Source organism: Macaca nemestrina, chromosome 11 (genome assembly GCF_043159975.1).
Source record: "Macaca nemestrina isolate mMacNem1 chromosome 11, mMacNem.hap1, whole genome shotgun sequence".
NCBI lineage: Eukaryota > Metazoa > Chordata > Mammalia > Primates > Cercopithecidae > Macaca > Macaca nemestrina.
The window spans coordinates 105,305,910-105,450,088 of NC_092135.1; the positions used below are offsets into that span (position 1 = coordinate 105,305,910).

At 41.6% G+C, this 144,179-nt stretch overlaps 4 long non-coding RNA genes across 4 annotated transcripts; 2 read left to right on the top strand and 2 right to left on the bottom strand.

Moving 5' to 3' along the window:
- Nucleotides 1–11,813: 11,813 nt before the first annotated feature.
- Nucleotides 11,814–88,614, bottom strand: LOC139357202 (uncharacterized). Its single transcript, XR_011610002.1, has 4 exons — nt 88,157–88,614; nt 62,119–62,212; nt 13,595–13,705; nt 11,814–12,849 (listed from the first exon to the last, which is right to left on the bottom strand). It is a non-coding gene; the product is annotated as an uncharacterized lncRNA (long non-coding RNA).
- LOC105468009 (uncharacterized) lies at nt 36,186–40,322 on the top strand. Its single transcript, XR_979230.3, has 3 exons — nt 36,186–36,323; nt 36,940–37,166; nt 39,764–40,322. It is a non-coding gene; the product is annotated as an uncharacterized lncRNA (long non-coding RNA).
- Nucleotides 73,474–102,653, top strand: LOC105468011 (uncharacterized). Its single transcript, XR_011610000.1, has 4 exons — nt 73,474–73,707; nt 95,304–96,533; nt 99,854–99,916; nt 100,679–102,653. It is a non-coding gene; the product is annotated as an uncharacterized lncRNA (long non-coding RNA).
- Nucleotides 102,654–102,735: 82 nt separating this feature from the next.
- On the bottom strand, nt 102,736–109,784 carry LOC139357203 (uncharacterized). Its single transcript, XR_011610003.1, has 3 exons — nt 109,382–109,784; nt 104,727–104,916; nt 102,736–103,175 (listed from the first exon to the last, which is right to left on the bottom strand). It is a non-coding gene; the product is annotated as an uncharacterized lncRNA (long non-coding RNA).
- Nucleotides 109,785–144,179: the final 34,395 nt, after the last annotated feature.

The window sequence follows — 144,179 nt, forward strand, 5'->3', positions numbered from 1 at the left end:
CCAAAGTGCTGGGATTACAGGCATGAGCCACCGCACCCGGCTGTGACCTCTACTTTACATGGTTTCTGAGTTAGGTTCAACCAGAAACATAAGCTTACATTCTAGAACCACCAAGCACATTTTCTGCACGGATACGTCTCAGTTCCTGCATCTGAAAGGTTTACCACTAGCCTTGCATGGCAGCCTGCTGTGAACATGGCCACAACTCTTTGTGAGGCTTCCACCCTCACAAATGCAGAGAGGCAGCACTGGAATATACACACTCCACTATTTCCACCTGGTCAGGGATGATGGCCATGGAATAGTTATTAGAACAAAGGAGTATTCTGAACATGAATTTCAATCCAGCAGATTTGGGCAGTGTTGATGCCCACCAGAATAAGAACAGCCAAGAATGTCACAAGCTAAATAAAATGCCAGCCAAAGCAGCCTGAGATCCAGAAACTGCTTGGCATATTTTGTGATACTCACTTCACAGTGGGATGAGAGGTGAGAAATAGCCTCTAACATACAAGAACAACCTAGTCAAGGTCCACGGTTCTGATTTCTCTTAATAGGTACTAGAATCTTTCTATGATGTTCCCTGCCTCTTTAAATCAATAGAGCTTTGTCTCTTTTTCTCTTGTTAGATGAATTTCCAATTGGAAATGTCATTTAAAGACAAAGAAAGAGCTCTGATGACTTCAGGAAACCAAATCACGCCTCTTCTATGAAACTTCCTCCTCCTTCCTGCCCTCCTCCAAACCCTTAGATGCTTTTCTCACTTCTTGCTTTTAATCTCTCCTCTCCTCCTGCCCAATCACTTAGCCCAAATGGGATGGAAGTGCTAAGTGGCTGCTCCCTCCCTCCTCTCAGCTGCGCCACATTTGGGTGCTCCTAAAAGGCATCTCCCAGGCTGCTGTTGGCACCAGAGTCCTATGTTCGCAACCCCTTTGCTTAAAACTAAAAGACAAAGCATGTTTTTAAAAGATGGCTGAGACATATGTGTGACTACTCAGCTTCCAAAGAGACTATAACAGACCGCAGTAAAAAGTACCTGGTACAGGGTCAGAAAATGAATAATTCAAACTTTTCCTCACATGCTGAATTAACCTTGACTTATTTCATGCCTCCCCGCCCCCATCACACCGACTTTGCTTCTCTCTGGGCTGGAGTGGGCTGGAGTCATTCAGGTGTGCATTTTAATCCCTCCTGGAAACTTCTGCTCTATTTGAATCACGGAAAGTGAGAGCGATTGAATAAGTGTGAGCTCACTGCCCGCAGGAAGGGGTGTCATGTGGAAGCCCACAGTGACCGGTGCTTGGGGCTTTAGCCACACCCGTGTAAAATGATCACGGATGTCCTTTCACTAATATTGCCGGCCAGAGGCTAAGGTGACTTGGGATTTTGGAAATATCCCTCTTTTCCTTCTCACAACACTAATTTTTCTTTAAAAAGTCTTTTTCCCAATTTCCTTCTATTACCCCCAATAATAAAAACTGCCTCCTTCATTGCACCAAGAAAATAAAAACTCTTTTCTGACCCAGCTCTTAGAAGGCAGGCAGAGTAGGCGCTCTTCTCTGTTTTAAAGTCGCCTCATATTCCACAATACAATTACAGAATGTGGTGGTATCTTTCTCCCTTTATGTTAGGCATAAAGCCATCCAGGGGAGCAAGGTCTATGAAATAGGAAAGCCCAATTTGCGCCCACATTGTATTCGTAGGGTCTTCCTCCGACCCACTTGGCAGGGCGAGTAGAAGGTGGTCAGAAGACGCATGTACAAGACCAGCTGAAAGGGGGATATGAACACGCCTGGGTACGTAGTATGGTTTTCTTGGTCAGGCTATGAAATAAATACTGTGTGTCTTAAAGGTGATGTCTTTAAAAGAAGACAATGCACTCCGAGGTGAAAGGAAATCTGGGTTTTGCTTTAAGAAGCTTGTTCTCATAGGTAGGGCAAGGCTCATTTCTGTAAGAATGCTCTCAGCACTGTCCCACAGAACTTTCTGGAATGATGGAAATGGCCTGTCTCTGTGTTGTCCAATATGATAGCCACTACTCACATGTGGCCATTGAATGATTAACTTTTAGCTACATGACCGAGAATCTGCATTTTTAATTTTATTGACTTTTAATTAATTTTTATTTAAATAGCCACATGTGCAAGACAAGGTGACCAGACAGATCCTATTCTCTGCTCCCTTTGTTTGTTTGCTTGTTTGTTTAGAGCCAGCCCTTAGTATATCTATTCCCAATACTCCCGCCAGAAATTCTTTCAGCATTATCAACGAGGAAGGAAGGGAGTAGCTTCCTGGATTGGATTCAGCTTCCTGTAGGTGCCAGGCCTGGGAAAAGTGCTTCCACGTATCAAACTCATTTATCTGTGGTTGAATTCTTACAACTCTGCTCTATAGGACACCCTGTCCTCATTTTATAGCTGAGGAATCTAGAGGTGACAAATTTTGGTAAGTGAACTAAGCAGAAACGGAGTTTGAGTCTTTGCATCCAGTCAGATAATCTTTCCATTACAAAGAAGTGGTGTTATTCCCAATGCTATCCCCATTTCACAAAGAGGGGAAACAAGTCACTAATTACAGAATAAAGTCCAGGGAGAAGTGGTAGGCACAGAAGTTTGCAGTCTGTGGCTATGCATGTCTTTCAGATTCAAGTGTCTAATAAACTTTCACTTCTTGGTGGCCAAGGTGTGGCAGGCAGGCCTGAAATCACCAATTCAAAGTCTCTTGTTACTGAAGCATGTTTGAGACCTGCAGGGAGGAGGAGGCCTCTATCAGAGCAAAGACTTTGGAGCTGCTTCCAGTCTGAAACTTCCTTAGCATTGAAAAAAGCACTCTTCGTTCAAAATCGCTCAGTGCCTGGACTCAGAGAAAGTGGGAGAGTTACCAAGCCTCGGGTACGTCTGGCACCCCTAGCCACGGTACTAACCAGGAGGGTGATGAGGAGAAAGCTTTTCTCTGCTGGTAGCCATTCGCGCAAGAAGTTTCCTAGAAGGTGATGTTGATTGTAATTAGAGCCTCCTCTCTCGGGGCGGGGCGGGGGCGGGGGGCGGTTGTCTCAAATCCCAGTCCTGCAAATGCAGCTGGTGGCTGGGAAGCTGCCGCCTGGCATTCTCTCCGGAGAGAGCCTCAGCTGCTCTTGCTGTCTAGAATGATCACTTGGTGTAGTTTCCCAGGGTATGGGGTAGGGGGAGGGGGAAGATGGCAGCTCGGCCATGATGCGAAGTGGGCAGTGACCGTCATGCAGGCGGCTTTTCACAGCGTGTGTCTGCCCCTGCCCGGGCAGCAGACTTCAGTTCCTCCCTGGTCCCTTGCTGGCTGTTCACTTTCTACACCAATGAGCTCTGAGGTGACAAGTTCAATTCCCAGCTCTGTCAAACCTGCATTTTCTTCCCTGACCTACTTTCCCCACTCTGCAGTGTTGGAACAATGCCTCGCTCTGTTCCCTGTTTAGACCCATCTTTTGCCTGCGCTGGTGCAGAAGCCCAGGCCTTTGCCAGGCTTTTTGCCTTGAATCCCTGACAAGTGTTGATGGGAAAAGAAAAAAAGAGAAGGGGGAAAAAATCCTTGCTATAAAACAGTCCAGCTCTCCCACAGATGCCCAGCCTCCGGAGGGAGTGAAAGCGGCTCAGCAGCAAGGAAAGAAATCAAAAGGTTGTGCTTCTCCTCTCATCACCTCTACCCTCTCCCTAGCCCCCCAGGCACAGTGAGAAGAAACTGAGGCAATGCCAAGAACACCCCGACCTCGTGAGCTTCAAAGAAACTGCTGCTGCACTTCCCGGTTCTAACCGAGGCACCTCCAAGCCCACTCTCATCCAAACTCTCAAAACACTCCCCTTGGGTGAGCTGTCCCTTGAAAGGAACAGGGCTGGGCCTTCACAAAGGCTCCTGTGAGACTTCTACCCACGATGGGTCTGGTAGCACCAAGGGATTTCTCATGCTATGACCACAGACATCATCAAGAGGGTAGAGAGACCAAGTGGCCAGTGAATTGGCACACATGAAGATTCTTTGTGATCTGTAAAGAAAGTGTAAAATCTGCAACAAAACTGGGATAATCTGACATGGGAAGAGGTGGATGGTGCAGAAGAACAATAAAATAATAGCCAGTCTTTATTGACTGGTTGCTTTATGCCACCACTGCTCTGTGTGCTTTTACATGTATAAAATGTGTATTTGTCAAAAGACCCTTTGAAACAGGCACTACTGTCACTCCCATTTTATAGATGATGAAGCCCAGGACAGCGCAAGGCTAATGAGTGGCCCTGCACCCATGGGGTGTCTCCAGAGCCTGCACCTGTTACCCTCAGCTCACCCTCCCCTCTGCTCCATCTTACACTCCAAGAACAGCTTGGTGGGCTGTGTCCTCCACAGCATGCCAGCAGCCCCTCCTCCCACTCCAGCAAACCCCAGCCAAGACCACTCTGGCCCTATTCCTCCACACGAACCCGAAACAACAGCCTCCTCCAGAACATCCTCCCTACTTCAGTTACTCCATGAGTTTCCTAAGATAATGTGGGCAAACATTTCTCAAATAACCCCTGTGGACAGCTGCCCATGCTGGGCACAGATAGGGCCTTCCCTGAGATCACCCCTCCTTAGACCCTCCCAGTCTGGGGTGCGCACATAGTCAGTCTGTGCAGAGAAGTGTTTAGAGGAAATCTGCTGGGGGACAGCAGGGGATGATTTTCCTCTTGGATAAAAGGAAAGAGCTCTACAAGGAACATGCTTTTTGCATCCTCTTTTCTGTTTGGCCCACTGCCACATGAGGACACAGAGTTTAGAGTTGAAGCATCTTTCTCGAAATTATGAGGGAAATCACCTCTGAGATATTAAGGATAAAAATGTGAAAAGTCCCAGGAACTTGATGTCATTGAGCTGCTCCACCAACCCTGGAACTGCTGACTTCCAAACTTATTGTTAGATTTTAAAAGATTAATTTATATGGTTAGTCTACCACCAGTTAGGATTTTCTATTACTTCCAGCCCAAACTACCTAACTGATAGAGTTACCTAAAAGCAGGCCCCCAGAAAGGGTGTGAAATGACTTCATCTTCTCAGCGTTGGCCCTGCCTACCCCACTGCTACTCACCTGACTTACTTATCTCCTGCTCCTCTCCCCACATGCTCCAGGAAAGACCAACCTGGACGTCATCCTGCCTCATTTCCTGGACCCTGCAATCACTCCTCCTTCTACTGGAAAATTCCTCCCCCATCTTCCCAAGGCTGCTTTCTTCTCTCCACTGACTTCATCTTGTCAGAGAGAAGTCCCCTGAGCACCCAACTTTGAGTAGCCACCCAGCAACTCTGTCCTAGACACAATTTCCTTCATAGAAGTTATCACTCTATATAAATATCTTAATTGTTTGTTTAATGTCTCCACACTTGACAGTTTGTTTGTCTTACCCAGAACATTACTTGGCTTGTAGCAAAAGCCTAGACATTGGTGGGCACCAGAATCCCCTGCAGTGTTTTTTTTAGGAGTTTCAGTGGGTCCTTCTCCTCCTCTTTTTCCACCCGCTACTTCTTCTCTTCCTCCTCTCCTCCTCTTCCTTTCTCTTCTTTCTTTCCTCCTTCATCTGCTCCTCCTTCAAATCTGACTGATGCCCTTTGTGCCTCCATTGATGGTGTAGATGAACTATGTCCCATGTTAATCTTTCCAAATCATTAGAATCACAGTACAATCCAAAAGCTGAAATCTCAGTTTGATCATCTCCAGTAAGGCTTGATCTTTAGGTATCATTCTTAATTGGGATGCTGTGATGGAATGACAATGTGAGGCTGTTTTTAAGCTTCTTGTATTCGTTTCACTGTATCGCTATGGTGGTTTTTAGTCTTTCAGACATTTTAATCTATGCTTAATTATGCTCATTCCCAGAGGCTCCTTAAAAGTAAATGGCACAATTTCTTAAAAATCAAATAAATAATACACATGAGGCCTGCTAGGACTTGATAGGAGCCTATCTGAGCAGTTGAAGGAATGGCTGCCATCAGAGGACCTGAGAACAAGGGTTTTAGAGAATCATCACCTTCCCTTTCAGCATTCACAGCCGCTCAAGACAAATCTCCGAAGCCTGGGGAGATAGAGTCTTTGCCAACCCTGTTCCCTAGCCTCTCCTCTCAAATTGAAATTGAATCTGCTAAACTGGATTGGTTTTTGTGATCACTTTACCAAGAAGGATAACTGTAATTCATCTTTCTTCCAAAAGAGGCAACATGGAGTCCATCCCGGAGCACCGGGGAAAGGGACGGAGAGGCTGTCCTGCCACTCTGCACTAACAACAAGGAACAGTGTAAGCTTGGGGCATCGATGTCCCTTTCTAGGGTACCTGGAGCTCTTTCAGCTTGCGAATGGACATCTGCTGATTTTGCCTGTCTAGAACCTGGTCACTGTCTGCCACACTTTGGATCTTCCCTTGTGGCAAGCAGTCAAAGGCACCATCAGTTAAGGCTCTGCACTCTTATCTAGCCAAGAGGTTGGAATGAGGCCCAAGCTGGGTCAGTCAGATTTGCATAGGAATTTTAACCTTGAACAGGAAAAGGAAAGAAATTGAAGATGACATGAAACACTGGTACTTCCCTAAAGAGACTATTACTTCCTGCTACTTAAATTCTCTAGTTCCAGTACTTTCTGATACTTGATTTTCAGCGTTGGCTTTTGCTAAATGACTTCAATTAACTCCTCTTTTCCCTTGTGAGTTGCCACAGTAAAATCTGTAACTTACAACAAAAGTACCCTAAATTATAGACTTTTTAAGCAATGCAGTCCAGAGTTTGACACCTGCTCCCACCACTGAGGCCTCAGATTATGTTTATGTTATATGTCCTTGACTAACTCAGGTATTAGCATAAATAATGCCCAAATAATTATCTCTCCTCCCCATCCCCCCAAAAACTCTCGGTCACTTCTTCCCCTGATCTGCCATGTAATTCTCAAATAGACAACACAAACGGCAGTTGCAGAGGCTAAGGGGGAAAAAGTGTTTAAAAAAGAAAAACTTAGATATCTGTCTTAAAAGTCATGAATGAACTAAAGGAAACTGTGTTCATAGCACCTGACTCACATGATTACTGTGGGTGAGCCATCAATATGTAGATAGAAAGAAAATAATTGGCATAAGCTCCTTGAAATTTCTGCCTACAGCCTCCCCAAGGAGGCCTTGGGGAGATTCAGATAGCATTTGAACAGCCAGGGTTCCGTAATGAGAACTGACGTTCTAGTGTGTAGTACAAAAGGCATTTCCCTCCCGGAACCATGAAAAGTACTTTAATCAGCCAAAACGTTGCTACTGTGAAAAAAAAAAAGGAGGGGAAGGGCATAAAACAGCCCCCTCGTTTATTGTTTCTCCACCACTGCTATGCCCAACTCCTACTGAATGGACGAGCCCCTTTGGCATCATCTTATGCCTACCTCATTAATGCCATTTGCTCACTGCTATGCCAGAAAACCCAGCTGATTCACAGGAAACCCTGAGCTGAAGGTTGCCTGGGTTTCAAGTTGCTTATGCACACAATTCACACTCCATGTGTTAGAAGCCCCCTCCATTCTGCAAATCACTCAGTGAGCCTGAAAAGTGGGAAACTGGCTTTGTGCTGTCTCTGGCTCCTCCCTGAGCAGTCAAACCCCAGGATGCTCACAAAATATTTGATTCCTTGTAAACTCAAAACAACCATCACAAAGAAGGAGAAAAGGTCAAATCCTCAAGTGAGGTACCCGGAGTGAACAGTCTGAGATACTGGAAAAGGTAAGCTGGGAAAATAATCAGACTCCTCTAGCAGAAGCTAAAGATAAAACAAGGCTTGCTTCATGCCCAAGGCAGGCATTGAGCAGGTTCCATTCTGAGAGGTTCATTGGAGGGTGAGGTCTCCTTCTCCATACACATCCCCTCGGTCATCCTCTGTGGTATCCACTCTTGCCTCCTGGCATGCTATGTTGTTCTTTGTCCCTTCCTTCTAGCTGAAGCAAATACTCTGTTACTAATAATTGTGGTTACCCACATCATTCACAGACAATATTTTCAAGGCAATAATTGTGGAATAACTTAGTGAGGCATCAGATTCTGAGGATTTTGGATATATATGCAGATTGCTTTATACAAATGGTCAAACACATCCTTTAACACATGTGCAGAATCTAAGAACTGAAATATGATTGAAGTCACACCCCTTTCCTGAGGGAATCCTGCATTGACTTACTGGTGTGTGTGGGTTATAAAGACCTAGCCCCTTGCCCTGATTCAGGACATCTCTGAAAATCCATTCCAGCTCCAGAGTACCCCTGTAAGACATGGGGTAAAAAACAAAACAAAACAAACAAACAAAAAATGCCATGTTGCACTGCAGTCCAACATCTCCCTCTGCTCAGTCCTGCTTTACTTATTCCCTCAACAATGTTGACCCTGAGAAGACTTCCCAGGGAACTTATTGCATTAAAATAAAATTGAAAAAAAGCTAGAAAACACGGAACAGGTCTTAAAACCCAACCCCCTACCCAGTCCACCCAGTAGGACTCACTTCTGTGCTATCCTAGAGATAATCAAATGGCCTTCCCTTTAACCTTCCAAGTGTTAGGGGTTCCTGGATTCTTACACGGAAATGAAGAGCAGAAAACGCTCTTTGGGGTAGGCAAATCTCTGACATCAGAGACATTCGACACCATGGAATTCTGTAAAGTGATGAACTGGGGGCCAGAAAGAGAGAACAGCTGCTTGGCCAAAGGGTGCTACATGAAATTATTAAAATGTGATGCTCGGTCGGGTGAGGTGGCTCATGCCTGTGATCCCAGCACTTTGGGAGGCCGAGGTGGGCAGATCACTTGAGGCTAGGAGTTCAAGACCAGCCTGGCCAACATGGTGAAACCTCATCTCTACTAAATATACAACAAATTAACTGGGCACAGTGTGGTGGTACGTGCCTGTAATCCTAGCTACTCAGGAGGCCGAGGCAGAAGAATCACTTGAACCTGCGAGGCGGAGGTTGCAGTGAGCCAAGATTGCACCACTGCACTCCAGCCTGGGTGACAGAGAGAGACTCTGTCTCAAAAAAAAAAAAAAAAAAAAAAAAGTGTTGCTCCAGTATATATGAATATCAAAATGCTGGCAGAGAGAAAATATCAAATAGTACCCTGGTACTGGTACTGTGGGCTGAATGTTCGTGTCCCTCCAAAATTCATATGTTAAAAACTAATCCTCCGTTCAGTAGTGTTAAGAGGTGGAGACTCTTAGGAGATAATTAGGTCACAAGGGCTCCACCTTTATGAGTGGTATTAAGTAACTTTGTAAAAGAAGCCTGAGGGAGCTTGTTTGCCCCTTTTGCCATGTGAGGACACAACAAGAAGGTGCCATCTATGAAGTAGAGAATGAGAACTTACCAGACACCAAATGTGTTGGTGTTTTGATCTTGGGCTTCCCAGCCTCCAGAAGCAAGAAAATTCTGTGAGCAAGAAATTTCTGTTTATAAATGACACAGTCTAGGGTATTTTTATAGCAGCCCAAACAGACTAAGACACCTAGCGTCCTTTCCCTTATAAAACCAAGCTAATGAAGGAATACAGTGGGCAATCCTGCCAAGAGTGGTATAGAAACAACACAGGGAATTTATGATAAAAGGCCAAGGAAATGGGCAAGAAAAAAGGAGCTAAGAATACACGGACACTGCAGAGAGAACCATTAAACAAGCATCATGCTCCTGGCTTATCTCCTTTGCACACTGAGCTCCCAGAGGCTTCCCACAGAGCTCAGCACAGTGAAGACTGACACAGAGAGAGTTTGGCTTGTCACGTGTCTAGCATGGCAGAGAAAAGTTGAACGAGAGGCTCTTAAACATGGAGTCAGCCAATTTCTAATAGTGAATCTGGATATTAATTTTTGCAATTTTTGCAATTTTTGCAGTTACTGTCTACGGACATGGTTATCAACGTTTTTGATATAGCCTAAACTAAAGATGGAGAAAAAGTGAGCTGATGATGAGTTGGTGTGGATCTTCTTTTGGTGGGAGAAGTTTTACCTGAGATCAGACTCTAGATTGTAAAAGAAAACTCCCCACAAAGGGACAGGCAATATGTATGAGTGTGTGTCACGTCCAGAACAAGACACTGGGGGTGGTAAGACCTGTGGACCTTTGTAAAATATATTCCAAACACTTTTCTGGCTAAACGATTACGTTTGTGGCTAAATTTCACTGTTGGTCTGCCAGTTTGCAACTCCCGCTCTAAAAGGTGACTGTCTTCCCAGATCATCTGAAGCAATCGTCTGCTGCTCACACTCAGAGGGCGCATTGATGGCCTCCCAGTTAGGCTTCTGTTTTATTCCTTGTCAAAGAATAGCCTCCGCAACCACCCCTACCCCCTCCGCTGACTCCTCTCTGGTGTTTGCAGCCACCATTGCTATTCACCATTCCTAGATTAGAAAAGAAAGCCAATGCACCTGCCAAAATGGAGAGGAAGAAAGAGACCAAATTTGGTAAAGAATGTTGAATAACATCAGCAGAAAACTAAAGGCAGGGTAAACACTGTTCCTCCAAGGTTGCTCAGATGTGATAGCTCAGCTATTTATATAGAATCCCACTTTGGCATCTGAAGGCAGCTTCCTCATTCTTGAAGAAAAGGAAAGCATGGACATCTATTCAATACCTGGACCATGTCAACCAAATACCAGCTACCTTACCCCGAGGGTCCCAGAAGAAAGCAGGGTGGGGATGTGACCAAAGTACATTTTTCTTTTAGCCCTTGAAGACTCTGATTCTTAGGCCACGGTTCAGCTAATTTTCATTATTTAACAAGTCAATATGCCTATGAAAGCAGGAATGCAGGAACCAAAGGAATAATCCATACATTAAATGTTTGAAACCAATAGTAATACAGACTAAAACTTAAAGAACTTAGACTTAAACTGTGAACATGTGGACAAGAAAATTGCTTCTGTTTTCAAAGCTCCTAAGCAAAGGACCCACCTCCCAATGCCACACACTGTTCTATTTTCTGAGGCTGTGATCAAAAGCACATACCTGACCTAAGTACCTGAGATGAAAGTGGGAAGAAAGACAATAAATTCAAAATCAAAATCAAATGGAGTCATTTACAATGGGACCACCCAAACTTCACATTGGAAAGGAAATAGAATTTTTTTAAAGCAGAAACATCTTCTAGAATGATTTCTCTAACCCACTTACTTTACAGATAGAAAGACTAAGGTTAAAAGTGGTTACGTGATGAGACCATATCTTAGTCAGCTTGGTCTGCTAGAACAAATTACTCTAGACTGGGTGGATTACACAACGCTTATTTCTCGCGATTCTGCAGGTTGGGAGGTTCAAGAGCAAGGATCCATTAGCAGATATGAAGTGCAGTGAGGACCCTCTTTCTGGTTTGCAGACAGCTGTCTTCTCTCTGTATCCTCACAAAGTAGAGAACAGAAAAAGGAAAAAGCAAGTTCTCTCCTGATCATTCATACGAGGGCACTAATCCCATTCATGAGGCCCCAACCTTGTGACCTAGTGACTTCCCAAAGGCTCCACCTCCCAATGCCATCACATTGGGGGTTATACCAATTTTGCAGGGAGCACAACACGAAGTCCATAACAGACCAACTTTATGTGCTAATTATTACTTCAGGGCTTGAGGATGTTCAGTCATGTCATAGTTTCCATTGTGAACTTCATCTCTAATTGGCCAAACAGTTTCATCTCATTCCTGAGATGATTTGTGTCTCGGCTTGTCCCCATTTGAAAACCCTCTTTAAACTCCTAAAACTGGATATTCAATTTGACAAATATGTATTAAGCACCTCATGTATATCCAACTCTATTCTAGGTGCTAGAGTTCCAGTGGAGAGGGGTCTGTGGAGAATAAGATGAGCAAGGAGATTATGCTCTGAAGGGAAGATGTTTAGAAGCATTAGTTGGCTAAGAATTCAAATGTATTAACCTAATTTTGTTGCAGTTAATGTCTTCATGTAACTTAGATCGTCTCATTCCTTTACATGGGTGTTCTTTTGTAAAAACAACTTGGACTTTCTCAGAAACTACATCCAAAGACATGACTTGTAATATGTATCAGTACTATTGTTATCACAGGATTAAAAATAACAATGCTAAGGCAGGTTGCAGACATTGTTTACATCCACCCCATGACCTCTAGCATCAGTCTACATAAGAATCCAGCAACATCTGGAATGGATCATGGAAGGGCACTAGAAAAGTATTAGAAGTAGACTGGTAAAAAGGAAAAGAAAAAAAAAAAAAAAAAGAAAGAAGAGAAAGAATGGAGAAAAACAACCAGGAGGGAGAAAAAATAACACTAATAAAAAGATGGAGCCAGAGAATGAAACAGAGAGAGGCAGAGAAAGCATACTGGGACGAGGTGAAGGCCAGGGAGGGACAGCCTAGGCACATTATCTAGGGAGGTGCTCATTCCTGAAGGGCCTAGAGGTCTTGCTTTCCCCACCCTTTTCCCAGCCCTGGTACCAAGGGCCCCTTAGTGACCACATCAGTGCCATTGGTACCCAACACTGGCCAGTAACACATGTAATACCATCTGGGTGTAGAGGAAGAAAAACTGCTGGATTAAGTTCTCTCTTTTATGCCACTCCTTCCTAAAGCTGCTCTTTCATTCCAGGCCACACCAAGGTCTCTTCCTCTCCATTCAGGCTTGGTGAGCTGTTGAGCATTTAGGGATTGTTGCTTACTGCATGTAACTTTTGTGTCTCCAACTGGTGTGTGAGCAATTTGAAGACAGGCATCATGTCTAATTGTCCAGAAGGCCAAGGAAAGGGATGGGTACACAGTAGCTTCTCATTTAATGACTGAATGAATAATTGATCAATTGGTTAGTTGTGATGATATTGTTCATCTGCAGAGCTGGAAACAGAGATAATGAACTTCAGCTCATTATTTGATCTTGGGTCACCCACTCATGCCTGCATCCCCCGAAATACAAGAGATCCCCTATCCTGTTCCCCTAAGCACCCACATCATCGCACGCAACAGGTGTTATAAAAAGAGCTGAGGGTGATACTGCATTTGTATTAGAAGCCCTAGTGAACACCAGCAGAAAAAGCAGAATATAAAGCAATCCTCTCACTAAAAAATATTTAGTTTACTACTATCTTCAGTAAGAGAATACCCAGATTGCCATACACTTTCATTTTATAGGGGGAAAATAATCTACTGTGTATGCAGCTTGAATTCAAAAGAACCAAATTTCCATAGGAGATTTCCCATTTCCCATCTAGTTAGACCCTTGTTAGTTGAGATTTTAATCCCAGCATTACAAAGGAATTAAAGTCTTTGGGTCTTTTTACATTTTATAAATAATCCTTTAAACACAAGCAGGAGCTTTAACCACTGTATAACACCTGTCTGGGGCATGTAATCTGCCCTGGTCCTTCAAGCCAGCCTGGTCCATCTCCCTGGCAGACACAATCTGGCCTATATAGGCGAGTAGTGAACAACTGCAGGTGGTTAGGACAGCCACCCTCAAACACCATTTACTTGATCTAAACATGCTCGGAATCTGACCTTATCTTGGCACCACGTCTAAACTACTAGATTTGCAACCCTCTTTTGGCCATCTTCTTTAGACTCCTGTTTGGGCAAGTCCTACCTGGTGTTGGTCCTCAGTGTGCTCCTCCTCTGGGCTCCCATGGGCGCACAGCTCTTGCCCCATGAGACATGCCACGTGGCTGGTATTCTGACTCAGCCAACCCCGGTGGCCCTGTGAACACAGCGACAAACGCTGAGAAGCCATTCAGAAACCAGAATGAAGCATTCGCTAAAGTCTCAGTTGGACTGAAACAAGGTCTGCACATGGCTGGCAGGTGAAGCGAGGCAGAACCCCCATCCCTGCTGTTACTTACTTCAATGTTTGTACCTGGGGTCTGAGGGGCCCTCAAGGAAATACATGATTTCTGTGTACTGATGGGGTTCAAATATGTACACAGACAAGATGCTTCTGACAGACCCGGAAGGAAGGGAGAAGGGGAGGCAACTCAAGGCAGTTTGCAGGGAGGAAAGGTAGGCACCTGAAAAAGACCAGACCGTGAGGAAAAGACCCTGAAGTGTGGACCAGGCTCGGTAACAGACCTGGGAAGTCGGGTTTCTGACTCAAGCTGGTGCAAATATCTGAGCACTCCCTACTCAGACGCCTGACATGTGTGCACCAGTGAGAGAAAGGATAGAGCGTGTGAGATGAAAGGGCTGGTCTTATTAAGCCCTATGGTACTCTGGGGTCCAAGCAACCCTGCTGTGGGACCCCTGCTAAGCGAACATAATGCCGAGGAAGAACAGCTCTCCTCTTTTTGCCAAAGCCTGCCAAGGTGTCAAGGCTTGAGAAAGAGTGGTGGGTGCTGTGACAGAGATCAGGTTCAGCCATCAAGGCAACAGTGCAGAAGCTCAGCCCAGGAGTCTGGGCTGACATGCAGGCCTATGTTAGATGCCTCTTGGGAACTCTTAGGCATATCTTTTGGTGAAAGGGTGCAGGAGATGGAGGGGAAACTTGGCAAACTTTTACAGAATTGGTGGGGATATGAGTACCAAATACAATGGGACCTCGCTCACTTGCTGGTAAAGCTTGAGGAGCATTTAGTTACACTGGAGTTCCGAATATTCTAGTCCCTTTTAAAGGGTGTCACGAGATGTCTGATCTACCAGGGCCAGCCCTGCTATTCTGCTCTGCCCTAATAATCAGAGGTCCCTAACCTCTGAACCATCAAGAACTTGAGCTTCCATGATTACAGAGAAGGGCTCTTTCTCCCATGTGGAGAACTGGGAAGCAGTTGGTGACCACTACATCCACATGGGCTCCCTCACCCCATCATCAAGGTCCCCTGTGCTATCCATAGCCTTCCCTCACCCTGGCAAAGGTGATGCAAAGCCTTTACTCTACACACCCATCCAACCTGAGCCTTGTCATCTGACGTACTCACACGGGGTCTTATTGTACTCTATGCACCCCCAGTTCGATAGGATGACAAGCGAACCTTACTGTAAATATCTTTTCATGTGTCTAATCCTCCCACACATGCCTCCGGTTTCCTCCCTGGCCCTCCAAGCTTACAGGCTGTTTCCTTCTGTGGTGAAGTTGGGCAAGTTCCGATGCTTGGGGTGGAGAGCCATGAATCATGAGTGAGAGGCTCTGAGAACACCAAGCCCATACTACTCTACTTACAAGTCCTAAACTGCCTAGCGGGATCCAACGCTGACCCCAGTGGAGTTCTTTACCCATGACTGGTGTCCTCAGGAATGTGTCTGTGGGAAGAAAAGTCTCAAGTGCTGGGGAATGGAGCCATCGATGATTTTGTTCTTATGTTGGAGTGCAAGAGAGCCTCAAAGGCTAGAGCACTCCCCAAGTAAGCAGGCAGAGACAGAGACCCGAGTCCTACTGCTGAGTCATTTAAATCTGCTTTAGATCCGGTTTTCTCAGGGCATGGAAAGGACAGGACTCCCAGTGGAGGTATCATGTAGCTAGGGCCTAGAAGTATTTTTTCAGTACATGAAATTTAGAAAGAATTTGAATATTTTATGCTGGGGAGGTAGGTTGTAGAGCAAAATGGTTGGGGAAAGGAAACATTGAGTTCAAGTGATTCTAAAGGACACTTAACTGATCTAAATATTTGTCAGGCTGAATTGCTACATCCACTCTCACCTGCCTGAAATCAATATGCTCAAGTTGAATGCATTTGCCTGCATCTGAGTGTGGAGAATGAACTTCTTAAAGCTGAACTGGCAGCTGGAAGGGAAGAGAGAAGAGCTGGACAGCAAGCCAGGACATCCAGAGTTCTTTTCCACTGTGGTGGGACCTGGAAGAAGCTGTTGAATCTCCAGAGGGTTAGCTTTTAAATGCTGTGAGTCTTTGGAAAGCTGTGCGAATAACTGTTAAACACTCAGGACAGCTTACACATTTTTTTTGAAAAAGGTAAGTACTTATCTGTTGGAAAAAAAGCTCCTCTTTTTGTTTTAGCCTTGAATTCTCAGGCAGTGAATGTACTACCGTGCACAGAAGGCAAGGACATGGCTGAGCATGTTGTTTTCTTCACTTTATAAGGAGTTTCCTTAACAGGTCTGTGCCAAGGTCTTTTCATTCTGAGTCACTTGAGTTCTACTCAAAGATGAGACAGATAAAAAATTAACTGGGTGTAGTGGTGCACACCTGTAGTCCCAGCTACTCGGGAGGCTGAGGTGGAAGGATCACCTGAGCCCGGGGGAGATTGAGGTTGCAGTGAGCTGTGATAGTGCCACCTCACTCCAGCCTGGGCAATAGAGTGAGACCCCAATTCTAAGAATGAGAGACAGAGAGGTTGGCAGGAGGGAGAGGAAGGGAGAGAACTTTGGAACTTTGATTTATCCTTGTTTTCTACCAGATACTTGCAAAATGGGAGCCATCTGGTGCTAAAAGAAGGCCTGGTGTTTGCTTCCTTCTCTGGGGAGGGTGTTCAACAGGGGCATTAGCACCTGTGTTAGGCCCCACCCTGCACACACACATACGTATGTTCAGTTATGTGCTGGCTCCTTGTGAGTGGGTGGGTATGAGGAAGGACTGGGGATTCTGTGGCTTTCATTGGCCACAGATGAGTCCACACAGTTCTCCAGCAGTGGTGCATGCAAGGACCAGGTCCCCCGATTCCCCAGTCATCACAGCTGTGCAACCGAGAAAACACTGCATCTTGTGGCCAGCCCTTTTCCTGTGGAGGAAAAGGTACTTCTGGGCCTGTACATGCCCTTTATGCCTTGGTCTGGGAAGGAGAATGTGGCAATGAAAAGTTACCACTTTTATTGCCATCCTTAATATGGTTGATTAATTGCAAAAATACCCTCAGCCCTTTGCCCCCTCCTGAGGCCACACCTTTGCAATGTGACTTTGCATTTGCACCCATTAGTAAGTGGAGTTTATTTCCCCATCCCTTACATCTAAGCCTGACTTGGAACTCACTTTGACCAACAGAATACGGCATAAGCGATGATGTGCCAGTTCTGAGCCTCAGCCTCAACAGGTTTTGGGCAGAAGACCCCATGATTACCCTGCAAACAAGCTCACACTACTGGATGACAGAGACATATGGCCCAGTCATCCTGTCACCATCACTATTTGTCAAACAGCTGCCTGACCTATGAGTTAAGTCTTCCTAGACCAAGCAGCCCTCAGCCATCCTGCCTGCTGACCACAGATGCAGGAACAAGCCAAGCCAAAACCAGCCAAACCTGGCCCAAGTCAGTAGAACTGACCCATAGGCTGGTGAGCAATAATAAATGCCTATTGTTTTCAGTTACTGAGTTTTGGAGTGACTTGCTACACAGCAATACCTGACTGATACACTTACTCATGACAGGTTGGTGTAATACTAGCCTTTGGGCATTCAGATACTTTATTTCACAGATTGACTGGAATCCTGTCATATATATAACCAGGATTGTTCCAGGCTCTGTGAATATAATATCTCTGCTCTCCTAGAGTTTACATTCTAAAGGATGAAGACAAACCACAAATAAATAAATAAGTATGTAAATAATAATAATATCAACATTAGTAAGCAACATACAGACCATTTAAAAGATTATATGATAAGGAATAACTGTGCATTACTGGTCTGGTGGCCAGGGAAGCCACACTGAAGGAACATTTAGACAGATCTGAATGTCAGTGTAGAGTGGGCCATGTAAAAATTGGAGAAGAGCACTCCAAGCAGAGGGAATTGCAAATGCCAAGGCCTCAAGGTTGGACTATGGTGTCTGAAGAAACAGAAAGAAGACTGTGCCTAAAGCACAGTGAGAAGGGGATGTGGGGAGGGAATGGAGAGAACAGGTAGGGCGTTTAAGCCAACATAAAGAATTTGGACTTTATGCTAAATGCACTGAGCAGGCTATTATCACTTTTACAATAGGAGAGTAACATATCTGATTAATGTTTAAATGGATCCCTCTGGCTGATGGGCAGAGAGCGGTTATTAAGGGGAAGACGTGGAAGAGTTGAATCAGTTAGGAAGCTCCTATGATAATGCAGGCTGAGCCAGGTTTACAGCAATGGAGATTAAGAGGTCAAAGAAGTTTTGGAGGAAGAAGTGACAGGACTTAGGATGAATTGGATGTGGGAGTCAAAGGAGAGAGAGGAATCAGGATAACCCCTAGATCTTGGTCCAGTAACTGAATGAACTGAAATACAAGAAACTCAGAGAGGAGCAGGTTTGGGAGCTGGACATTCAAGTCTGTGGTGCCTGTTAAGTAAGGGGGAAGGCCTGGTGTTTCGGGAAGGGGTCAGCACTGGAGGAACAGGTTGGATGTCACTGGCATAAACCTTAGACTGGATGAGGCCACTGGAGGACAGCAATTAGGAGTGACAAGAGCCCAGGACAAAGACCTGGACATTCCAACATTTATGGGTTGGGCAGTTGAGAAGGAGCCAACAAAGGAGATGAAGAAGAAACTGCCAGTAAAGTGAGAGACAGATGTGGAGGTGTCTCCAAGATCAAGAGAGAAGAATGGGCAAGAAGGAGGCCGTGGTCCATTGTGCTAAATGCTCCTGGCAGATATGGGGGACAAGGACTTTCCTGTAATCATTGAATCTGGCAAACATTCAAACGCATTTTGCCTTCCTTAGGGCAATACTGAATCACAGAACCTAAAATGGATTGTAAAGTTATTTTTTGGACTCTGTCCTACAGGCCTCTACTCTAGATAGCTGGGACTAGTTAATACCAACCCCTGCCCCTACTTAATCCTTGTTCCCATTGGTTCAGTTATTCCCCAAACTCTACGACTCTCTCTGCAGACCCAGAAATATAATGACCCATCAGGTTCATCAATATCTAAATTCTCTGGAAACTGTAAGCTCCCTGAGGGCAAAGATGGTGTCTGTCTTGTTTGTGCTGTATCCCATCACCTAGGATATTACCTAGCCACAAATACATTCTTAACAAACATTGGGTACATGGAGCAATGTTGAATTCCATTTGCCTCCCTACCATCAGTGCTGCCCATCGTCTCCAGGCTGCCACTGCCTTATTCCCTGTGGATAGATGTGAGGCATTTTTTTTCAACATTCCCCAAACTCCAGTTGCTCTGGGTTGGGGTGCTATCTTGTTCTTCAGGGTCTTTATAGGGCAGTATGCTATGGCTAGGGCCAGGTCCCTGGACTGCAGCTGACTTCTTAGATGTAGACATCTCACCTGTGGGCTGGCGAGCTGCTCCTTGGTACCTGTGCCATCCCTACAGTTGAGACAAGCTTACCCTTCACTACACCCAATGGTCTCATCTCCCTCGATCTCACCTTTAAGATTTTTGTAAGTATTTATTGTTGTGGAGTCTTCTAGCTGCTTTGTATTCAATTCACACATCTGCAGGGTCTGTATAGCTGGGTGATAGGAGGGGTTTGTGTCAACTTGACCTGAAATATCGTCTCTGTAAAAGTCAAGTTTATAATACCTGCAGTGGCATGCGGGAAGGTGCATGTGACTTTTTGACCCCTAAAAAGGCATTTCAGTTAGTCTGCAACGCTCACCAGGATGTTTGTGTGTGAATCAGTATCAAAAGTTTCACTTTCAGGATTTCATTTGAACCCTCTCTCAAAAGAGGGCATCTGGTAACCATTCCACAGGAATCTAAAACTACTCACTTGCTCATCTGAGTACAGTTTTGTTTTCTGGGACATGGTCAGGTGTTACAAGGCAGAGCCCAGAAAATTTAACCTCATTTAACCTGAGCAAATATCATCCTTTAATCATAAGAATTTTTTTTTTTTTCAATTAAAGGCTTTGGTAATTATACCGAGCTTAACTTGGTAACAATTCTGCTACCACCTTCTACTGTAAGGATCTCATATTTGCTTGGCCTGTGAAAGAAAATTATCACAGAAGCAAAATCAGATTTTGGTTGAAGATACATATTAAATCTGATGCTTCACAGCTGAACACAAGCCCCTCCACCTCCAATGGTCTCCTCCTGACTGTGTGCGGACAGACACTTAATAAACGCTTTTGATGAAGGTCTCTCTGTCTTAAAAGGAAATTAGATTGTTCTGACAACATATCCTCATCACTAAACCGCTGGTTGTTATCCAGCAGCCTGTGATCCTCTAGGTGTTTGCAAATTGACTGCTTAATGTTTTGCATTTCTCTGTGTCCACCTTTTTGAGGGTGAGCAGCCACCTGTATAATTTCTGATATAGGTGATGTGTTTGTCTTTTGATGGTGGTCTTGGGCATTTCATTGACACACACACACACACATTTTTGTTTCAGAACAGTTTCCCAAGCTCCTCATTCATTCGCTTTGTACGTATTGATGCCAAACCTATGGAAGCACATTAGGCTAATACCTGGGGACACACTGATTAGACAGCAGATTCTTGTTCTTTTGGGGCTTAAAATCTAGTGATTGTAATTTCAGATAGTAGTTAGGACTATGGATAGAATAAATCGGCACTACAATGGAGACTAGATGGGGAGACCTCTGCGAATAGAAACATTTTAAGCTGTGACCTGAAGAATAAAAGAGGGAGAAGTAGAGATGGAAGGAAGTGACAAAAACAAAGGCCCTGGGGTGAGAAAGAGCTTAATTTGTTCCAGAATCTAATGGAAGGCAAAGAGGAGTGGACATTGGGAAGAGGCTGAAACATGGGTGAAAGGCGGCCATATTATCAGATACCTTGTAGGTAGGGTGAACATACATCCCAATTTGCCAAGAATAGTTCTGGTTTAGACCTTTGTCCCTGTACAACTAGGGATAGGGCCTCCTTTCACTCTCAAAAGTGTCCTGGTTTGCACGATAAGTTATCTGGTCACCCTGCTTTACAAGCATGTCAAAGAGCTGGGTTTTTAATCCCATGTGAGATGGGAAATCATTGAAGGGTATGAGGCAGGGGTATCGCAGGACTAGATTTATGTTTTCAGATTGTTTTACTGTCACTCTGAAGGGAGCCAGGTGTGGAAGTGGAAAGAGCTATAGGAAGGCTATTGTAGCGGATAAGGGAAGAGCTGAAGGTCAACTTAGCATCACATTTAAAAATAGATTACGCTAAGCAACATTCTACCATCTTCTTTCCTTTCAGCCTCCTGGTACTGGTTCCAGCAGAATAGACAGAGATGCATGGCCTAACTCCCACCCCATCTTCAGGACTGAGCCACGCAGCCCCCACATCTGCCAGAAGTGTTAGCTGTTGATGGCTCACAGCTGAGTCCCTCCCCAGGCATTGCTGAAAAGAACCGCCTTGCTCTAGGATGTGCCCCCACCCCGGGGGCAACACACATTCCAAGTGGCTAGTCCATAGCATGGTACAAAGGTTGTACCCATCTTGCCTGAATTCAGGATCTCTTGGAAAAGCCACCCCCAGCTCTGCAGCTCCTGGTGGGGTGCTGAGGCCTCTACTGCAGCTGCATCACAGTTTAATTTCCCCTTTGCCTAGTCCTGCTGCCTTCACTCCCCAACAGGTATTGTTCCCCAGAGAACTCCCTGCCCCCAGTCATCTGTAACCTAATCTCCACTGCAGTCTGTGGCCTGGGGAACCTGCTCTACAATCCCAAAGTGAGCACAGCTTCCCATTGAAATGTGTCTTTGGGTGTTAATCTGTCCTGCCATCTTTACATCTAATCAAGAGGTAGAGCTTCTTCTGGTGTTTCTGCCGGGTACATAAAGGATCTTTTCCATTGTCTTTTATGTCCTTTGTAAATTGAATCACCTTGTTTTTTTTGACCTAGATAATTTTCTCCGTAAATGCTTGTGTTGGTTCATGACACTGGTTCTCTGTAAGCAGGCACCCTTACCACTTTTTATTGCATCCCAAGTAGTGATTTCAGATCTTGTAAAACAACAGCTCTCCTTTAAACACCTTGATTTTCTATTACCTAAATTTAGTTGCTTCTTTTGGTACTTGAATTATTTCCTTAGGGAATGTAAAGATCTCATAAATTCCTTTTTTATTTCTTTTATTCATGAGATTATTCCTAGTACTTCTAGATAGTAATCTGAAATTTATTGAAATAAATTACAACAGGACCCCATTCTTTATAGTTCATTATCACCAAGAATGCAATATATCATGGATTAAATCATGCTGTCCCCAAATGTAACTACAACCAACAAAAGACTGATGCAGGGCCATTAGAGGATAATAGGAAAGAGTCGGCAATTTTTTCAAAGTAATGTGTTGAGTCTTCGCTCCTTCACAGGCATAAGGGGAATGAATGTTCATGTAGTTGAGTGAGTAAGAACTACGAAAGAGGTTGGGGTGTGCGTTTCCACATACTTTAAGCACTGGGACTTGCCCAAGCATCTGGTGGGAAGTCTTTTGTCTGGTTTCCAGCCATCTAGCCACATGAAGTTGCCAGTCCCCACCTCTGCTAATAGTAAAGATGACATGGGAAGAGAGAAGGGGTGTCTACATAGACTTAAGTATAATCTCTCCATTCACTCATTCAACAAATATTTTTGAGTTCCTCCATAGTACCGTGCCCAGGTGGCACCGTGAGAGGTACAGAGCATCTCGGAAAATCATTCACACATTCTGACTCCTGACTTGAAATGTGCCTCTTGGTGCTGAATCCCATAACAGTGTAATAAAAATATTCCAATTTTTTTCCTTTTGATAACTTTTTTCATTAAAATTCAAATTTTCTTCTATTTCAGATTACCTCCTCTGAGCATGCCGTCTACTGTGGAAATCTTCAATCTTTAATTAATCTTTCCTGTTATAGGAAGATTAAGTCTAAAAGGGTATCTTCCCTAGTTGATCCAGAACTAAATAACATTGTTGTCAGTACTTCCAGTAACTTGCTTACACTCTTATTTCTAAAGCATTGAATGTATTATCTTATGGGCTTGTCACCCCCAGCTTGTGTCATAGGAGAAAGTATACGGAGATCAGGTACAACTTCAGTTCAACAACTTATGATCTATTGGATCAATCTCTTTATTAATCTCTCAGAGCCTCAAGTTCCTTGTTTAAAATGGGGATAATACCTACCTTAATTAATTTCTTGAGGATCAAAAGAAACCCTGGTAACAAAGCCTTGAACCATGTCTGACTTATAGTATGCATTCTAACTGCAAGTTCTTTTCATGTTTTGCCCAGGAATTCTTGATTGATTGATTGATTGATTCATTCATTCATTCATTCATCCAATAACCAAGAATTCATTGATGATTCAATTGTGTAAGACACTGTGTTAGGCCTTGAGGATACAAACTGCACAAGCAGGACAATATACCCAGTGTTATGCAGAGTCTGGTCTAGTGGGAGAAGACAGTGACCGTGGCACGTGATGAGTGACAGAATGAAAAGTAATCAGGAAGATATGATAGGAAATACAGGGAGAACAGGAGAGTCTGCTTTATGTTGCACAATCAGAGGGCAGCTCTGGGCAAACGAAATTTGAGCTGAGACCTAAATGACAAGAAGGAGTGAAGCCAATGGAACATCTGAAAAAATAGTTTTCTAGAAAGAGAGCCCAGCTAGTGTAAGCCCTAAAGTAGGTAGAAAATGGGCTTGGAGGTTTTTACATGAGGCGTAGAGGGACGTAGGCAGAGGCCTGGTCACTGCAGGTCATGTTGGCTAGAGTAAAGAGCTTTGATTCTCAGGGCAATGAAGAGCCTTTGGTGAATTTAAAGCAAAGTGGGGAGGAGGAACAAGAGATGATTACATTATTCTGAACAGTACCAGGAGGGATAGTACTGCATAATAAGAGTGGTAAAAGGAGACCATTTAGGAGGTTATAGCAGCTGTCCAAGGTGGCCTGGCCTGCCATGGCAGCCACAGAGATGGTGAGAGGTGAGGAGGTGCCAGGTACAGTCATGGGAGACATAATGCCATTCGATCAATGCTGAATTACATATATTATGGTGGTACCATGAGATTATAATGGAGCTGAAAAATTCCCATCACCTAGTGATCTCATAGCTGCTGGAACATTGCAGGGCAATGCATACACACATGTATGTGGTGATACTGGTGTACACAAACCTACTATGCTGCCGGTCCTATAAAAGTATAGCACATAGGATTATGTACAGTACATAACACTTGATAATGATAACAAATGACTATGTTACTGGTTTATGCATTTACCATACTATTATTATTTTAGAGTACTGCCTCTACTTATTTAATAAATATAGTTAACTGTAACACAGCCTGAGTCAGGCCATTCAGGAGGTGTTCTAAAGAAGGCATGGCTATCACAGGAGATGACAACTCCACGCGTGTTATTGCCCCTGAAGACCTTTCAGTGGGATACGGTGTGGAGGCGGAAGACAGTGATACCGATGATCCTGGCCCTGTGAAGGCCTAGGCTAATGTGTGCTTGTGTCTTAGTTTTTCACAAAAAAAAGTTTAAAAATAAAAATACAAAAGAATAAAAAAGGTTATAGAATAAGGATATAAAGAAAGAAAATACTTTTGTACAGCTGTATGAAGTGTGTGTGTTTTTAATTAAGTGTTATTACAAAGGAGCAATAGAGTTTTTACAGATTAAAAAGTTAATAAATGTTAAAAGTCACTGTAAGCAAGCTAAGGTTAATTTATTTTTGAAGAAAGAAATTTTAAAAATAGATTCAGTATAGCCTAAGGGTACAGTATTTCTAAAGTCTACAGTAGCCTACAGTAATGTTCTAGGCCCTCACCTTCACTCACCACTCACTGACTCACCCAGAGCAACTTCCAGTCCTGCAAGTTTCATTCATGGTAAGTGTCCTATAAAGGTATACCATTTTTTATCTTTCATACCATATTTTTACTATACCTTTTCTGTGTTTAGATACTCAAATACTTACCATTGTGTTACACCTGCCTACAGCATTCATTCAGTACAGTGACATGCCATGCAGGTTGTAGCCGAGGAGCAATAGGCTGTAAACCGTATAGCCTAGGTGTGTAGTAGGCTGCACCATCTAGGTTTGTGTTAGTACACTCTATGATGTACGCACAACTAAATTGCCTAACAATGTATTTCTCAGAACATGTCTCCAGCATTAAGCGATGCATGACTGTATGTGTATATATATATATATCTTAGAGTAAAAGCCAGCAGCATTTAAAGCTGGATTGAACATAGGAGGGAGCTGAGGAAAGCAAGGGATCAAGAAGGATTTGTAGGATTTGACTTGAGCCATGGAACGATGGAGGTGCCATTATACACTGAGATAGAGAACACTGGGGAAGACGCACATTAGAGGTCCGGCAGAGAATTCTAACAGAGACCAGTACAGAATAGAAACCAAGAAAGTATGAAAATACAAAAGCCAAGAGAATGGTAAGCAATGAGGGTATGATTCACAATTTTTATAGCCACTGAACTTACTTCACAAATATTCCATTATCAGCAAACAGCTTTAAGCCCCGTCACCAAACTGGCAACCCCAAAAGTCATTTTGGTACTCACTTCTCAAATATGTCAGTGTTATTGGATTAAACTGCATCCTCCTCTCCCCTCAGATAAGATGTGTTAAAGTTCTAACTCCCGATACCTTAGAATGCACCCTTTTTGGAGACAGAGTCATTACAGAGTTGATCAAATGAAGATGAGGCTAGCAGGGTGTGTCCTAATCTCCTATGACCGATGTCCTTAAGGAAAGAGGAAATTTGGACAGAGACACCTACACAGGGAGAACATGGTGTGAAAATGAAGGCAGAGATCAGAGTGATGGAGCAGTAGCCAAGAAAGTCAAAGATTGCCTGCAAACTACTAGAAGCCAGGAGAGAAGCACAGAACTGTCTCATCTTCACAGCCCTCAGAAGGAACCAATCCTGCTGACACCTTGATCTCAAACTTCCAGCCTCCAGAACTGTGAGATGATACATTCCTGTTGTTTAAGCTGCCCAGTCTGTGGAACTTTTGCTAGACAGCCCTGGCCAACTCCTACAGTCAGTGTGTCAGGAGGGCAACCACAGGTCTTCCAAAAGACAAAATTGCTTTCTGGGACAATGTTAGCCACTGTGCGCCATCTCCATGGGCTTTGTTCTTGGTAATTCAACATGGAACTTTGTTGCCAATGCTTGTAAACACGTGCAACAAAATTACACAGGGTGAGTACTGTTGGGGAGTGGTGGATGATGCAGAAATCCCACATTTGCCAAGAAATGGAGAGAAGACCTCAAGCCTCAGGGAATAAATGAAACAGAACACATCTGAGGAAAGCAAAACCTGAGTACACGTGTTCAATACAGAAGCAGTGAGAAGAACCTTCCATAAAGGAAAACATTGCCTCTGCAGCATTCAGCCCCAGGAAGCAGCCATGGGGAAAGGCAAGGTGAAGCCGCCCCACCCTGTTTGCCCAAATTAGTGATAACTTGTTTTGACAATGTACACACTTGGAATGTCTCTTCTTTTACTCTACTCATTTCTGTTCCCACAAGGCATGCACTTAGTTTCTCTTTTTATCCCAAGTTTATAAAATTCAAAAGAAAGTATGACTTTTTTTTTTTTTTTACTTTCAAAAATTTGGGAAGTATTCTTGAAGTATTCTAGTTAAGCTGGTTTTGATCATAAGAAATAGATACCCACAAATGTACTCAGTTTAAACTGGGGTTGGGGGTGGGGGCTACTATCAGGATTTATATGAGGTAGTAACAGAGAGATTCTATTGAAACCAAGAACTTCAGTAGTAAAAATAGACTACGCTTACGTAGTGTGCCAGGTGTTTGTTTGGGGTGTGTGTGTGTGTGTTTGAGACAGGGTTTCACTCTACTGCCCAGGCTGGAGTGCAGTGACATGATCGTGACTCACTGCAGCCTCTACCTCCTGGGCCTGAGCAATCCTCCTGACTCAGCTTCCCCAGTAGCTAGGACCACAGGTGCATACCACTATGCTCAGCTCATTTTTAAAAAATTTTGTAGAAATGGAGTCTCACCATGTTGCCCAGGCTGGTCTTGAACTCCTGGGCTCAAGTGACCCGCCTCGGCCTCCCAAACTGCTGGGATTATAGGTGTGAGCCTTGGCACACCCAGCTGAGCCAGATGTTTTTGTAAGGGCTTCATGTGTGTTAACTTGTTTGTTCCTCACCGTATCCGTAAGAGGCAGATACTGTACTGATCCCTATTTTACAGATGAGGAAACTGAGGTACAAAGAGGTTAAGTGCCCTGCCCAAGGTTACACAGCTAGTAAGTGATGAGCTGGGATTTGAATCAATGGCTGGAGTCAAGAAACATTCCTTAAAATACGAGTCAGCTACCCCAGGGGAACCTGAATGGAACTGAAGTAGATTAGGGATTCTCCCTGTTGCCCTCCATCTTCCCACCCTTTTTCCTCTTCCTCTTCCTCTCTCCCTGCTTCCACATTTCTACCTTTCCTCTGCCTTCCTCCGTCCCTCTCAGCATTTCCATTTCCCCTTTTGTGTGTGTCGGCTCTGTTCTGTTTTGGCCACTGACTTACTTTTTCTCTCTTTATGCTCTGTGTAGCTTCTACTTACTCCTAGCTTCTCAGCCTGGATGTGGCCCATTGTGACTGTTCCAACCTCCCATTGCTCATTAGGTCACTGAGATTTCTTAGTACAAAATCCCAATGGACAAAATCCTACTGGATCAGCCCATGAGGTGCCCCCCACTCCAGTCCAATCGGGTACGGCTACATGTTGAGTCCCAGGAACTAAAAATGAACGGCAGCCTACCATGTAGGGCCAGGCCCAGGACAGCTGCTGTGAGCGATGCCTGGTAAGCATAGGATCATCTTTGTTTTTGTCAGAAAAACTATCTACTGATTAATTCTGTCACATATAAGCCTGCTGATCAAATCCCTACCCCTCTGCGGCCTGTGCCCCAACACATGACGTCCCTGGTGTAACGATACTCACACATGCTGTGTGCTTCTGTGAGATGGTGATAGCGGATAGTGAGTGAATAAATGAGAATCTTGTCTGGCTCCTCCAAGAGAAGACAAATGGGCCTGTGTTGCAAGGTATATCTGATCAAAGGGGAACCCAGGCATCAGGAGGAGGCTAGGGACAGGGGACCACGCCATTGCACGGTGACACTCAGCAGACATCTGCCTCTCAAATAAACCAGAGTCCTCAATCTGTGTTGCGGGTAAAAGCTGGAAACTAGGAGAGAGAAGCTGCCTGGGTAAAGAGACAGAAGGAACTCAGCCTAGGTCCAAGGGGGAGCTCATTCCACCTAGAAAGAGAATCCTGATCTCTCCGGAAAAGAAAGAGAGATGTTGAGCTACAGGGAGGCGAGGCTCACAGAGCCAGATGGAAACATCCTGCTTAGAGCACGTGGAATGTCTCTGTCAGACTTCCGCAGGTACCGAACAATCAACTAGGCTCCTGCAATATATATCTGCACTTGGTCATTTGAATATATAAAGGTGTTTAAAAAGCAAGCCTGCAAGCCATTTCTCTCTCTCTTTTTTTTGTAACGGACTCTCTTCCAAAAAAAGTAACTAAATGACACATTACTATGTTTCCACATAATCTCTTAACAGATTTGAGCAGATTTGTCATAGTCCTAGACAGGTGTTAGTATCTTTGTTTATCCCAGCCTTCCACACCTTGCAAGATCATTCAGCCTTCCTTCTAGAAATTTTATTCCCTTCTTTGATGCACTGGATTGACTCAAAACAGGTTTTGCATATACTTCAAGAGAATAAAAATATTTTTTGCACTAAAAATAGAATCACCACAGGCACAGAGAGAGTTAGACATTTAAACAAAGGGTATATCAAATCTTCTATTCTTCTAGCTAATCTATTTTCAGTACTGCCAGAAACACCTAACAAACTATAGTCTCACAAAATCAGAATCTGTGGTACTAGTATCATGTGGCGATGATTAACCTTGTCAACTTATTTTTTAAATAATCCTCATCATTTATGCCATTGTAGTAAAGGGTTCCCCTCTCCCATGCAGCAAGTCCAGAATGAAAGTGGGTTGTTGCCATGGCAACATAATACAAGGCAGAGAACTCCAGAGAAGGGGGGCGGGTGCATCTCTACACTCAAGGCCATAGCCACAAGAAAGCCCCAGGCTCCAGGATGGTGGCAGCAAAGAGAAGCAACCTGCCATGACATCACACTGCCAGATGGCCTGCTGTTGACATAGGGTTCCCCCCAACTAATTATTTGCATAAATCTGGATCTCTCATCCAAAGAAAAATAAAGAATTCATTCAAGTATACATTGACATACTTATTAGACAGTTTTTTCTCTTTGAACAACTTAGTATTAGAGACATTCCCCAACCACCAAGCACACAGTTGCCTTACACATGGAAGCTGTTTAAGAAGCATGTATTTCACGATATATATATATATATATATATATATATATATATATATATTCCTGAGCCAGTTATTGTTCAAGATCCAGAGGAGAGAGCTCCCTCTCCAGAGAGTTCACTGTTTAGTAAGTGGACAAGCATGTATAAAGATCCATAGAACCTTACATATCAGCTTAATGATAGACTTGCCCAGGGTATCACAGGGGTGAGAATTCAGGAGAGGAGCACACCACCCTGGAGAAATACACAGGAGGGAAGAAAGGAGACAACGTATGTGTCACATGACCCCGAGGATGAATGAGGAGCTATTGGTGTTCCATTGTTTGCTTTGTCTGCTTTCTTTGAGATTGTTGGTGGAGGAAACACCCAAAGGCAAAATGTAGCCCAGTCTATGCAGAGGAAGCATATGCAGTCTGCTGGTGTTGAATACAAATCTGTAAGGCAGGGACGGGAGGGAGCTGAAGCTAGAGACATAGGGAGCTAAGATGTTAACAGGACATGTAAGTCCCTCCATCTGGAGAGCTTGGACTATATTTTCTGGGCAATGGTGGCACCAGCGTGACAAAGCCTGCTTTCTGGATAGACTCAGCAGCAGTGGGGAAAGTTGCTTAACAGATAAGATTGGAGTCAAGAGGACCAGTCCCAAGACTGCTTCAAACATCCAGGCAAGAGACAATAAGAGCCTGACTTAGATGGAGGACTAGGGATGGCAGGGTTAGGAGACATTCTGGAAATATTTAGTGAGTAAAGTCATATAGCTCCTCGGCATGACTCACCTTCCCAAATTCCTAAGACTCAAATCTCCATCCACGTCTCCATATCAATTTCAACACTAAAGAAAACCTGAAGGGAGGAAGGATAAGAATTGCAGCAGCTAAAGCTCCTTCAATAGTACATAGCTTATATGGTACATTCATTGAGCCACTTAAAATTATCAGAGTCACTTTAAACCCTATTGGCTGAGTTGATGAACAGGCAAAATATTTCTTTCTTGAATGTAGTCCAGTACATTGTTTTCCATAATTAGTGGTCATTGGGGTCAGAAAAAGAATGGAGATTTTTAGAGAGATTCTGAACAATATATCAATGCCAACTGAGAGTGGCAGGCACAACAAAACTGATAATGCTTCATATTGAGATAGGATCATTCCTCTGTGGCTTTCCTAGTTTCACAGTGAATATTAATTTTTAGAGCATTCCTATGAAGTAGAAAAGTGGCAAAGCGAGTTGGCTCCATTTCAGTGTCGGGGGGGCGGGTGGTAAGATACCAGTGCAGAGAGATGAACTGACTCGTCAGAGGCAAGGCTAGTTGGAGGAGAGCCAGAGGGCAGTTTGGGCTTCTTGGTTTCTTCTCCTGGTTTTATCATCTAAACCCATCCTAATGAGGTTACTGTCTTTAACTCAGCCTGTCCAGATCTCATCTAAAAAGAGGAAGCAAAGACCTGGGTAATTTTCCAGATAATTTCTTTAAAAGAAAAAAAAGCAACCTCTCTTTCCTCCAAATTGTTTATAATTGATGCAATACAGGAAGTCTCACTGCTTGTTAATGAGTTCCCAAACTCAAATTTTGCTATTTAATTTTTTTCTGAAATCTGCGTTTGCCTGAAATATCTCAGTAATTCAAGTGGAAAGGGAAGTTTTGCCTAAATTATGAAAATGACCTCAATTTCCTACTTTGCGTAGCTAAGGGAGAAGTGGGCACAGCATGGTATCTGAGCTGTAGCAGTCAAACCCTTCCCCATGGCCTGGGGTACATGGATCCCCTCTTGGTGTTGGGGAAACCCCACACTCGAGTTCAACATTGTGATCCTGTTTTCCATGGTAAATCTGTGAGTCTTCATCCTACTCATTTGTATCTCCCAGGACTGCAACAGACACCACCTGCTTTGTTTCATTTACGCATTAGTAAAACGTAGGACTTATACTAATGATTGGAAGAAATGACTCATTTCAAGTTCTTGCTACAGGGTCAGTCTTGGACACAGTTTATTTTATATGTATACAAAATGGGTAAATTGAGCTAGCAGTGATGAAGCAAGGAAATGACTGCGCTGCCTGCTTTTTTGCCAAAGCACACGTCCCAGTTCTTTGTCTGACTCTAGTCCCTGTCATCTGCCAGGCTGCTTTTGTCTTTCCCTCATTCGGCCACTCTTCCCTTACTCCTTTCTTCTCGTATCTCTCGGGATAGATTCACATGCCTCTGGACGGCTTCCATTCAGTGAGAACCTTGGATAACAAGGTGGTCCACAGGCAGCAGTTCAGCTGAAAAGCAGCAGCCCTATCCTGAAGCTATTTTGGAGGCAGACTGTGAGTCGATAGCAGGACACCAACAGTTTGCCTCTTCACTGGGGCTCACAGACAAAAGCCTCAGATCTTGATGATGAACAGCGGCAGCTCCTTTGGGCGGGCATGTGGGCTGTCCTGCTGCTCCCGGCAGTCGGAAGAGCCAAGAACAAAAGATGTCCGCCAGGCCGCCCTGGTACCCAGCCGGAGCACACTGGGTGTCCTGCACACTCACATCCACACACTGCCCGACTCCCTGTGGCAGACACCCCAGCATGGAGATTGCTCTCTTCTGGATTCACACATCTCCCAAAAGGAAGGGCCCTTTTCTGAGATAAAATCACTGTATTTTTACACCCTAAACAATTAGACAAGATTTCCCAAAATGTAAGAGCAGTTAGTAGACTCCATCCAAGGCGGTGAAGGCAGGAGGAGAGGAAAGGAGGGAGGAGGGAGAGGGTGGGGGAAGGACAGCAGCGGCTTTGGAGTCTTTGTTTCTCTCCCATCTGGCTTAAAGCCAGAGGCGAAGATCGAAGAGACCTATCCTTTGTCCACTGATCTGACAGTCATCCCATGTTACCACTCGGCAAAATCAAAGTGAAATGCATTCACACATTCACGTCCGTTGCTCAAAAGGTTGCTAAGAAATCTAAGTCTTCCTGTGCCTAATGGCAGCAGGATTTCTATGCAACAGTCCTGTTTTCAAGGTCATAATAAAATGAAGAGAGCTCCACTTTTTCCACTATAGTCCATCATTCTTAGCATGCTCCTGTCCTCCCAGGGACCCAAGCATGTGCTCTGTGACTTTAAGGCAGGAGCGAGTTCTTCCCAGTCTCTCTCTATTGAGTCCAGTTAGACTATAGCATGTAAAGTTCCAGGCCATAAATAATTCAAAAGGCATGAAGAAGATTTTCTTCATTCTCCATCTATCCCTGCACAAAACATCCCCCCCTCCCTTTCTGGCTTATAACAAATGCTAATTTAATCAACTGGCAGTAGATTGTACTGGTTGCTGACTCATGCCAGACACAGCCCCTATGGACTAACAGAGCTATGCCATCTCATTTGGAAATGAACAATAAAGAAGTATGGTCCTGAGCTGACCACCTTCCTGCATTTGTCCTTTGTTTCCTCCTTTTTCTGCCCTCCTCCCCTAAAAAAAAGGTTATTTACAAATGTATCCCCTGAAATACACGCAAGTAATTTACATGGCAGCCACACTGCCTGCAAAGGGCTGAGCTACATGCAAGTTATGTGGCCTCTCGACTGCCTCTACGGACACATGGGACTTCCCTAGTGGTCCTGAAAGCCGTTCTCTAGAAACACCCTGTGCATGTGGCAGGGGGAAGGGGAGAGCAGGCAGTGCGGAGGGTGGGAAGGCAGAGCCTTGTTATCCAAGCTGTGAAAGTGCACGTGTCAGTGAGAAAGCATGTGTGTTCTGAAAACCACAGCACCGGATGGAAGCTGATTAAATAGTGTAGGGGAGCAGCTCCCCCAGGAGAAGTCTTTTTCACCTTACCAAGCTGGGCGGGAGTGGGGACTCTCAGACCCCTGGGGACAGCTGTGAAAGGACAGTGGGAGAAAGAACTTTCCCAAAGACAAGGCAGTGGGTGCAGCAGGTAGAAGGGCAGTGGGTGGAGAGGATAGAACATAAAGCAACGCCTCCAAAAAGAGAGGACCAAGAGATAGGGCGATATTTCTGGGAAGCCTAGGGAGCCCCATGGCCTATTTCCTTTTCCTTCTGCTCTTTCACTGTAGCTATAAATATTTATCTTATGAAGAAGCATCCTCCCTCCCCACCCCAGAGGGATTTATTTAAAGCCCACACCATCACGATCATGCAAATATTTGCTGAGTGCTACTGTATAGGGTCCTCTGTGAGGACTTAGAAGATCGTTTACCTTCTCACCTTCCAATGCCTTGTAAAACACTTACGGTGTGCCAAGCACCATGCTACCCCTTATTTTGTTAGCTTTCTCCTTTTAGCCACCCCCTCAGGTACAGAGCTGGTAGCACGAGGCCCATTCTACAGAGAGCTGGAGCTCCAGGAAGGGGCTAGTGGATGGCATAGTCATGGCTGATGCTATTTCCACCAGACACCCTGCTCCCCGGGGGTTTGCACACAGGAAGCCTAGCTGCTTAGACCTTAGGTTATCACTTATTAAACAAACGGAGCAGCAAAACATCAGAATTTCTGGAAGGGTCTGACCCGTCAGGTCACCAGACCCTGCCTACAGTGCTGACTATCCCTGCTATTCTTCTGGTCTTGAAGTGTCAATGAACGCTTTTCTGTGTAATTGTACACCTCCCCAGCCCACCACCACCGCATTAGATTGCAACTCCTCCTGGCCAGGAGCTGAGTCTGGGGAGCTTTTGTGTTCCCTGACAAGGCTAAGAGGGAAAGCTCGCAGAGAACAAATTCAAATTTTCTGGTTGATTGCAAGCACACTTTTCAGTCTCTTAAAATAAGAAACCCTACCCCAGCCACCTTTATTTCCAAATCCTCACACTGAGGCTGGTTTCTGCCATGGTCGTTCTCCCAGGATGGTAGCTGTGTCTGCATTCCTTTGGGTTGTGTTTTGGGCGTGTGTGCATACGTGTGCGCACACATGTGTGTGTCTCAGACTGCACTGTTGAGTGCCCCTCTTCGAGGGTTTTTCTCTGCGAGGCTCCCTGCTGAGAAACAGGACATGCACAATGGCAAAAGTGCTTTTTCTCTTAGACCAATGAGAATTCATAATCCATTTCCTACGGAAGCCCAGAAAGGGAAACGAACAAGCAGCCCTCTTCTCCCCCAGCGTCCTGAGTCACGGCACAAATATTCTACACTCTCTTCTTCTAATTTATGGTCCTACAACTTCAAGGTCATTGGGAAGCTAGGAAAGAATTGTCCCCGCCTGGGGGAGGCTTTTGCACCCAGCTCACAGCATTTTAACTGCCCCTGCTTCACTGCCAAGAAGGGAAGGCGTGGTTCACTTTGTCCTTATTTGACCAGAGGCTAGGCATGGAATGCTGCCTCAGTGCCTGGGCTGTAAACTCCTGAGGCGGTCGTAAATAGGCACTCGGCCTGGTATGGCTTCTTGGCTAAACATTTGCACAGTAACTCAAATGAGGCAGCAGACATGAGTCAGGAGGGAGAAATCAGCTCAAGAAGGGGGTGGGGGCTGGAGCTTAGGCTTCTCAAGCCTTTGAGATGATGCTTTAGCCAGAGATACTCAGCTGAGCCTCCAGGGACAGACTGCGGGCCCTCCCCCATACACTGCACCACCTGCCAGAGACATTTGCAAAGCAGCTTGTAAGACCAGCTCCGTAAAGAGCTACTTGTCCATACTCCATGCATGAGGCCAACAAGGACCTTGTGTGTTTCTGAAAGGGGCAATAAAAGACATTAATTATTGTATCCAGATTGAACATTCACAGTTTCATCCAAGGTTACATACAAGCTGAGAACTTAAAGCTCCGGGATGATATTGACCCTGCAAGGAGGTTAAGTCTGGTGGAAATACGAAAAGATAATAGTTACTTCATCCCAGTGATCATTGTTAAGTGCTTGGTGATCAGTGGATCACCAGATTTATCCTTGCTTCCCAAAGATGGAGTGCCTGTGGCTGGTGGCCAGAAGTTTTTAAGCCCACACAGCATGTTTCCTATTCTCTGCTGAGGACAATGAAAGGGAGAGCCTCTCCCAGCTGCTACATGCCACCCTCTAAAGATCTGAAATAAAGTATGTGCTGAAGAAATGAATGGATTATTTCCTTTATTCATTCACAATAAAACACAGTGCTGCCCCGATATTGTGTTTCTCCATAGTGAGTCTGCCTCCCTCTGCTCCTGTTTAACAGTGATGGTTTGCTAGGACTGCAAAGACCACAGATTGGGTGGCTTAAACAACAGAAATTTATTATCTCACAGTTCTGTAGGCTACAAGCCCAAGATGAAGATGTCAGCAGGGGTGGTTTCTTCTAAGGGCGTCTCTCCTTGACTTGTAGATGATCACCTTCCTGTGACGTCTTCACAGGTCTTCCCTCTGTGTCTGTCTACGTCCTAACTTCTTCTTACAGGACACCAGACATCATGGACATCATGGATTAGGGCCCACCCATATAAGTTCATTTATTTTCCCTCTTTAAAGACCCTATTTCTAAATGCAACCACATCCTGCGGTGCAGGGAATTAGGACTTTAACACATAACACAATTCATTCCATGACAACAATTATAATTTTCTGGTGTCACAGGGCCAAATAACTTAGTCTCCTCCTCTCTGTGTCTGCATAAACATTTTGGCAAACACAAATACTGCCCCTGACACAGAAAGACACAGGATCTGCCCTTACCATGTCTGCCCACACCCTCTTTCCAAAAACGGCTCTATCAAATAATTCCATGGCGTTTCAGGTTGTAACAACAGAAAAAAAAGGTTCTTTTTCTTTAAGTACGAATTTTCTAGTCAGTCTTTCTACTGCTGAAGGAAAGGGGCAGTGACAATGCCTTGTCCTTTGTTCATTTATTCCTACCACCTGATTCCCTTGTTTTGGTATGAAGGCAGCTTCTGTCTGGCTGTCTCATTATTAACACCACATCTGAGCAGTTTATTTTGGTAACAAAATGAGGTTTCATTTATTTTGAACATAAACTGAGACTCAGCATTTGACCAGCCTAAGTTGTAGGAAAAACTCCAAGTGGCAGGGTTATACCCGGTTCTCTTCATCCTGCGTGTTTCGTCCACCAGGTAACCCTAGGTCCCATGAGGTGGCAATGTCACCATTGCCCCAGCCCAGAGTCATTTCAAGGAGGAGCAGGTTGCTTCCTGATTCCCAAAGCATCTGCCTGTACCATTGAAGACTTATTCCTGCTTAGGTAAGTCCTAACCATCCATCCAGCCCCACACAGCCCTTTTCAAGAACATGACTGCTGAGCCCGTGGGGTGAATTTTGGTCCCATAACTACAGAATAGTTAAATGGGTAAGCATCAAGAAAAAACACACCTGTGACATTTTTGATGCTTTAAAAACTCTCACTTAAAATTTCCTGGCTGTAAACCCATGTTGAGTGTGTGTGTTTTGTTTTTTAAAAATACTCCTCTGAGCCCAGCATGCTGGAGACATGACAAATTTGGTGCTTTGAACCATATGCCTGTTCGAATTTTAGGGATGCACTTTGGTTAGGTTTTTAGAGCACCTTCTGGTAAATTAAGTCAGAGGTAGATATCAATGCTGGTATATACTCAAGCAGGCAAGGAAAATTAATTGCAAGAATGGGGTGGGAAAATATCTTCCATTTATCATCTTCCTATTTCAAAATTCAAACCTACATTTCTAGAGATTTAAAGATATGACAATAAGGAAGTTTTAATTGGCTAACATTTGAAGCCAAAGAGGCTAACCTCAAGGAATGAATATTATTTGTTTATCTACTACGTATGGGGTATAGAGCTGTATACTGAGTCACAGACATGTAAATCTCTATCCTCCAGGATCACATCATCAGAATAAAGAGAAAAAAGATGTATGAAACCATAACAATGGAAAGCAGGAAAACCTGATCAGTCAGTTCCAACTGAGTGGGATGGACATTCTGCGCCATTGGGGTTCAGAGTGGGAATGATCTCTGCAGTGAAGGGGTCGCAGAGGAGGTGACATTTGAATTTGGATTAGGGGCTTGGAGTGGGAGAATGACATGATGCCAAAACTGTTGTCAGAGGTGAGTTCCTTAGCATGGGGCACAGGATGTGCTGGGGCAGATGGGGAGCAAGCTTGGGAGGCAAGTTTATAGACCCTCACCACGGCCCAGGCACAAGGCAATTCACACAGGAGCTGAGGTATGGCAGTCGTGAGTAGAGGCAGAGATGGGTGGATAGAGGAAGAGACAGCATCTGTGAAGAAGAATAAGCAGAGCTTTGAGTCTACTGACTGTGAGGAACAGAGGACAGGGACCAGGGTCCTGACCACTGACAAGCTTTCAAAAGAAGATGGCTGCCCACGGGAAACATCTAGCTCCTAGACCTTCTTCCTAGCTGGGCAGCTGTCCCAGCTTCCTCTCTTCACATGCCCTTAAAATAGCAGAACTGTCCAGCACGCTGGGCTTTCTGGTGGGAGTCCCAGGCAATCCCAAGAATGTAGCTCTGCCCTCTGAACAGATAGGAAGAATGTTCAGGGCACAGGTATGAATTATTCAGGGGCAGCTGTCAAACAAAAAGTCCCAGAGCTCCCTCTGGCTTCAACCCCAAAACAAGATCTCCATTCCAATTGTACTCAAGTGGACATAGTCCAGCTATCACTGGGATCATCTGGACTTCAGATCACAAACTTTTGTCCCCTTTTGGATATTGTTGTGATTTTTTTTTGTTGGCCCCTGTTAAGCATCTATTGTCTTCATTCCCCTTTTCCAATATCCCTTATTTCTATCTGAATGTCTCATATGATCCTGGGGCTCACATGGTCTAGGTGAGGTTAACCAGGCATTCCATCCACCTGTCCTTGTTGACATATTTAAGCTTCTGGTTCAAATGTCACCTGAAGCCAGATACTTCTAAACTTTTCATTTATACGAAATAACTTCCCTTTATTGTTTGAGCTAGTTTGAGCTCAGTACCCTCTGCTTGCATGTAAAAAGTCCCTGACGTGGCCCAGTGTGGTGGCTCATGCTTGTCATTTCAGCACTTCGGGAGGCTGATGTGGGCGGATCACCTGAGGAGTTCAAGAACAGCCTGGCCAACATGGTGAAACTCCATTTCTACTAAAAATACAAAATTAGCTGGGCATGGTGGTACACACTTGTAATCCCAGCTACTTGGGAGGCTGAGGCAGGAGAATCACTTGAACCCTGGAGGTGGAGGTTGCGGTGAGCCAAGACAGCACCATTGTGCTCCAGCCTGGGCAAAAACAGCGAAATTCCATCTCAAAAAGTTCCTGACACAGGCTTCTTGTTTAATTATGTTATTGTAGAAAGGGCTCTGGGAAGGAAGACAGAACATGGTCACTCCAGGCCCTACTCTGGTATGAACTGGCCCTGTGACCTTTGTCAAAGCTCTGCATCTCTCTGGGCTTCGGTTTCTTCATCTTAATGTGATGAGCTGTTCAAGTCAATTGTTAGTGATCCTTCTAGCCTTGGCATTCTGACTCACAACGCCCCTGTATGTGGAGACTCTAGTGAGCTTGGCCATGCACCTCATGATCTGCCTCTGTCTGACTCCACACCATGGCCTGTGAATACCAGGTAGACTGCCACTGTCAAAGACACTGAGGAATTAAATGTGGTACCAGATCTGAACACATGTAGACAAGAGTAGCATGCACACAGTTGGAGAGTTAGAGTGTTCTCTTTTCTTTTTATAGGGCAGAGAGGACATTGGCAAGCATGAGAAAGGCACAGGCTGGGGTCAATATGTCTAAAATGTCACTTTTGGACATATTGATCTGGGCCTAATAAAAGATAGCCAAAAAAGAAGGGTCCAACTCACTGTGGTAGATTTCACACTCAAAGGGAGGTTCTCAAGCTCGAATTAGCATCATAATAACCAGGTAATTTTGAGATGGGTAAGGATATACATAGCGCCAGAAATGGAGAGAGAAACCTACCTGGAGATATTCAGATGGAGGCAGTGACAGAGCAGTGACAGCTGAATTTGGGGATCAAATTATATCCCTACAGGTGTGGGGAGGAAGAAGATTGGAGCCTTAGGGACTTGAATGTCAGAGACAACCATGTTTTGTAGGAAAGAGATAAGGAAAAGGAAGAGGAAAGGCCATTAGAAGGTAAAGGAGGAGGTCGGGCGCAGTGGCTCACGCCTGTAATCCCAGCTCTTAGGGAGGCAGAGGTGGGAGGACAGCTTGAGCCCAGGAGTTTGAGACCTGCCTGGACGATATGACGAGACCCTGTTCTCTACAAAAAGGAAAAAAAAAAAAAAAAGAAAGAAAGAAGGTAAAGGAGGAAAGAGAAGGGAAGTAAGTTTTGCAGTTACTGCTCACACATGGAAACCCATGAGGCTGAGTGTTAGGAAAGCCAGAGAGGAAGAGAACAGTGTAGAAGAGGCATCCTTGGGCTGATGTCATGGAGCAATTTTCCCATTGTCCAAGGAATGGGCAGAAGAGAGGTAAGGAAGCCAAGCTCAGGTCAGGGCAGCAGCACCCAGACTGTGGCACTCCCAGGATGGATGGGTCCTTCCTGGATGGATCTTTCACATTATAGACTGTAGCAGATACTTTTGATGCCCTGCATGCCACTTCCCTGAAGTCAGATCCACACTGCCAACACCTATCCCAAGCTTGCTACTAAAGTTCTCTGTTTTGCTGCCTCAGGATTTCTCTGAAGCTCTGGGAGCTTTCCACAGGGAAAACGCAGACAGCCAGAGAAGTTAAATCACTTTCCTCCAGTCACCAACCACTGAAAGTCAATGGATCAATACTCCACCCCAACTCTGTATGCCTACGTCAGAGCTCTCAATGCACCTGTTAGTTTTTCCTCATCCCCTGCCTCGGTTTCCCATGCCCTCACTTTTGCTTCCTGGGATCACCTCCCAAATAAACCACCTGCATTCAATTCTTGACTGAGGCTGTGTTTTCAGGAGAACCTAGACCAAGACAGAGATGAGCTAGCCTCAACGGTGGCAAACCAAGAAATGCTGGCAGAAGCATGAGTGCACGTTCCCTTTAAAGCCCCAGAACACTAAGTAAATAGAAAAGATCTCTGCAATGACCAAAGACTGAGCTGAATCCAGCAGGGCAGATAGAGATGCTACTCTGGATAGGATCCAAAGGCCCTCAGTTGTAAACTCCCCTTGGCAGGGTGAACATGCAGTGCTAGTTCCAAGGACTCTGTGTTGAGAACACAAACAGGCCTAAGCCCCATCCACATGATTGCAGAATCACACTTCTCCTTTAGAGGGTTACCTTCCCCAGTTCAGAGGCTGCAGCCTGGGAGACTAACAAAAAGGTATTGTTTTACTGTTCAACACATCCCCACAATGTTTTAAAAACCAAAGTAACTTAGTGGATGTGATGTTTAATTGCAGTAGAAGGAGCCTAGCATGAAGCTTATACTAAACCTCTTCAACTATTCATGCTGTTGGCTGGCACCTGTAGCCATCTGAGTCAGCAACTCCAACTCTAGCATATTTAGGAGAAAGGACTTTCATTTCAATCTATTCTTCCACTGGTTCCTGCAGCAGTGTCCTCCACATTGCCTAGCTCCTAATTTGCTACCTCTGTTCCACTGTGAACAACTCTGATGGTTTTACTGTTGATCATGACCTTGGACCTGCAACAACCATTTAATACATTGTTGTTTCTACTCTTTGGGGAAGAGTGGTCCTGGGAGGGTTGAGCCAACTCTCCTCATTTTTCCATTCCCACTTGGATTCTGACCCCTTGCATAGTTTCCTACTCCCTAGGGATGTTTCAGGTAACTGACTCTACCCAAGCCTTGAGAAGATCATAAGGGAATTTCCAAAGCCAGAAAAGGAAAACAAAAGTCAAGTCCTGACATCTCTCTTCCCCAGGATTATCAGGACTACCGTATCATGGAGAGTCCATGGCTGGTCCTCTCTCTTGTCTGTGGCCCGCCATGTTGCTCAGGCTCTATTCCTCCTCAAAGCCTTTTCTCTTCTACCATCTCTCTTCCTCAAAGTGCTACTTTTCAGACTCCGGTGTTGGCTGACACTGGAGAGGTCCTTCCATTTCCTTTTGAAAACTAACTATCAGCTATCTTTTCGCATAGGATCCTCCTATGCTGGGCTGCGTTTTACATTTTCCCTAAGTATTTAAGAAATTAGTTGCTTTACTACTTTAATCAAGCAATTTTAACTCTTCATTCAGCCAACTTACTCCTTGTAGAGGAGACCTGGATCCTACCTTTACATATCCACTGACTTATCTACAGCTTCTTCTTAAAGAAAATAGAGTGAAGTGATATCATTTCACTTTACCCGTAACCTGGACCTGATGCGTTGCTGCTATTTCAATTAGTCATGATGATGACGAACACATCCTTTACCATCTGTAAAAGTTGTCAAAGCTTAAGATTCAAAGGGAATAAAGTAAACTCTGTGGCTCAACAAGGACGTTTTACGTTCTCCCCTCACTGCTCTCTCAAAGCTGGGGATTTGATATCTGCCTTAAAGGCAGAATGGACTGAGGCCAGACATCTGCACATACATTTCCTTCCTGTTTTTGTTCCTTTAATCTAGTGCAATGATTTTCAAATTTCACTGTGAATGAAGATTAGAACACAGGGATATATGTTTTAAGGGTGATGTAAGGGCTTTTCAAGGGTAATTCTGAGTTTATATGATGTTCACGTTAGGTGTTGATTATACAACCTAAAAATACCACTTCTAAGATGTGACTCTTCTGTTTGAAAAACTTTCTTCAATGTGAATTCTGCCAACAAACTAGAATTTCTAAATGGCCACGAAATTTCAAATAGCACTTTTTTCTCTTTGGAAAGAGAACTCAGCCCTCAGGGCTAGAGGCGATGCTGAAAGCCACCCCTGACCCCCAAGTCACCACTTAGCAGCTTCTCTGCAGTGCAGTGCAATGCAGGGAGAGCAATAGGGAACAGGAGCTCGGCATCCTTACTGGTCAGCCGGGTGACCTGGGGCTGCAAACCCAATACCCATCCATTTCATCTTCGCATTTCAAAGTGAAGATCTCCTTGGGCCCATCATATGTGTCCTGAATTTCCCAGCTTTCTTTCAAGCCCTATTTTATCTGTCGCCGCTTATACCTCTACTCAGGTTCATGGTAAATGGTCTGCTTCTGTCAATGACTTTTTCATCTATGTCAGGGAAAGGCCCATTAGACAAATCCAATGGGACAAGTTCAGAGAGTTTGTCAGTTCCCGTCACTTTCAGGTCTGGCTGTGCAGTGGAGCACGGACTCAAAACAGACTTGTCAAGATAGGCAGCTTCTCCTGGAAGAAGTTTATCTCAATGGAGATAAACACATGATGGGTAAAAACAGCAAAACACCAGCACGTCAGCCCGGTGAGCTGAAAAGAGCTGTCTGTGAATAAGTTAAATCAGACTCTCACTCCCCAAAGTAGGAGTGGGGAGACAATGGTACATATCCAAGAGCATTTGGGGGTGCTCAGTGAGAGCCTGATATAAATGAGGAAGCTAAATTTCTTGTCAATAATTATTTTTGCTATTTTCAGCTTATCGATAATCAATAATTATTGATAAGTGAAAGATAATACTTTATATCTTATTTCACTGAGACAGTAAAGAACTTCTGAATTTTCCCATTGCCGAACTGAGCAAGCTCCCGACGTACCCACAGCCTCACATACTTACCCTCCCCTCTCACTACAGAAAGTAAACCCTCCCCACTGTAGTCCAAGGCAAGCCCTTCTCTCGTCCAGTGGAACCTCTTTCTCCACTGCCTTGTCAAGCGCTCACTCCTAGAGTTGTCCTCTGCCTTCTACGTTATCAGTTTCCCTCCACTTGGCCATTCCTTTCAGCTTACAAGCATGTTGTAACAAAAAAATAAAAAAACAAAAAAATACAGCCGGGTTTAGTGACTCATGCCTGTAATCCCAGCACTTTGAGAGGCCAAAGCCAAAGGATCACTTGAGGCCAGGAATTTCAAGCCAGCCTGGGCAACACAGCAAGACCCTGTCTCTACAAAATTTTAAAAAATACAAAAATTAGGCGGGCATGGTGGTGTGCACCTATAGTCCCAGGTACTCAGAAGGCTGAGGTGGGAGGATTGCTTGAGGCTGGAAGGTCTAAGCTGTGTGAGCTGTGATTGCACTACCACACTCCAGCCTGGGCAACAGAGAGAGACACTGTCTGAAAAATAGAAATAAATAACAAATTTACAAACCAAAAAGCAGCCGGGTGCAATGGCTCACGCTTGTAATCCCAGCACTTTGGGAGGCCAAGGCAGGTGGATCACAAGGTCAGGAGATCGAGAACATCTTGGCCAATGTGGTGAAACCCCATCTCTACTAAAAATACAAAAATTAGTGGGGCGTGGTGGTACACACCTGTAGTCCCAGCTACTGTGCAGGCTGAGGCAACAGAATCGCTTGAACCCGGGAGGCGGAGGTTGTGGGGAGCCAAGATTGTGCCACTGCACTCCAGCCTGGGTGACAAGAGCAAAACTCTGTCTCAAACAAACAAACAAACAAACCAAAAAACCTTTTAACTCCATATCCTCTTACAGTTGCCCCTAATTTTCCTGCTCCCCTTTTTAGCAAAGTCTTCAACTTTCTCAACTTCCTCCTCCTCCCATTCTCTTGAACGATCTTCAGGGAACAAAAAGTTATTATTAAGGTTGCCAATGATCTCTACACAACCAAATTCAATACTCAGTTTCACAATATTTGCCCTAAGTGGTTGCTTCATATAGTATAATATCTTTGCTTGTGATAATTTGTTTACTATTGTCCCTGCCCCCACTATCATATAAGCAATTCTCAAGGGAAAATGGCAAGTTTGCTCTGTTTACCATGTATCCCCAACTCCCAGAACACTGTGTGCCTAGCACATGTTAGGTGCTCAATAAATACTTGTTGAATGAGTGATTCAATCAACAGATTAATCATCATTAGGGATTATAAAAAGGATGTGGCTCAGCTGGCACCTGTGTACCAGTAAGTAGTAAGAATCCATGTTTCTTTGAGACTTATCTGTGCTACTTATTTAACCTAATATTTTGCAATGGTCTAAAAAGCGATGCTGTCCATTCTCAGAAATGGAGCAGTAAGGCAAGAGAAAGGAAGCTGATATTTTGAGTGTGCACTACATGGCAAGTACTGGACCAGCCACTTGCATATACGTTTTCTCAACTGCTCCTCACAATACCTGGATGAGATAGGCGCTAGCATCTCCATTTTGCTGATGAAGGAACTGAGGTAAAAAGAGACATTAAATAGCTTGTGTAGGTTATCCCTAAGATGATTTCAGGATGAATTAAGGAAACCATGCTGTTTTCTAGTTACTTTGGGCTAGATATTAAATACTGTGAATTCACAAAATTTCAGAAGAACTGGGCTGATAAAGATTAGTGTAAGTCAGAATTTCCAAAGTAAAATACATATTTAATTTGGCATATTTATGGTGCTGTTTTTATTGTCAAAGAATGTCAAAAGTCACTAAAGTAAATAAAACAATGAAGTTCAATGTGACTTTATTGTTTGTTTTCTTTTTTAAGCATACTCACCGTCACGCGAGGCTTGTAACCTTTACCCAGAGGACGCATGTTATAGTATAGCTATCTGGCTAAAGGTGCTCGATAAAATACAGGATGTCCAGTTGAATTTGAATTTCAGATGAAACACAAATAATGTTTTAGCATAAGTATGTCCCAAATGTTGCATGGGGACATACTTATTCTAAGAAAAATTTGTTTATCTGAAATTCAAATTTAAGCTGTGCTTCTGCATTTTTATTTGCTAAATCTGGCAACCTATACCTGACGAAATGCCCCACCACCCTCCACATACTTGTCCTATCACTCTGCCAGACAGATTTTGTCAAGGAGGTCAAGACAGAAAAGAAGGGAGAGAGGACAACTTTGAAAATACCTTGAAAAGAGAAAAGCGTAATGATATGCTGTCTTGCTTTTTATGAGGGATGGCCGGTTTACCCAGACTCCTTTGAGCCCCATCCCACCTCTCAGGCTTTCTCTTTTTCACTCAGAAATTGAATAACCATGAACAAATTCCTCATGTTCTCTAGCCTCAGTTTCTCCATCTGCAAAACAGCAGCAGTCTTAGGTGTCAGAAAAAAAAAACAGGTGATGTGATATGACTGACTTCCACAGATAGTGTTTGGTCAAGACTTCTCTGAAGCTTCTAAACAGAAACCCAAATGATTAGAAGAAAGCAGCCATGTAAGGGGGGAGAGAGAGAGAGAGAGAGCACGAGCAATCTTGCGCTTGTATCTGTGTAACTGTAGATAAGATCAAGAAGACAGAGCTGGACAATGTGTACAAAATGTTTAATAGGGACAGCAGATTCTACACTGACCTGCTTTTCAACAAAAATAAAAGAAACCAGATTTTGAGTAAAGTAAAAACTTGACAACTGGGGCAAAAGTAGGACTAATCTATAAATCACTCTTCCTGAAGTGGGTTTAAGTGGTGACTTGAAATGCATGCTAAGTGAGGAAGAAAATACAAAGACTGGGCATAAACATAGCATGGAGTTATGATCAAATTAAAGTTGCAATGAAATTAACCCCATCAGTACTTGCTACTGTGTATAACGGGCATCTTAAAATAGGGCAGTGTTATGGAATGAACAGTGCCTACCAATTTTCATATGTTGTAGCCCTATGTGACTGTATTTGGAGATAAGGTATTTCAAAGGTAATTAAGGTTAAATGAGGTTGTAAAGGTGGAGTCTAATCCAACAGGATTAGTGGCCTTGTAAGAGGATGAAGAAATCTCTCTCTCTCTCTGTGTCTCTCTCCGCCCCCCCTCTTTTTCTCTGCCCACACACTGAGGAAAGGCCATATGAGCACACAGGAAGAAGACTGCCATCTGCAAGTCAGGAAGACAACCATCATCAAGAACTTACCATGCTGGCACCCTGAACTTGGGCTTCCGACATCCGGAACTGTGGGAAAATAAATTTCTGTTGTTTAAGCCACTCGGCCTATGATATTTTCTTATGGCAGCCCAAGCTAACTAAGACAGGAAGTCAAGAATTAAAATCTGCTTGGAGGAGCACCAACATACCCATTTTAAAAAACCTCATTATGTGAAATGGCTACAGTTATTTAAACTCAAGAGGAACATGGAACAAGAAAGAGAAATAAAGTCAGTGAGATGAATGGACTACAATAACCTAGCAATTAATGGACTAAATAGCGAGGAATGAAGCCCCTTTTCCAGTGTTAGGGTCAGCCTGGGATTTATCAAGGCTCTAAACAAACGGAATTGATCATGAGAGGTTAGCAGAGACATATGGGTAGCACTGTGAGAATATTCAGCCCTAGTTGGAGACTTGGATTCTAACTTTAAAATTCTGAGACTTTTGATCTATTAATTTATCCATTCTCATTGTTCTTTTGCTTGGACTATAAAGAAACAAAATAAGGCACAATCAAGTGAAACCTCTTGTCCAAGGTTCATTCATTCAAGACATATTAAGGTATGAGAGAATTTGAAGACATAGGAGTTCCTGCTCACAAGGACATAGAGTTTGGTAGGAATGATGTTCAGAAAATCCAAGCGGTGAAAACCTGGGTTTGAAAAGACATTGGGTAAATAACTGTCGTAAGATTGAATGAATGGGTGGATGCATTGAAGGATGGACAGAGATGGATGAGTGAATGAATAAGACAGTGGTTGTTACAGAGGTTCACAGAAGGCTTGGGTCCTGAAGTGCCAGCCTCTGGCTGGGTTGAACCTATTTGACCAGAGGCATGGACCATTCTCTGACAAACTGATAGCACCCTGTACCTCCACTAGGAGCACCAGATCAATATAGACAATATTGTATCTGCTTTTGCTTTCCTAACAGCACAGACTCAACTCCATGAATCAGGACCCTGACTGTCCCATTGACTCTTGGTGAACATTCTGAGCTCCATTCTATTCCCCTTGTCATTACTGGGGGCCTGTTTAATTTACCAATTTACTCACTTATTTATTCAAGAAATATTTATTAAGTGCTTACTGTATGCCAGGCACTGTTCTACACTCTAAGGATATATTAGAAAGCAAATGTACTTCAGCTTCTGCTGAGTAAAGGCAGAAAATAAACCAGGAGGCGGAGCTTGCAGTGAGCCGAGATCGCGCCACTGCACTCCAGCCTGGGCAACAGTGTGAGACTCCGTCTCAAAAAAAAAAAAAAAAAAAAAAAAAAAAAAAAAAAAAAAGAAAATAAACCAACAAACAAAGTGAATACTCCAGTAGTAAGTGCTATGGAGAAAAGGCAGGAGAGAGGGATAGAGCAGGGCAAAGCTGAGAGTGCAAGGTTTAAAGGTGTGATTGAGAGAGATTCCACAGGAAGGAGACCTTTGAGCAGAGATCTGAAGGAATTGGCAGAGAGGCCCACGCAGCTACCTGGAGGGAAGGTGCTCCAGCCAGAGGGAGGAGCAAGGCTCTGAGGTGGGAGTGTGCCTGGGATGAAGGGGAAAGCAGTAGGTGGACCATTGCATCAGGACCAAGGGAGTGACGGAGGAGGAGGACATGATGAAGAGGGAAGAGGGCAAGGACAGACCCGTGTAGGACCCCGGAGGCCCTAGGAAGAATTTGAGCTTTTACTTTGAGCCATTAAGTCTTGATAGGATTGCTCTGGCTGCTGGATTGAGATGCTGAGAAGTGGAAGAGGCCCAAGCAGAAGCAAGGAAGCCAGGTAGGTAATAATCCAAGTAATACGGGATGGTGGCTTGGCCCAGGTGTTTGTGGCAGAGGTGGTGAGGATATCAGGTTTTAAATACATTTGGGCAGCAGAGCCAATAGGATTTGCAGATGGTTTTGGTGTAGGGTTCATATGAGGAGACTCCTGTCAAGCACCCCTGGTATCTACTGACATTGCTGCATGGCATCTTCTGCTAAGGAATCTCCATGAACTGGCCAGCCCAGTTTGAACTGGGATTCTTCCAGCACCACCAGTCTCTCCCCTATCCTCCCCCATACAACTGTGGTTTGGATTGATGGTAACTGTTCCTAAGCCCTCTGCTGACTTGCCACCCCTTTCCCAAAGCCCAGCCCAGGCTCTATCCTATAACTCTCCACTTCTACCTCTTTCTATCTGCACTTTGGTTCCCATAGAGTAGAAACTATAGATTTTGAAGGAAGAAAATGGCCTACATAATAAGAACAGGTCTGAGTGAGGAAAGCAATTCCAAGCCAGTGGAACTGTTAAGGGAAGGCATTAGCCCATGTGTGGTAGCACTGAGATGATCAGAACACCAGGGTCAGACAGTGAAAATTAGTACCTTTCTAGTTTTCAACACAGTCCCTGTTCCCAGATTTCAAGATATTTTAGGCCAGAACAAGATTTATACAGTTGCCATCTGAGAGCAAGAATAAATAGGAAATCTAAAGGCAGTGGCTCTTGCAAACTCGTAGTCTTAGCTACGATTGTTTAAGCAACAAAGAAAGGAATAAGGGAGAGGGAAGAAGGAACAAAAAAAGAGAAAGATTGATTGATTCTTTCCCATTAACTGTTTTATGAAAACCAGCAATAGGTTAGTACCACATTCTGTCTACTCTGTTCACCTAACTTAAACAAAAAAATCCAACCTATCAACCCCTGTATATTACTTTATGATTTAAAGCAGGATTTTTACTCTAATTTTTTACTTTAGACCCAGGGGTACATGTGCATTGGTACATTGTTACATGGGTATATTGCATGATGCTGAGGTTTGGGCTTCTAATGATCCCACTGCCCAAGTAGCAAACATAGTACCCAATGGGTAGTTTTTCAATCCTTTCCCTCCTCTCTCTCCTTCCTTTTGGAATCTCCAGTGTCTGTTTTTCCCATCTTTGTGTCCCTCTGTACCCAATGTTTATCTCCCACTTATATGTGAGAACATGCAGTATTTGACTTTCTGTTTCTGCTTTAATTTGCTTAGGACAATGGCCTCCAGCGGCACTCATGTTGCTGCAAAAACATGATTCCATTCTTTTTCATGGCTGCATAGTATTCCATGGTATATGTACCACATTTTCTTTATCCAATCCACCATTGAGAGGTAACTGGGTTGATTCCATGTCTTTGCTATTGTGAATGGTGTAAAGCAGAACTTTTTCACAGTAACAATTAAGAAGAAATCCTCTCAGGAACTGAGCATGTTAAGTCTAACCAAACAACTTTTTAGTATTAAGAAAACATACCGCATAAGTGCTTTCCAACACAATTGATGCAACAGATCCTGACTTCCTGCTTTTCAGAGTCAGGATCAGGATTTCCAGACACTCAGAAATGTTGGGGGCTGTGTGTGCACATGTTGTTGTCTTAAAGGATTTAATACTATAATTCTCACATGTGGAAATTTTCCACTGACTTTAGTTTTACTAGTACGAGCCACCAAATCCACAAAAATTGCACTAGGGCAATTTGGAGGCATACTTCCAACCTCCTGATGGAGTAAATTATAAGATGTGATGAAGTAGTTATTTGCTAGGGCTTGTTGTGTTTTCATTCCTCCCACGAACAAACCATCTCAAATTAAATAGATTCCACACGGTCCTAAGGAGGTTTCTCATGCCGTTTTTTTGTATATTCAGCCATAGTGTCGCAACAGATGTTAAAGGGCCAGCCGCAGGGTATTTTAGTGATAGGATGTGAATGGGAAGTGGAGAACTTGAGGGCCTTACCCTGAAGAGATTTTGGTAGAGGGAAGTGAGTGGTGGGGGCGCACCAATTTCAGCCCCTTCTTAGCATCTCTGTGGCCTTCCAGTTGCCTAAAGTCGTAGGTTCTCCAAAATGCAGGATCCCTTGAACCTATCCACTCCCCTCCCCCCTTAATTATGAAAATAATCTTTTCAAACAGCTACTCTGATGATGGACTATTCCACCAGATATAACTCTTCACCTATGTCCCTGATGATGATCTCTTAGCTGTTTTTTTGTTTTGTTTTGTTTTGTTTTTTCCCTTTGCCAGCAGAAACTGAAGGGGCCAGATTCACTGTCAACTAGACTAGTTGGCACTGTCCCTGTTAATTTGAATTTGTACAACTGGGGACTTGGAACTCAGAACCTTTGAGACTGCATCTGAACAGCATCTCCACGCATGGCTAACGTAGCCACTGGCAACAGCAGGCACAGTGTGTAGGGCCCACAAAAATCACACTGTGTTCTTGTCTCCACCTGCCTCCCTTCGCTGGCCTTCATTTATGAGCAAAAGATAGTATCCCTGATGCCCAAGTCTCCCTTCCTTCCACTGTGTTTAATTCAGGAGCTATAGGAGTAGAGTGGCCCAGTGTAGCTCCTTCAAAGAGAGGGAGCCACCCTCTGCACAGCTGTGTTCCTGACCCTCACTTTACATGTGCTGATCAGAAACACATAGTGCCAGTCGGCTTCGGGGGTGCCAACCCACGCACAATCTTTTGCTAGGATCTGCCCCTGCCCAGGGTACCTGCCAGAGGGCCAGTTCTAGATGTCCATGTTTGGGCCAAAATGAGAATACAGATAACTTGTTCAAACCTGAAGTCTAGTTAACGTGACAACAGAATTTAATAGGCTCCATATTCTTTTAACATACCTCTGGCTTGAAATTATAACTGAAGCCAGGAGTTACAAGCTTCACTGAGAAGATTAATGAGAAACTTTGAACTCTCGGGAGATAGTCAACACTGGTAGTTTGAGTAGACAAATCTTTCTGTTAGAAATTTCCTTAATAGTTAAGAAAATTATTATTGAATATTTACATACCAGTTACCAACATTTAAGTTGAATCAATCCCTTGTTTATATCTTACCTTAAAGCTGAGTTTCTAAGCCTGCTTCTTATGGCAAAGAGATTTCTTGTGACATTAAAAAGTGTATTTTAATCGTTCTAATAACTGTTGTCCTATAATATAACCTTTAAACTATAAGTGTTCTTTATGGAAAATGAAATATGTTAAAGTGCATTACAGGAATTTGTTACTGAACCTTGTGAGTTTTAGTAGAAAACAGCCTGTGTTGACTTGTTCTATGTTTGTTATAGAACGTTGATATAAACAACCAATCTTGTGACAGTTAACTCAGTATTAGTTCACTGCTCTAGATCTAATCTACTCAACCACCATAAAAGGGCTGTGTACTGTCTCTTAAAATTAAGAACATAGCTAAAGGCATTCCTGCTCATAAAGATTTATTTTACAAGTATAATTAAAGTGATAACAATGAATCTTTTAAACACAACGAGAACTTATTTGCCACATTAGTAACAAGATTCTAGGGATTCCACTGTTTTCAGTTCAGAAGATGAGGTCCTCTACATCTAGGTTTTAAAAAACAAGCAAGTTGAAAAATCAGAAGAAAATCACGCAAAGGGTAATTTTCATGACAAACTAATTAAAATGAGAGTATAGGCATGTAGGACCATACACGAAAATATCTAGCACAGAAGGTGGCATATACTAGGCACTCAATAAATGCATGCTGAATCTGGTTTGCAACAATTAAAGTTCCTTTGTCCTAAAGTTAGTCCATGGTGTGAGACAGAGGTAGCAGACAAAAGTCAAGACATAATAGTATCCTCTGGAAAGTTATCTAACCCCAGCTGATGCTTAAAATTCCCTCCCTACTTCCTCCCTGAACCCCTTTCTCTTTTTGAATCGCAGATTACCAGTTCACAGGCATTCCCTTCATTCCCCCTTCCCAAATCGGCATACCTGCAATATAGACCCCAGAGCTTCGCCCAGCTTCCTTTTCAAGGAACGACTTGATGTGGGAGTGTAAGTAATGGACCTCCTCCAGCCTTCAGCTATTTCGGGCCCTACCCTGGCTGCAGAGACATTCTCCACCTGAGGTCACACTCGTCCCAGGATAGCCCACACCCCTTGACTGAGGGGGATGCCCACAGGGAAACCACGTGGATGGGCAATATTCACTCTAGCACTCCCTACCAGTTTGGCCAAGGCCTTTTCAGGCTTGTATCACAGGTCAGCTTTCTCCCTTCCCCAATCCTGGTTTTGTTTTCATCCCTTCTCAGGTGTTGATCTGATGAGCATCTTGCCCTGGAAACTTGGGCTCAGCATCTGCTCTGAAGAGACAATCTGAGACAGCTGTTTCACATTTCAGTCTCTTCATGGGATTACTGCCAAATGACCAATCTGACCAATACATCCAGGTGAAGAAAGAGGAATGGCTGGAAGCTCATTAGACTAAATTGGGGGTTCTCCAGAGTTTAGCCTTTAGAAGTAGAACTATTTCTTCAAGTAAGGCCATACAGCAGAATAAAGTGGCACAGCTCTATTGAAGCATCTGAGGCAGGCCACGGAGCTTTAGAGAGATGAAAATCAATGGACCGAATAGATCAGTGGTTCTCACCCCACACCAGGCATCAGAATCCGTTGGGGGCAAATGTCTGAGCCTCACCCCATTGATTCAGTTTCAACATTATAAAAGTCCTTCAGGTGAATCTTATAGACGTCTTGCGCCGAGAGCCACTAAAATCATGAGCTCTAAGGCCCTTCCACCTTTCACGGTTCTCTGGTTCCATAATAACACAGGATTGCCCTTACTCCAGTATGATGCAAACATTTAAAAAGAGGGCCTCTACCATCCAAGGTTAGGGAATCAACTCTGGCCTTTACACTAATGGAGGGCTTTATTTTTTTATGATATATGTAGCACCATTAGCTATACTCTCTTCCAGAAATCAAACAAATGAAATTACAGATGTGCTAAAGTCCCTTTGACTTCCTTCCACTCCAATATTAAAGGACTCCTCCTAATGTTTCTGGATCCCTTCTCTTCTCTGCTGCTAAATTCAGCCCCCTGATTCCCCAAAACTTAATTATAGAACCCATATAACTGCCAGGAGATCCCACAGTGGCTTTCCCTGTGCTTCCCAGGAGATTTCAGTAGGACGATTTGTTGTTCCGACTTCTGTGGCTTCATTTCCTATATCTTATCGATAGAAGAAACAGCAGAGATTTAGGCAGTTCTCAAATATACATGTTGACCCTCATATTTATTGTCTAGTCTCAAACTACATGAAAAATAAAATGATTAACTTTTCTCTACTTTTTTTAAAGCAGAGTCTCGCTCTGTTGCGCAGGCTGGACTGCAGTAACACGATCTCAGCTCACTGCAACCTCCACTTCCCAGGTTCAAGCACTTCTCCTGCCTCAGCCTCCTGAGTATCTGGGATTACAGACGTGTGCCACCACGCCCAACTAATTTTCGTATTTTTAGTAGAGATGGGGTTTCGCCATGTTGGCCAGGCTGGTCTCGGACTCCTGGCTTCATGTGATCCACTCACCTCAGCCTCCCAAAGTGCTGGGATTACAGGTGTGAGCCACTGTTCCCAGCTAACTTTTCTCTACTTATTTGTAAAATTTTTTTGGGATGTGGTTGGTTCTCTTAATAGGTGCCTTTTTGAATACTTGCTTTTGAATGGTATTTTTTCTTAAAGTTGACAGCTAGTGTTAAAGCAGTTTGCACAGGGTTTGGGATTATTCATGGTCAACTGGTACTCAAAGACCTTTCAACTCTTGGTCAACAGCTCTATTCAGTGTTAGAAAAACAGGAGCGGCTGATAGTCATCTTTGCTGAGACCCTCTGAGTAAACTTTCATGCACCTAATGATCTGATCTCCAATTTGATTGCCAAACTGATGCCAACAGAATTGTGATAATAGAGTCAAGTGTCTTCAATTTTAGAAAGCCAACATATGGTAACACCTGATATCCTTTCCAGAGATACACACGCATTTGTATATACGTTCATAAAGACAGGTGGTACAGAGCTGGGCGTAGTTGCTCATACCTGTAATCCCAGCACTTTGGGAGGCTGAGGTGGGCGGATCACCTGAGGTCGGGAGTTCGAGACCAGCCTGGCCAGTGTGGCAAAACCCCATCTCTACTAAAAATACAAAATTAGCCAGGTGTGGTGGTATGTGCCTGTAGTCCCAGCTACTCGGGAGGCTGAGGCAGGAGAATGGCATGAACCTAGGAGGCAGAGCTTGCAGTGAGCTGAGATGGTGCCACTGCATTTCAGCCTGGGCGATGGAGCGAGACTCCATCTCAAAAAAAAAAAATATATATATATATATATATAAATAATATGTATATATATGGTATTATTTTGTGGGTACTTTGCACTCGCAATATATAACTGATTCATTTTAAAAATAAATACTTTTGACATATCCATTAAAAGAAGGGCACAAATCACAAATGTACAGGCGAAAGAATTTTCACAAAGTGAACATTCCAGCAGTAACCAGCACCAAAATCAAGAAAACATTACCGCACAAAAAAATTCCCCTCATGTCCCCTCCATATTCCTAGATCCCAATCACTAACCTAACTTCTACCATTATATATTGATTTTGCCTGTTTGTGTACTTTAGGTAAATGGAATTATAGAGTATATACTCTTTTGTGTCTACTTTATGGCTTTCAACTTAATCCTTGGAAGATTCACTCATGTTTTACAGGCAGCAATAGTTTTGGTTTTTTTCATTGATTGAATATAACACAAATTATTTATTCATTTTACTACTGATGAACATCTGGTTGTTTGGGGGGTGCTATTATGAATAAATCTGCTATGCACACTCTTGTATATACGTTTCAGTATATGTATCACAAACCTTTCTATTTGAGTATATGTCTAAGAGTAGAATTGCTAGATAAGAAGATGTACACATAAACAGCTTGGCAGATACTGCCATCTTTCCAAGATGATCGCATCAATTTATATTCAGAAGTCTATGAGAGTTCCAGTTGTTCCACATCCTCACCAACACCTTGTGTTTTTTGTTAGTCTCATGTTTTTCATTCTAACCATTCTGGTAGATAAGTAGTGATATTTTGTTATGGTTTTAATATACAGTTTTCCAGACTATTAATAAGGTTGAGCACTTTTTAATAAGTGTATTGGACATTTGGATATCCTCTTTTGCAAAGTCTCATTCTAGTCTTCTGCCTACTTTAAAGCTTTGTAAATTGAGACAACGTGGTATTAGCATGAGGACAGACAAATAGATCAAAGGAAAAAAATTAAAATCCCACAGTTATATGGTCACATGATTTGTGATAAAACTAAAAGTGAGGAACAGTGTGTGTGTGTGTGTGTGTTAGGGGGCAGATGTCTTTACAGTTAATCATGCTGGGTCAAAAGGATATTTATATGAAAAAAATACATTTTAACCCCTACCTCAGACCATACTCAAAAACAAATTCTAGATGAACTGTGGATCTCAATGTGAAAAGCAAAACAATAAAGTTTTTTTTTGAAGAAAACAAAGGATATCTTAATGACCATGGGGAGGGAAAAGATTTCATAAACAGGATATAGAAAGCACTACATACAAAGTACAGCAAATGATAAGACGTAGTACTTTAAGAATTTCAGTTTATCAAAACACACTATTAAGAGAGTGAAAGACGGGCACGGTGGCTCATGCCTGTAATCCCAGCACTTTGGGAGGCCAAGGCAGGCAGATCATGAGGTCAGGAGATCAAGACCCTCCTAGCCAACATGGTGAAATACAAAAAGTAGCTACTAAAAATACAAAAAGTAGCTGGGCATGGTGGCACATGCCTGTAATCCCAGCTACTCAGGAGGCTGAGGCAGAAGAATAGCTTGAACCAGGGAGTTGGAGGTTGCAGTGAGCCGAGATTGCTCCACTGCACTCCAGCCTGGCGACAGAGCGAGACTCCATCTCAAAAAGAGAGAGAGAGAGAGAGAGAGAGAGAAAAGGCAAGCCACAAAAAATATTCACAGTACATATACATAACAAAAAACACCTACCCACAATAGATTCTTTTAACTGCTGCATATTATTCCACAGTATGTATGTATCATAGTTTATGCTTATCTCTTAGTGATGATCATTTACTCTGTTTCTGATTGTTCACTATCTAAAACAGTGCAGCAATAAATACATTTGTACATCTTTGAGTGTTTTCTTAATGAATTACTCAGAAGTGGAGTGCTGAGTCATGGGATGAAGCAGAGCATTTCAAACCACAAAGGCCAATGGAAAGATATTTCCACCCCATGGGTTTTCTTCCATCTTGCAAATCTCACTCTGAAACTAGCTGTCTGATCTCTCTTTGCCTGGGCCCTGCCCATTTTTAGTCCTTTTAGAGACCCTAGCATAGCTTAACCAGAGTACACAGGCTTGAGAAGACTTAAGAATTCTAATGAGGGGGAATAAAAGGACATAAGAAAATGAGTAGACAAGAGAGCTCTCTAATATTCTTGGCTTCTCAGCTTTCTAAAAGAAATTGTATTTATGGCATAGTTATTGACTGGCGCCATATATCTTGCATGCTGATGATAGGCAAATATCCTGGGGTCTTTTGAAAAAAGGAATGTATCAAGTACAAATCTCAATTAACTGATTAAATTTTTTGATTACTAGAGAGAGATCAGACATCTCTGCATTTTTCAATCGTAGTTATTTAAAGTACTTTCAAATATACATTAATCTACTTTCCTGCTTTGGTAAGTACAATATCCTGAACCTAGCTGACTATTTCTTTACAGGTTTAAAATCTTAAAATCCTCAGGGTCATAATTTGAACATCAATCTCATCATACCTGACATTAATATGGCAAGCATCCCTGGCACATTTTGCCTTACAGTGGCTATAAACTTCTTAAAGGCAAGAACCACATTCACATTCTGATTCTGCCATGTTTGTGATATTCAGTGAGAGTGTCTAATTCTCAGTTTCCCCATCCATGAACAGGAAGAGACAGTCTACCCCGTAGGTTGTTGGAAGAATACAAATTCCTAACACACAGTGAATAATGCACAGTAGGACTTGGTGAATGTTCCTTTCCTTCCTTCTTAATAATTTTTTCTTGAATCAAATTTAAATGAGTGGAGGAGGTGAGAATAAATTTGTTCTAATACTAGGGCATAAAGAAAAAAAAAATCATGCCTCACTATATTTTGCTTTGCAAATTGCGTTTCTCATCTGAAAGTGGGGTGACAGAGAATTCCAGCATACTGAGATTTCTAATTATTTTGTTCCAATTAGTAATTGGGCATACACCTGACAACATGTATCACATTTCCTTTGCCCCAGCAATCTCACTCAGTCATTTATCCTAAGGAAGGAACTGAGAATGAACAAGAATGAATAAACAAGGATATTCACTGACACGTTGTTTATAATATTAAAATATCAGAAACAACATAAATACTCATCAACAGGTGAGTGGTAAAACATTCTGTATCAACCATACATCAGAATATTATAAAACCATTAGAAATTATAATTAGCTTTTTATTTATAGAATTATAATTTGTCAATAAAATATTGTTAAATGAACAAAGCAGATTACAAGAGTATATGTAAATTCGGTATTCTAGTTTTGTCAGAATGTATGTAGGTGTATATATGTATTTATTGAAAAAAAAGTCTTGAAAAATACAAGCCAGCATGCTCATATGTTTATATCCAAGGGGTAGGATTACGGATTATTTTCTCTTTCTTTTTAATATATTTCTTTTGACCTGAATTCCTTTACAACAAGCATGTATTACTTCTATGATCAACAAATAATAAAGCACTTCCATTTTAAGAATTTAAATTTTTTTTGTTGCAAAAAACGCCAACCAATGATTCTGTACTAGAAAATCCTGAAAAACTCGAAATTTTGTGGACCTTTTCTCACTGATTCTCAAATAGAAGGGAGAAGTCTCATTATTGCTGTTTATAGCTTGAAGTCAGGCTTTCTAAACCTTGGCCTGATTGGCATTTTTGGCTGGATAATTCTTTGTTGTGGGACATTGTCCCATGCACTATAAGATGTTTTGCAGGATCCCTGACTCTTACACACTAGAAGCCAGTAACACACACCACTCCCTTTCCCCCAGTTGTGACATCTAAAAATATCTCTAAACATTGTCAAATATCCCTTATGGTGGGGGGAGGAGGAGGGAGGCAGATTGGTCAATTGAAAACCACTGTTCTAAGAAAACTGGAGGGCTGGAATTAAAACTCATGTTTACCACTCATTGGGTGATTCGACCTCTCTGTGTTCCAGTTCCTCATCAACAGAATGACTATCTAACCTTACAGATATCTTTTGGTCCTGAAATCTAGAATTTTATGGGTTTGTAGAAAATCAACTGGGTTAAATAGAAAGTCCAGCATCATGCAGAAAACTAAAAATACAGACAGAAATGTAGCTAGGTTTCCTGATTGCAATTTTGTACCTGTTCATTCACTTGTGTGGCAAATATTTATTGTCTACTATACCCCAGGCACTGTGATAGGCACTGGGAAAGAGCAGTAAACCAAAAAATGAGATCCTTTCTTTCATGGAGCTTACCTTTTTCTGAGAAAAACAAACCAGAATCATGTAGGGTTAATAAGTAAGAGTATTTTAGATGGTAGTAAGTGACATAAAGTAGGTAACACGGTAATAGATAACTACTGGAATGGTATTGGGGGAAGTAAGTAACATAGGATAAGGTGGTCCAGGAAGCCCCCAGAGGAGTTGTTACTTGGACTAAGATCTGAGTGATAATGAGGACAGAGCCAAGCACAGGTCAATGGGAAGAATGTCCCCCATGACAGAGGGAACTGACGTGTATAAGCAGTGAGATGGAGAAGAGCTTGGAATTGCATTCATGACAATACAATAGCAATATGTACATGGTTAGAGAGGTACCAAAAGAAATTGTGTCAATTTATATTATTAGTAGCATGGGGAAAATGTAAGTGGAAAAATAATCTCTGATTTTTCCATAGGAGAGTGATTATAGTGGAAATTAGATCCAGAAAAAAGCTCTCACATCATGGCCTTCCTTCATAACGCAATTGAAAAATTGTGTTTGGGGAAATTCTGGAAACAAATGCCCCCAAAACTCATCAATGCCTTTCTATCATCATTTAGTACTAGGAGGGGGGTGCCAAGAAGATGTCTACTGAATTGCTAAAGCAATAAATTGAGGAGATAATCTTTTTTATGGTTGGTATGCTCAGGGGGAATGGGTCCAGCAGATAAAATGATAACTAGATATAGCTGACAATTTTCTTTGAGTAAAATGTCAAGCTTGTAAATAATTTAAAAATAGCCTGTCATTCAATTGCGGTGTGTCCTTTAAGAAATTTTAATCGATGCAAAACACATTTCTCAAACACAGCTTCCAACCCCTGTGAAACCAGCTATTGGCTTAAACAAGAAGCTGTGACACAGATCTGTGTGTGCAGTAGCTTACTGAGAGTGAATTGAGCTACAGCCCCAGAATTTCATATTAGAACAATATTCTGCAACCCAAGAATTAGCTATTGAGATGATATGTGATGTGCAAACACACAACTCGTTCAGCCCTTTTTGCTCAAGGGCACTGAGAAGCTGAGGTTTCCATCCACTCATCAGAAACAATCAACATACACATAAACTTTTGGCTGCAAATGGATTGTCTGTTTGGTATCTTTGCCAAAAGCTCAGCATTACAGAGAAAAAGAAAGTGAAAGGGAGGGAAAGGTGGAGGGAGAGGAAAGATACAACAACTGTCTGAAATTAGGGTCTAGTGTCACCTTGAGAAGATGAACTTAAGAATAAAGAATTCTACTACAGAATTTGGGGGTGGGGGAATCTCTCCTCACTCTGACAACTATCAGTAATCTAAGCTAAAACCCCTTTCTACAGTGACATCCATGTCAAAATGGGGAAGAATAGTGATCATTCTAAATGTAACCTGAGCAATTTGTCGCCTTTTCCAGGCCTGCTGCTTTCCCACTGTGGATGCTGCAGAGGCAGTGGCTTTTCTTCCTCTTTCCCCTCTTCAACCCTGCCCAAGACTGCACTGCTGGGGCGCACAGCCTGGTGGCCTCCTCTGACTAAGCTGTTCTTTTCCTGAAGAACTTTTTATCAAAGGAAACCAATCATTGTCCAACCCCTAGTGTCAGGAGATGCAGCAGCAAAACCCCAAGGGCAATAGAAAGCTCTGGTTTTTTTAGGTTGAAACTCCTGGAGAAGATGTCTTGGGTTGTTTGTTTGCTTGTTTCTTGCTTGGATCTGGAGAACATTCTCTCTCTCTCTTTTTTTTCAACATTGACATGGATTATAAAGACATCATCCCAAATTGCTAGCATGGCAAATAAACCAACACAATTAGAGAATAAGGACACCCCCTGGGCATTTAACTGAGGTTGGCTAGGTGTTTATTTTTAATGAATTGATTGTCATCGATTATCAAAACATATATGTATTGATTTTATCCCTTAAATCTTGGAGGCTAAATAATCTGCAAAGCTGTTAATCCTGGATAGATTTAAAGATAATAGATAATGCTGCATTATTCATAAATGTTGTACAGCAGGACATCCATTATACAACTGTTAATCTCGAGCGATATCACTTTCATATACATCTGTTATTATTTTATTTAAGCCAGATTGTCAGAAATTTTAGGAATGCTAATTTTTAACATTCAGCTTTATAACGAAATATCAATTCATTTTTTCAGTCTAATGCAACCATGGAGACTGCATGATGTTGCTTCCTTCCCTCCACCTCTGGCCCGATTTACACATAAGCACACTCACAAAGATACGTTTACATGCTGCATGGCTCTGTTATTGACTGTTGAATGGTTTCCAGCCTGTCTTTGTCCCAAGGTCAATTAGACTCAAGTTCCACTTTTTTTTTTTTTCCTCTTGTAGGAAGATTTCTTTATTGGTAAGCTTATTTAAATTCCTTCGCAGATATTGAACCAAATCTGCTCAGGCTGTAGCCTCCTGGGGCCTTTCACTCTGGGCTAAATATAAATAAATACCCATATAGGACAGCTTTTGATGAAGCATTAAAGATCATTCTGGTTATATGGCTTCTAGATTTTCTATTCTCTCTATGAAAAACCCATGGCGGTAGAAAGAACCTTCGCCACGGAAAGGAATAGATTTGTAAATTGCTGCCTGTGGACCTCCTGGGACTTAATGGCACAGGGCAAAGAAGCAGCTGATCTTGGCAAAGGAAGCAAGATAAATAAAATTAGCCACCAAATCAGCTCCTTTAAAAATACCAGCTGTCAACTCCCTCCAGCGTTTATGAATTTGGGGGCATGTTACTGTCACATTGTGTCTCACCCAGGACCAAGCAGCATTGCTCTTTTCAACTGGGAAAGGGTCCCTAACTCCCCTTTACAGGGAAAGGTAACGCAAAAAATTTGCCCTTTCTGTTTTACTCTGTCTCCCTTGTCGTGTGTGCAAGGAAGAAACCAATCCAGGCCAACCAAGAGTTATTTCTACAATGATTATACTTGTTATTGTTTGTTCTTAAACTATTCACCAAGTAATCCCTTCAAAGGATAGGGCTACTGGTTTTAGAAAGTAAATTTGCTAATGGAGATGAGAGATAAGGCTGGAAGAGCAGAAGTAAGAGAAGGGCAGGAATCCTGCAATCTTTGTGGGGTGCTTGTCTCTCTGTCATGGCTCCCCAGTGGGATCCAGCCTCTGCAGCTTTGGGAAAGAGGCTTGTACTACCTGACCAGGCATTGAAACTATGAGGTACAGCCTCCTTCGCAGGTGGAGACGGGAGACACACAACAATTTTAAAAGCTAACCTTAGCCAGGCCCTGCACTAATTGCTTTGTAAGCATTATCTCACTGAATGCTCCAAACAACCCATCAAGATGGGTAATATTATAACCCCATTTTAAAAATGAGCAAATTGAGTAGTTAGGCAGTTGGCCCACCTTCCTGGAAGACACACCATGTAGGCCTGTATGATATATGAGGCACCCTGCTCTTGCTGGGACTCGAGGGTGACCAGCAAACCACAGACACATTCTGGAGCCAATCATTTATGCCCAAGCTGAAAGCATGTGCTTCCAGGTGCACGTAGATTCCTCTGGCCTGGTGAGAAATCTCTAAGCATTGCTGCATTGCTGGGCCAGTCATCCAGGGAGAATCAGCTGGAATCACATGGATCACATGGAGACCCTGGGGAAAAAATACTGTGACAAATCCTTCTCCTTGTACCTATTTGCAGCCAGGGGGAAGAACCGGAATGGGATCAGACACAGACTAACCATTTTAATCTTAATTTGCACCTACCTATGGACATCCTTTGGCTGGAAGCCAGGTGAATTTCCTGTTACACTTTATAGGAGCAAAATCATTAAGCGTATCTCTTATGTTGCTGTTGATTCTAAGAAAAAAAAAAAGAAATCTTACAAAGCTCAGTCCATAGCTGGCACATAAAAACCATGTGTTAGCTCATTAAAATAGTAATTTTTTGTTATTGTTTATTTTTTTAAACACATGAAGCTTTTCTATTATGCTTGGATCAGAATTCTGTATAATCCAGAGAAAACCACAATCATTGCACAAAAGAAAGCTTCCATTCCAAAACAGGCAGAATATCAGAATACAAACAGGCAGAATCCACACTCCACAAACTGAATACAGGACCTGCAGTGAGTGAGCCAGAAGGGTTGGCACAATTCAGACTGGGGGAAAAAAATCTATTTTTCCCTCAACCATAGTAAACATGAGAGTGCTTTACTCATAAAGAGCTTTCCAATACTATTATTTTGTTGGACTTTCACAAGGCAATGAGGGAGATGTGGTCATGCCCCTTTCCAGATTTAGATCAGCTACGTGACTTGTCCAAGGTCATGATCAGCAGTGGAGGGAACTCAGGCTACATGTGGCCAGTTATTCAGCTAGTCCAAGAAAATGGAAGTCGTCGGGATGTTTCTGCCTGAATATTTAGCACAGGAACTGGTCATGGACACCAATAAAAACACACACTCAAAAGTAGCCTTTACTCTCGATGCTGTCTGGGCCCTATCCCTGGGAAGGAAGTTAAATGTCACATGTGCCTGCATTTATCCCATCACATTCTCAGCTTCTCCTAGGTGTAGTGGGGGGACAGGTTGGTGAGAGTCTCTAACCCCCAAGTAACCTCTTAAAAGGACTACTTGAAGAAAATCAGGGGAGACCAGCAACAAAGCAGGGTGGGTTCCCTTTACCTTCCCATGTTGGAGTGAAAGCTTTTGTCTCCCCTGATGTGGCTCCTCTCCTCACTAAATTATTATGTGAGGCACGTGGTGACAACACAGAAGGGTTTTCCATAAATTTGAGTTTAAAGGAGATAATGCTTGATGTTAAATCATTAAATTAAATCATTCTTTACAAGACATTTTTACAATTTCAAGCCATTTTCTCAACTAGAGCTGCATAGTAAATTAATTACTGCATTAGTAGTTCATTGGTGACTACTGTAAACAATGTTTGTACTAAAAAAAAAAATACAGAACTATGTTCCAAATATTTGTTCACATGTTTTGAATGCATTAAAAAGTACTTGTACTGTTTGAGGGGAGAGCATTCTTGGTAATTTTGTTGCCTACCCCATTTTATCCTGGAGAGAATTATATTCATCTCCCATTGGCATATAATTTATCACAGTTGCTTATGTAGTTCTGGATAATATAATTGAGGACTTTTTAGAAGTTGAATCAGGTCAGAGAAAGTTAGTTATTAATCTAGTAAAAACAACTTTAATATGTTGGTTTATAGATATACCAAGAAGAAAGGCAAACCATTTTTTCATCTCTAATGGCTAAAAATATGAAAGGTAAAAATCCCATGGTAGATAAACATATAACACAAGTCACATACATTATATCTAGCCATGCTTGTTCCAAAACCATTTCACTTTTATTTTTTAAATAAATGGTTAGTCTTATAAAATAATGTGTAATAAAGAGAATGTACTGTAGCAAAATGGTTCCAACTAAAGTGGATAAGAAGTAAAATTTGGGTAAAAACGCTCCCTATGTTATCCACGTAAAAGTATGCTATACTAAATTGTATATGAATAACCTGGATTGGTTTTATATAAAATTTAAGTTTTTTCTAAACATACATACTTAATGCATAGCTGAAAGTCGCAAGGAATCAACGTAGGTCTATATGAAGAACGGGTTTTTGTAAGAAACATATTCACATGTCTTATATCTGCAGAAACCACTTTCTCCAATCTGAAACTTGACATAACTCATTTGCTAAGCTGAAGTATACTCATGGAACAATAAGTGTATTTGAAATCAGGCCTGAGCCCCAAAATTGATCCTCTCTGGCAGCTATATCTCTGCAGAGAATAAGATCACACATAGGCACACTTTTATGTGACAGCTTGTGTACACTCTGTGTACACAGGGCAGACAGACATCAAAAGAGAGCTAAAATCCAAAGGAAAAAAAACCACCCAAATGTCCATCAGCAGTGAAATCAATAAAGAAGTTGTGCTACATACATACAATGGAGTACTAAGCAGCAATGACAGGGCATGGACTATTACCATCCTTGCAGCATGGATGAATGCCAAAACCATAATGTTGGGCAAAAGAAGCCAGACATGTGGGAAACATGATGTATTGCTTCATTTCTAAACATTTTCAAAAGAAACAAAATTAATCTATGATGTTGGAATTCGGGATAGTTGTCACCTTTTGGAGAGAGAGGTAGTGAACAGGAGGGGGCCTGCAGGGTTTTCTGAGGTCCTGATGTCTTCTATTTCTTCATCTATAGACTGTTTACACAGTCTAGTGTCACTTTCAGAAAATTCATCTAGCTATACACTCATGATACATGTACTTTCTATATGTCAACTATCCTTCAATAAGAAGCTACTTAAAAAATAAAAATAAGCTGGCTGCACTGGCTCATGTCTGGAATTCCAGCTACTCAGGAGGCTGAGACGGGAGGATTGCTTGAGCCCAGCAGTTTGAGACTGCAGTTGACTATGATGGTGCCACTCTAAAAAAGAAAATAAAATAAAAATTTAAAAAGATCACTAAGATAGTGAGCTCTGCCCCAAGCATGGTTAGCCTAAAGTGCTTTGCAGGGTTTGAACTCTCCCCCATGCCCTAGGCAAGGGAGCGGAGCTCACAGGAGTTTTCAGACAGTCAAAGGAATGGGGACTCCAGATTGTAAGAAAAACCCTCATCTTCTCAGACAATTGCAGCAAACAAAAACTTCTCATTCCCCGCCCCCCCAAAAAAGAGGAGGGGGTTGGGGGAAGTCTGTGGCTCTACCAGACAAATATCCCCTAGTGTGTGTTTATTCAGATTAGCCTAGTCACACACAGCCAGGGATTCCCCAGAGGGGTTTCCCATGGTTCTAATTAGATGAACTGTTTGCCCCAAGTGTAGACAGCCTCACTCCCTAGAAGAGACCATGCTAGCTTTTGGCAAAATAACCCGGTGGGGAAAGAGTGAATTCTACAAACTTCCTCGGAGCATCACCCAGATTTGAGAGGATATTGTAAAAGTAATATTACAGTTCTCCTGCCAAAATTAAGAAAGGGAGACTTTCATCTGGTTTGAACTTTCTTCAAGAAATACACCAAAGCTAATGCATGATTCCATTTGGGGAATATGGGGCTCTGCCTTCCTCACCCAGACCGTTGCTCTGCTTGAAGCCCAGAACCTTCTCAGTAAACAAGACAGGGAAGCTCACAAATGGGGAAACAAAGCTCAATGCTTCTAGTGAGATTAGGGACCAAACACCAAAATAAATACTGACAACCAACAAAGACAATAGATAAATACCCTGTCATTCAGCAGGAGCAAGAGGGAGAACAGAACATCATTCTCGACTCTGGCTCTGCTGTCCCTTTATAGCCTTATGTAAATTACGTTACCTTCCTGAAAAATTGATATGTAATGTTCTCTCCAAGTCGATGCAAAGAAGGTTGATGGTTGTGAGGGAAAACAGGATTTTCCTGCTTCTCTGGGCATGGATCCATACTGCCCCAATGACAAACACCTTTCTCAAGCCTGACATCATTCACCATAATCAAGACCCTCTGGTCTCTTGGGAAAAAAAACCCTGGATCTGTATAATCTTTGGTTCTTCTTCTAACCCTGTCACTTACTTGCAACATCTTCAGCTAATCATTTAACCTCTCTGGGCTGCAAATACTTTGCCAACTGCAATTGCCCTCATCATTCATCAAATACTCAGAAGAACGGGAAAAAGAATTGCTGTCTATTGCTTTGAGCGTTCACAAGCTTAAGTAACTGAACAGGAAGGCCAGTCTTGCTTGCTGTACCCTCCCTTCCCATCTCCATGAGTAAGCCCTGCCCAGCTCAGCCATGGTGACTGAGTCCTGCTTTCTGCAAGAGGTGGGGTGGAGCATGTGAATCTCCTGAGTCAAGAAGAGGTGAACTCTCTTACTCTCTTTCATTGTGAATTAGGGGCCTCTAGCTGCTACCTGGGATCCTCCCAGGATAATTGACCCTCTGGTATTTTCCCTTCCATGACTTAAAAAGAGACTTTTAAAATTCGCAATTTGATAAATCCAGTTTTTAAAAGAGTGATCAATGCCAAATCATAATAAAGATACATTTTATTATGGGGGGTTGGAAGGACAGTTATGACCATTGACAGTTTAGAAAGAACATACTTCATAGTAAAAGGTTAGAAGTCAGAGCTCCCAGAAGGCCAATGAGAAATAAAGTGAAAGCATTGCTGAGATTGAAATTTAAACAAAGGGGAAAGTGCCATTTGATTTCACCCCAAAAGAGGGATTTATATTCACATTTTTAGGGCACACATCTGTGGTGAAAGTGAGCAACTATGCCTGTTGATTGCACCCCTTCAGCACTTCCAGCAATGCCAACATGGTATCAAGAAAACAAATGCTTCTCTTAGTCAAGCATGTAATCACATATTTCCAGATGAGAGGCACGAGAAATGATTAAAGGTTTGGGAAATTGGATCTATATAGAAATACTAATGGAACTGGCTTCCTATATCCTGGAGAAGAAAAGACTGGTAAGAGTAGAGGGTTCTCCACTTCCCTGTGTGTGAAGGAATGCATGTAACCAGTGACTCTGAGAAATGCCTGAAGGGAAAAGCAAGATCATTAAAGAACAACCAGATATGTTTTACTTGCATTTGAACAAGACTTTTAAATCTTTGAGTTTTTCAGCTACAGAAATCCTCAGAACCATCTCTAATATCAAAGAGGTCTTGGGGTCTGCCCAAACACACTGGAGCGAAGTTACCCTTAACGTCCTTCCTTGGCTGGTTTGATGAGCAGCAGAAAGAAAGCTAGAGGAACTTCGGGGGTACCTCTCAGAATTGTAGTTTTATGACCTTGACAACTATTAAGCTCAACAAGATGCCAGCAGTCTGATCAGAAATAATAGTGACCTCAGTGCATCTTCCTCAATTATCATCCAATTACTGGCACAGGCCTACATCATTTTCCCAAACGACAGATCTGTGCTGAACCCAAATGGTGTCATCAATGTGTAGTCATCCAGGTGTGACACCTCAGCATCATTTTAGACTCATCTCTCTCTCTCACTCCTCACTGACAGTCTGTCAACAATGCCTTCAAGTCTTCCTTTTGTCTTTTTCATCTCATGTCCATCACATTCTTTCCTTTCCCAGGGCAAAATCCCAGTTCAGGCAATCATTAACACACTATTTAATTCCTGTCTCCTAAATTCAAGTTCTTTCTTAATGTTTCTCAAAAGGTGGCCAAAGATCACCTCCAACAAAATCACGAAGAGAGCTTGTTAGAAGTGCAGAATTCCCAGGCTCCAGACCATTCGCCCTTGGAGAAGCCATAGCTGAGCTTGGCATTCCAGAATCCAAATTTTTAACAAGCTCTCCCCATGTGATATTTGTATACCCTAAAGTTTTAGAAACCGTTTTCTACCAATTCAATCCACCTGGAGATTATTCATTCATTTATCTAACAGTGCATGCCAGGAACAGTTCCTCTTTTCATCAAGCTGTTTCATACATTAAAAAATCTTAAATGTGTTTATCAATAGCAGAAAGGATAAATAAAATGTGATGTGTTCATACAATGGGTTACTATATAGCACTAAAAAGCACCAATTACCACTACACACAACATGGATAACTCACAGACAATGATGAGCAAAAGGAACTAAACGTATAACAGTACATACAATATGGTTCCATTTACATGGAGTTTAACAGCAGGCTACTCTATGGTGATAGATGTGAGAACAGTGATTTCTGGGGGATGATATTGACAGGGTAGAGACACGAAGTGTACCTTCTGAAGTGTCAGAATTGTTGTTTAATCCAGAGGTATTTACTTGTGTGTGTATGTGTGCATATGTATGTGTAAGTAAAAGTTTATTGAGAATTGAGTACTTTGCTGTATGTGATTTATACTTCAATTAACATAATAAAAATAAATAAATGTAGTCCTGGGCTTTCAAAAGAGAGGAAGGAGCAAGAGAGAGAGAGAGAAACTTGAGTGATTTCACCATTGACTGAAGAGTAAAATCCAAACTCCTTAGCATGTCTTTTAAGATCTTTCACAATATATTCATAACCTAACTTCAAACTGAAGTCCTACCACTTCTCTTCTCCAATCAGTCTTACTCTTTTGTGTCTAATTTTATTGAATAGAACTCATGGTTCCTCAACTTCCTTTGCTTCTTCTCCTCCTTCCTTGGCGATCACATCTCATCAACTAGAGTATTATTCTTTCTCCATCCACATCTTAACCCTACTTGAAGCTCCAATTCTGTTTCCTCATGCCCTCTTTTCCTGATCACTTGTGGGTTGAATTGAGCTCCCCAAAAAGATACGCTGAGTTCTATCTCCTGGTACCTCATTTGGAAATTAGGGTCTTTGCAAATGTAATTAGTTAAATTAACATGAGGTGATACTGGATTAAAGTGGACACTAAATCCAATGACTTGTGTCCTTATAAGAAGGCCATGTGAAGACACACAAAGAGAAACATGTGAAGAAAGATACAGAGATGACAGTAATATGTCTGTAAGCCAAGGAATTCCAAGAGTAGCCAGCAACCACCAGAAGCTAGGAAAGAGACAAGCAAAGATTCCCTGCTAGAGTCTTCAGAAGGAACCCTGCGACACCTTGATTTTGGACTTCTGTCCTTCAGAACTGTGAGAAAATAAATGTTATTTATTTTAATCCATCTTGTATGGGGTAATTTCTTATGACAGCCTGAGGAAACTAATACAACGCTCCTACCCAAAGTTATCTCTCTTACTTCTTGACTTCTATAGCTCCTAAATTCTAAACATTTCACTTGACACCTATGGCAGTTATCTCCTCACGTGGCCCCCAGTTATTCCTACCTCATGGTATTAGTGCTTTTGTATACCCCCTTTCACACTGGTAAGACTCACCTATGTCACCGATAGTATATTATGAAAATGATGCATTAGGCCGGGCGCGGTGGCTCAAGCCTGTAATCCCAGTACTTTGGGAGGCCGAGGCGGGTGGATCACGAAGTCAGGAGATCGAGACCATCCTGGCTAACATGGTGAAACCCCGTCTCTACTAAAAATACAAAAAACTAGCCGGGCGTGGTGGCGGGCGCCTGTAGTCCCAGCTACTCGGAGGCTGAGGCAGGAGAACGGCGTAAACCCGGGAGGCGGAGCTTGCAGTAAGCCGAGATCGGGCCACTGCACTCCAGCCTGGGTGACACAGCGAGACTCCGTCTCAAAAAAAAAAAAAAAAAAAGAAAATGATGCATTATTTCTAAGTGTGAGTCATAAAGGACATTATAGCTTCTGCCTTGCTTGCTTGGACCATTCACTCTGGGAGAGGACATACACTTAGAACATTCAGGACACCCTATGGAGAAGTCCACCTGGTAAGGAATGGAGAACTCCTGCTAACAGCCATCATGAGCTCCCATTTATATAAGCGAACCAACTTGAAAGTGGCTTCTCCAATCCTAGTCAAGCCTTCAGATGACTTAAGCCTAACTAGGATGACTCAGGTCTAGCTAAGATCTTGACACCGCAACTTTGTAAGAGATCTTGAACCAGAACCACCACCTAAGCCACTCCTGGATTCCAGACTCACAAAAACTGTGGAAGATAATAAATGTCTATTATTTTAAGACACTAGGTTATGGAGTATTTTTTCTGCAGCAATAGATAAATAGTACGACCTCTATTACAATATACTGTCTTCCATTTCCTAACCCTTCTTGGGAAGATCTTGACTTTTCGACCAGATGCAAACTCCTCGAGGGCAGGGATCATTTCTTGTGTCTCTTTGCATACGTACACACACACATACACACACAAATACACATATATACCTGTGTGTATACATATACCATGTGCCTGGTGAACATGTGTGAATAAATGAATAAGCACAGTATATCCCATTAGATAAGCTTTCAGAATATTGCATTCAACCAACAAATGCATCTTTTATTTCAAAATTCAGCTTATGAAAACTTCTCTCATAATGAAATATTTGAGAAAAGCTGCATTTGAAGCCATTTTGAAACCACTCTTCTTTCTCTCCCACCCATTTCCTTGCCTCTCTAGTGTTGCTTGTTGGCTTCTGAAATGTAGGTCACCTCCAGTGGCATGACCTAATTAGGAGATGTAATTTAACAGAAAAAATAAAAGAAAAGAAATCCTCTGAGATGGCATATTTGAAAGAAAGAAGAGTGGTTCTTTCATTTTATGTTTTTGGCAATAGCTTCCCTACTAAAGTTATCCCCTTTCCACCCCCCAAGCTACACAATTTGTAAAGCGCAAAGAAGAAAGGTAGAAACGCATTCAGGAGCAGCTGGAAATGATGAATTTATAATGATCACAGAAGGACTAAGAGTAAGCTTTACTTCACTAAAGTGGCTCCATGGGGCTGCTTCTTGGCAGCACAATGAGTGAGACTTTGGAGGAAAATGTATTGATGATGCTGATACAAAATACCACACACTCTAAGGATAGGAGGCAACCTTATGGCTCACCTAATTCAACCCCTCAGGAAATGCTGTGACACCTGTTGTGTTTGTAGCATAATAAAAACTCCACACACAAAGTATCCAAACAATAGATTTTTTTTTCTTCATACATTTGGTACTCTTGTTTTAGAACAGAGAAAAATGGCAAGCAAGCTAAACACATTTTAATAGTTCATTACAAAATTCACTTGCAGGGGATGTCATCAGGCCAGGTTGGATTCAATCCATCTCCCTCACCTCTTCCTCTCAGAGGCATGATGCTTGGTTACTGTAAAATGCTTAAGTGCTTTCTGAATCACCCCAGAAACACTTAACTACACTGATCATAACTGAATGCATTATTAATTCTTTCTTTGAAACTGATATTTCATGTTGATCATTAGACAATTTCATTTATCCATCCCGCAAAACTCAAAAGTCTGCATAACCTGCCTGGTGGTTGACATTTATTCCCATTTTACAGAGGCACAGAAAGGCTAAGTACTCACATAAGGTTAAACAGCTAATAAAAGATGAAGCCAAGGAGCAAACCCAGGCAATTTGACTACTATGTTCTTAATTCCTTATGTTACTTTATTTATTGATTGATTGATTTTTGCTTTCAAGTCTTTGTTTTTATTCAACTTTTAACTTCTGGGGCACATGTGCAGAATGTGCAGGTTTGTTGCACAGGTAAATGTGTGCCATGGTGGTTTCCTGCACAGATCAACCAATCACCTAGGTATTAAGCCCAGCATTCATTAGCTATTCTTCCTGATGCTCTCTTTCTCTCTCCCCTTTCCCCACCCCTAACAAGTCCCAGTATGTCTTGTTCCTCGCAATGTGTCCATGTTTTCTCATCATTCAGTTTCCTCTTGTGAGAACATGTGGCATTTGGTTTTCTGTTCCTGCGTTTGTTTTCTGAGGATACAGCTTCCAGCTCCATCCATGTCCCTGCAAAAGGCATGATCTTGTTCCTTTTTATGGCCACATAGTATTCCATGGTGTATGTGTACCACATTTTCTTTATCCAGTCTATCATTGATGGGCCTTTGGGTTGATTCCATGTCTTCGCTATTGTAAATAGTGCTGCAATGAACATACGCATGCATGTATCTTTATAACAGAATGATGTATATCCCTTTGGGTATACAACCTGTAATGGGATTGCTGGGTCAAATGATATTTCTGCTTCTAGATGTTTGAGGAATTGCCACACTGTCTCCACAATCCTTGAACTAATTTACATTCCCATCAACAGTGTAAAAATGTTACTATTTCTCAGTAGTCTTTTCAGAATCTGCTATTTCTTGACTTTTAAATAATTGCCATTCCACTTGGTGTGAGATGGTATCTCACTGTGGTTTTGACTTGCATTTCTCTAACGATCAGTAATGTTGAGCTTTTTTTCATGTTTGTTGACCACATGAACGTTTTCTTTTGAGAAGTGTCTGTTCATGTCTTTTGCCCATTTTTTAATAGAGTTGTTTATTTTTTTCTTGTAAATTTATTTACATTTCTTTTTTTTTTTTTTCCTGAGATGGAGTCTCGCTCTGTCACCCAGGCTGGAGTGCAGTGCCACAAACTCAGCTCACTCCAGCCTAATTTTTGTATTTTTTAGTACAGATATGGTTTCACCATGTTGCCAGGCTGGTCTCAAACTCCTGGCCTTGAGTGATCCACCTACCTCGGCCTCCCAAAGTGCTGGGATTCCAGGCATGAGCCACCATGCCTGGCCTACATTACTTCAAATTAACCATAAAACTATATTCTTCATCTACTTGGAATCTATGGGAGTTTTCTATGTAGACAGCATATCCATTTATCCCTACAAGTAACTTCCTAACTGTAGGAAAGAACCTCAGTCATTTTTTGCCTTTTTTTTTTCATCCCATCACACTCATGGGAGATGTCCCACTACCACTGGTACCCAAAGTTCACGCACCACTCTCCATGTTTCTGAACATGGGATTTTGATATGCTGTCCCCCTACCCACTTTCTATTAAGAATCCCTACCCTATCACTGAGGAGTTTCACTGAGCATGAGGAGCTCTGCAGACCCACTTCTCAGTGAAACTGATGAAAATTGTTTTTGAAAACAATAATTTAAGGTCTCTGGAAATAGTCTTACCAACATATAGCAAATGAAGGAACATTTGTTCTTGAAAATCTACTAAAACTAAAAAGTACAAGTGTTAGCGATATTTGAACCAAGACCAACATACTTCCTCTCCTCTCCCAGCTCAGGAAGGTGGAGATTTCACTCCAAACTGCAGCTGAAAACACAGGGCTTCTTCTCCCTCCTGCTACCAGTCTAAGGGCTATTTTCTGGGAGGTGTATTGCATTTGGCATTTCTCATCTTTACCCCAGCTTTCTGTTGCTGAGGCTAAGTTTTGGGTCAGTGTGGCCAAAAGGTGAGGGTTCCCTTCTTCTGTCCAGCAGCCCCCACTGCTATGAGAATACTGAGGCTCTATCTTGGGGATGCTGCTATGAGAATACTGGGGCCCCAGTTGTGCTTATCTTGGCTTGTAACACTGAAATTCCATGCCAAAAGCGGCAGCCTGGTGCTGCACCCTCCTCATCCACTAAGCATTCAGCTTCCAAAGCAAGAATGTCACTCAGAGGAAAATACACTGTGATCCCTGCCCCCAACACCAGAGCCTGGATCACAGAGTTTGTTTGAGGGAAGAAGCAGGTCATAGAACAGAGAGCTCCAGATCTCTCCCCAAAGGAACTGACTTTATTTCAACAGTGTGTGAAAGAGTACAAGCCTAAAGGTGCTCTCAAAAGCAGTGGGAGTTGTGCTGTAAGGCAATCTGAAGTTGACTGAGAGTGGCTGGACATTCAGACGAAGCTGCAGGACAGCTAGTTTGCTGGAAAGACATGAAGAAAGAGACATCTTACCTTCCTCAGGTAAGAACAAATTGCACATATCTGGCCTCAGAACTTTTCCTTCAAAGAAGCCCAAATCTGATTGGATTAGGCTGCGAATCAATTTATGCCTGGGGCATTGTTGAAAACAGAGGAATCAAGCTGGAAATTAATTAAGTTTAAAGTTGTGTCTGGTCAAGGAAAGAGAAAAACAGTCAAACTAAGCCCAGTTAAAACCACTATCATTGCAGGTGACTGTGGGCATATCTGACATTACAGCCCTGAAGAGCAACATCAGAGCCTTCACGCTGCCAGAGGGATGAGATGGGGAGGAGAAATAGATTTTACTAAAGTAATTCAATCAACCATGAAAGAAGTAAACAAGTAAATAATAAAAATCCCTGGAGAGGCTGGCACTCAGGATTGTTACAGTAGATTATCCAAAATACATAGTTTCTAACAACAAAAAATGATACATGCAAAGAAATAATAAAGTACAATAATAATAATATCATAAAATATGGCCTGTATACTGGGGGGAGGAGGGGGGAGGTGGCAACAAAAATTGACTGTGAGCGTGATCAAATGTCGGTTTAACAGAAACAGGTTTCAAAGTAGCAAATATAAATACACTCATAAAAACCAAAGGAAACCATTATTAGAGAAATAAAACTGGGTTCTTGGCTCAGCAGCTCTTGTCTATAAACCTAACACTTTGAGAGGCTGGAGAAGGAGGACTGCTCAAGGCAAGGAATTAGAGACCAGCCTAGGCAACACAGTGAGACCCTGTCTCAAAAAAAAAAAAAAAAAAAAAATTAAAATTTGCTGGGTTCAGTGGCATGTGCTTAGAGTCCTAGCTACTCAGGAGGCTGAGGTAGGAAAATTGCTTTAACATAGGAGTTCAAGGTTACTGTGAGCTATGATTGTATGATTGTGCCAGTACACTCCAGCCTGGGTGATGGAGTTAGACTCTGTCTCTAAAAACAGAGAAAGAAAGGTAAGCATGATGACAATTTTACGTCAAATGGTGAATATCAATTAAAAGATAGACATTCTATTTTTTATAAAAAAAAGAACCAAATGGAAAATCTGGAGTTTATAAACATAATAACTAAAATGAACATTTCACTAGAGGGACTCAGCCATAGATGTGAACTGGCAGGAGAAAGAAATAGCAAGTTCAAAGCTATATTGATACAGTTTATGCAATTTGAAGAACAGCAAGGAAAAAAATAAAGAAAAATGAACTAAGCATCAGAGAAATATAGAATGCCATTAATCATACTAAATGTGTATAATGAGACTACAAGGAGAGGAGCGGAAAAGCAGAAAAGATATTTGAAAAAATAAAAGCCAGGTGCTATGGCTCACGCCTGTAATCCCAGCACTTTGGGAGGTCAAAGCAGGAGGATCATTTGAGGCCAGGAGTTCAAGACCAGCCTCAGTAACATAGTGAAACCCATCTCTACAAAATACAAAAAAACAAGCTGGGTATGGCGGCACGTGCCTGTGGTCCCAGCTACCCGGGAGGCTGAGATAGGGGATTGCTTGAGTCCTAGAGGTTGAGGCTGCAGTGAGCTGTCTTGCACCACTGTACTCCAGCCTGGGTGATAGAGTGAGACCCTATCTCAAAATAATAATAATGTCTGAAAAAATATTAATCTACATATTCAGAAAGCTCAATGATCTCCAAGTAGGATAAACACAGATTCACAAATAGATGGTAAAAATATTGAAAGCTGAAGACAAGGAGAAAATCTTGAAAGCAGTAAGAAAAAAAAAAAAAGACACATTACTTACAAGGAAACCCATATTAGGTTAGCAGGTGAGTTCTTAACAGAAACAACAGAGGCCTGAAGGCAGTGGGGTAACATTCAAAGTGTTCAAATAACCAGGAATCCTACATCCAGCAAGGCTGCCTTTCAAAAATGAAGGCAAAATAAAGAAAAAACAAAACCTGAGAGAATCTGTTGCTAGCCAATCTGCATCATAAGGAGTATTAAAGGAAGTTCTTTAGGCTGAAAGCAAGTGACCCCAGACAGTAACTCAAATCCACATTAGAAAATAAAGAACACTGGAAAAAGTAATTATGTAGTTATAAAAGACATTAGAGATGCATAGTTCTGGTTCTTTCTTCTTTAACTGATTTAAAACACAATTGTCTAAAACAATATGCACATAATGTATTGTTGGGCCTGTAACATGCAGAAAAGTAATATATTTACCCACAATGGCACAAAGAAGGTAGATAGGGAAAAAAACTTATTGGGCAAAGGAAATGACTCCAGATGGTAAGTGGAATCCACAGGAACAAATTAAGAGAAACAGAAATGATGAATAAGAAGATGAATATAAAAAAATTACAAATATATACTTGTTCTCTTTTCTTCTGTTAGTTTTTTTAAAAGACATAAAGTAAACAAATATAACAAATTATTGGGATTGTAACATTTATAAATGTAATATGTATGGTAATAATACCAAAGGGGGAAAAGGAATACAATTATAAAGGAGTAACATTTCTATATTTCATGGGATTAACTTAATATAAATCTGAAGCTATTTCTGATAAGTTAATACGTATATGGTCCCTAGAGCAACCAGTAAGGAAATAACTCAAAAAATGAAAATACAAAAATCAGTAAAGCTGGATACATGACATTATGCATTTATTAAAACCCACAGAACAATACAACACAGAGTAAATGCTAATACAAACTATCGACTTTAGTTAAAAATTATTATCAATATTGATTCATAAATTGTAATAAATGTCCCCTAGAAATGCAAGATATTAACAATAGTGGAAATTATGGTGGTGAAAGGTTAAATGGCAACTCTTTTACTTCTGGCACAATTTTTCTGTAGACTTAAAACTACCTTAAAAAATAAAAACCTTTTAGAAAAAAATGATCTCAAAGTCTCTGACCAATGAATTTTTTAAATTATTAAATAAATTTAAGTGGTATATTAGAAAATATTTACTTAATGCTAATAAAAGCACTAAAAGAGGAAGAAGAGAATGAAAAAGGCATGAGACAGAAAACAAAACACAGCAGATGTAAGCCCAATATATTAATATTAATCTTAAATGTGAATGGATTAAACACCTCAGTTAAATGTCAGAGATTGTCATACTAGGAAAGTCCATGGTTTTCTTTTTTGTTTTTCTATGGAAAAGTCCATAGAGTCCAACTCTATGCTGTCTATAGGAGACATATTTGAGATTCAAAGATTAAAATATATTGAATGTAAAAGGATGAAAAAATATTGTGAAATAGTAACCACAAGAAAGCTGGAGTGGTTATACTAATATCAGGCAAGACTGACTTTAAAAGGAAAAAAAGTTACCAGAGATAGAGAAGGACATTTTATAATGATGAAAGGAGCAATCTATGAGGAAAATACAGCAATTAGGAACATACATACACTTAACAAGAGAGCAGCAAAAAAAAAAAAAAAAAAAAAGGAGCAAAAACTGACAGAAATGAAGGGGAAAAGCAACAATAAAAAGAGACAATAATAAAAGGAGAAATTCAATGATAATAATAACATACTTAAGTACCCCACTTTAAATGATGGATTTAAAAAACTAGGCAGAATATCAACATTTCAACAGCACCATAAACCAAATAGACCTAACATACATCTATGAATAACTCCACCCCAAAACGGCAGACTATAGATGATTTTCAAGTGCTTAAGGAACATTCTCCAGGATAAAACATAAGCTAGTCCATAAAACAAACCTCAACAGAGTTAGAGGAATAAGTATAGTCCAAACTATGTCCTCCAACTATGATGGAATGAAGTATAGACATTAATAACAGAAGAACTTTTGGAGACTCTGAAATATGTGGAAATTAAATAACATACTCCTAAAAAACCAGTGGGTCAAAGATAAAATCAAAAGGTAAATTAAGGAGGACTTTGAAATAAATGAAAATGAGAACATAGCAAAATCATGAAATACAGCTAAAGCAGTGCTCACTTGGAAATTTATAGCTTTAGATACTAAAAAAGGAGAAGGATCTCAAATCAATAACCTAACTTTCCACCTTATGGCACTGAAAAGAAAAGCAAACTTTTCATGCCCAAAGAGAGCAGAAGAAAGGAAATAAGATCAGAGGAAAAATTAATGAGAGAGAATGAGAAAAATAATAGAGAAAAATCAATGAAACCAAAATCTGCTTCTTCGAACACAGCTAAATGGACAAACCTTTAGCTTTGTCAAGAAAACAGGAGAGAACACTCAAATTATTACAATCAGAAATGAAAGAGAGGACATTACTACCAACCATACAGAAATAAAAAGATTTATTAAGTAATACTGTAAACAAATATATTCCAATAAACTGGACAACCTAGATGAAACAGACAAACCCCAAAAAGGAAGCTGACTGGGGAACAAACAAACAATCTTAATAGACCAATAACAAGTAAAAAGATTGAATCAGTGATCAAAAACTACCTATAAAGAAAAGCCCAGGCTCAGATGGCTTCAGCGGTGATTTTTATGATACATTTAAAGATTAATACCAATTCTTCACAACTCTTCCAAACAATAGAAGAGGAACACTTCCCAATCCATTCTGTGAGGCCAGTATTGCCCTGATACCAAAACCAGGCAAAGGTATCACACAAAAAAAGGAAACTACAAACCAATGTCTCTTATGAATATGGATTTAAAATCTCAACAAAATACTAGCAAACTGAAAACAGCAATATATAAAAAGAATTGTACGCCTGTAATCCCAGCACTTTGGGAAGCTGAAGTGGGTGGATTGCTTGAGTCCAGGAGTTCAAGACCAGCCTAGGCAACATGACAAAACCCCATCTCTACTAAAAATACAAAAATTAGCCTGGCACGATGGTGAGCACTTATAATTCTAGCTACTCTGGAGGCTGAGGCAGGAGAATTGCTTCAATCTGGGAGGTGGAGGTTGCAGTGAGCTGAAATGGCGCCACTGCACTCCAGCCTGGGTGACAGAGTGAGACTCTGTCTCAAAAAAAGAAAAAAAAAATGTATAGCATGACTAAGTAGCATTTATCCTAGGAATGCAAGATTGGTTTAGCATCCAAAAATCAGTAAATACAATGCACCTTATTGAAAACAAAAACAAAAACCATATGGTCTTTTTTTTTTGTCAAAAAATCATTTGACAAAATTCAGCATGCTTTCATGATAAAAAATATTTGACAGGCTAGGAACGGAAGGAAACTTCCTCCACCTGATAAAGGGAACCTACAAAAACCCACAGCAAACATCGTATTAATGCTTAATAGTGAATGTCTACATGCTTTCTTCTAAGATCAGGAAAAAGACAATGTTATTAGATCTTGCCACTTCTATTCAATATTTAACTAGAGGTTCTAATCAAAGTAACTAGGTGAGAAAAATAAATAAAATGCATTCAGATTGGAAAAGAATGAATAAGACTATATCTATTCACAGATGACATGAACTCACATTATAGAAAATCCTAAGGAATCCATGAAAAAAACTACTAGAACAAACAAGTTCTGTAATGTTGTAAAGATCCAAAGCCAATATTCAGAAATCAACTGTATTTCTATATACTTGCAACAAAGTATCCAAAAGCGAAATAAAAAAAAATTCCACTTAAAATAGCATCAAAAATAATAAAATATGTAGGAATAAATTTAATGAAAGGAGTACAAAACTTACACACTGAAAACTATAAAATACTGTTGTAAGAAATTAAAGAAGATCTACATAAAATAGAAGAACATTCCACTTTGATGAATTGAAGGATTTAATATTGTTAAGTTGGTAATATTCCCCAAACTAAGCTACAGATTCAAAAAAATCCCCATCAGAATCCCAACTGGCTTTTTTGTAGAAACTTGCAAGGCAGTCCTAAAATTCATATGGAATTGGAAGGAGTCAGAATCACTAAATTCATCCAAAAAAGAGTAAAGTTGGAGGATACACACTCACCAATTTCAAAACTTACTACAAAACAACAGTAATCAAGACAGTATGATGCTGACATATAGTTACAAATAAACATGTAGACCAATGGATTAGCACTGACTGTCCAGAAGTAAACCTATGTGTCTCAACTGTCTTTCTACAATGCCAAGACAATTCAATTGGAAAAAAATAATATTTTTAACAAATAGTGCTGGAGCAAATGCATAGCTACAAGCAAAAGGATGAAATAGGACCCTTACCTTAAACCATATATAAAAGTTAACTCAAAATGGATCAAAACCTAAGTATAAAAGCTAAATTTATAACACTCGTAGAAGAAAATATAGGGGTAAATCTACTGACCTCAGATTTGACAATGTATTCTTAGATACCACACCAAAAGCATGATCAACAAAAGAAAAAATAGGTAAGTTGGACTTCATCAAAATTTAAAACTTCCTTGCTTTAAAGAACACTATCAACAAAATGAAAAGACAACCCACAGTATGGGAGAAAATATTTAAAAATAATATATAAGGAACCTGTATACAAAATACATAAGAAGTCTTCCAACTCTTTAATAAAAAGGCAACTCAGTTTTAAAATGTGCAAAGGATTTGAGTAAATGTTTCTCCAAAGAAGATACACATATGGCCAATAAACACATGAAAAGATGCCCATCTCTTAGTCATCAGGTAAATGCAGATCAAAGCTACCAGATGTCACCACACACTAAGATAGCTAGAATCAAAAAGTTAGGTAACAACAGGTATTGGTGAGGAGATAAAGAAACCAGAACCCTCATACACTGCTGGTGAGAACGTAAAATGGTCCCGCTGCTTTGGAAAACAGTCTGACTCTTCCTAAAATTGTTAAACATAGATTTGTCATATATAACCCAGCAATTTTATTCTCAGGTATATACCTAAGAAAAATGAAAATGTATGTCCATACAAAAACTTGTACATGAATGTTTATAGAAGCGTTATTCACAATCGCCAAAAGGTAGAAACAGCCCATACATCTACCAATTTATGAATAGATAAATAAATTGTGGTATATGTATACAATGGAATATTATTAGGCCACAAAAAGAAAGGAAGTATTGATACATACCACAACATGAATGAACTTTGAAAACATCACATTAAATGCAAGAAGTTAGTCACAAAAGGCCACATATTATACAAGTCCATTTATATGAAATGCCCAGAGTAGGCAAATCTACAAACACAGAAAGTAAATTTGTGATTGCTTAGGGCTGGGAGAAAGGAGGAGTAGGGGAAGGTAAGAGCTAAAGGGTGGAGGGTTTCTTTCTGAGGTGAAAAAATTATCCTAAAATTGACTGTGGTGATGGTTGCACACATCTGTGAGTGTACCAAAAACCATTGAATTATACACTTTAAATGCATGAATTCTATGGCATATGAATTATATCTCAATGAAATTATTGTTGAAAATTCAGCAACATTCTACAAAATGCCTGACCAGTATTCTTCAAAACTCAAAGTCATCCAAAACAAGAAAGGTCAGAGAAACTGTCACAAACCAGAGGAGGCTAAGAAAACAACATCATGCCCAAAGGTCATGTGGTGTCTTGGATGGAATCCTGTAACAGGAAAGAGGCATTTGGGAAAAACTAGTGACTCCTGTATAAAAGGTGGAGTTTAGTCAATAATAATGTACCACTGAGACACCTTTACTTGTGACAAATGTGTCCCCAGTGAGGTAAGATGGTAACCACATGGAAACTGGGTGAGGGGTATACAGGAGCTCTCGGTATTATTATTGCAACTTTTCTATAAACCTAAAGCTACCTCTGAAATAAAATGTTTATTTCAATTTCATGGAAAGGAATCCCTGCCCTAGCTCAGTGTTTCCCCACTCCTCTTGCTTTTAGGAGTTAGCTATAGATGACCATGAGCTTCCTTTGTGGAGAGGCCAATAAAAGGTTGTTAGGGGTGAATGCTGCTGGAAAGGGCAGGGAGGGGACGGATTACATTGCCAGCCAGACATCATCGTAAAAGACAGAGAGGAAGTGTAAAAAAAAAGCAAAAAAAAAAAAACCCCGGCGTGGCAGAGGCTGTCACCTAATCCTGATGGGCAAAGTTGAGCCTTGGCTGCAAACATTTAGGAAGTTAGAGAAGAGCAACTGGAAAGGAGGAAGGGGCCTGGCTGACTGATGGAGGGGGCTAGGCCAGGATGTCAGGTGCCAGATGGGTTCCTTATAAGTTGTCAGTGCAGAAAAGGAATGAAGAAGGCACAGGAGCCTCAGCACCCGCTCCAGGTCATGTAGATTGTCATTGTCTCCTCACCAGATAGTTATTTACAAGTGTCCATTTCTCACAAAGCACAAGAGCAGATAGAGATGACCAAAGACACCTTTTCTCCTGGTACTTCCCACTGGACTAGTGTCCTGAAAGGCATACATACTTTTTGAAATGTTTTTTGAGGACACAGCCTTACAGGAATATCTTATAAACATAGATTTCATTGCCAAAACAAGCAAATGTTCAGGATGTAGGACTCTAATAAAAATAGCAAGACAAGAATCTGATCAGAATATAGAAGAGAAATCACTTAGGCATTTTATTGGGCATTTACTACAAACTGTGTCCTAAGTCGGAGGCTGGGGTAGGGGGTAGGAGACAAAAATCATCTCTCCTGGCCCCTGAGAAACTCACAATCAAGGTGAGTCTGTATGAGAGGGGAGGAGATGAGGAAGGCAGTGGTCCAGAAGAGAGAGAACTTGAAAAGGAAGAAAGAAAAAGAAAAAGAAAAAATCACAATACAAAGCCAAAGGGCTAATCATAGAGATCTAAGCTGATCTCTTGCCCCTCCTGCAAAAACTCGAGTCAGAAGAAAACCTCCCAGGGGGTATAAAGTGTAGAGAGGCATGAGAAGCAGTCATCTTGGCTGACCCTCATTGAGCATTCACTGTGTACCTGTAGGAGCCATGCCAAGCACTTGACATGCCTTATGCCACCTAATGACACAACTCTACAGGAAGGCACATTTTAAATCCCCATTTTCTAGATTGTGAAATTATAATTTAGCAAGGTTCCATGACTTGCCCAAGGACACACAGATAGGAAATACTGGAACTGAGGAAATCAGTCTTTCTCTAGATCTATGGGCTTAATGTCTAAACGACTTTGTCTAGGCAAAAGAATGCAAGCTAAAAATAACAGATTCTTTCCTCATATTAAAATGAAAGTTCGCATAGGGATGAAAGAAAAAAAATCAAGATCTAAGTCCTCCATCCTTAAGTCCAACCTTACAAGCAGGGTCTGCCTCGACCTGATGGAGGAAGATGGAAATAGGAATGAAAGAGAAATGGTAAATGCACAGGTGTTAGTCACACTCCAGGGAGGCCCTGCTGTTCTGCAAGGGGAAGAAGGACATGGCCTCAGCTTCCAGTTAGCACTTCCCATGCCAAGACTATTGATCCAGTGAGACAGTGACACAGAGACAGCAGAGAGAATTAATAAATAAGCCATTACTGCTTCAGAATTACATATACAACCAGCTAGTGACCATTTTAAGATGAGGGAGGGGAGTGCATAGAGACAGTAAGAAAAAAAAAAGAGAGAAATGTCTGTTGAACAATGGCAAAGAGTCAGATAAGTTTATTTGTTTGTTAGAGCTGGGAGATCTCAGCTCCCTCGGGCAGAAACCTGTTAGCCTCATCGCTGCAAGGTTTTTCCAGTTAGAGGCATAAATGAATGCTTATAGGTTCTTGAACATATTATACACAATATGTAGAAGCAGACCCATGTATAATAATGTGTGGAAATGTCTTGGCCATATTTCTGATGCCAGAAGGTCTTGTAGCCAAAGTAGGAGTACGTGTGGCATCTGAGGCACATTCCAAGAGCTCCCATTCAGTTTGGTATCACCCAGACATTTTGGTACAAGCAAGCCCTTTTCAACCCATACACTCAACTTCCAGACCTCAAATCTCTCCACCTTTACTCATTGTCCCCATTCTAAGATCTAAACTGGCTCTCCTAGTTGTCACTTTTGCCTGTTGCTAATGTGACCTCACATTCCATGAGTCTGAATATATGAATTTTAAGAAATTACATGAGTGACGTGAATATCTTTGTGTAGATGGAACCCACTTGAATAATCCTTTTTAAGGTCACATTTTCTTACATTTGCCAATAAGAAATTCATGATAGATTTTTTTCTTAAATACCTCCCTAGTACCTTCATTACGTATTCTGAATCAGAAAAATACGACTCTACAGAAGCATGTATGTTGTGTAAATTGCAAGCTGCACCTATATTGAAGTAAAATATGGGAAGAAGTTGTGGGACTGGATGCTGCTTAGGAAAGACATCATCTGGGGATCTAGTTATCAGTATGGATGATAACTGATACCTACAGTTCTCAGCTTATATTGGGGTGTTCCTCCACCACTGATGACCTATGCCGGATTCTCTTTCAGTGGAAAAAGCATAGAATATTAGTGGCAGAGAGCAAACTACAGTACATTTTGTTGACCCTCTTACTTTACGGATGAAGAATCTAAAATCTGCAATGTTGAATGACTTATTCAAGATCATGGAGCTTTGCAAGTTTGTTAAACATCCCAAGTCTCATAAACATTTTTAAACTTGGGCTCAGCCTATGTGACCCAATCTTGCTGAGGATATGAAGTCATTACAAAAATTTCCTCTCATTGCCAGGCTAGGAAATGAAGGCCATTGAATACTGTTACGCAAAAAGGATTAGGGTGTCAGGGGCAGGTTTTGTGGGACTTGAAGTTTATAAAACTTCAAAGCTTCTCTGAGGAAAAACAACGCTAAGCTAAAAATATAAATTGGGTACAAAAAGAGAATATTTATTTAGAATGAGGAAATAAAATGCAATTAATTTTTTCGGTGAACATGAGTTGAGCATGGTGGCTTGCACCTGTAATCCCAGCTACTCAGGAGGCTGAGGCAGGAGGATCACTTGAGCCTAGGAGTTTGAGGCTGCAGTGAGTTATGATGGCACCACTACACTCCAACTTGGGCAAAAGAGTGAGACACTGTCTCTAAGTATAAAATAATAAGGTGGGCAAATATCACATACATCACAAATACCAAAAAAGTGATGTTTTTATGGATTAACTTCCTCACATGCCTATAATACTTGTTCCTCTACAATCTTTGCTGCGTGCTCTTTGGTAATTCTTCACATGACAAGGATTTTGTAAATTCTTCCCTACAGGAAAAATTGAAAAGCAATTCAGTCTTTCCTCTAGCATCATTGACCAAAATTCACCTTTGATTATTGACAGTTTAGAAAAACTTTTCTATTTTTTTTATTGGGATAGTTGTCAAATCTGGGGGAACTTATCAAATTTCTCTCATACATACGAAGTATAAGATGTGGAATAACTTTCCAAAAGCTAACTTCTGGCACTGACTATTTGAAATATTGTTATTCCCTGTATATCCGCATACTCCTAATCTCAGACATCATACTGGGATACCATCAGAACCACCCAGGCAAGAGGGAACCTGCACTTGACAGGAATATATTCTGCTCCTCTGCCCTTGGTGTCTCTCTGCACAGGGCAAGAAATCTGTAGGGCTAGGAGACATGTCTGCTCAAAGCCCATGCCCCCTGCTTCTTGATCTCACTCCAAGTACACAGGACCCTGGAATTTCTTGATCAAACAGACCCTCCCTAGATCTCTTCCTGGAGTCTTTCCTTCCAAGGGCAAAATGTATCCTTAGTGTGATTATTCCTTGGCCAGCTTCAGAGCCATGGACAGAGCCCATGCAAACGAAGGGCCCTGAAGCTTAAAATGCACTAGCTTCATGGCAAACCCACCTCTATGCAGAGGCTCTGCAATGAAGTCTTTTGCATCTTGTACCGCAACCCAATCTGGAAGCTACTCCACCCACCAAAAGTACAGTCTATAAAAACTTCACCACTGCCTCAGCATTGCAACCATGCAGAGGAAACAGTTAGAAAGAGCTCAAAGAGATAGAAATGTGTGTGACTCTGAACACAGTGAAATCTTACTAGATAATGATTAAATGGCAGCAGACATCTTGCCTGTCTGTCCTTCTGAGCCAACAGGCTTCCATCTTGGCATTTCTCAGAGGAGAACCCCATGGCCATGCAGTGCCTTCAGTGTTCCCATCTGGCAGAAGTTGGGCAACATTTCCAGAAACCTAATCCTTTCACATACTCTTCTTTCTTCTTAACCTCAGGTAACACACCAGACACCTGGACCCCTTAACAGCCCAGGACACTGGCCAGGTGACCCCCTCTGGACACAGTCAATGGAGGGCAAACTCCCACTCTCTTCATGTGTTGTGCATTGGAGTGAGGCAAGGAGGGAGTGTGGGAGGAGTGGCCAAGGAAGATTGCCCACCCTGGTCTAAAATGAAGACTTTTCAAGAAAAAACTGACCACTTTGGGGGCCTCTTGTGCACTGAGCATTAATTTCTCAATACTTCTCCTCCCCAGCTCCCCTCTAACTCTTTGGCCCCTGTGCCCATAGTTGTTTCCTCATGCCACCACTGCATCTGCTCAGAGGACACCCACCTGATGACCAAGATGAATCGTGCTTAGAAAAGCTCCTGGGCAACCCTAGGCAATCCAGCAAAGCGCCCCTAGACTTTCTCCAGCGTGCACCCCTGCTCCCCGCACCCACGGGGTCTTCAGGAGTTCTGGCCATGTCTCCTGACCCTCTGAGGTCCTATTTTCAAACACTTTTATTCTCATTCAAGGTATGAGATTAATAACACCCCCTACCTTAAGGTATATGTTTTGAAAAAGAGGAGAAGGTCTTAAGCAGAAGATTCAAAGTGAATGAGCTTTAATTAAATGTCTAATAGAGATACAGATATGGATTTTAAGAAACACTTCTATTTTAAAACATCTTAAAATAGGGTAATGCATTTAATCCCCACATTTAAGCTTCCCTGTAATGGGAAGAAATAAACTGAGAGCTTTGGAGTAGGAAGACAGGGTCGAGGGGTGACCTGGGAGGGGGCTGGGTGACTTGTTGCAAAAGTCAGAAGACCATGAGTCAGGGTGGGGACAGTATAACACTGTCATGAATTCTATCTTGCTGGCTTCTGTGCATGTGCGCATGCGCGCGCACACACACACACACACACACACACACACACACACACACACACACACACAGAGTACGAATGCCTTTTGTGGGAGGTGCTATTACTAACACTAAGTCTAAATCTAAGCCTCTCATTTTGTATTCCCTGCACTGTAAGGGGCAGCCCAAAGGGGTCGGGGTGGGGGTCGGGGTGGGGGGCGGGTGGGAGGGGCATCTAGAAGGAGAAGGACAGATTTAAAAGGAAAGATTTACGAGGCCATGAAGACGTTCCTCCCAGACTCCTGAGTGCAGGAGTATGACTTATTTATTTTATTTTCGTTTGCAACCAAAACCTTCGCCTGACTCCCATTGGCCCCAGCTGAGAGGGGAGAGAGGGCTGGTCCGTCAGGCGTTGATCACCGGGCCAACGGGAGACAGTGTGGCGTGATGCTGACGCAGCCCACTGACAAGCCAGGGAGGCCCAGGGGAGCAGCTCTGAGCAGAGCAGCCAGAGCCAGGCAGGTAGAGAGCTGACAGCCAGGGAATTGCTAAGAGGCGCCGGGCTGGTGGGGGCAGGATGGTGAAACAGTTGGACTCCAGAGAAGGTGTGATTTGTGATGCACAAACTGTCGTTTACCCACTCCCCTTGGAGTCCTCTCCACGTCCCTCAGCTCCATCAACCTCTCCCCAGTTTAAATTTCCTCTCTCCCTTCCCCCTCCTGCATGCTTACTCCGTGGGTCCCCGCATTTCTATTCAATAACCTTTCTCTCCCTCTGTCCTTTTGGGAGAAGGAAGGGAGCAGATGAACACACATTAATAACATCTAAAGTCACATAGTGATCAGCTGAAGGGGGCAGTCTCTCTGATGTCCTCAAGGCATCCTATTTAGGAATTTATATCTGCAGAGCCAGAAGAAAGCACAGCATCACTGGGGGACAGGCTAGGGAGTTAAGGGGATGGCTGCGTCAGTGTTGGGAATTCGTGCACTTATGGTGCAAAAGCACAAGGTGCATGAATTATCAAAGGGCTCAAGGACTGCCTGGTCCCCACTTGAATTATCAAAGGGCTCAAGGACTGCCTGGTCCCCACTCCCCTCCCTGGAGAGAGGCATCCCTGGGAAAACAGGAGCTTGTGTCTCCAGACCAGAGTTCTCTTTTAAGAAAATGGAAGTTGGGAGGGAAAGGCAGAGAAAAGCTTCAAGCCTATGGACAAGTCCTGAATCCTCCTCAGAATAGTGACCCCTGACATATGCACTGATGTGCCCATTTATTGAGAATCTCAGAATTCTTCGCAAAGGTGTCCCATTTAAGAAAATCCTCCATCCTTTTCAGGCAAAAGCAACAAACAGTAACAAAATAAAACTTTACTTATCAGATGGTGGTTACCAGTCTTTCCCTGCCATTTTTCTGGATGATGTTTAAAACCATGAGTCTCCTCCTGGCCTTTCCCTTGTTACTGCACATAACCACATAGCCCTCTTACACTGGATGAAGCACTTTCTCCATAATGTTCACTTCTTCAATGGTGGGATAGATGCTGCTGTTCTGACAGCTGGAGTATTCAGACTGATGAGAACCACTGGTGATTCTCAGCAGTCCCAACATCACATGCTTCCTGTCCTGATGACCTGTGAGTCACCACTCCACCACCTCCCTATATGGGTGAGAGGTTACATCAATCCCAGTCTATAGATGGAACAACAAAGGCCCACTTGAGCGGATGTGCTTTCATGAGTCTGTCTCATACTATCTATTGCCAGGAAACAGGGTACAGTTGGAGACATATTGTTGCATCATCTGAAGGCCTCTATGTCATCTGAAGACACAACTATGAAGCTAGGCTTCACTCTATCACAGGAGCAGGAGCCTCAGAGTTTACCCCCTAGTTCCAATCCTGACACCTGCTTAGTATAGAAGTACTTAGGTCCAGGAGTCAGAGGTCTGAGTTCTAGACTTAGAATTACCACTTAGCAATCACTTTAATCATGTCACTCACCTGCTAAAAGTCTTCCTATGGTGCCCTATTGCCCTTAAAATAAAATCATAACCCCTTATGATGGAATTCAAGACTGTATTATCTGGCTTTTGCCATCTCTCTGACCCCATCTCACACCTCTCTCCCTCTCACTTGCGACACCCCAGACACATCAGCCTATCTTTCTGTTCCTTTAAGTCACTTGGGTTGGTTCCTACTTCATTGTCTTTGTACATGCTGTTCCCTCTGCCTACAATGTCCTAAAATTGTCTGTAGTCTGCTAATCATTTGACCCTTAACAAATACTGCATTACTCAATAGGGGACTCTCTCCCAGATAAAGGTTTTTTGGGGGGTTGGGAGGAGAATTTGAAATTTGATATATATTTTTAAAATCCAAGTAGTCATCATGGGGAAAATAAGAATCTTTCATTTGTTCATTAATTCATTCATTTAGCAGATATTTACCAAGTACCTTCTATGTTGGACTTCATTATACAACATGGTACTGTTTCTATTTGAATTACAATACATAAGCAGGGATGGGGAACTATGAGTTTTTAGAGCCTCTAGAAGTTCTAACCTAGCCCTGGCATCAGCTCATGTGTCACCTCTTCAGAGATGCTTTTCCTGATCACATTATAAATTAGCTCTCCTTGCCTTCCCTCCACTTTCTAACACAAAACCCTGTTGTATAGAATAGAATAATATAATTTACCACTGCCCTAATTTGTTGATTGACGTATTTACTTACGTACCATCTGTCTCCACCAATTCATATTTAAGTTTCGTGAAAGCATAACCTTGTCTGTCGTAGTCACCACAAGCACATAGAACAGTGCCTGGCACACAGAAGGTGTTTGAAAAATGTCTGCCAAATAAACAGAGTAATGAACAAACCAATGTAATCTTGGGCTAGTCACTTAAACTCTCTGAGCCTTAGGTTTTTCATCTCTAAAGTATGATCAACAACAACAACAACAAAATACCTGCCTGAGTCAAAATGTTGGCAAGAGTTTGAAATAAAATATGTATAGACCCAATTTCCTAGAAAACAGAGCCTGAGGCAGGGATCAAGTGCTGGTGTTTTAAGTAGGAGGTACAATCCCTAGGCATTGGGAATGAGGGAAAAGGGAAAGAAAAAACAGAAAGAGTGAGAAGAAATAAAACGTGGGTGGGCTCCTACACTGACTACTGCTTCATGTGAAGCCACAAAGGGGCACATCGGTCACTTGACAGGGGCATCCATTGGACCACACAGGACATCTTACATGGAGAAACTCTACCCTGAAAAAATGTATCAAGGGAGAACAGAACATTGGTCAATATTCACCCACTGGAGATTTTACCCCCCCACACTTCCATATTGCCTCATCCTTACCCACCTCTCCCCAGTCTCCCCTGAAATCAACTCCTCTGTCCTTTAGTATGACACTTCACCCAAGCCTGGGAGTGTCTGGAAGAGATGGAGAATCCAGATTGACCATGAGTGGTGAAACCCTGCAACCCCACCCAAAACCCTTTGGCTTCAAAAGTGACAGCTACTTCAGAACAAGCAACTTCAGTGCAAGCGGGGGCAGGGAAGGATGAGAGACTGTCATGCAGATGAAAGAATCCCACGAGGAAGAGAGGATGCACGCAAGATAGATTTGATACAGCATTAGAAAGCGGTTTAGAAACTGTAAAGCCGCAAACAATGAAAAGTGATGTTGTTTTATTGGTCTTCTTGGAAATGCAACTGTCTTTCCAACTCATAGTCTCTGCACTTGTATAAGTTTGATGAGCTTTCAACTAGACTGCACAAATGAAGCCTTCCTTGTTTCCACTGTTATTGTTGAAACAGTATCTCTCTGAAATAAGCCACTTCATCTCCTCATAAAAAATCCTTATATCCAAAATAGGATCTCTAAATGGATTCTGTTAAAGTGGGTTTTTTTGCTTGCTGTATTTAGTTTCTAGACTGCAGCTAATATGAGCAATCCATATGGAAGATACTTTTCAAGTTACCTCCTTATCTTTTGATTCTCCCTTCATCAGTCTGCTTTTATAACATCAGCTTCCTTGGGGCCATTCTTATATCGTCTACACAGTGATAAATTTTAACACACCTCCAACATGTCATTAAATGTTAATGGCATAGAGCCCATGTAATGGTCAGAATGAAGATTTTCCAGCCTGAAATGCCTCCATCAGCAATTACAAAACTTGTTGACATGTGGCCCCTTCATCAGGTTTTATCTACAAATCCAAGACCCATACAATTAGGGGTCAACCTGAATTGGGGTCAACTTGAATTGGGGTCAGCCTGAACTGAGGAGCCACATGTGTTCTGGACTTCGATTGCATTTCTGAGCTCAGCTGAATAAAATGCCGGGCACATAGTAAGATACATACACAAACATAAACATATCATGTATATAATTCATTAAATATGTTACCAAATGAATGACTTTAGTCAGTTTAGAATGGAAATGCAAAAATTAAAAGCAAAAGCACAGGCTCTAGAACCAAAGTGCATGGGTTCAAATCCCAGGTTTATCATAAACCAGCTAGTGTGACATTAGACAGTTGGCTTGACCTTTAAGTGCCTCTGTTTGTGCCTTGGTTTTTTTCTCCTGTAAAATCGGGATAACAGGCATGCCTACCTCACAGGTTTGTTGTGAAAATTAAAATGATGCCAGGAGTATAAGTCTTTTAGTCTAGTAAGAGTGCCTAGTGCACAGTGAACAAGGGATGCAGGTTAGCCTGGATGATAATTTCAACTGTGCTGCTAGCCACCCACCTGCCCATCCAAATCAGGAGAAGGGTGTCTCTTCAATCATGCCATCTGTCTTCACTAGTTCAACCAGACCCAGGCTTGCATATGTTTAAAATCGAGTATAAAGCCTGCGTTTTAAAATTTGTGTAGTCAAAAGGAATCTCACACTAGTCATGGCATTTTCTGTCCCTTGGTGATAGACTGTGTTTTTAAACATGGTGGTGTCAATTGATTTAAGTATTTTATTGAATAATTTTACTGTTCCTGTGCCCAGAGGCTTTTTAAAGCAGGGACCAATTTTTTAAATCAAATAGATAAATGTGTAGTCGTTGCACTTGAAATAAACGCAGCACAAGCAGTAAGGCTAGAATTTCCACTTGAGCTGTATAACTATTTGCCTAACAGCCTGGAGGGTTTCCTAAAATTTGGAGAAGCAGCAATGGGGACTGGTGGCTGAACTTCACTGCCACCATCCTAAGCCTTTTACATACTGTCTCCCAGGCCTGAAACCTATGTTCCCAAAGTACCTACCAGGATCTGGGCCACATGGGCATCTTCTTATCCTCCTGGGGAGAGGTAATCTGACCTTAACTATTTCTTAAGTCCCTTTAACATTCAGCTGTGTCTCTCCCCTCAATAGTAGAATAATGAATAATGAGTCATCATTTTAGACTATTCCTGCAAACTGTTGCCTGTCACTATTTTGCCCACTGTAAATCACCTTAATTTTACTACAAAATAGCTCTCTACAATCTAAAATACTAACTTTTTTCTTATGGAAACACTGCAATTAAACAAATTAAAAATCAGCATCATTAATAGTAGAGCATTTTAAGATTATATACCTCCTAATGTGATGCAATATGAGTGTACCACATCACTTTTGAAGGATGTTTAACCTAAATTGGACCAAGCCTAAGGGATAAAGAAAAATGCTATGACCCAATAGAAAAGAAACATCTAGAATGTGGGATGTTCTACAAAATAGCTGGCCTAGTCTCTCAAAAAATACAATGTTGTGAGAAAAAGAGAAAGAGAGAGAGAGAGAGAGAGAGAGAGAGAGAGAGAGAGAGAGAGAGAGGGCAGGGTCTATTCCAGATTAAAAGTGACTAGAAACACTGAATGGAATGCATGACCTTGATGAATCTTGGTTTGAAAAATAACAGGTATAAAAGATACTTTGGGGATAATTGGGGACACTTGAGTTTATTGGATGATCTTAGAGAATTACTGTTAATGATCCTAGAAGTGACTATACTAAAGAATGTTCTTTTTATTTTTTAAATTCATATATGTCTTTACCCATAACTGAAAGTGCTATTACAGTGCCTAAGTTATTTACAACTGTGCAATAATGTGTTGAGAAATAAATTATCTAGAAGGCAGCAGAAATACATTGTGAATGTATATAAAACTGTAGCATGTTCACAGATTTACTTTTTATATAATTACTGGTTCTGTAGTGTTTCAAGTTATGTTCTCAGAAAGAGAGACAAAATGCCCAAGATTAAACAGAAAATATATGAACCATATCCCAACACCAGTGTCCCCAGCATCCCCAGCCCCAGTCTGAGGCCGTCTGGGTCTGCAGCTCCATGGCAACAGGGCCGTGGCTGCGAAGGCACTCTCCTGACCCTCCAAACTGCAGGTCACTAAAAGGTTCTTATTTTTAGAAGATGCATATTGAAGTATTTAAATCTGAAGTATTACATCCAAATGGTTAGTAAAATATTAGCGGTTCCTGAATCTAAGTGGTTAGTATATGGGTAAATCATTGTACTACCTTTTCAGCTATTGTGTATGTTTGAAGTTTTTCATAATAAAGAACTTTTGAAATGTGAATTTTTTAATGTGAAGTTCTGAAACTATTAACAGTTTGGGCACTTGGAACCCACGTTTCTGCTTCATGAACTGAGGGCTGGAGGGTGAAGGAAAAATAAAGCCAGTCTTAAAACTTGGCTTCTAAGCCCTATTCAGTGCACTGTGTGCTTTCTCTGCACTCTTGCAGGAAATATGCGATAATTACTCTTTACATGTGTCAACATAAATAACAAACAGAGAAAGGCTCACTACAGGGAAAGACCTTTAAACTTGGGAATAAAGCATTGATTGCAATGGGAATTACACATACCATAGTAAATTGTGTGTGTATTCAGGGAAGTAAAGAAAGAGAAAGGGTTTTAAAGGAAAAAATGAAGAGGAGTACATAAGTGTTTTGAAATAATTATCCTTGGCTACAAAGATCAATAACAGGGTGATGCTAGTCTGAAGTTGGTCAGACAGTGGCTGGGCAGATGTCCTTGGGGAAATATTTTTTGAGTAAGGTTGTGATGGCCTTTGTGCAAGGTTGTGGGTTTTGTAGAGTCTTTTTTGTTATAAAACATACAAGCGTGAGACCCATCTCTTCATGGCCTTTCTTGGTCCTGTTTGTCAGGTTTTCTTAACATTAGTGACTCCATTTTGACTCTGACAACTTTCACACATGTAGTTTTTGCTATGCATTTGATGAGCAAAGATGAGGGACACAATATTTTATGCATACGGTGTATCTAGTCCATTATTTACTAGACTGAACCTCTAACATTCTCTCTCACCTCTCGTGATCAAATGTCACGTTTCCATACCCTTCCATAATGCAGACTTCCAAGTCCTAGACCTGTTAAAACTGGGGTCATCTTCCTGCGTTTCTCACAAGAAGATTAGTTTCTAAATTCAAGATGATAAAATTGCTCAGTACAATAATTGACAAAGAAGATACCTCTTGGAACTGAATAGATAGTTTAATCATTGTGGTGGAGGAGGGGACATTTACTTGATTATGAAATAGAGAGAAACGACGATTTGTTTAAATTGGCAAAGCCAGCATTGTTTGGAGCTTCTGTGTCTTCTGCAAGTCATAACCTTCAAAATTATTGTTGCAATCACAAATATATGAGGTTGACCATTGTGTTATTCATATTCTGCCTCTTCCTGGGTGTCATAACCAGAAGATAATAAAAACACACATGAAATTGTTCATAATCAGGGGTCAAAGTACAACGAAAAACAGGACCTGAACTGACTATATTTTGGATTGTTTTTATTTGGAGGATTTACTTCCCTGAAAAACACTTTAGTCTGCCAACTCCTACAAAGAACTCTTCTACTAAGAAAATGAATTACCACATTGCAAGACATCATCATATAATCTCATCTAGACCCCTGCTTCTGAGATACCTCACAATTATAGTATTTTATTCTTTCCTTTAAAACCTAAAAAGAAAACTGTGCACATTCATTCTATGTCATGTTTTCACTCTTTTGTGCTTTGGATTTATTACATTCTCACTGGATGACAAGCAGTGTTTTAAGTACCTAGAACAGAGCAGACAACATTGAAAATAAAGATTGCTGTTTCATGGATGTTACATTCTAGTGGAGAACAGAGGCATCTCAATAATAAACATAAAACACCGAAGCCTGGGGGTGTGAAGAACCTACCTTAGATATTGTGGTCCAGAAAGGCCTCTCCAAGGAGGGACCTTGGAGTTGAGACTATTCATCAGAGTTACCACATAGAGATCTAGGCAAGGGCATTCCAGATAGAAAAACCAGCTAATGCAAAGGTCCCAGGGCAGGCACAAGCCTGTTGGGCTTGAAGGGCAGAAAGCAAGCCCCAGTGACTGGAGCATGGTCAGTGACAGAAAGAGTGAAATGAAATGTAGGTCTTGGCTAGAAGAGTGAACTTGACTCTAATTGCATTGGGCAATTATTGGGGGTCTGGAATCAGGAGAGTGGCATGATCTGATTTACACTTGAAAAAGGCTTCTTGGGCTGACATTTATGATCAGAGACTATCTACTGACATTTAGCCCAAATTCCTCCCGCTGCAATTAAAGTGCATTCTCTCTCCTCACAGTGAACAGATGTTATTTGATGCTGATATCATCTCACATGCCTAAGGAAACATCAGATGGCTAATATCAAGATCGCCAGAACACTAGAATGAATGTAGTAAGAAGACCAGAGTAAAAATCATCTACCTGAATTACACTCAGAGGCCACAGATGAAAATGAAACCCATTTCCAGCACCTCTTTCCCACTAACGACCATGCCAGTTCTTTCTTTAATCCTCAAAAATGACCTTACATTCTCATTGATTCTCAAACTTCAACTCCCCACCAAGCAATCTGTGGCAACAGCAACCTTAATATCTCAGAAGACTTTCTCCAGTATTCATGGTCGGGATCATAATGGTGATATAAAAGAGTATTAAGATAGGACGGGTAGGACTTCTGGTGAAACCTCTCCCCAGCAAAACAATTTAACCGGTGATAATTATAAAAATCAAAATACATCATTTACAGTTTCTGGAAATTGTCCTAAGAACATAGGACAAATGGAAAAATATTCATTTAACATAATCTACCAAGTTTTATAAAAATGGCAAGTGTGTGGCATTTTAGCCATGACCTACTTCTTTAACTCTCCTCCCCACCCACTCAGTTCCATGTCACAGAAACTGTACCCTGACCATGAACAGCCAAGAAGATAGGGACTTCCTCTCCCCACAGCACACGGTCTAGGCCTATGGTTTCACCCCGGGAGGGGCACGTTGCCAGTGGCATTACTCATTCTCTTCCTTCCAGCCTGGTGTTGCAGAAGCTCTATTCAAGGCAGGCTTGCCCCAGAGGACAGGGCTCCTTTCCCCAGTCCTACACAATTGTAGCTCACTGAGAATCCTGGGGCTCTGATCACCCTTGCCCCAACTCACCCACAGGAGAAGTTCTATGTTAGAAAGGACAGGCTGAGAAGACCAGGGGCTGGCACTTCCTTCCCCAGCCGGCTTACAGAGCTGGAGTATAACCCCTAGATCTGGTGCAGTGGCACAGGGTACTGCCCAGGGGATGTGGTGACCCCCAGGATGTACAGCTCTGCAGCTCTGCCTGCAGGGGCTATTTGAAACAGAGAATGGAGAACTCCATGCCTAAGGATGTTGTCCAAAACAAGGGAAATCTTGGTGGAGAATAAGAAGAAGCCAGTAGCTCCAGGATACAAACAAAACAGCAGAGCATTCAGAAGTTCAATAGACAGAATCGGAAAAAGAGCAGCCAGGAAAAGCCCTCCTGGGATCACAGGCAACACAAGGTAGGATCCTCCCAGGCACAAGGGGCTTAAACACAACCTCTGACCCAACACTGGCTTGAAAAATAAGCCTTCATGACCCAGGGGTGACTCCTAGGAAGCCAGGCTTAAAAATAAAATCACAGCGGCCGGGCGCGGTGACTCACGCCTGTAATCGCAGCACTTTGGGAGGCCGAGGCGGGCGGATCACAAGGTCAGGAGATCGAGACCATCCTGGCTAACACAGTGAAACCCCGTCTCTACTAAAAACACACACAAAAAATTAGCCGGGCGCGGTTGCGGGCGCCTGTAGTCCCAGCTACTCGGGAGGCTGAGGCAGGAGAATGGCGGGAACCCGGGAGGAGGAGCTTGCAGTAAGCCGTGATCGCGCCACTGCCCTCTAGCCAGGGGGACAGAGCGAGACTCCGTCTCAAAAAAAAAAAAAAAAGCTTTGCTGCTTTGGTCGGGCGCGGTGGCTCAAGCCTGTAATCCCAACACTTTGGGAGGCCGAGACGGGCGGATCACGAGGTCAGGAGATCGAGACCATCCTGGCTAACACGGTGAAACCCCGTCTCTACTAAAAATACAAAAAAACTAGCCGGGCGAGGTGGTGGGCGCCTGTAGTCCCAGCTACTCGGGAGGCTGAGGCAGGAGAATGGCGTAAAAAAACTCGGGAGGCGGAGCTTGCAGTGAGCTGAGATCCGGCCACTGCACTCCAGCCTTGGGCGACAGAGCTAGACTACGTCTTAAAAAAAAAAAAAAAATCACACTCACCCTGGGCAAACTGGAAGATTATGGCATGCCCAAGACTAAGCCTTCTTGGGAGCAATTAGAGAAAGAAACTCCAAGCTACTAGTCCATGGCTGAATATGGGGGCAATAAACATAAATTCTCTGAATTATTATGGCAGCCTGTAAGTCACACACACATCCAAAGATAAAGAGTAAAAATATAACTGGCTAAGGGGGCTTAAGTACCACCTTTGCCCAACGAGTGGTTTATGTGGACCCAGACCCAGGAGCAGTCCCTAGGTAGCCAAACTAAAAGATAAAAACAAGGGGAAAATATCTAAGCATGGACGTCAGAGGTTGCACACTGTGGGAGAAACAGACATCACAGGATTAGTTCGGTCCAATCATTAAACAAACAAACAAATGACAAAACATACAACAACCACCACCAGTCCTGGGGGTTGGGAAGGAAGGGAGTCCGTGTCCACGGCTGCTGTAAAATATTATTACAGTGTCTAGTTTCAACACAAAATTGTGAGACCTGCAAGGAAACAGCAGTTGTGAGCACACATCTCCCAGACCTTGGTTTCAAATACCATCCTCTAATAAAAGGAAACAGGGTTTCTTGAAGAAATGACTGAAACTAGCACTTGGGCAGAAAATAGAAGATAAACCTGGAGCATCTTATAGTGCCAGAAAGTAAGGAAGTGCTAAAAGCAAACAAAACCCCTACATTGATAGGGGTATGTCCAAGGGGTCACAGAAGCCAACAGAAAGAGCTCCTAGTGGCCAAAGCTGAAACCATTTGAGCAAAAAAAAAAAATGAACAAAATAGTATTAGATTATAATCCACAGTACAAAATAAATATTCATGGGTCCATACTAATCTAAAACAATGATTGAATAAATAAATAAATGGGGGAGAAGAGCCAAATCTCCTGGCAAGAGAATTTTAGATAATTTATGTAGATACTCTTCCTTTAACGAAAGGACCATAAAACCCCAATCCTTAAATATGGACTGTTCATAATGACTTTCTTCCAAAGAGTACTATGGAAGAGGGGTAACTTAGTGTGGAGAAACCTGACAAACACTATCTCAGCTGAGTGTTCAAGGTAAATATCAACAGTGACAAATCATGTTGATACTATCTACCCTTCATACGATGTGATGAAAATGACCCATGACATCCATGGTTTTCCTTTAAACCCCTATAACACCACTCTACGTGTGAGAAAAACATTAGGCAAATTCCAAATTCCAATCGAAGAGCATCCTATAAAATACCTGACTGGTACTCCTTGATCTTGAAACCATCAAGGTTATCAAAAACGAGAAAAATCAGAAATCGTCACAGCCAAGGGGAGCCTAAGGAGACATGCAAACTAAATGTAACATATCATAAATCGGATCTGGGAACAAAAAAATAGGCGGCAGAGCGAGACTCCGTCTCAAAAAAAAAAAAAAAAAAAAAAAACAACTAAGGAAACATGGGGTATATACTCAAAAGAACTGAAACGAGGAACTCAAACAGATGTTTGCATGTCCACATTCACAGCAGCATTATTCGCAACAGCCAAAACGTGGAAACAACTCAAATGTCCATTGATAGATGAATGGGTAAACAAAATGTGGTACATACATACAATAGAATATGATTCTGTCTTTGAAAGGAAGGGAATTCTGACACACGCAATAACATACATGAACCTTGACAGCATGACACAAAGTGAAATAAGCCATACGCAAAAAGATAAATGTTATATGATTCCACTTACATGAGGTACCTAAGCAGTCAAATTCATAGAGACGGAAAAGAGAATGGTGATTGCCAGGAGCTGAAGGAGGAGAGAATAAGGACTTAGTGTTTAATAGGTACAGTGTTTAACGGGGAGATGAAAATGTTCTGGAGATGAACAGTGGTGACGGCTGCACAGCAATGTGAATGTACTAATGTCACTGAACTTTACACTTAAAAGTGGATAAAATCATAAATTTTATGTTATATACATTTTGCCACATTTCTTTTCAAAAACAGGAAATCTGAGTAAACTATGGAATTTAGTGAATAAGAATGTTTCTATACTGGTTCTTTAATTGTGACAATTGTCAATACCAATGCAAAATGTTAATAATAGGGAAACCTGGGGACAACATATACAGGATCCCTGCTATCTTCTCAATTTTTCTGTAAATCCAAAAAGTCCTAGAAATGAAGTCTATTTTTGAAAGGAAACATAAAGGAGAAATAGGGGGGAAAAAAGACATGAACATGAAACACAGAAAAACACTGGTATGGTTGGACAGATGTAAATCCAACCACACCAGTGATAACATTAAGTGTGACTAGATTAAACAATCCAATCAAAAGAAAGAGATATCTGATTGGATTTTTTAAATGACAAGATACAACTATATGCTGCTTACAGGAGACATTTTAGATTGAAAGATACAAATAGGTTGAAGGTGAAAGGATGGAAAAAGATACACAAAACAGATATACAAACAGCAACCACAGGAGAAATGGACTGGCTATACTAATATCAGACACAATAAATATTGTGGTTATCCTGTTTGCTGTACCAGTTATTATATAAACCCCTTCTTCTGCAGAATGGACCTTCATTGAAAATCCGGTTCAGACGTCAAGATAGATACCAGACCTACATCAACGAGGTATAAAAATCTTCATTACTTCTGTAGTGAGGCTTTCTGAGGGCAGCAGGGCAGGCTTTCCAAGCTTGTCCAAATGTGGGTTGAGTGAGTAGGGGAAAAAGACTGGCTTGGGGTTTCCATCATGACCAGGCAATTGGGGGAGGATGAGAGCTCCTGTGCACTACCACAGTAGAGATCTATTCACTTGGGTTGAGGGAACTCCAGGCAAGAGTATCAGCAATGTCTTCAAAGAAGCCATGAAAGTGTCCAGAAGAGAGGCCAGGCACAGTGGCTCATGCCTGTAATCCCAGCACTTTGGGAGGCTGAGGCGGGTGGATCACTTGAGGTCAGGAGTTCAAGACCAGCGTGGCCATTATGGCAAAACCCCGTCTCTACTAAAAGTACAAAAATTACCCAGGTGTGGTGATGTGTGCCTGTAGTCCCAGCTACTCAGGAGGCTGAGGCAGGAGAATTGTTTGAATCCAGGAGGCAGAGGTTGCAGTGAGCCAAGATCACACTACTACACTCCAGCCTGGCAAAAAAAAAAACAAAAGTCCGGAAGAGAAAGAGAATACATTAAAGATTTTCTAAGCCCTGCCTTGGCTTCAGTGCTTGAAGGGTCAGAAAGTCAGGTTAGCAATGTGGGAGAGTAAGAGTAGAAAGGAAGAAGAAAGCTGACCACACCCCCTTCATTGACTGCTGGCCGCCCACCTGTAGCAGGTCTGAGCTGCCACGCACAAACTGCATGATGGACATGAATACAATTTCAATCCCTCTTTCTAGGAGCTCTCCCAGCCCAGCAGAAGGAGTGAATGTGTGATGATTGAAGTGTGCAGAGAGCACTAAAGGAGCAACCAAGAAGATGACATTTGCACAGGCCCGTGATGAACAGACCATCTTCTGGTTGGAAGGAAGGCATGTGCAAAGGCAAGGTAGCTGAGAAGGCAAGATGGACTTAGGGAATTACAAGACATTTCATATGCATCCTGTGTTCTTGTCCAGCCAAAAACTGTTAGGAAATAAGATGTCTGCAAATATCAGATTATGCAAGACCTGGTTAAAATAAAAAAATTAAAAAAAAAAAAAAAAGCCTTTACCTGCAAAGAAACAGGTAGCCATGAAATAATAGTAAGCAATATTAGTGAATGGCATTTGCATTTATTAAAATTTCTTTTTGGAAGAAATATGGATGACTGGCAGGGACCAGAATGGAGACAGAGATAATAAATATGAGACTACTGTGATAGTCCAGGCAGAAGACAATGAAGGCCTGAATCAGAGCCAGCAATGATAGTAGATGGAGTGAGGGGGATAGTTTCAAAAGGAAGTGACATGTGAGGAGAAAGGTGACCTAAAATGTCTGCGTTCAGTGACTAGATAGATGGTGATACTGTTATCTAAGCATTGCCTGAAGAAGGAAAATGAACTGGAGTGAAAAATGATGAGATCAACTTTGGACTTGCTGAATTTGAAGAGTCGGCTGTAGCTGGGTGAAGCTGTCAAGTATCATGTTGGATATTTAGGAATGTGATCAGCACAGAGATCTGGTCTGGAGGTGTCCAGAGATTTGATTCAGTTGGCATGACCCCAAGAGGGACAGTTGAAGCCATAGGCATTGACGATCCCTGTGACTGATCCTGTCATTTGGGTTGAATTTCTTAAATTCTTAAAGATATGAATGCTGGCATACATGTAGAAAACCAATTTAGGCTTAGAAAATTCATCAAAAATATTCAAAATATTAAAATTAAACATATTATCTTACATTAACAGCAGTAATAATAATTGTTTCATATCCATGAAAGAGATGATATTGTTTGCATCTTTAGAATAGGTCTAGTTTTGCATCCTACTCTTTTGTTCAATTAAGAAAATCTGGCCGGGCACAGTGGCTCACTCAAGTCTGAAATTCCAGCACTTTGGGAGGCCAAGGTAGGCGGATCATGTGAGGTCAAGAGTTTCAGACCAGCCTGACCAACATGGTGAAACCCTGTCTCTACTAAAAATACAAAAGTTAGCCAGGCGTGGTGGCACGCACCTGTAATCCCAGCTACTTGGGAAGCTGAGACAGGAGAATCACTTGAACCTGGCAGGCAGAGGTTGCAGTGAGCTGAGATAGCGCCATTGCACTCCAGCCTGGACGACAGAGCAAGACTCTGTCTCAAAAAAAAAAAAAAAAAAAAAAGAAAAGAAATAAAGAAAAAAAAGAAAGAAAATCCTGGCAGGGCATGGTAGCTCACACCTATAATCCCAGCACTTGGGGAGGCCAACGTGGGCAGATCACTTGAGGCCAGGAGTTCGAGACTAGCCTGGCCAACATGGCAAAACCCCGTTTCTAATAAAAATACATAAATTAGCCAGGCATGATGGTGTACACCTGTGGTCCCAGCTACTTCTGAGGCTGAGGCACGAAAATCACTCGAACCCAGCAGGCAGAGGTTGCAGTGTGCCTAGATTGTACCACTGCACTCTAGCCTGGGCGACAGAGCAAGATCTGGTCTAAGAAAAGTAAAGTAAAGTAAATCTTAACCAACTCACAATTATAGGTTGTTGGGAATAGCAGCTGATAATTGATGGCTTTTCAGATAGTTCTGTAGAGTCCGAACCATCACAGGTTCAAGATAACTTTGGAGAGTTATCTTGCTGAGAGATGCCATCAGTGTTCTGCCAGATGCTAGATTTACAAGCATATCACTCTCAAAAGTGGAACGTTTTAATGTTTGAACTAGAGCTAATGGGAAATAAATTCTTAAGCCTCTTTTTGGGTGCATTTACATCTTGAAAGCATTTGTTATTATTTTCTTATACTCTTTTGCATGTGGTTTTGAAATATGTGCAATGATATACCATTAAGTTATTTTTCCAACAAGCCAAGACAATTACCTGTTAGAAAAGAGTAAAAACCTCAATAATTAAGCCAGTTGCACCACAGTTTAGTCTGCTAAAGAATATCCAAGAGCTCATCTTTAACGTTAAAATCCATGTAGGGTTTTTTTACCCTGATGGACTTGGTTCAATCTATTCAAGGTACTGAGTGTATATCACTGAGGATACATAATTTGAAAAAGCTACTTGAAATCATAGAAATGGTGTTTGCTGGAATTATGACATTAAAGGAAAACGGCAAGTTTTTTTGATGTAACTTTAGGAAGCAATTTCACAATACCTGGTAAAACTGAAGTTGCACATACCCTTGAATTCAGCAATTCCTCTTCTAGATATAAACTCTCCAGGAACTCCTACCACATGCAGGAGGAGACATGAACTATTCATTTCAGCGCTGTTTATGACAGAAAAAAACAAACAGCCTAAATGTCCATCAACAGAGAATGAATGAATGAACTGTAATAAATGTTTACTAAATGAACTTAAGCCTAAAAGTATCAACATGGATATATCCCCAAAAATTCATGTTGAGAGGGAGAGTTACACAACTATATTAGCGTATCATACCACTTACAGCATATTTCAAAACATTACAATAACCTGAATATTATCTGTACATCATATATATGCAGCAATGTTATTAAAACAATAAATAATAAACACCCAAATGAGCAGTTATGTCTATGTTACTCAGGAAAGAATAGGCTATGGAGTGTCAATAAGCACATCCCAAAATCCCATTGGCTTATAAAGACATATTCCTCATCTGATGTGAGTGTGATACGAGTCAAGTGGCACTTGTATCTGGACATTTGGGGCACATGGCCTGCAAGATGCACCACATCAGAGAAGGACGGGGGTGACCACCCTTGCTCTGAATGCCTTGATCCAAAAGTGGTTTCAATTTATATTTCTCTAGCCGAAACTTCATACGACCCCAACTTAGATTTTTTAGCGAGCTCTAACTCTCTGGTATAGTGGTAAATTCTGAAAGAGGAGGAAAGAAAATGGGTTCTGGGAGGAATTTATAGGGTCCTTTAACTGATTCTGAAATATTGTAACACTTTTTAAAAACCTGAGTGTACTATGGTGCATAAACTCTTGGTGAAGCTCCAAGGAAGCTTGATGAAGTTGCACTGCGTTGTTCTCTCTGGGTGCTTGTTTGTATTATCTCATTAATCTTTAAAAAACTGATTCCACTTCTTCCCTCATTTCAACACTTGTATGAGACCTTCTGCTTGGTATCCTGTGGACCTTTATAGGGTAAACACGTATTTTTTTTTTCACAGTATCTTGAAATCACAACATTCTGGCTGTGGTTTTGTCATATTCACAAATTTTAACTATTTCTTTCAACACGATCAAGTTAAGGAAGCATATTGTCAATCACCAGTTATTCTCTGGGAATAAAGTTATGAGTGCTTTGATAACCAGGTACGACCTATTGCATTCAGCAAGCATTGACTGTATGTCTTCAAGAGCCAGGCACTATTACAGATTCTAGGGACAAAGAAGTCTCATTTTCTCATGGAAATGAGAAAGGGGACAGATGGTAAACAAGAAAGCAAAAAGTAAACAAAATAATTTCAGGGCAATAAGGTCTGAGAAAGAAAAAAACAGAGAAATGAGATGGAGAGTTCTGACTCTGATTAGGAAACGGGCACCCTAGTGGCAAGAAGGAGATGGTCATGATAAAATCTGGGGAGAGAGTATTCCAGGCAGAAGGATCTTCTAGTTCCTTGCTGAACCCACAGCTAGTGCCCCCCCAGTATGCATCCTAACACTGCATCTCACAGTATGACTCCTGAAATAATTGTTAATTAAACAAAATCCTCTCTCCTAGTAGCATGGAGTTTTAGGAAAATATAACCTAAAGACATCAAGCACTTCACCCTTTCATGTATATGCCACAATACAGCCCGTTGATGTGCACAGGCAAAAATACCTGCTAGTCTTCACACATATGATTATGATTTCTCTTCCATTTTGTGTTCCATTGATCTTACATGTCTTCAACATGTGAATTGATAAAAAGAATTTTGCTGATGTCCTGTTCCCCTTTATTTCCAGGCATAATGTTTTAATCAACTTTGTTCTTTGGCTTCTTGACAAAAGTGTGATCTGTAACATTTTTCCTACAAAAAAAAGGAAATGTAAAATATGCTATTCTCTTCTCTACCTTTTAGAGACAAAATTACTCACTTATGTACCAGGAATTCATATTTTGCAGTTGTTCTGGAAAAACTCAAATGGCTTAACAGAGAGGATGTTGGGCTTTAAGGGGACAGGTACAAGAGTAATATTAATACTACTAAAAATAATTACTAATTACAATATTTATTATACATTTACTATGTGCTTAGTATTGCACTAAATGCTTACATGATTTAATTTAAACTTATTTAAATTTCATAACAATACTATGGGGTAGGCAGTATGATTAAAATTTTGCGAATGGGGAAATTGAGGCTTAGAAAGTTTAAATAATTTATCTGTGGCCACATGGTTCCAGAAGCAAAAGGTGAACCCAAGCAATCTAACTCTGTATCTGCACTGCAAAAATCTAACAAAACCATGACTATATCATGCTCTTAGATGAGGGTGGGAGGTGTAGAATTAAGGAGAAAGTCAAAGTTGCTGAAGGAAAACCAGGCAACAGAAGCAAAGAAAGGAGAATGTCAAGAAGAGCGATTTTTAGAAGGTGTTGATAGTGCAGCTGACCCCTGAGAGTGGGCACCTTCTTAATTCTTTCATCTCGCACCCTAGGCATCTCTCTGGCCTTGAGCTAGTCCTGGCTCTGGGGAAGTAGAGGACTAATAGAAGATGAAAACAGGCAGAAGGGGAGGATCATGTAGAACTCTGTGCGTTATACTCAGAACTATAGCTTTTACTCTGAGATGGGAAGTTATTGGAGGGTGTTAGGAGAGGAAATAGCATTATCTAATTTAAGCCCTCAACTTTGGTTGTGGGTTGATAACAGGGTGGAGGAGGGTGAGGGCAGAAGCAGTGAGACAAGTTAAGAAACCATTGCAGTAATTCAGGCAAGAATGATAGTAACTTGGACCAGGTGGCAGTGGGATGGTGAGAAGTAGTTAAACTCCAGACAGATTTTCAAAGTAAAGCTGACACAATTTGCTGTGGGACCAGATGTGGGAAGTGAGAGAAAGGGAGGAGTCAAAGATGATTGAAGCATTTACCTTAAAGTCAAGCCATCTGAAGCCTAACAAAAGGCTGTTGAACTTAGAATTTACAAGATGCTGGATGGCCTTGGTGAGAGCATTTCCTAGGGAGTGGTAAGGGTAGAAGTAAGATGGGACTAAATTGAGTAATAAATGAAAGATAAGGGAGTAGAAGTACTAAGTATAAACTATGCTGTGTGTATGTGGACAGAAGACTTGATAGTAGCTAGGATACCCTAGGTTAAGGAAAATGCATAAAAATATTCTTAAGATGGGAAAGAATTAAGTATGTTTCTGTGCTGAGAACAAGAAAGCAATAGAAAAAGAGTGATTGAGAACACTGAATACAAAGAGCAAACCTCCTGAAGAGATGGGAGTAGGAGTGATGTAGCCCAAAGCACAGGTGGAGGGGCCAGGTCTGGACACAGGAGGATTTTGAAGGGAAAGAAGGAAGAAAGGAGGGGTATGGCTGTCACTGTTTCTGGGGTGGGAAGGGAGAAATTGAGGGAGTTCCTCCCTGACAGGCTATACTTTTTTCTGTGAATTAGAAAGTAATATCATGAGCCAAGCGTAAGGTTGTTCAGAGTGAGAACAGTGAAAATTTTTAACATTCTCTTGGAATAAAGAAGCATAGGATATGGGCTGCCATGAGGACCTTGCAAAAGCTGGAGATTGTAAATATGTAGCTGAATCAATTCACATGGTTAAGAAACTGACTTACATAGCAGGAAACTGCTTATACAATATACTTCAATCCAATAACACAGTGGGTCTCATCTCTGTTTCGTATGAATTGATAAAACATGATCTACAGGGCCAAAGCCACAGTTCCAACTATTTAAGAAGAATGGTGCCCACACTTTTCCATTTAAGTTACGTATAGTGCAAAACTACATCAAAGCCTAGTGCTAAAATAGGTTTAGGCCAAATTCAGATTTATTTCACTAAAGAGCTCCATATCCTTTGCTTCTTTCACACACTGTTTTGAAGAATATATCTATTTCAGTTTTCAGTCTCGTCCATTTCAACATCCAGTTTCTCCGGCAGTAATAGATATCAAATAATCATGAAAAATTTTAAGCTCACTTTATTTTATATTTTATTTTATATTTTGTAAAGGCCCGTATCATTTGGTATTTACCTGAAACACAAATCTTAAAATTAAACTATTTTATTATTGAAACTTTTCCAGTATGCTTTTAAGATTTCTGCAAGTCTCTCCGTTTAAGAGATAACTAAATGTAGTAGAAAACTGCCTTATCATTGCGATAGTTGTATAATTTATTTTTTTCCATTGGACAATGTGCTTAGCAACTTGCACATTAAACCTTCTATTAAGATTATATTAATATCATAAATATGCAATAAGGAAACCACTCTGAAAGTTCAAAATAATAACAATAACCTTTCCCTCAAGTAAAACCTTTCATCTTGAGATCTCAATGCACTTTCCTACAAGCCTGAGTATCCTTGCCCAGCCACTTTTGCAAGGAGACAGTTAAAATGCTGCCTTCACTTTATTCACTGACTCCAAATGCTAGTTAGGCTCACCGGAAAGCAAAGCAGATGCCTAATGTAATCATGATTTTAATTCTTAACATTTCCTACAGCAGCATTTATAACCTTTAAGTAAACAGGACCTCTAGTCTGTAAAAAGCCCCAAGTGGATGTCTCCTTCTTCTTTGCTTTATTCTTTAGCCATGGCTAGGAAGGGGCAGAAGGTTGTAATTCTGGCAAACTCCCACACATGCAACATGGACTCACATCTCTCACAAAGAGATACGCATGCACACTGATGCAATCATGGCTAGAAATGAATCAGGGCCCTTGAGACAGGAGCTCATGACTAATGCTCTCTGAGGAGCCCAGGGGCAGCTCGGCGAACCAACTATATCCGGGCCAGCACAGAACAAAGTGCAGGTGAGCAATGAGCTATAGCACAGGGAGTGGGAGGGGCTGATGCGTGTGGTTCCAGGGCCTGGAACACATCCTCCGAAGGTAATTCCCATGTAATTATAGAGTGCCAAAAAGGGAAACTGAGCTTTGGCCTGGGTCATGCGTGCAAACTCACTGTAGGATCTACGGTGACTTCCTTTACTTCTCTGGGCCTCAGTTTTCTCATGTCGAAAAAGGAAGAAATTGTATAACCACATCAGAAAGACTCCTTTCTCCTCCACACCCTATGAAATACTCAGTCATTTTTTCCTGTTCCCTCAAGAGACATAAAGAATGTCATAAAAAGAAGTGGTGGGAATTGTTCTCCTAAAAAAATATTTTAGATTCTTAAAAACGACTGACAAGTTCTCCAGGTTGTTTCAGCACTACTTGTTCTGTTTAAAACACTAAACAAGCAGGAATAGTGGAGGAAAAAAAGTGTTTCTCTCTTTATCCTAAAGTATAGTCATGCGCTGCATAATGCTGTTTAGGTCAATGATAGACCGCATATGATTATAACACCATGTTTTACTGTACCTTCTCTGTGTTTAGATACACAAATACTTACCATTGTGTTACAATTGCCTACAATGTTCAGTACAGTAACATGCTGCACAGATTTGTAACCAGCCTAGGAGCAACTGGCTAGATGACACAGCCTAGGTGTGTTGTAGGCTGTATCGTGTAGGTTTGTGTAAACGCATTCTAATGTTTGCACAACGATGAAATCGCCTAATGATGCATTTCTCAGAACGCATTCTCATCATTAGGTGCTGTATCACTATAATGTCCACGGAAGACATTTTACCAACCCCTGTCCACTTCTGTGGGTATTTCTCTGACAATGTCTAGTCTCCTAGAAGTGCCTAACGTGGAGTGTGGAGTATCTTTCACCACAATGCATAATTCTGCCTAGTCACCACTTTCTCTAAAACCTTTATCCCCTAAAGCATCTTTTTCCTGGAATCACATCCCAGGGAGTAATTTATTAAAGAAATAACTGAAATCCATAAATTTGTCAGCCTTGTTTCTCACCTGAAGGAGAGGTAAAAAAGAAAGATAACCTTCCCCAGCTTGGGTCAGCTGGACCTAAATTGAAGGGGTCTTTAGAGCAAATATATGAACGTTTGGGGAAAGGGAGGCAAGGAAGGACCCTTGAGAGAGATGAGTGACTGCTCAGCCTCAAGCAGTGTCTATTACACACAAATATCCCAAGGTTTCCTGTTTGCCTTTGAAAAAGTGGGAGGAGGGAACAGATTGTCCCAAATTTTTCTTTTTAATTGATGTGACTGGAAACCAAATTTTTTCTACTGTGGAGGATGTCTGCAGTCTTAGTTACTCCCTTCAAATGGAAGAACAAAGCTCCCATGGAGGAACTGGAGAGAGCTGAGCTGAACTGAGCTGTAGGTTGATCACATTTCAAGGTTTGCTTGTAATCAATACTACTTTGGTCACCCCTAGATCGTTATTACAGAAGCCTCCCTACCAGTATCAGGATCCTGCTTTACTCTGTAGCCACTTCCTGGAGTTCTTCGAAAACTCTAAAAGAAAACAAAACCCAAACACATCACATCAGAAAGATGAGGCATTAAGAAGCTTAAAAAGCTTAAGAGGAAGTAGATGCTTGTGTAGGGGAGTTTTTAGATTAGGGTGAAAGAGACAGACATAGGAGGAGAGAAAGTCAATTCTATTTCCAAACAAAATGAGAAGTTGTTTTATTGAAAATTAAACCTATATCAGGGCCGAACCAGATCCACCAATAAAGTAGTACTCTTTATTACTCCTCAAGTGTTTGGCATAGGTATTTTCCACTTGCAGCTAGCGTCTTAACGGTATATCTCAAACAGACATTTGCAAAACCAAACAGGTGAGGGGCCATATTGACTCTTTTGCAGAATTCACATTCTGCAAAAGAATTCACATCCCTAATACACAGAAAATATGATTTATAAAAATCCACTATTTTTTCATAGAACCATTCAGGAGCACAGCAGTGATACAAAGTGAATATTCCTAGACTCTAACATAAAAAAAAAAAAAATCTAGTCAAAATGTATTGTTTTCAGTGTGTCGAAAGAAATTGCACATACATGTAGCAAACAACTTTACATTGAAAAAAAAATCTTTACTGTTCATGGATTAAGTTTTACCTAAAGTCCTATTACCTGCAATGGTGCTCATCCTACAGATGTTTACTCATAATCTATCTTGCTCTTTATAAATCGAGTCAACAACTATTACATGTCTTTTATGGACTCAAAATTTCAAGAACTCTGTGAGAGGCATACAAACAACATATACATAATGTGCAGTTATCCATGACATGGATTTCAACTGTATCCCCCAATAACCCAGGTTCTTTAGGTCATAAATGGATGGGCTTTATCTTCTAACAATCCACATCATCTATAGCAGATTTTCCAGATGGTAAGCAATGGAATGACTAACTGTCCAGGTTTTCTCAAGACTGAGGGAGTTCCTTGGATGTGAGAGTTTCAGTACTAAAATCAAGAAGATCTCAGGCAAACCTGGATAAGTTGGTCATCCTAGAGAGTTAAGGGAGAAATTACATCATTCAATTCTATCAATGTAGTAAACACATACTTGTCCTCTGCTTCTTCCTTGTCTTTCTTTCCCTCCCTTCCTATCCCATCTTACTCTCTTAGGGTAGCTCTATGGCACAGTGACTAAGAGCCAGATTGTGGTTTCCAAATAGATATGGGTCTAAATTCCAGCTTTGGCATGTCTTTTAAAAAATCTTGCACAACCGACTTAACTTCTCCAGTCCTGCTTCCTTACTAGTGAAATGCTGAAAATTATTAGGTTGTGACACATGAGAAAATGCATATGAAGTACATACCATCATGCCTGATACATACATCATGCTTTATACATGTTAGTCACTATTGTCTCTGGATCATGCCCTTACGGATACTTCCAGCTTCCAGGGTTCTGGTTCTGAGACCAATATCAGGGCATGCTATAGACCAACAGGAATTAAACCTTCCCACCGAAGTGCATTTGCAGAGCCATATGCAAATCAATCCTTTGACATTTCATTAATGAGAAGGCAAAAAGTAGGTGCAACTGAAGGCAAGAAGTAGGTAAATCAAAGCAACATCCTGATTACCCACTTTTCCAACTTTTCTCATCCAATCTCTTCAACCAACCCCCTTGCATTATTGTTCCCATGTGGTTGACACACAAACACATAGAGACATACACATCAAATAAACACACAGAGGCACACACATACACACAGAGGTTTTTACATGGCTGAGCTGGGAGAAGCCAAGTAAAACACTTTTTCCTTTGTTTCTAGACTATTTAGCAAATATGAGGAAAAGGATGTGGCACTGAAGAGGGGACTCAGAGAGACAGGGCCAGTGGGTGGAGGAGGAGAGGATGTGCTGGGAAGAGAATATGCAGAAAGGAGATTTTTTTGGGCCACAGAGTTTTTGCTAAAAGCAGCTAGGAAGCCCCACAGCTCCAGTGTGTGTGAAATCCTGGTAATTTCCTTGGGGAATCCCGCCTCAGAGAACCTCTACCCCGAGAATTAGAAGGAAGCTAAGCTAGGTGAGTTTCCAAATGGAGGGGGTGGGTGAGTGACTAAAGGCCTGAAGACCGGCCCAGAAGTTTCCCAGTGGGCGTCCCCTGGCTGCTCTGACAGCCACAATAGGAACTCGGCCCAGAAGAGGGGAATGCCGAGGCCAGGGACGATTGCTAGTGTTTGCCTTTGTCTCTCAGCTTCCTGTGTTTGAAACGAAGGCATCCGAGGCTCTCCGTGGCCACTCTTGCCTGGGATTCTTTCCTCAAGAGGTGTTCTTGAATTTATGAGAACTGCCAGGAAATGGCGTGAGTCACGTCTTCTTAGCAGACAATATTCAGCTTTAGAAATTCCCAGAGATATGACTTGTTTATAGGAAAGGAAACAGGGCTATTCTGAGCTGCCAGGGGAAGAGGAAAGCGCTGCTCATTTTTTAAAATACCGTGTTGAAAGGTCATACATGCGGCCAGAGTGCCAGCAAGAGCCCAGTATAGACACTGATGTTAGCAGTTCATTTGCCTACATTTCAGGCGATATTTTTGAGCATGGCATTTTAAAATGCGAGTTCCATGGCATTGAAATTCCACTCCCAGTCCTAAGCCCAAAGGCCTGAGCAGGCTCCGAGGGGTAGTCAGTGGGGTGGAGGGGTGCAGCTAAGGGTTTGTTAGGCCTGGCTGAGGGGAGGGGAGGAGCACATACAAAGACACCATCTTTCTCTACTTTCTAATTTCACATTTCTTGAGCATCCGGCTGATTTTTGTTCCCATATTCCATGTTCCTTCCTCTACTGTCTTCTTGGTGTGAACAACTGCCATGTCCATTGTCCTTACCTTAAAAGATTGTTCAAAGCGGCCAACTTTGGAAGATGTGTCCAAGGAGAGAAACTCGGGGGAATTCCTACTCCTGCAACCCTTGCTTCTGCATTGGGCCACTTTCTTGTACAAAAAGTTTGGTCCTGAAATGTTTGAACTCATGAAGGCACCGTTTACACATCTGTCACTGTTAGCAGAGCCAGTCAGCTGACCACAGGGATTGATTTCCAAGGAGAAGATAATCCACTGAGTATTCACTGATTCAACAATAATTAGTCAATGTGATATTTTCATAGATACCACATCTGATAAAATCAACACCTTTTCCTAATTATAGAGTAAACATTTCAATAGGAATAGAAGGATGCTCCTTCAATGTGATAAAGATGCTCTTGGCTTAAAGTAAATAAAGTTTATAATTAATTGGTAAACATTGAAAATCAGAAACAAACACAAAGAATGTCCTTTAGTATGATTATCTCTGTTTGGGGTTTTTGTTTGTTTGGTTTTTGGGGTTTTTCTGAGACAGAGTCTTGCTCTGTCACCCAGGCTGGAATGCAGTGGCACGATCTCGGCTCACTGCAGCCTCTGTCTTCCAGGCTCAAGCAATGCTCGTGCCTCAGCCTCCCGAGTAGCTGGGACTGTCAGCTAGCATCACTATCACTTTAGATTCTCTGGTTAATGCAGTAAGTTACAAAAACAAAATGAATAAATTTTGTGAACTAAGGTACTAAAGTACAAGAAAATCACACAAATACAATCTGAAAAAGTCAAAAGAATTAACTAAAAGCTTTCTTAATTTAAATAAGGAGTCATAAAGTGACTTGGAATAAGATAAATACCTAAAAGGCAACAGTATTTCTATATAGTGGCGATAACCAGATAGATAATATAAAGCGAAAGAAAAGCCATTCAAATAGCAACAAATATAAAATATTTATAAGCTCAATAAGAAATGTATTAAAAGTTTTAAAACCTTGATTGGGGGATATATTTTTAATAATTAAGAGGAAGAGTTATATTTCTATTAGATGGAAAAATTCAACATAAAGATGCCAAGGCTCCTCAAACTTACTAAAATAATTCTGTCTAATCCAATGGGGCGTTTCTTGGAGGTCATTAGAATGAACATTGACGAATTGCTAAGCTTAGTGCTTATCTTATTAAAAACATTCAAATCTATAAACAGGAAAACTAGCCAAATACAAATATTCTTAGGGATCAGCCTTGTAAGATATCAGAACCTATTGTAAAAACTGAAACTGTGCATTTGATGTAAATATAAAAAGAAAATAATGAAATCCCCTGAAACACCCTTTTATATATATGTGTCACATTTTACAGATGGCCTCATAGTTGACAAAGTTTTCCACCTGCATTATCTTTTGTGTTTCAGAATCATGCTAGGAATCAAGTCGTATTACTATCCTCAGTCTTAGTTCTGAAGAAACTGAAGTTTCTTCAGTTGTGGCTTGACCAACATAATAAAACTAAGATAAACCCAGACTTGAACCTAGATTTTCTGACTTCTCTTCCCAGGCCTCTTTTCACTACATTGATATCACAATACATTGGAGAATATACTTTTTTTAACGATGCTGAAATTAGGGGGAAAAAAATGTTTCGGCTTGCTCTTACACCATGTACTCCTGCTAACAATAAACAAACAAAATCCTGTAGTTGTTTGATGAAACACAGAGACAGGACACTGAACTAGGGTCTGTGTCTGTGGTTGTCCCTCACTGAGCCCACTCATGAAGTGCGAAGCTACAATGCTTCCTATTCACCTCCTCCCGCCCCACCCCCACCCTATCAACCCCATCCACCCCAGATGAATTCCTTATTGTCACTAAGATGCAGCAGTGCCCAAAGTGAAATTGAAACTCTCCAGCAAATTACTGTTAAAAGAAAGTGTAGTCAGTCTGTTTCTGCGGAGGGGTTGGATAATTAGAGAGTAACTGATTAGGAGCATACAGTTAAGAGTGAGGACAAACAGGCCGGGCGCGGTGGCTCAAGCCTGTAATCCCAGCACTTTGGGAGGCCGAGACGGGCGGATCACAAGGTCAGGAGATTGAGACCATCCTGGCTAACATGGTGAAACCCCGTCTCTACTAAAAATACAAAAAACTAGCCGGGCGAGGTGGCGGGCGCCTGTAGTCCCAGCTACTCCGGAGGCTGAGGCAGGAGAATGGCGTGAACCCGGGAGGCGGAGCTTGCAGTGAGCTGAGACCTGGCCACTGCACTCCAGCCTGGGCGACAGAGCGAGACTCCGTCTCAAAAAAAAAAAAAAAAAAAAAAAAAAAAAAGAGTGAGGACAAACAGAAAGAAGAAAAGGAGTAAGCAACTCATACATGGTACAGACCCACTATGTGGGACAACTACTCATCTCTGATATTGTAGCAAAAAGGCAGCTGTAAACAATAAACATACATGCTAGCCTTAGATGAATGGGCACAGCTGTGTTCCAATAAAACTTTATTTCCATAAACAGGCAGCAGGCAGACTATACATTGATGACTCCTGTACTAAGCAATTTAAGGTAGTTTTTCCATTCAATTATCCAAAAGAAATACTTTTAGATAAGAAATCAGAGGTTACTCGACATGACCACCTGACATTAAGATGGATACAAGTATTCGCCTCAGTAAGTGGCAGAGCTGAAATCTGAACTCAGGTCTTGTGACTCCTGAGCTGGGAAGGTGGGAAGTGTGTAGTCTTCTGATAGGGCAGCCTCCTGTGACTCAGAGGTGTTAACTGGATTCTGAGGATGTGAAGTCTCAGCAGGTAGAAGAGAAGAGGCCTGAACAGGCTGCATCTAATGAACCAGACATATGTTGCACTGAACCAGGCTGGGAGTATGTGGGTGATCTCTGCTGCGATCATTTCACAAAGCAGGGAGGTATGGACATGCCCACTCACCTCAGGCACACCCCTCGCCTCCGAGACATCAAATCCACTCCCCCTAACACAGAGCAGGGTGCAGTTGTGGTCAGAAGTGAGTGGGAGAGGGAGGGTAGGCAGATGGGTGGCTGTTTATGGAAACCAGGAAATCCCAAATAAAGTCATCTAGAGCAATTCGGGCAACTTCTTTGAGTCCAAGCTTTCCTTTCTGTGGAATAGAAATGTCTGTCCTCTTTCTTTTCTCTTTTTTGTTTTTAGCAAGATGTCAGAATAATACAATAGGGGGGAAAAAAAACTCTGTGTAAAATTCATTGGGCACCTCAGGGATACATGTCATTTGATGACATAGTCTCATTGTCACCCGATGCCCCATGACTTCAGCTGGCTCCAGAGTCTGCATGTAGCTTTCTGTGGGGAACTTTGCCATCTTTACATTTAACACATCTCTGCTGATGGACCAGCACTATTAGGCTGGTGCTTTGACAAGCACATCGACAAGAGACCAGGAGAGATGCCATGTAAAGGTTAAAGGACAGTGACTAAGGGGAGCAAATGAGCTTTTAAACGAGCCTGACACCATCCAGCTAGTTTTCATACTCCCTCCTGTGAAAAATCTTGACATATTGGTACATTGCTATGAGTTATTTCTTCATATATCGGTGTATAGTGGCCTAATATTATTTGCTCTTGCAGAGTGTTATCTAGGACTACAAACTTATTTTATTTTAAGCTCAATGACATTTCATCAACAGTTAACACAGCGTGAGTAGCTAAAAGTCACTTCAGGACAGTACATGAGGCCTCTCAGATGTTGTTGCTTTATTGCTTGACTGGATAGTTCTCTGACTTTCTCTACTTTTGATGGTTTCTGTTTTTACCCAGCTTTGTCTGTTTTGAGCTGTGTTTTTTCAGTCCATTATTATATATTATATTATTTATTTCACCACAAGATTTATTTATTATCTGTAATAATGAAAACTAATTTGTTTCATTTGCCCATGTTAGCTATGCCTAAAAGGGAAAACAATTCTCTCTAGTCATACAGAGAGGGATAGAATGGAAAGGAGATGGGGACAGTCACTGAGGAGTCTCTAAGAGGATTCCGTCCTGGAGAACCTCTGCTCTGGGCTTGGAGAACTGGGCTCAAACAAGGCAGGGTTCATGTCAAACCCTCGGCAAATTCTATCAATTTGGGACTGAGTCTCTCATGGTGCCTAGACGTTGATCATGCTTTCTGGAAACTCAGAAACTGTTGGTCCTAATCTCAATTCAGCTATTGACATTCTGGTCTTTTCTATTTAAAGTCACAAAATTGACTGTTTATTTTCTAGTTGTAGTTTAATTTTGTTTTGTTTTAAGCTCTCTGAGTTGATTTCTGCCCAATCAATAAGGTGAGCCATACATTTAATCTGATTCTGTCATTGAGACAGCCGAACACCCTGGCAATTCTACAACCTACTCTGGATAAGTTCAGCCCATATAAACTCAGCCCATTTCCAACACCTCTGCGGCAGCTTTCTCATCTGTAATATGAGAAAACACTCACCTAGTTCACAGAATTGTTGGAAGCATTATATAATAAACAAGACTGTACTATATTTTTAACTGATGACATATATTTTCCTAATAAAAAATAACATTCTTAATAAAACGATAATAATATATGTCTCCAAGAAGACGAACACTAGATTTCCTGGGTGTTTTGTGTGTTGTAGAACTTTGCTGGTGCTGACAAGAATTTGCCAATCAGAACAGTTACATTCATTAATAAGAATAAACATTGACTTTTGCAGTTCTCTACTGATAATAATTTAGCCCTCTTTAAAAAAATCTATAAAAATATAACATACATATAGAAAAGTGCATAAATGTTATGTGTGATGAAGTTTCATAAAATGAATATACCTGTGAAACCAATACTCAGATGAAGAAACAGAATCCCTACAGCATCCCAGAACCAGCCCCATGTGCCCCATTGCAGGCATTCTTCATCTAAAGAAAACTCCTTTCCTGACTTCTAACAATATAGATTAGTTCTACTAGTTTTCATAATTTTTTTATACATGGAATTAAAAAATTATGTAGTATTAGTACAGGACTTTCTAAGCATATTTAAGCTTAGTTCATAAAGAAGATATGGGTTCCGAAGCAGTCTTCCTTTTTTAGGCTGACTTGAGGAAAGAGACCTGGAGGAGGAGGGTGAGTAGAGGAACCCTATAATTTGTCATCCAAACTGGGACACCTTTGAGAGTGAAAGGAGGTGCTATTCACAATAACAGTGGACAAAAGGCATAAGCAGTGACTGTCCCCAGCAAACCAGGACATGTGGTCACCCTGGTGAGAGGGGATGGTAGAAGGTAGCAGGGACACACTGGCAGGAAAAATCTGTCTTTGGGGCCCGAAAATAGAATCCATTCCTGTTGCCTGATATGGATTCAGGACTGGGGGCTGGTAGCACACTTCCCAAGAAGTGTTGTCACTGGTAGAAAACTCAAGTCAATAAATACTTACTGAATTCCTGTTATGCGCAAGGCACTGCAATGGCACCAAGATGGCTCGGGCACTGTCCCTGTCCAAAGTAGCTCACAGTCTGATAATAGTAATGAGACAAGTTCACAAATAGGTGAACTGTAAGGTGGCTGCCAATGGAAATGTGTGAAGTATTATGTGGATTCCAAGGATGCATACAGTGTTATTTGGATTACAAGGAACGGGAGATTGTGCCCACTGGGAGACATGGGAAAAGCAAGCATCATGGGCTAGGTAGCATTCAGCATGGTCTAGAATCTTACTTCAGTGCTCCTCAACTATGCACATTAGAATTAGCTTTTCTAACACCCAATACTCAGGCAGCACCCCAGAATAATTAAATCAGAGTCTCTGGGAATGTGGCCCAGGTCTAAGTATTTTAAAAGCTCGCCCAGGTAACTCCAGTGAAGAGTGAAGCCTGAGAACCACTATTCTAGAAAGATGAGTAGGCATTAGCTGGCAGGAAAGGTGGGGCACAGAGGAGGCCATGGAGAGAACAGCTGTGAGTTAGTATATTCCCTCTTTGGTAGGCACATAGAGAAGAGTTGCCCATTGGGAATTAAATATGGAGGAAAAGCAGCAGGGCAAAAATAATTTAACCCCCTTCAGGAAAAAAAAATTAATTAATTATGAAACCATTTGCTAAGGCCAATAACAGGGATGGATGGGGAAAAGATGCACTGAACACCAAGGGAACACAGAGTGGCAATAAATCCATCATAAATCGCACAAGCCATCAGATAACGTCTGTTCCTCACATTAGCATCCCATTAAGCTGCTATTAGTGATAGCAAGGAAACTGAATGAAACCGGCTTCCTGGGTTAGCACCAGCAGCCAGGAAGACTTAACAAGCTGCAATCCTTCACTGGTACCTTTAAGGACCTGAGGTCCATTTGTAAAGGATGCTTAGAGGCCCCAAACCTTGACCTATCACGCTCATGCTGTGGGAGTTTGTGGGGGGGCTGGAATTAATCACAGCAGGGACACAATTTACCGATCAATACCAGCCAATTAGAAGGCTCCCTGCTGCGGAGAGTTCCCTTGGAATGCCAGATGACCTTTGCCCTTGACTTTTTGTGGGGGCAGATGTTTCCTTAGCACAGCTACTGATAAGGACGGTATTCCGAGGGGCATAGCTCATTTCACATGCCAACCGCTGCCCAGGCATCTTGGGGCTGAACTTTTTGAGCACTTAAGCATGAGCCACCTGCCAATGGAAAGTAAAGAAAAATAGGAATGGAAATTATAGCAATAATTAATTTACAGCCATTGTGCCACTTTTTCTGTGAACTCAGCCCTGACCTTCAAGAAGCCACTGACAAGAGCAGAAAGTTAGGAAACTCAGTCTTTGCCTGGAGTTCACTATTGTGTTGCTGTCCTGTTCTGCAGCCTCCACTACCTGTCAGAGAGGAGATTCTAAGGCCTGGAGAACCACCTAGAGGGAAAAAGTCCGATAGCTACCACTGTTTCCCATGATCTGGCTTGGGGACTCCAGTTTGAGCCTGGGTGGGCCCCAGAACCCCCATTCTCCCAGGACTTCTGGATAGCTGTTTGCCCTTGTTGTTTACAAGTCTTGGCCAGTATTTTTTAAAATCAGTTTTCTGACATCTTTGCCACAGAGGTAATGTGCCCCAGGACACAGAGAAATAAATAAATAAACATTTATTTATTTAAAAATATTTACTTAAAAAATTAATAACTATAAGATAAATCTATGAAGTGTTCTGAAGTTTACCATTTTTTTGGTCACTTACTTTTTTTAGTCATATTTTAAGGCAAACAATCTATTGTTTACAGCGTTTCCTGGAGACTCCAGGACTTCGAGCATTTGACCTCATCCTTCTGGTTGCTTCATTTCCTCTTGCAGGATTTCCATCATGGTTTCTTCGGATGCCAATTTGGGAAATCCTTCTCAACATTTTCCCTCCTAAGTATTCCTCTGCCCCTTTCACCACAGAGAATCATGGTTTTCAAATGAAAAATAAAAACAGGTTTGGAGCTGACTTTAATAAGTACAAGATATGGGGCAAATCATACAGTGATTCCCTCCCTGTCCTTACCCTAAACCACAAACCTTTTTATTTAAGTCAAACCTGATATAAATGATGATCAAAAATATCATTGAAGTGAAAAACAAACTTTCAGAAGGTCCACAAATTTTTGGAAGGAATTGTGAGCAGATATGAAAGGAACATCATCATAGATTTTGCCGTGGAAATGTAGACAGTGGGGGAGAGTTTTGCAAACCAATGATACATAAGTGTATTAGCCTCGAGAATATTTAAATATTTAAATGTGCAACTCGGCAGAAGTCACCATCTCTCTATATCGCCCTGCACACCCACTAGCTCCTTAAGTCACTCTATGTCCCTCCCCAAATGTGCAACTGTCACCCTGTCCCCTGATCTGAGGAAGGACTCTGCCCAAGTTCTTCACTTACACAGGAGAGGGCAATTGTCCACATTCCTTTTCAATCTCTGCTGTGTTGCAGTCTTGCCGAAAATGTTTAGCCTGAATCTTATCATGCAGGGAAATCCGCATAAATCCAGAGTGTGGGACGTGGGTGTGTGTGTGTGTGCCTGGTGGGGGTAGGGGGAGCACAAAGTGGCAAAATGCTAAAACAGTCATTGAATCTAGTAAAGCATATCAGGATTCTATAACTATTTCATTTTTTATAGGTTCAACATTTTTCAAAATAAAAAGTTGCTAGAATAATAAGAAGCCATGAGGACCAAGAAGCTCACATTTCTAAGGCTTTCTAAGTTTCATCTTGAAGCAAGATACATCATAAGGCATTGTCTAGGTACAACTTGCACTTTCCTGTCCAAGCCTCAGCCCCTTTTCTTCATTTGGGCCCACAGAACAACAGCTTCCACTTTTGTGTCCAAAGAAAAATGCTAACCAGCTTGTAATTGCTGTAAGGAGGTCTGTTTGAGGGTTTAAACAAAAATAATAGACATGCTCAAGAAAAATTCCAGATTGTAATGTAACGTGCAGGGTCATATAGAATGTCATTAACAAACTTTTGGCCTGGCATGATGGCTCATGTCTATAATCCCAACACTTTGGGAGGCTGAGGCAGGTGGATCATTTGAGGCTGGGAGTTCAAGACCAGCCTAGCCAACATGGTGAAACCCTGTCTCTACTACAAATACAAAAACTGACCCAGCATGGTGGTGCATACCTGTGGTCCCAGCTACCCAGGAAGCTGAGACAGGAGAATTGCTTGAACCTGAGAGGCAGAGGTTGCAGTGAGCTGAGATGGTGCCACTGCACTCCAGCCTGGGTAACAGAGTGAGACTCTATCTCAAAAATAATTTTTTAATTTTAAAATTTTTGTATTATTTGTTACTTTTCAAAAGTTTATTCAAACAAGTAAAAACACTATCTGCCAGTGAGTGAGAAAACAAAGGTGCACCTCTTGCTGACTCAGCACTTGATGTATTGCATTTCATGGCCCATGGATTAACTATGATACTCAAAAAATATGTTTCTACACTGATATTTGACACAGGAAATGAAACAGATTATTAAAAACAGTTTTCAGATTTTCCCGGGCAAGATGACTGAATAGGAACAGCTCCAGTCTGCAGCTCCCAGTGAGACCACTGCAGAAGGGGGGTGATTTTTATGTTTCCCCCTGAGGTGTCCTGCTCATCTCACTGGGACTGGTTAGACAGTGGGTGCATCCCACAGAGGGAGCCAAAGCAGGGTGGGGTGTTTTGTCACTCAGTAGGTGCAAGGGGTCGGGGAACTTCCTCCCCTAGCCAAAGGAAGCTGTGAGGGACTGTGCTGTGAGGGATGGAGCTATCCAGCCCAGATACTACACTTTTCCCACTGTCTTCACAACCCGCAGACCAGGAGAATTCCTTGGGTGCCTACACCACCAGGACCCGGGATTTCAAGCACAAAGCCAGGCGGCCATTTGGGCAGACACTGAGCTAGCTGCAGGAGATTTTTTTCATATCCCAGTGGTGCCTGGAAGGCCAGTGAGACAGAACCATTCATTCACCTGTAAAGGGGCTAAAGCCAGGGAGCCGAGTGGTCTTGCTCAGCAGATCCCACCCACACGGAGCACAACAAGCTAAAATCCATTGGCTCGAAATTCTCACTGCCAGCACAGCAGTCTGAAGTCAACCTGGGATGCTTGAGTTTGGTGGGGGGAGGGGCATCTGCCATTACTGAGGCATAAGTAGGCAGTTTTCCCCTCACAGTGTAAACAAAGCCACCATGAAGTTCGAACAGGGCAGAGCCCACCACAGCTTGGGAAAGCCCCTGTAGCCAGACTGCCTCTCTACATTCCTCCTCTCTGGGCAGGGCATCTGTGAAAGAAAGGCCCAGTCGGGGGCTTATGGATAAAACTCCCATCTCCCTGGGAAAGAGCACGTTGGGGAAGGGGCAGCTGTGGGTGCAGCTTCAACAGACTTAAACGTTCCTGCCTGCCGGCTCTGAAGAGAATAGCAGATCTCCCAACACAGCACTCAAGCTCTGCTAAGGGACAGACTGCTTCCTCAAGTAGGTCCCTGACCCCCATGCCTCCTGACTGGGAGACACCTCCCAGCAGGGGTCGACAGACACCACATACAGGAGAGCTCCAGCTAGCATCTGGCGCATTCCCCTCTGGGACAAAGCTTCCAGAGGAAGGAACAGGTAGCAATCTTTGCTATTCTGCAGCCTCCGCTGGGGATACCAAAGCAAACAGGGTCTGCAGTGGACCTCCAGCAAACTCCAGCAGACCTGCAGAAGAGTGACCTGACTGTTAGAAGGAAAACCAACACACAGAAAGCAATAGCATCAACATCAACAAAAAGGACAACCACACAAAAACCCCATCCGAAGGTCACCAACATCAAAGACCAAAGGTACACAAATCCCCAAAGATGAGGGAAAAACAGTGCAAAAGGTCTGAAAATTCCAAAAAGCAGAATGCTTCTTTTCCTCCAAAGGATCACAACTCCTCACTAGCAAGGGAACAAAACTGGACAGATAATGAGATTGATGAATTGACTCAAGTAGGCTTCAGAAGGAGGGTAATAACGAATTCTTCCGAGCTAAAGGAGCATCTTCTAACTCAATGCAAGGAAGCTAAGAACCTTGATAAAAGGTTACAGAAACTGCTAACTAGAAAAACCAGGTTAGAGAAGAACATAACTGACCTGATGGAACTGAAAAACATGGTACAAGAACTTCATGCAGCATACACAAGTATCAATAGCTGAATGAATTAAGCAGAAGAAAGGATATCAGAGATTGAAGATCAACTTAATGAAATAAAGCATGAAGACAAGATTAGAGAAAAAAAGAATGAAAAGGAATGAAAAAAGCCTCCAAGAAATATGGGACTATGTGAAGAGACCAAACCTACATTTGATTGGTATACCTGAAAGTGACGGGGAGAATGGAACCAAGTTGGAAAACACACTTCAGGATGTTATCCAGGAGAACTTCCCCAACCTAGCAAGACAGGCCAACATTCAAATTCAGGAAATACAGAGAATACCACAAAGATACTCCTCGAGAAGAGCAACCCCAAGACACATAATCATCAGATTCTCCAAGGTTGAAATGAAGGAAAAAATGTTAAGGGCAGCCAGAGAGAAAGGTTGGGTTACCCACAAAGGGAAGCCCACCAGACTAACAGCAGATCTCTCTGCAGAAACCCTACAAGCCAGAAGAGAATGGGGGTAACATTCAAAAATCTTAAAGAAAAGAATTTTCAACCCACAATTTCATATCCAGCCAAACTAAGTTTCATAAGTGAAGGAGAAATAAAATCCTATACAGACAAGCAAATGCTGAGGGATTTTGTCACCACCAGGCCTGCCTTACAAGAGCTCCTGAAGGAAGCACTAAATATACAAAGGAAAACCCGGTACCAGCCACTGCAAAAACATACCACAATGTAAAGACCATTGACACTATGAAGAAACTCCATCAGCTAATGGGCAAAATAACCAGCTAGCATCATAATGACAGGATCAAATTCACACATAACAATATTAACCTTAAATGTAAACCAGCTAAATGCACCAATTAAAAGACACAGACTGGCAAATTGGATAAAGAGTCAAGACCCATCATGTGCTGTATTCAGAAGACCCATCTCACATGCATAGACACACATAGGCTCAAAATAAAGGGATGGAGGAAGATTTACCAAGCAAATGGAAAGAGAAAAAAAAGGAGGGGTTGCAATCCTAGACTCTGATAAAACAGACTTTAAACCAACAGAGATTAAAAAAAAAAAAGACAAAGAAGGGCACTACATAACAGTAAAGGGATCAACGCAACAAGAAGAACTATCCTAAATATGTATGCACCCAATACAGAAGCACCCAGATTCATAAAGCAAGTTCTTAGAGAATTACGAAGAGACTTAGACTCCCACACAATAATAGTGGGAGACTTTAACACCCCACTGTCAATATTAGACAGATCAATGAGACAGAAAATTAACAAGGATATTCAGGACTTGAACTCAGCTCTGGACCAAGCAGACCTAATAGAAATCTACAGAACTCTGCACCCCAAATCAACAAAATATACATTCTTCTCAATACCACATCACACTTATTCTAAAATTGACCACATAATTGGAAGTAAAACACTCTTCAGCAAATGCAAAAGAACGGAAATCATAACAAACAGTCTCTCAGACCACAGGGCAATCAAATTAGAACTCAGGATTAAGAAACACACTCAAGGCCGGGCGCGGTAGCTCAGGCCTATAATCCCAGCACTTTGGGAGGCCAAGGCAGGTGGATCAAGGAGGTCAGGAGATCGAGAACATCCTGGCTAACATGGTGAAACCCCGTCTCTACTAAAAATACAAAAAATTAGCCGGGCGTGGTAGTGGGCGCCTGTAGTCCCAGTTACTCGGGAGGCTGAGGCAGGAGAATGTTGTGAACCAGGGAGGCAGAGCTTACAGTGAGCCAAGATCACGCCATTGCACTCCAGCCTGGGCGACAGAGTGACCAAAAAAAAAAAGAAGAAGAAGAAGAAACACACTAAAAACCACACAACTACATGGAGACTGAACAACTTGCTCCTGAATGACTACTGGGTAAATAATGAAATTAAGGCAGAAATAATAAGTTCTTTGAAACCATAGAGAACAAAGACACAATGTACCAGAATCTCTGGCACACAGCTAAAGCAGTGTTCAGAGGAAAATTTATAGCACTAAAATGCCCATAGGAGAAAGCAAGAAAGATCTAAAACTGATACCCTAATATCACAATTAAAAGAACTAGAGAAGCAAGAGCAAATAAAATCAAAAGCTAGCAGAAGACAAAAAATAAAGATCAGAGCAGAACTGAAGGAGATAGAGACATTAAAAAAACCTTCAAAAAGCCAATTAATCCAGGAGCTGGTTTTTGGAAAAGATTAACAAAATAGATAGACCACTAGCCAGACTAATAAAGAAGAAAAGAGAGAAGAATCAAACAGGCACCATAAAAAATGATAAAGGGGATATCACCACTGATCCCACAGAAACACAAACTACCATCAGAGAATACTATAAACTCCTCTACACAAATAAACTAGACAATTTAGAAGAAATGGATAAATTGCTGGACACATACACTGTCCCAAGACTAAACCAAGAAGAAGTTGAATCCCTGAATAGACCAATAACAAGTTCTAAAATTGAGGCAATAATTAATAGCCTACCAACCAAAAAAAAGCCCAGGACCAGATGGATTCATAGCCAAATTCTACCAGAGGTACAAAGAGGAGCTGGTACCATTCCTTCTAAAACTATTCCAAACAGTAGAAAAAGGAGAAATCCTCCCTAACTCATTTTATGAGGCCAGCATCATCCTGATACCAAAGCCTGGCAGAGACACAACAAAAAAAGAAAATTTCAGGCCAATATCCCTGATGAACATCAATGTGAAAATCCTCAATGAAATAATGGCAAACCGAAACCAGCAGCACACTAATCCATAACAATCAAGTCGGCTTCATCCCTGGAATGCAAGGATGGTTCAACATATGCATATCAATAAATGTAATCAATCACATAAACAGAACCAATGACAAGAACTACATGATTATCTCAATAGATGCAGAAAAGGCCTTTGATAAAATCCAACACCTCTTCATGGTAAAAACACTCAATAAAGTAGGTATTTATGGAATGTATCTCAAAATAATAAGAGCTATTTATGACAAACCCACAGCCAATATCATACTGAATGGGCAAAAGCTGGAACCATTCCTTTTGAAAAGCGGCACAAGGTTGTCCTCTCTCACCACTCCTATTCAACATAGTATTGGAAGTTCTGGTCAGGCAATCAGGCAAGAGAAAGAAATAAAGCGTATTCAAATAGGAAGAGAGGAAGTCAAATTGTCTCTGCAAATGACATGATTTATATTTAGAAAACCCCATTGTCTCAGTCCCAAAACTCCTTAAGTGGATAAGCAACTTCAGCAAAGTCTCACGATACAAAATCGACATGCAGAAATCACAAGCATTCCTATACACTGATAATAGACAGAGAGCCAAATCATGAGTGAACTCACATTCACAATTGCTACAAAGAGAATAAAATACCTAGGAATACGACTTATAAGTGATGTGAAGGATGTCTTCAAGGAGAACTACAAACCACTGCTCAAGGAAGTAAGAGAGGGCACAAACAAATGGAAAAACATTCCATGCTCATGGACAGGAAGAATCAACATCGTGAAAATGGCCATACTGCCCGAAGTAATTTATAGATTCAGTGCTAGTCCCATCAAGCTAATTTCTTCACAGAATTAGAAAAGACTACCTTGAATTTCATGTGGAACCAAAAAAGAGCCCATATAGCCAAGACAATCCTAAGCAAAAAGAATAAAGCTGGAAGCATCACACTACCTGGCTTCAAACTATACCACAAGGCTACAGTAACCAAACGGCTTGGTCCTGGTACCAAAACAAATATATAGACCAATGGAACAGAACAGAGGTCTCAGAAATAACACCACACATCTACAACCATCTGATCTTTGACAAACCTGACAAAAACAAGCAATGGGGAAAGGATTCCCTATTTAATAAATGGTGTTGGGAAAACTGACTAGTCATACGCAGAAAACTGAAATTGGACCCCTTCCTTACACCTTATACAAAAATTAACTCAAGATGAATTAGAGATTTAAACATAAGACCTAAAACCATAAAAATCTTAGAAGAAAACCTAGGCAATACCATTCAGGACATAGGCATGGGCAAGGACTTTATGACTAAAACACCAAACACCTTCCTTACACCTTATACAAAAATTAACTCAAGATGAATTAGAGATTTAAACGTAAGACCTAAAACCATAAAAATCTTAGAAGAAAACCTAGGCAATACCATTCAGGACATAGGCATGGGCAAGGACTTTATGACTAAAACACCAAAAGCAATGGCAACAAAAGCCAAAATTGACAAATGAGATTTAATCAAACTAAAGAACTTCTGCACAGCAAAAGAAACGATCATCAGAGGGAACAGGCAACCTACAGAATGGGAGAAAATTTTTGCAAGCCATCCCTCTGACAAAGGGCTACAAGGAACTTAAACAAATTTCAAGAAAAAAAACCAAACAACTCCATCAAAAAGCAGGCAAAGGATATGAACAGACACTTTCCAAAAGAAGACATTTATGCGGCCAACAAACATGAAGAAAAGTTCATCATCACCAGTCATTACAGAAATGCAAATCAAAACCACGATGAGATACCATCTCATGCCAGTTAGAATGGCAATCATTAAAAAGTCAGGAAGCAACAGATGCTGGAGAGGATGTGGAGAAATAGGAATGCTTTTACACCATTGGTGGGAGTGTAAATTAGTTCAAACATTGTGGAAGACAGTGTGGTGATTCCTCAAGGATCTAGATCTAGAACTAGAAATACTACTTGACCTAGCAATCCCATTACTGGGTATATACCCAAAGGATTATAAATCATGCTACTATAAAGACACATGCACACGTATGTTTAAGGTAGCACTATTCACAATAGCAAAGACTTGGAACCAACCCAAATGCCCAGCAATGATACACTGGATAAAGAAAATACAGCATATATACATGATGGAATACTATGCAGCCATAAAAAAGGATGAGTCCGTTTCCTTTGCAGGGACATGGATGAAGCTGAAAACCATCATTCTCAGCAAACTAACAGAAACAGAAAACGAAACACTGTATGTGCTCACTCATAAGTGGGAGTTGAACAATAAGAACATATGGGCACAGGGAGGGGAACATCACACACCAGAGCCTGTCAGGGTGGGGGGCAAGAGGAGGGATAGCATTAGGAGAATTACCTAATGTAGATGACAGGTTGATGGATGCAGCCAACAACCATGGCACATATATACCTATGCAACAAACCTATATGTTCTGCACATGTATCCCAGAACTTAAAGTATAATTTAAAAAAAAAAAAAAAAAACAGTTTTCAACAAATTTGGAGGTTCTTTATGAAAAACTAAATTTCCTTATTCAGGAAATAATCCTTTGAGAGAAAAATAATACCATGTTCAAAGGATCAACTTCCTCAGGAAGAGAATTTAGAGAAAGTTCTTCCTTCCGTATAACAAATCCATGTTTAAATTGCTTTATCAAGAGACCAAGTTCTCACAATTCACTGAATCAAAGCACTCAGATGAAAAAATGGCAAATTTTCAGGAGGAAGCCACTCATCTAAACACGGGAGAATCTCAGAAATAATTGTATTAACCACATTAACTAGTAAACTAGATTTTCTGCAATGTGCATGACACCAAAAAAGAATAGTCAACTTATTTTTGTCTAAGAAAGTTTAGACTAAATTACTTTAAGTTTCTTGATTTAACATGACCAAATATGTATATACATATACATACACACACACATATATAGCATGGTATATGGCGTGCTTCTGAATGCAAATTACTCACTTTACCACTGTAAAGAAGAAAGGGTAACACCTTTTCCTCACCCATCACAAGAGTCATGGCCAACAGTCCTATGACAGAAGACAAGTTAGCAAGAAAAAAGCACAACAAATTTATTTAGCAAAGTTTCACTTGACACAGGAGCCTTCAGAAATGAAGACCTGAAGACTCAGGAAAATTTGTACTTGTATGCTAAGTCTGATGAAAGAAGTAGATAGTTATGGAGAAACATGATTAGAAAGGTCTGACCTACTGGTAATCAACTGAGAAGGGAACCCAGCAAGGCCTGTTTGCTCAGATTACTCTTGGCCTCTATGTAGCATACCTTCTCCCTGAGTATGGGGTAGGTCACCCTGGGATGAGGGCCTTATGTCCTACTTTCAGACAAGGTAGGTTGGAGAATTCTTTTATGACCATGCTTCACACAGAAAGGCAGAGTAAGGTCACAGTGCCCTTCTTACTTCTGAGGCCCTCCCAATCCCCTGCAGTTCAAAGTACTTTGGGGTAACATTTTCTAGGCCACAGTGCCACATTGTTTACCACTTTTGTGCCCAAAGAAAGATACTATTCAACCTATAATTTCCGTAGTATGTTTGATGAGATCAAAACACAATGGATGTGCTTCATAAACTATCATATTCTAACGTATGATAGCAGTTTTATATATTTACTATAAATATAGAATATTTTATTGTATATTTACATTTATTTTACTAATTTATTTGGAGTTTTTTTGTTTGTTTCTTTTTGGTGTGGTTGTTGTTTCTTTAAATGGAGTTTCACTTACGTCCAGGTTGGAGTGCAGTGGCGTGACCTTGGCTCACTGGAACCTCCACCTCCTGGGTTCAAGCGATTCTCGTGCTTCAGCCTCCCAAGTAGCTGGGATTACAGGTACGCTCTATCATGCCCAGCTAATTTTTGCATTTGTAGTACAGATGGAGTTTTGCCATGTTGGCCAGGCTGGTCTTGAATCTTGGCCTCAAGTGACCTGCCTGCCTCAGCCTCCCAAAGTGCTGGGATTACAGATGTGAGCCACCATGCCCAGCCTTATTTATTTGTGTGTGTGTAATTGCCTAATAGCTTATACCTTAAGAGAGCCTTAAATAGTATAAGAAAGAAAAGATCAACAAAGGGCAAGACTGTCACATCTGTGTGGCTACAAAATGAAAATATTCCTTACACAGCATATTTCCTACATGATTGACAAGGCTAGTAATCTGCATTCAAAAGCATGTAGCCCATGTACTACAGGCTACATACAGGCTCTCAGGCTAATGATCAGAATAACAATTATGAGTAACTTTTCCTGAATGCTTACTAAGTGCCAGGCACTACACTAAGTGTTGTTTTGTTTTTTGTTTTGTTTTGTTTTTGAGACAGAGTCTCATTGTGTCACCCAGGCTGGAGTGCACTGGTGTGATCTTGGATCACTGCAACCTCTGCCTCCCGGATTCAAGCGATTCTCCTGCCTCAGCCACCCAAGTAGCTGGGATTACAGGCGCGCACCACCATGCCCAGCTAATTTTTGTATTTTTAGTAGAGACTGGGTTTCACTGTGTTGCCAGGATGGTCTAAAACTCCTGACCTCAGGTGATCCACTGGCCTCAGCCTCCCAAAGTGCTGGGATGACAGGTGTGAACCACCGTGCCCGGCCTTACACGAAGTGTTTTGCATAATGTTATGTGTCTTGTTTAATCCTCATTTTTTGAAGGAGGCTCCTGAGACTCACAGAAGTGAGCTGCACAAAGTCACATGATTGATAAGTGGTCAAGCTGAGGTTCAAATACAGGCCATTGAACTTCAAACTAAAAAACCACGATCATTCCAGGCACCACCTTAAAGTTCTACTAACAAGGGGCCAGCAAGTGGCACACGGCCCAGCACGAAAAAGTGAGTGAGGGCATTCAAACACAAGTCAAATCATGGCATGGGAAAAACAGAAAAACTTTGATGTTCTCCATTTGTTCTTCAGACAAACATAAGAGAGTAGGGCTCAACTGTAAGACAGAAACTGCCCAGCACCATCTGCAGGTGGATTGCATTGTTTGGGGAGGCAGTCACATGACCCAGATCTGCTTCCTGCCTCTGCTTGCAGAAGTCTAACACTCTGAGGGCTGACACCAATCCTGCTTGCAGGATTCTAACACTCTGAGGCTCTGAGGGTGTTAAAGTCCCTGTCTCCCGCACAACCAACCCCACTGTCAGCTTGACCATGAGTGAATGCCTTCACCAATGTGAAAGACCCTGCTAACAGGAAAAAATATGAGCCTGGAGCCTGAACAGGAAGGCTTTCTATTCCACAGATTGGAAGCACTGCTGAAGAAGGGGGCTGAGTTGTGAGGTTCACGAAGTATGAATGTACAGCACCAGGTACCATGCTTGGAGCATATGAAACATGCAACACATGACTACTATTGTTGTACAGGTTTTATTCCCACACTCTCTGTAACAAAATATAGTCATGTGTCTTTTTAAAAAAAATCCGTGTTGGATTCTAGTGCTGAAAAGAGGAGAAGCTACCACTAATATAGTATGAGAGAGTGGTAGACAGAGAGATCCCTGGGGACCCACATTTTCAGGGAGAAACCCCAATTCTTTCTGCCCTTCAAGAAGTGGCACATAGCAGAAAGTGAAATCATTCATTGGACAGCTTGATTGGAAACTGTGATTTATAGTGCTGGGATCTTTTTGCCACAATAGCCTAATCTAAATCAGGCCATTATTTCATACAGCCATTATTTCATAAAGTTTTACATTTTAACCTGTAACTCAGGTACCAAGTTTCCTCAAGCTACACATTCCCACAAATTAACAACAATATCATTGGTTTGACATTATAAGTACAAAAAGAGCTATTTTGTTAAGAAAAACAGTTATAAGCTGATATATCATTTTCAACACACCCTATATATAAAGTTGCTGTGTTTCAGAGGTTATTTGGATTATTTTAATCTATTGAAAAAAAAAAGCTAACACGACACTTTTGGACACTTCAGCCTCCTTTTTCTTTGCTTTGATGGTGTTCTTTTCTCCTTTTCTCCCTCTAGTTTTATCTGTTCAAAAGCAAGATTTTAAATCCTGTAAGTAGAAATTGGAACAACTTCTGGGCTTTGCACAGCATCTAGCTAGTTCTTCAGGATATTCTTTGTTCTATTTTTTAACATACATTTTTAAAGGTAATAATAAACTAAACTTTGACCTTTAAAATCTTCAAATAAATCAATCAGCAAGAGAAATAACTAGGTAAAGAGCAGAATGGAAAACAATCAAACAAGGCTGGAAAGTCATAGAAAATTCCTAAAATGGTGTGTGTGTGTATGTGTGTGTGTGTGTGTGTGTGCATGTTGTTCTTATTGTTCGTTTGTATATGTGTGATTTGAGCAACATTTGAGCAAAAAAAAAAAAAAAAAGAAAATGAGGAAAGTGCTAGTTGCCTTTGAAGTCATTTCATAAGGCAAAGATTTGTAAAGCAAAGGAAAAGAGAAAGGGGTCGTGCAATCAGTGCCATTCCCTGAGCCCCTGCCTGCACCAGCCAGCTCTAGCCTCAGCAGGGCCCTTGTCTGGGCATTGTCCCTTGGGCTCTTTGTTCTTAGTTGCCAAGAGAAAGCGGTCATTGTTTCTCTATTTCTCTTCCTTTTTTTTTGTTTTTTATTTGTTTCTTCTTCTTCTCTTCCATCTCCTCATCTTTTTCCCTATTCTCCTTCCTTTGCTTTTAAATCCAGTTTGGTATAGAGGTTCTTCCTTGGTTTACTTACAAGCATGTTTCTTCTCCTGGTACAGATAACTTTCTTTGATCAAAGTATGACCTGTGAATCAAAACTCCTGCTACCAAAGTCCCTTGTTGTACCATACTAAAACCTACAATGTCCTCCCTGAAGTTGTTTTTGTGGCTCAATGAGCATAAGAGCCAAGTCAAAGCCAGATACAAGATGAGTTCAATTGCCACACATATTTGAGGCTAAGGGAAAATTACTTCTGGGGGAAATAATGTGTTGGCTTAAATTCATATGAAATGTAAATGACTAATATCAAATATTTTGCTGAAGCAGTGATTGATGGAAAAAAAAAGTGCAGAGAGAAAAGGGTGTCAAGCCCTTTAAAAGGAAGGGAGCTCTCAGTAGATGGCAGAAAATTATGCAGAAAACATAGGCTAGTTCACTGAAGGCCAACTGGGTATGGAGTTTCACTTTGCCTTGAACTTGCTCTACCCTTCAATGTCAGGGTTATGTAAAAGTGTCCAGTTATGGTCATTCAGAATCAGACACAGCATAAACGCCTCTCAGAAAAACAGGAAGTGTCTACAGAGCATCACAGAATGCCAGACAGTCTAATGGTCTAATTCAGCCTCACAAAAATGTGGCTTCACTGTCCTACTCTAGGCGGCTATCTGAACTTTTCAGATGAATAATAAGAGCTAAGGAAGTTATTCCACACAGTCTGTGATTGAATCTGTAGCAGAGTTTGTCTGAATTGGTTCAACATCCTTATGAGTTCTCTTCCTGTTAACCAAGAAGTCCACAGGCCCACCATCAAAATGCTTTCTCACTTTGCCTCTCTCGCTCCCACTTTCTCCTTTTCTCAATCTCTCTCTCTCTCTCTCTCTCTCTCTCTCTCTCTCTCTCTCTGTCTGTCTGTCTCTGTCTCTCTCTCCCCAACATACACCTCAGGTTTGGGTCAGCCAAGAACTCCTAACCCCAGTGCAGCTCCTGAAGCCCCAGACAACTACCTTCTCCTGGGATACTTAGGCAAAGCTGGAATTTCCAAGTTTGTCACAAGACGGTTTGTTGGGTGCATCCCACCCCCTTGCTTGCCTAGCAAATTGCATTGCTCTGTGATGACTTTACTCTTATGGACCTTCTACATTCTCCGGAATTTAATGGCCCAAATTTGCACTAGACCCATCTAACTCCAAAAGTCCACAGCAAGAAGCAATTTGTCATTTGCTCAGAACTCATTCTAATGTTGCATTTTCTAGGGAAGAAGTTTAGTTGGTTTGTAAAATCAAAATTTCTTACTAAGGCTTAGTTGCCTCTTCTGAAATTTTGCTTCCATAGCTATGTTATGGCATTATTCTCAAGGGATTACGAAACGTCTCCCTATATCCTTTTCCTTCAGGAATGTCAATAATCTACTATAGCTTTTCTATAAATAGTAATAGCCTCACTTATTGAATGCTTATTATGGATCAGGCACTACACATTTGTCAGATCATTTATGGTAAAAAAAAAAAAATTCCTATAGCCAGTCCAACTACTATTCCCATTTTACAAATGGTAAAATTGAGACTCAGTGAGCTTGAGATACTAATTAGTGGAGCCAAGCTAGGGTACAAACTCAGGCAGTCTAACTTTAGAAGCCTGTGAGCTTAAACACTACACTCTCATGCCCCATACGTGCTTCTAACCATTATATAATGCCGCTACATAATTCTTTTACACAAAACTGGGAGCTCCTCCCATGTAATTTGTGTGCAGATTTACTCAACTTTATATTCCCGTAGGGCCTGGCATGTAGGAAGATGGCCAGCATAAAAGCCACAAGATGGCCAGCAGAGAGATATGAAAGCTCCCTGGTTGGCACACAGAACATTCTCCCACGTCTTCCCATTACATGATCTGTGTTCATGGCTAGCGACAGTGCCCTAGGAAAGATAAGCTAAACAAGACTCTGCAGTGTCACTTGGAATAAATGAAAGTTCCTTTCTTCATCTCTGGACTTTACAATGGGGCAGTTCCCAAACTTCCCAAACAGAATTGCTGTCTCAGCACATTTTCCCCAAGCCCACATTCTTACTTCTTAAAGAGAACCAGGCTTGAAGCAGAAATGAGAGCTCTCCTTTCTTGATTTCCCTAAATCCCTATCCTTGCAGTCTGTTCTGGCTCCAAACATGAGCAGTGCTCACTCTGGCCATTTCTGAGGCCCAGGTGAATTTTACCCACAAAGGAAACGATTGTGTTACCCCATCTACATCAGTAAGGATGATCTATGTTGTTATTCAGTTGGCTACTTCTGGCGATGATGCTTTTAAACGTGACTAGCTCCCCTTTAGATAATTTCCAATGTATTTGGAATGTAACATAACAGAACACATTGTGTAAAACTATGCATAGCAAAACATTTCTCCAACAGCGATTTCAGTGGACCAGAGTCTGCTTATTTCAGAAGCCCCTGGATGCCTTAAGAATATTTGTCTCATTATCCCCATTATTTTCCCCTCCAGGGAACCATCCCTAATAAACTTTGCTATGTCTCTTCTCCCGGCTAGTTTTAATATGAGCCAGGGGAAAGATTTCAGAAAAGCAAGAGTTCTTTTCTGCCTGGGCTTGCAAAATTGTCGTTTGCTGCAGATGCATCTGTTAGTAATGATTGAGACAATCTGTGCAGCATAAGACAACTTGTTGAGAGATGACTCTAAAAAGATCCTCTTCCAATAAATGTTTAAGCTCTTAGTACCTTTCCGAGACAGCAGGATCATGAATTTAATGTCCCCGGAGGATGAGATGATGTCTTCTCACTTGGCATGGCCATCTTAAAGTAATGCTTATACCTTGGAACAAGAGGTCCTTGAGAACTTCAGGGGCCCCAAAACTATAAATATTACCTGAAAGGATACTTCAGGTTCAAATACCATTCCCAAGTTCTGGCCCTCTCTGATAAGCTCAGGATAATTGAGTTTAGTAAAGATGCTCGTTGAGAGGACTGGAATCCCTCAGCCTTCTTCACGTGGCCAAGAAGACCTTAAGTCTAAAATCAAATTTTCAGGAGGCTGAGAACGTCAGAAAACTATTAGTTCTCTAACCCACTTCTCCTCTTATCATCTTTTTGCCTCTGTCTGGAAATGAAATCAGCATGGTTTCCATCCAGAGATTTAGAGTAGTCTGGGTATAATACCAGGCCTAATGGGCCCAAGATAAAACTGGAGTCACCTTCGGGTGTCCCATTTCCCTGGCAGCTTTACTTGTCAACACAGCACATTAGCTGATAAGGTAAGTTCCCTCTACTCAAGCAGGGACTACAGACTCTGAGGAGTGTAAGGTGACATGCAGGAGGACAAGAAGCACAGGAAAACCATGGTACATTTTCCTGGAGTACCAATAGAAGAGGAAATGTCACTATTTTTGGAGCATTACAAACTAGAGTAAAATGCAAACTTGTAGTAAAATGCAAAATTCATGGACTTTTAAAATAAAACTTAAAACTGCAAATACATTTTGAGCTTCAGGCAAGAGCTTCCCACTCCTTGCCTAGATCTCAGGGGGTCAAAATATTTGCTTTCCTCCTCCATTAGGGGTGCTTTGATGGGTATTTGAGAAAAACTGTCCAAATGTACCTCTCCCAGGGCTATTGACATTTTAACAAGGTACTCGTATTGAAAAAAATAAAATAAAATCTGTTACTAAAAAAAGAAAAAAAAAAAAAGAAAAAGTAAAAAATGAAAGAAATGTTTACAGGAGTCTTCATATAGTTATGGCATTACAGTTGGCTCCTCATATCTACGAGTTTGCATCTTCAGACTCAATCAACCATGGATTGAAAATATTCCAAAAAGTTAAACAAAATAAAAAATAATAAAACAATAAAAAATACAAATTTAAAACAATACTGTATAACAACTATTTACATAGCATTTACATTATATTCAGTATTATAAGCAATCTGGAGATGATTTAAAGTAGACAGGGGGGATGTATGTAGGTTATATGCAAATACGACATCATTTTATATAAGGGAAATGGACATCCATGGATTTTGGTGTCTGTGGGGGTCCTGGAACCTACAACTATGACAATAGTCCTCAATACACCTCATTTTATGTAAAAGTAGAATCTGAGGTCCAGAAAGGTTTGGTAATTTGTCCAACATCACATAACCTTAGGTGGCAAAGCCAAGACAGGCAATGAGCAGAAATAGTGAAGTAAGAAGGGCCTTGGCTGGACCCCTCACATCATTGTCCACAGACAGCCATCTGCTCCACCGCATGAAAGGGCCACCGGATCTGCCCCCAGATGCTGTGTCACTGCAGCTTTCCGGGCCTGTCCTGTGGAGGATGCTTCCCACCCCACCAACAGCACAACGGCAGCCTCCTAGACCCGGGGCGGGAGAGTCAGCTTAGGTTTATTCTCTCAGTATACATCTCTGTTGAACTTCAGTGATCCCTCCAGCCTAGCTGGGGATAGTTTTGTCGAGACAGACCTATTACTCTTCGCCAGTAGAAAGGAGGTCCTTGAAGGGATTGCATGGAAATTAGAAAAATGAGCGACCTGAGGACGCACATGACTATTTTGGTCCTCAATCTCTCATTCTCTCTGTGTGTCTTGCTCAGACCCTGATTCCCAAATCTACCACTTTCTTCCTCAGTTTCTATTTCTTTCTGTCTCTGTTTGTTTTCTTTCTACTCTCTTTCCACCCTCCCCTTCTTCTTCTATTTTCCCTTTATTTGATTTGAAAAAAATATATCATTTGTAACAAGCCTGAGGCTATAAGCATCACAATATGTAATTAAAATACGTAAAGCAAGTGACAGCTTTAGTACATTGCTTGGAGTTTTATTGCATATTTATTAATATGTCTGCAATTTAATTGGAAAGATTTCAGCCTAGTCTGTCAGGTATGCTTATATGCTAGTCTAGGCTTCCACTCCAGGAGAAGTCAGCCACCTTAATGGAAAACTCATACTTCTGGGGTGCTCTGTTGGCAAAGTATCAGAATGGATGCCTCTAGAAACAGCTACTAAAAAAATGCTTCTTCTTTCTGTAACTCAATCAGCACCCAATATTTTGTTAATTAGCATAGTGAGTTTTAGAACTATTTAAAGGGGCTACTTATTCAATAAATTAATGACTTTCTAATGGGCATATCACAGGATTTTTCACATATTTATTCTACTCCTTAAATACCCTATTTTATAGCAGTGGATTCTGAGGTTCAAGAACGTTAGAAATGGGCTTTGTTGGTAAAACTGTGTTCAAGATATATATATGTTGGTTAAAATATTTAAGACACTCTCCCCACCCATGTTTAAACAGGGTATCAGAACTAACCAGGCCTATGCATGATCTCTTTTGAGATGATGCCCAGGGCTTGTTTTCTGAATGGCCCCATGTCCAGCCATTAGCCAGGAGGATCTCTGCTTGCCTGAACTGCAGTTGGAACAGAATCCTGCCTCTGGAATATCTTCACGTCCACCTCAAGTGGACTTTTCATGCAAGTGGGGATGCATGCACACAAAAGTACAGAAGCCTAGGATACCATTATGTTTGCAGAGCAGATTATCGGAGCTGTTTTGTGCCTACTTACATGACTGCTGCGTGAATGTTCACATGTGTGGCAGAATTTGGCCTAAGATCTGCTTTCATGATAACTTGATAGGAAGGTTATGAGGCAATAGCTAACCCACACCCACCTCAAACTTCATCAGAGGTTCTTGTTACCTACCAAAAAGGACTTGAGAATTGTGTGTTAGGTTAGTTCATAACAAAACTGTAAGAAAACAAGCAAAGGTAGCATTGTTTCCAATTTCTGCTGCCTCCAGAGGACTCTGAGAAGGAAACATGGAGAAGAGCTTGTCTAACAACAGCACCATGTACTAAGAGACTGAGATGGAAACCTAGGTTCCCTATAGCTACCACCCATTATCTATTTAATTTTGGGCAAGTCACTTAACCCTGTGAGTCTCGAGTGCTGCATCTGTAAAGTAGCAATAATTGTTTATTTGCACCAAGTGTTTCTTGAACTTTGGAAGTTATTATTCAAAGAAGTTGTAGCTTTGCTTTTGGGTAAAGATATACTTCCATGACTTCAAAACATTCCAACTCCTTTTTTTTTAATCATTGGAGATTTTTTTTGGTTACAGCTTTATTGAAATATAATTCACACACCACTCAATTCAACCATTTAAAGTACACTGCTCAACAGCTTTTAGTATATTCATAGAGTTGTGAAACCATCACCATAAGCAATTTTAGAACATTTTATCACCCCAGAAAGACACCCTATATCCTTTTGCTATTGCTCCCTAATCTCCCCATTCTCCCTCAGCATTAAGCAATCACTAATTTACTTTCTATCTCTATGTCTCTGCTTTCTTCTGCGGGGCGGGGGGGGGACCAAGTCTTACTTTGTCGTGAGAGCTGATCTCGGCTCACTGCAACCTCTGCCTCCTGGGTCAAGCAATTCTCCCATCTCAGCCTCCTGAGTACTGGGATTACAGGTGCCTACCACCACGCCTGGCTAATTTTTGTATTTTCAGTAGAGATGGGGTTTTGCCATGTAGGCTAGGCTTGTCTTGAACTCCTGACCTCAAGTAATCCACCCACCTCAGCCTCCCAAATTCTATGTCTCTACTTTCTGGCAATTCTGGATATTTCATGTAAATGGAACCACACAACATATGAACATTTGTGGCTGGCTTCTTTCACTTAGCGTGATGTTTTCAAAGCTCATTTATGCTGTAGCATGTATCAGTACTCCACACCTTTTATAGTTAAATAATATTCCAGTGTATGGATATACCACATTTTATTTATTAATTCATCAGTTGATGGACATTTGGCTTGTTTCTACCTTTTAGTTATTATGGATAATGCTGCTAGGAACATTTTATGTGCAAGTGTTTGTGCAAACAGATGTTTTCATTTCTCTTGAGTAGATACCTGGGGGGGGGTGGAATTACTGGGTTGTATGGTAACTCTGTGTTTAGCCTTTTAAGGAACAACCGGACTGTTTTCCAAAATGGCTGCATCATTTTACATTCCCACCAGCAGTGTATAAGGATTCCAATTTCTCCATATCCTTACCAGCACTTGTTATTTTTTGTTTTTTAATTATAGTGGGTATGAAGTGTATCTCATTTTGGTTTTCATTTGCATTTCCCCAATGGCTAATAATGTGTTGTGCGTCATTTCTTGTGCTTGTTGGACTTTTATATATCTTTTTTAGAGAGATTTCTTTTTTTTTTTTTTTTTTTTTTTTTTTTTTTTTTTTGAGACGGAGTCTCACGCTGTTGCCCAGGCTGGAGTGCAGTGGCGCGATCTCGGCTCACTGCAAGCTCCGCCTCCCGGGTTCCCGCCATTCTCCTGCCTCAGCCTCCTGAGTAGCTGGGACTACAGGCGCCCGCCACCGCGCCCGGCTAATTTTTTGTATTTTTAGTAGAGACGGGGTTTCACCGTGTTAGCCAGGATGGTCTCGATCTCCTGACCTTGTGATCCGCCCGCCTCGGCCTCCCAAAGTGCTGGGATTACAGGCTTGAGCCACCGCGCCCGGCCTAGAGAGATTTCTATTCAAATCCTTTGCCCATTTTAATGTCTGGTTATCTAGTATTGAGCTGTAAGCATTAATACTCTAGATATAAGTCCCTTATCAAATATATGATTTGGACATTTACTTCTCCCTTTCTGTCAGTCTTTTTTACTTTGTTGTATTCTTTGAAGAAGAAGGGAAGTTTTTAATGTTAGAGAAGTCCAATTTATCTATTTTTTTCTTTTGTTTGTGCTTTTCGTGTCACATCTAAGAATCCATTGCCAAATATAAGGTCACAAGATTCACCCCTATGTTTTCACTTAAGAGTTTTATAGTTTTAGCTCTTACCATTAGGTCTTCAATTCATTTTGAGTTAATTTTTGTATATCGTTTAAAGTGGTAATCCAACTTCATTCTTTTGCATGTGGCTATACAGTTACACCAGCATGATTTGTTGAATAGAACATTCTTTCTCCTTTTAATGAACTTGGTACCTTTGTTGAAAACCAATTTACCATAGACATGTAGGTTTATTTCTAGATTCTCATTTCTATTCCATTGATCAATATGCCTATCTTTGTCCCAGAACCACACTGTCCTGATTACTGTTACTTTGTAGTAAGTTTTGAAATTGGAAAGTGTGAGTCCTCTAACTTTGTTCTTTTTCAAGATTGTTTGGGTTATTCTGGGTCCCTTGCATTTCCACATGAATTTTCAACTCCTTCTTGTCTCAAAAAGGAAAACTATTCTAGTGTTAGTGGGTTGCAACATCTATAAATGGCTTTTAATTGTTGCCTTCTTTAGACTTAAAAGCAAAGAAATCTAAAATTTCTATAGTTCTGTGTCCTTAATATAGTAGGAATTTCCTGAAAACAAGTTTATCAAAGACTGAACATTCTTTAAATTTTCTCTTGCACAATTTCTTCTCATTTCCCTAATGAGAGATCTTTTAAAACTGTTGGGCTTGAGAAGCTGCTTGCTAAGAATGCTCTCAGACACTTGGCCACATCGTCCTTAATTTCAGGCTTCTAGAGGCTCTCACTAGCCAGAGAAAAAAAGACAGCCAACAAGAATTAGTCCAATATCAATTCAGCAATCTGAAGAAAAGAATAATCTTTTAAAAACATTCTCTGAAACCACTCTCTTATTTAAAATTCTTGATTCAGGCATTACCTAATAAAGCTGTTTGCCCTTACCCTCCCCACTTCACCCCCACGGGATAATGCAATGGTCTCCAGAACCCATGTGAAAATTCTCTCTCAAATGAGCACATTGAGAGGCAAGGAAAATGGCGTTGAAAGCGGTGGAAACCTGCAGAGAGGAGAGGAAAGGATGGCGAGCACAATAAGAGCATAAACCAATAGGAGCAGAGAAGGGAAGAGAATGAAGAAGAGAAAGGGAAAGTGGAGCTCAGAAAGGGAGAGAAGCATATGGCAGGTATCAATTATTTACCATTTATGTACAATAAAAAAATGCACTTTAACTACAGGAAGAGCACCGAATCCACTCAATAACCATTTAAAAGCATATGGAAATAAAACATAGCCATTTAAAGGGTTGTAATAAACGTGCAATGCTTTTTGTAATGCCCCTGAAAGAATACAAGTGTTAAGCCTTGGTAAATTACACTTAAAAGTAAGTGTAACATAAAAACGAAATTAGACATACAAATAACCTCACACTTGGGCATTTTTTTAAAGTCTCTTTCAAACAGTTAATTAGAAAAGCCTCTAAGGAGCATAACTTTTCTTTTTCCCATATTTTCTTCTTTTAACAATAGAGTCAAGCAAATGGCAGGAGCAAATAAACACAGATCTGGGACGTAGGAAAGGTCTGCATCATGTTGTCTGCTCTGAAAAAGGGAAAACGGGGGAAGAAAATAAATAGATGGCACTATTGGAACTATTCCCTTCATTTATTAGAGAACTGAATGAAACCCTTTAAACAAAGGTCACAAAAAATATGTAGCTGGCATCATAGGCTCTGTTTCCCAATTGCACATTTTAATAGATTCAATGTTCTCTTCAAAATGCACTAGCCAATCAGAAAGTACTCTCGACCTCATGTGCCCATTCTTCATTAACATCTGCTGTGGAAAACAGTCATGGTTCCAGTAAACCAGGCCCAGCATGGTTCAGCCTTCAAGGGGAGAGAATTGAAAGGAGTTTTGCTCTGAGGGGGCTGTGGCTATGAGATCCCAGATTAAAGCAGGGGGCTGTGAGCAGCTGTGTTCCAGCCTGCAAATTCCACATAACAGCTCTAATCACAAACCAGAGTTCTCTCATTAATGAGGAGCATATTGTCTTTGCCACCCCATCCAGTTGGTCCCCTGATCTCTTCTGTATTTGGAGCATAGTACATGATACATATATAATTTTATGAATGTTGCAGCTTGGGGTTTTCAGGAAGCTGATTCTGAAACAGAGATTAGTGTGTAGAACATTTTTAGGGAGTGCTGTTAGGATTTAACTCTTAGGAAAAGAAAGGGGACAAGAGGGCACAGGAGAGGAGGGGAGGGGAGGGAAGGGAAGGGAAGCGGGTAAGACTAGGCAGAGGGAGAAAGCTGGGCTACAGTGAAGTTTCAGTGAACATCTCGCTGGCCCACTGGGGAATTCTGAAGATGGACTGACCTCTCAGTGCTGTTCCAGCTGGGGAGAGAGCCAGGCCTCTCTACCCCTTCATCAGCCAGTCATTGGATGCAGCTGCCCAGGAAGGTGCTGTGACCTGTTAGAGGCTGCTCTCCTCATCTGAGACATCCCTGAAAGGAACTGAATGCTGTGAGCCATCTGCCTGTGGCCCAGTGGCTGGTAAGTCAGACCAAGTCCTGAAAGATGACTGAGCAGCACATCTCCGTATCCACCACAGACACCAAATAGAAAAGTCCCGCTCGGGTTCCCGTGTGCATTCAGGAAACATTTGTTGTATCACTTTAATGGGCATGGAACGGATCTGTGATTATGGATTACTTTAATGTTTGCCAGCAAGTCTTCAAGCACAGAACACAAAGAGTTTTGGGCCCATTGCCTCACTCAAGTTCTCTGTGAGGCAGTACTGCATCAAGGACTCGCCTGCCCATTTTACACATTGGAAAACTGACAGCAAAAAGCAATTGACCAGAGTCTTTGACAGGCAAGCCCTTCAGTGTTTAAAATAAAAAGGCATCTTGAGGAGATGATAGTAAACCTTGCCTGGAAAAATAGTCAATGCATTGACGTAGGGTTACAGGTGGACATGAAAAGGGAGGATGTAGCTAATGAGAAATACCCTAGAGCTCTAAATTCTTCCTCCCTGGCTTCTTTCTATCTTTGCAGATGCTGGAGGGCACGATATAGTCAATAAATTATACTCTGACCCCATTTTCTAAATTTCATTAAAAACATTTTTTTTTTCTGTATCTAAAAATGCCTCTCTCAACTCTTACAAAGACACTCCTGGGTCTGTGTTATTACCCAATAAGTAACCTGCTACTGTGCGCGCTGACTGTAATCAAGCCTGTGCCGCCATCCTAACAATGCACCTAAGTGTGCCACAGACCTCCAGTGCTCACCCTGTTGTGTCATTTCACTTAATTAATAAGCGGAACAAAGATTTCAGAAAAGGGAGAAATTCGATTACGCAGCACTGTAATGGCACTCAAGTCTGCTGTAAAGACTGAGTGGGGTCTACCCCCTTAAAATCTCCATTTGCTTCACCATTGTACAGTAGAAATGTCAGCGTGACTCCCCGCACGTCCCCTTTTAGTTGACCTTTAGCTGCATCTCTCAGTAATACTAAACCATTAGTCATGCCTGGGTCAGTGATGTGTCAATAACAGAATAATTATTGAAGATAGCCTTAAGAGGAAGGACAGCAGCGTCAAATCAGCATTAGCTCAACTCAAACCGCCACCAGGGCTTGTTGAATAAATGAATGCATGTCTAATAAAAGGCCTCTTTACATCTGGAGACCTAAAGACTGTTGATTCCATTAATCCAAAGGGTTATTTGTAGCTGCTAAACACGTTTTTAGACCAATAAGTAGCAGGCTTTTACTCCTGCCGACTGCAACCCACCCTTCTCAAGTAGAACAAATTTACTGTACTTAATGGCTCTGGCATTTTAAAAGGAAGTTGGTCAGCAGGGCTGTTTGGAACATCTGCACCTTTGCAGAACACTGGATGCAGGGGAGACACTCTTCCCACTCACAGCAGATGCAACCAGGGTGCCTCCAAACTCAGCGCTAGACCTCTGGTGGAAACCAAACAGCGAGGTGCTAATAAAAGAAATAAGGGACACTCAGAGAGGCAGCACAGCTCAACAATTAACATCAGAAATTAGAAATTAACATCATGAAATA